This window comes from Hylobates moloch, unplaced genomic scaffold (genome assembly GCF_009828535.3).
Source record: "Hylobates moloch isolate HMO894 unplaced genomic scaffold, HMol_V3 SCAFFOLD_13, whole genome shotgun sequence".
In the NCBI taxonomy this organism is placed as follows: Eukaryota; Metazoa; Chordata; class Mammalia; order Primates; family Hylobatidae; genus Hylobates; species Hylobates moloch.
The window spans coordinates 96,038,352-96,182,022 of record NW_026652288.1 but is presented as its reverse complement, the minus strand read 5'-3'; the positions used below and the strand labels follow the sequence as shown (position 1 = coordinate 96,182,022).

General features: G+C 43.4%; 4 protein-coding genes across 8 annotated transcripts in view; all 4 read right to left on the bottom strand.

Moving 5' to 3' along the window:
• The window catches only part of KNG1 (kininogen 1), a 22,392-nt gene extending 14,269 nt beyond the window's left edge, over positions 1 to 8,123 (bottom strand). Inside the window, exons 1-4 of the mRNA XM_032171857.2 lie at positions 7,929 to 8,123; positions 5,843 to 5,953; positions 3,866 to 3,950; positions 1,142 to 1,314 (exon numbers count right to left, since the gene is read on the bottom strand). Of these exons, the coding sequence (XP_032027748.1) occupies positions 1,142 to 1,314; positions 3,866 to 3,950; positions 5,843 to 5,953; positions 7,929 to 8,123 (564 nt within the window). The remainder of the gene's footprint in view (positions 1 to 1,141; positions 1,315 to 3,865; positions 3,951 to 5,842; positions 5,954 to 7,928) is intronic.
• A 41,017-nt stretch (positions 8,124 to 49,140) lies between these two features.
• HRG (histidine rich glycoprotein) lies at positions 49,141 to 61,009 on the bottom strand. Its single transcript, XM_032171856.1, has 7 exons — positions 60,827 to 61,009; positions 57,988 to 58,104; positions 57,011 to 57,101; positions 55,235 to 55,401; positions 54,161 to 54,241; positions 51,895 to 51,996; positions 49,141 to 50,037 (listed from the first exon to the last, which is right to left on the bottom strand). Exons 1-7 carry the CDS (start codon positions 61,007 to 61,009, stop codon positions 49,141 to 49,143), a joined length of 1,638 nt encoding a protein of 545 aa, XP_032027747.1.
• Positions 61,010 to 74,550: 13,541 nt separating this feature from the next.
• Positions 74,551 to 86,745, bottom strand: FETUB (fetuin B). Of its 3 annotated transcripts, XM_032171852.1 has the most exons (7): positions 86,521 to 86,745; positions 86,064 to 86,174; positions 84,651 to 84,738; positions 82,302 to 82,471; positions 81,079 to 81,180; positions 75,883 to 75,966; positions 74,551 to 74,919 (listed from the first exon to the last, which is right to left on the bottom strand). In XM_032171852.1, exons 1-7 carry the CDS (start codon positions 86,743 to 86,745, stop codon positions 74,551 to 74,553), a joined length of 1,149 nt encoding a protein of 382 aa, XP_032027743.1. The 3 variants fall into 3 exon arrangements, with proteins under 3 accessions (XP_032027743.1, XP_032027744.1, XP_032027746.1); XM_032171853.1 differs by lacking the exon at positions 86,064 to 86,174; XM_032171855.1 differs by lacking the exons at positions 84,651 to 84,738; positions 86,064 to 86,174 and having other exon boundaries at positions 86,517 to 86,745.
• Positions 86,746 to 107,416: 20,671 nt separating this feature from the next.
• Positions 107,417 to 115,624, bottom strand: AHSG (alpha 2-HS glycoprotein). Of its 3 annotated transcripts, none has more exons than XM_032171849.2 (7): positions 115,330 to 115,624; positions 112,909 to 113,019; positions 112,180 to 112,264; positions 111,358 to 111,524; positions 110,072 to 110,173; positions 108,796 to 108,879; positions 107,417 to 108,149 (listed from the first exon to the last, which is right to left on the bottom strand). In XM_032171849.2, the coding sequence occupies exons 1-7, from the start codon at positions 115,540 to 115,542 to the stop codon at positions 107,805 to 107,807; spliced, it is 1,107 nt and encodes a 368-aa protein (XP_032027740.1). In that variant the 5' UTR covers positions 115,543 to 115,624; the 3' UTR covers positions 107,417 to 107,804. The 3 variants fall into 3 exon arrangements, with proteins under 3 accessions (XP_032027740.1, XP_032027741.1, XP_032027742.1); XM_032171850.2 differs by having other exon boundaries at positions 111,358 to 111,521; XM_032171851.2 differs by lacking the exon at positions 108,796 to 108,879 and having other exon boundaries at positions 111,358 to 111,521.
• Between the last annotated feature and the right edge of the window lie 28,047 nt (positions 115,625 to 143,671).

The following is a 143,671-nucleotide window of genomic DNA, read 5'->3' as shown; positions in this document are numbered from 1 at the left end:
ATCTCTTAAACTTGGAAGGTGGAGGTTGCAGTGAACCAAGATGGCACCACTGCACTCCAGCCTGGGCAACAGAACAAGACTCTGTCTCAAAAAAAAAAAAAAAAAGAAAAAGGAAGAAAAGACTGGGTGTACTGAATCATTAAGAAGATTTGTAGCTGAGTGCAGTGGCTCAGGCCTGTAATCCCAGCACTTTGGGAGGCTGAGGTGGGAGGATCACTTGAGGTTGGGAGTTCGAGACCAGCCTGGGCAACATAGTGAAACCTCGTCTCTACTAAAAATACAAAAATTAGCAAGACGTGGTGATGTGCGCCTGTAATCCCAGTTCCTTGGGAGGCTGAGGCAGGAGAATTGCTTGAACCTGGGAGGCAGAGGTTGCAGTGAGCCAAGATCGCGCCACTGCTCCAGCCTGGGCAACAGAGCGAGATGTCAAAAAAAAAAAAATTTACAGATATGTACTTTTTTTTTTTTCCGATGATATGGGAACTGTAACTTAGTGGGTACCCAGAAAGCCATGCCGACCGTTTTAGACACAATTTAATATTTTGGAGCTGTGTTTAACTCGTGATGGCTAGGTGATAATATAGTTTTCTTAAAATCCTAAGGCCAGGAGATTGAGACCATCCTGGCTAACATGGTGAAACCCCGCCTCTACTAAAAATAATAATAATAATAATAAAAATTAGCCAGCTTGGTGGCGGGCGCCTGTAGTCCCAGCTACTCAGGAGGCTGAGGCAGGAGAATGGCGTGAACCCAGGAGGCGGAGCTTGCAGTGAGCCGAGATCACGCCACTGCTCTCCAGCCTGGGCGACAGAGCAAGACTCCGTCTCAAAAAAAAAAAAAAAAAAAAAAAATCCTAAAATGCTAAGGCCAGTATGACTTTTCCTTTTCACTTCTCTAGGAAGAGCCTGTAATGACGATTACCCATTTGTTAAAATCAAACATCAAAGGAAGGGGGTCTGATTCGACATCTTTTCTCACTTTGGATATTGCGCTATCCGACTCACTTGGACTAAGGAGAAAGCCCTTCACTTCCTGTGCTAGTCACATGAAAACACCACCAGCCATGCATTCACACATTTTAAATGTGAAGATCTAACAAAGTTTAGTAATACTGTGCTACTTAGAGAATTAAAGAACAAACCTGTCTTTGGGCCCGTTTTACTTCATGAAGCGTGAAGAGGGAGGAATGTTGAGTGTTGTTGTTAAAGTACTGAACGCCGTGTCTCAGAATGGGCTCCAGGTCTGGGCTCTGCGTTGATACAGGATGCACACAGCCGAGGCAGTCGTACTGGGCTGTCACCACAGGGCCCTCGGCTTAACAAAGAGCAGACAAAAACACAGCATTAATGATTGCAGTCAGCATTCGCATACATTGCCCTAAACAAAGAAGAGGCTGGGCATGGTGGCTCATGTCTGTAAACCCAGCAGTTTGGGAGGCTGAGGCGGGCAGATCGCCTGAGGTCAGGAGTTCGAGACCAGCCTCACCAACATGGTGAAACCCCATCTCTCCTAAAAATACAAAATTAAAAAATTTAAAATACAAAAATTAGCCGGGTGTGGTAGTCCCAGCTACTTGGGAGGCTGAGGCAGGAGAATCACTTGAACCCAGGAGACAGAGGTTGCAGTGAGCCGAGATCATGCCACTGCACTCCAGCCTGGGCGACAGAGCAAGACTCTGTCTCAAAAGAAAAAAAAAAAGAAAGAAAATATTTGTAAACCGTACATCCCACAAGGGACTAACATCCAGCATATACAAGGAATTCAATCAACTCACCAATAAAAAAACCAAGTAATCCCTTTAAAAAGTGGGCAAAGGATCTCAGTAGGCATTTCTCAAAAGAAGACATACAAACGGCCAACAGGTATGTGAAAAAATGCTCAATATCACTAAGCATTAAGGAAATGCAAATCGAAACCATTATGAGATATCGTCTTACCCCAGTTAGAATGGCTATTATTAAAAAGCGTTTGTATTAAATTACCAAGTAATGTTCCTAACAGATAGCCCTAACCTACTGGTCAATAGAGGCAGAGTCCATAAAAAGGGAACGTAGCTGCAGAGTGAGTGGCACACCTGGAGGGACCCCCTGGGAGCCTGGACTTCTTCACCCACCGAGCTCTCGCTGCTTGCCGTGTAAGTGGCAAACACAGCCAGGAGGATATGGAGAAAAGGGAACTCTCACGTACTGTTGGTAAGAATGTAAATTAGTACAACCACTATGGAAAACAGAATGGAGATTTCTCAAAAAATGAAAACACCAAATACCATATATCCAGTAGTCCAGCTACTAGGCATCTACCCAGAGGAAAAGAAATCAGTCTATCCAAGGGGTACTTCCACTCCCAGGTTTGTTGCAGCAGTATTCACAATAGCAAAGATATGAAATCAGCTTAAATGTCCATCAAAGGGTGAATGAATAAAAAAAATGTGGGGGACCAGGCGCAGTGGCTCACACCTGTAATCCCAGCACTTTGGGAGGCCGAGGAGGGCGAATCACCTGAGGCAAGGAGTTCAAGACCAGCCTGGCCAACGTGGTAAAACCCCATCTCTACTAAAAATACAAAAATTATCCGGGCATGGTGGTGATGCCCATAATCCCAGCTATTCAGGAGGCTGAGGCTGGAGAATTGCTTGAACCCGGGAGGTTGCCGTGAGCCAAGATCGTGCCACTGCACCCCAGCCTGGCCGACAGTGCGAGACTCCATCTCAAAATGAAAAAAAAAAAAAAAGAAAACAAATTGTGGTATATATTCACAATGAAATAGTATTTGGCCATAAACAAAAAATGAAATAATATCATTTAAAGCCACATGGACAGAACTAGAGGTCGTTAAGTGAAACAACTCAAGCACAGAAAGACAAACTTCACATTGCTCTCACTCATATGTGGAAGCTAAAACAACCACATGGAGATAGAGAAGAGAAGAGAAGGACAGATACCAGAGGCTGAGCGGGGTGGGGGGCAGAACGGGGAAATGAAGAGTTTGGTGAATAGGTACTGAATTATAGTTAGATAGAAGAAATACGTTCTAATGTTATATAGCAGACTAGGGTGTCTATAGTTAGCAACAATATATTGTATATTTCAAAGTAGCTAGAAGAGAGGACTTGAAATATTACCAATTCATAGAAATGATAACTATTGCAGGTGATGGATACCCTAAATACCCTGACTTAATCATTACCTGTTCAATGCATGTAAAAAACACTCACATGTACCTCATAAATATGTAAAATATTATGTATCAGTAAAAGAAAAAAAAAGAAAAAGAAGTTAATACATGTAAGGTGCTTTGAGTCATGGCTGGGACATAAGGACTCAATACATCTTAGCTATTACTTTTATCCTGATTGTTGCTAATATGTTATTATGATTAATATGATAGTATGTTATTATGATTGTACCTCCAGGCATATCATCTCATTTCAGCCTCACAACAGTCCTGTGAAGTGGGAAGTGCTCTTACCTCCCTTTTCTAGACGAGGAAAAGGAGAGCCAAGAAGGCAAGGAGCTCTGAAAGATTCCAGGCCAGGTCTGCCCTCAAAGCCTACGCGCTCCTCACTCTGGGACGCTGCCTACAACGGAGGGCAGGTCTTATGTCTTCTGGTTCTTCTACTGAGCCCTTGCACACAACGGGTACAATGCAGCACACGGGAAGAGTTGGGATAGTCCTAAGGGGATGGTGGTCACGAGCCTGGCTCAACCTCCGGGCTCTGCCGCTCCACCCAATGCTCCCTAACTCTGCAAATGGCTTTACTACTGCCACCCTCTGGGAGCAAGCAGAGCCTGGTCAAGATTGTGTTCCTGGCTCACAGAAATGGTTAATTTCCCACCAGGGCAGTGCCAGAGGATAAACCAGCCACCTGGAGTAATCTGGCAGGTCTGGGTAGCCACGGAGAATTTCGTACTGCCCCTCTTCCCCACAGTTGCCGTGCATTCTCCAGTGGCCTAAAAAGAAAAGAAAGAGATCATTTATCCTAATCTTTCGGATGGGAAAGTCTACCTAGTACTGTTGCTAAATGTGGCTTTCTTTAAAAAGCAAAACAAAACAAAACTTGTGAAGATTTTATCCAAAAGAGTTTTGAAACATGAGAATAAATTATTTTAATAGCCCAATGATTACTTTATATAAGCCACTGATATTCATGAGATGCTGGAGGAAAGACAGTGTAAATGGTGAGGTTTTAAAGCTTGAGTCTTTGTTTTGAGCCCTGGTGGTATTTCTTTTTTCTTTTCTTTTCTTTTTTTTTTTTTTTTCTTTTTGAGACAGTGTCGCTTTTGTTACCCAGGCTGGAGTGCAATAGTGCGATCTTGATTCACTGCAACCTCTGCCTCCTGGATTCAAGTGATTCTGCTGCCTCAGCCTCCCAAGTAGCTGGGATTACATGCGTGTGCCCCCACACCCAGCTAATTTTGTATTTTTGGTAGAGACGGGATATCACTACATTGGTCAGGCTGGTCTCAAACTCCTGACCTCAGATGATCCAATCACCTCAGCCTCCCAAAATGTTAGGATTACAGGCGTGAGCCACTGCACCTGGCTGAGCCCTGGAGCTATTTCTTTCTAACCAAGATGGACGCAGAGGTCTGGAACCAGCCTGCTAAACACTCCTCTTATCTAGCTCTCAACTTCGGTGAGTTAATACTGTTCACATAAACTTCAGTTTAACTTAATAGAATGGGCAAGACCTTGGCATCAAAACGTTTTTCAGTTCCAGCCTTGTCACTTGCTAGCTGTTACCTCTGTCATGTCCCCTTGACTCTCGGAGTCTCAGTTTACCCATCTTGTAGGAGACGGGACACATCTATCTCTTAGAGTTGTTGTGAACAATATGTGTGCAAACACACACAAAGTGCCTACCAGAGGCCCACCACACAGCAGGCACTTAATAATAGGCAGCTGTTTAATTGTTATTGTTGAACAGTGTTTTTGTTTTGTTTTGTCTTTTCATTCTTCAGTCATATCCATTGGATTCTAAGTGACAGATACTATTCCATCAGGATAAAGCACACCTCCCTTTGTCCACACAGCCCCTAGAAGCAGGCAGTACAGGGCACAGCAGCTACTTATCCCCACCCTACAGATGAGACGATTGAGAAGGGAGAACCAGCACTGCAAAATCCTAGACTCCTGACTTGGAGTTCAGTACTCTTTGGTAATGGCAGATGACTGGCAGTCATCTTTTACGTTCTGACATAAAAGAAGGAAATCAATCCATGAAAAGAGAGGCTTGCTTCCGAGGCAGATACTGTTTGAAATCTTTCTTAATTAAAGCAAAACAACCAGCTATGGTGTGCCAGGCCTATATGTTAGGTATTTGGTTAAGATAGCCATTGTTATCAAAGTTATTTGCATAATTCATCTAATTTCATCCTCCAACAACCTGATGAGGTCAATATTATCTCCCATATACAGCAGAGAGTGCCAGTTCTGAGACGTCATGGCTCACCCGCTATCACACAGCTCACGGAAGGCAGAGTCAAGATTTGCACTCAACATTGTGCAATGGAAGCACCCACGCCCTCCCCTCGCCAGCTCTTTGGCTTGGCCCAAATGTCAATCTGTTGTCTCTCTGGAGTCTGAGCCACATGTTCTGGCTGGACACTAGAGCCCCCTTCTCATGGAAGGGCTTTCTCCATGTTTAACTGCTGGCTTCTCCATGATTTTTCTGTCTATACAAGAACACAGATATAAAGCATTTGACTTTTCTACACATTGGAATGTTTATTTGCATTTCTCATAAACAGGCTCACCAGTAGTCATCATTTCTACATGGGTAAAAAAATCTGGCAGGGTCAACGGAGAAAACAGAAGGCCCAAGAATGGCCAATACACTTACCGCTTCTGCAGCATCCTTGTAGTCACAGTCCTGCCAGGTTTTGCCACTTTGAACAGGACAATCCCCCTCCTTGATTTCGTACTTGAAGGAATAAAACGTGTCAGAGCTAACCTGAAAAGCAGCCAAAGATACTTAGGTTTCATCCAACTGACCCAATAGCAAATAATTCTAGTGGGTTCCAGTAAAGTTAGGAATATTGATCTTGAGAGCAAAGCATTCACTTAAAATATATTTATATTTGTATCATAAACATTTATGTGAAAGAATGTTTATCATATACTCACAATGTACTTCTAAAGATTACAAAGCAGTATGCATAGTATTAGCCCATTTTTGTCAAAACTGGTTTATATATAAGTCTATGTCTTTTAAAAGTCTGGAAAGATACACAGCAAGCTGTTAAAGTGTTTGTCTGTCAGTGATGAGATTATAATTATCTTTCACATTCTTCTTCAAGCAAACATTTCTTTTTTTTTTTTTTGAGACAGAGTCTCGCTCTGTCACCCAGGCTGGAGTGCAGTGGCGTGATCTCGGCTCACTGCAAGCTCCGCCTCCCAGGTTCACGCCATTCTCCTGCCTCAGCCCCTAGAGTAGCTGGGACTACAGGCGCCCTCTACCACGCCCGGCTACTTTTTTGTATTTTTTAGTAGAGATTGGGTTTCACCATGGTCTCGATCTCATGACCTCGTGATCCACTCCCCTCAGCCTCCCAAAGTGCTGGGATTACAGGTGTGAGCCACTGCGCCCGGCCCAAGCAAACATTTCTAAGTGGTCTTTTTGCCCTAATGAACATATATGACTTTTACAAATTAGAAAAAGCAAACAAGAAAACCTTAAACAAATGTTAACAGTTATCTCTGTATGGTGGAATTAATTATGGGTGATTTTAGTACTTTTATTTGGTTCGTTTTGTTTCCTACTTTTTCTTTTTTAAACAGCTTTATTGAGATATAATTTACATGCCATAAAATTTACCCACTAAAGGCATACAATTTAATGTTTTTCAGTATATTTACAACCATACCCACAACCCATTGGGTACTACACCACCAATAAACTGTTGCTTGAGATCACCATGAAGCAGAATTTCTCACATGACTGTACTAGATTATGAAAGAAAATGGCTCGATTTTAGTTTCAGAAAAAATAACATGTCCACTGTGTTTATTTTCCTTTATCCGCATGTTGTCACATGGCTAGTTTTTTTTTTTCTGCTAAAGTAACCAATTGCTTAACATTCCCAGAGATATAGTCTTTTATAGTGAAATTTGTTTAAACATGCTCTTGAAAGATTGGTATTTCTTTGAACAATGCATCCTGCCAGGATTTGTCTCCTACTGGAGTGCATCATTGCAATAATATCAAAAACTAACTAAAACATTGCTGTTAAACCTGGTACTGGCTGAATAGCCATACAGACTTCTGTCTAATTCTGTAGAATCACATTAAACTCATTCCTCACTCCTCTTAGACATGCCCCATGAGGTACCCCCTCCCATTTAAGGTTTGGAGGTCTATATTTTTTAGCCTAGGGCCAGAGACCAAGTGAATTCTTTTGCTGCAGTCTAACTAAATTCCTAAATTCTCCCACCGTACTTGGTCCTGTTCAGATTTCTCCATCTACTTTTGTTTCATTTCACCCTAGATTCTACTTCCCTGATCATCCAGGGAGCCAACCTGCCTGAGGACGAGTCATACTCTGTCCTCCCACCCCAGGCTGGAGAGTGGTATCTGTCTTTCCACAAGTTGTAAGCTTCTACCTTTGATGATCACATGTTTGGTGGTGGTGGTGGTGGTGGTGGGTGGTGGTGGTGGGTAGTGGGTGGTGGGTGGTGGGTGGTGGTGGTGATGGGTGGTGGTGGTGGGTGGTGGGTGGTGGGTGGTGGTGGTGGTGGGTGGTGGTGGTGGGTGGTGAGGGGTGGTAGTGGTGGTGGGTGGTGGGTGGTGGTGGATGGTGGTGGGTGGTGATGGGTGGTGGGTGCTGGTGGTGGGTGGTGGTGGTATGTGTGTGTGTGTGTGTGAGGCCTGGGCTCCTAGTGATAGTACAAATCCCAAGTGACTTCAAGGTTAAACACAATTCACTCACCATCTTAGTGGCTTCAGTTATGCGGTACAATACAAACTGGTTGTTACTTTGGTTTTGACTATTATATTTCTTCAGAGCAGCATCCACAGCTTTAAATAAATCCTTGTCATTGCAGTCAATTTCCTCAGACTGTGATTCCTGGGTTAAACTTAGTAGCAGCCTGGAGCAGAGGAAAAGGATGGTAATTAGTTTCATGATCTAACAATCTCCCTCTAGGAGCTGAGGGATGGTTTCACCAAGAATCAAGAGCCAACTGGGATACTGAATTTGACAATCTCCAGCCTCCTGTTTCTTCTGTCCTCCTCTCTGCCTCAGCACTCAGGGCACTGGTTGGATTCCTGCTGCCAAATGCTATTTGCCTTGTTCCCAAAGGTTAAATGGCTCTGCTGGGTTATCCAAACATATTTACAGCTAGAACATTGCAACACTGGGGTTGTTAACCTGCTCATTTGCATTTGAAAATCACGTGGGAGCACAGTGCATATTTCCAGGTGATTATACAACTTCATGTAGCAAATCAGAGCAGAATCTGATGAAGGAGGGGAAGAAAGTGCCTACTAACTCGGTTACTCCCCTGTGACTTTCGCAAAGCCATTTTTGAAGGTCACTACATGGGTAAACAATGCAAGAATGAGTACAATGTGCAGACACATTTCATACAAAATTTCTTTGCAGGATACCTACCCGCATAGAAGCAGACTGCTATTAATTCTATTACATGCCTAAGAAGCTCATGCACAGGGGCATCCAGTGAGTTCCGGGAGTCCCATGCAGGACAGACATTGGCACAACTGAAAATAAAATATGGGCGTCCTATCTGCTCTCTGGACAGGCCAGCCTTTCTCTGCTCAATTGCATTAGTTCTGTAAAAGAAAATTGCTCCCAGGGTGGAGCTAGAGGAGAAGCATAGGAAGGGATGGGTTGACTGAAGCCCTGGATTCCCTATGCTTGCTTCTTTCTGGTTTGGTGTTGTTGGTTTGGCACAGAAAAAGATAGCCCCAAATATGGCTCTTTGGCATGCCAAGTGCTTTGAACTGAAGGACATTAAAAAGGCTGCAAAAGCAAAGTCTCTTTCTTGCTTTCTCCTGCCCATCTTTCTCCTGCTCCAATTCTTCTCTCAAGGCAGGCCACAGAAGCTAGAATTTCTCTTCCCCAAGGCAGGTCATAGAACCCTGCTCCCTCAAAGCCAGCAATAAACTTTATTATTCTTATTTTCCTCACATCAACACAGAGTGGGGAAACTATATTACAGAATGGTCCCCACCTGTAGGCCAACATTGGAAAACTACAGTTGATAATCTCAACAGAAGTGTGAGGCTTGATGGTATCAACATCCTTACTCCAGTAAAAATTGGCCGGGCACGGTGGCTCACGCCTGTAGTCCCAGCACTTTGGGAGGCCGAGGCGGGTGGATCACCTGAGGTCGGGAGTTCGAGACCAGGCTGACTAACATGGAGAAACCCCATCTCCACGAAAAATACAAAATTAGCCGGGTGTAGTGGCACATGCCTGTAATCCTACCTGCTCGGGAAGCTCAGGCAGGAGAATTGCTGGAACCCGGGAGGTGGAGATTGCAGTGAGCCGAGATTGCACCATTGCACTCCAGCCTGGGCAACAAGAGCAAAACTCTGTCTCAAAAAAAAAAAAAAAAAAAAAAAATCGGCCTATTCATTCTGCTCCTTTTTCAGACTTTATTTTTTAAAAAAATCTATAGAGCCATGTTCATGAGGACAAACCTACTTTTTCTTTTTCTTTCTTTTTTCCTTTTTTTTTTTTTGACACAGGACATAGATGTTTGGACTATTTTCAATCTTTTTTTTTCTGATAAAAAATTATGTAAAGAAAATCTTTGTGTTCACCTATGAAATAGAACAAAGATTTCTTGGAGAGATGTAAAACATGGTTTTGCATCTTATTTTATATACACTTATATAATAAATTTCAGGTTAATTTCTTCTTAGATTCTATGCCTAATTTTTTTTTTTTTTTGAGACAGAGTCTTGCTCTGTGGCCCAGGCTGGGGTGCAGTGGTGCGATCTCAGCTCATTGCGCCTCCCAGGTTAAAGCAATTCTTCTGCCTCAGCCTCCCAAGTAGCTGGGATTACAGGAACCTGCCACCATCCCCAGCTAATTTTTGTATTTTTAGTAGAGACGAGGTTTCATCATGTTGGCCAGGCTGTTCTTGAACTCCTGACCTCCAGTGATCTGCCTGCCTTGGCCTCCCAAAGTGCTGGAATTACAGGTATGAGCCACCGCCCCCAGATGCTATGTCTAATATTAAAAGTTAGCAATGACTAAGCCTCAGCACTGGAGTCTTAACTACAAGGAGCATCTTTAAATTCACTCAAGGTTGATTGAATTGGATATGACTTGACTTTTTTGCCAAATCGTATTCCTCCCTAATTCTTGCAAAAGTTTTCATACTTTTTGTGTGATACTAGCAATTGCACTCCTTTCCCCAGGAGTGTTGTATCTCTTCCCCCGCTCCTCCCTCACACACACACACACACACACACCCAGAGCCATAAGAACCAAATACCCTATGTGTGTGCAAATACCACTTAGTCTGGTACTGCTGATAACAAAGCCTACTTAGAAAACCAGCCTGAGGGTTGAACACTTCACAGTTTATGACATCATAGGACAAATCTGCTCTGCAGAATCCAAAGACATTCAAAGAGAGAAGCCTGTGTGTGTGTGTGTGTGTGTGTGTGTGTACGTGCGCACATAGGGAACTGAAGATGCCCAGCCAGAGTTGTGAGCTTCCAGTCATTCAGCAAAGGAAGAAGAGCTTTAGAAAAATCAGAGTAATATGATCAGATAGCCCCACCAGTGGCTCAACACTCTCTCCTCATGTACACTTTGAAGAAAGCACTGGTGGTGAAGGGTCTCATTTCAACTTGTTGTGGTTTTCTACCATGGAGGAAAGTGTTGAAAAAAAGGGAACCTGTATAGCATAAAGATGGGTTTTCACGGACCTTGTCAAGGTAAGTGTCTGATGGCTCTACCCTAAGTACAAGGGCTACAACTGGCTGGCACTCCTGTGCCCTAGGGGCCCCTAAACCCAGCTGTGAAAGGTGAACTAAGACAGGAGGATGGCTGTCTGCTAGACATGAGCAGGCACCAGCACTGGGCTTCCCCATGGGTGGTGGTGAGGAAAACCACATCATTGCTGTCTTGCCCTTAGGCCAACCCTTCTGCCCTGGAGACCTGAGTTGCCTGTGCTTCAACACCATTCTTCATTCTGCCTTTCACAAAATGTACCACCTAAGTGATAAGGTGAAGACCATTTCACTGAAAAGGTTCAAATGATATGAATATAAGAAGAGTGTGAAAAATAACCCATCCTGCACCCCAGCTTCTTCTCAGAGGTACCACTATCATTCATTTTATATGCTTCTCCTTCTAGCCTTCTATTCACTTCATGGCTTGTATACACTGCAGTCTATTTAACTTTGCATTTTCTTTCTTTCTTTCTGTCTTCTTTCTTTCTTTCTTTTTTCTTTCTTTCTTTTTCTTCTTTCTTTCTTCTTTCTTTCTTTTCTTTCTTTCTTTTTCTTTTTCTTTTCTTTCTTTTTTGGTGAAATCTCACTCTGTGGCCCAAGCTGGAGTGCAGTGGCATGATCTCGGCTCATTGCAACCTTCACCTCTGGGGCTCAAGCAATTCTTCTGCCTCAGCCTCCCGAGTAGCTGGGACTACAGGTGCGTGCCACCACACCTGGTTAATTTTTTGTATTTTTAGTAGAGACGGGGTTTCACCATGTTGCCCTGGGTGGTCTCAAACTCCTGACCTCAGGTGATCCACCCACCTTGGCCTCCCAAAGTGCTGGGATTACAGGTGTGAGCCACCATGCCCGGCCTAACTTTGCATTTTCTAAATGCATGACAAACATCAACCAACTGGCAGTATCTCTCATGTCTATTCTTCATTCTCATTGCCCCAATTCCCACTGCCTGGGTCTGGCCCTCATTCCCGCATACATAAAATAACTTCCAAGTTCATGTCCCTGTTGCCTGCCTCAGTTTCCCCAGGCACACTGGGGCCTCTCCCACTCACCCACTCTGTATGCTAGCTCTCAGAGGTAGCTCTGTGTTGATGCATGCTGTGCTATAACCTGGAGCAGAGTCTGGAATGGGAGTAAGGGTCACTGAATGGAATTCTAAATTCCAGCACTCCTGTTCTCTGCAACTTGCAGTGCTCCCTCTCTGATACATTAAGAAGGGTGCATTGCTTTGTAGTACTCCTGTGGTACTCTGTAGTACTCCTGGTCTGTCCTTCTGATTTCAGTTGTTTCACCAAAGAGGGAGTAGTTTATTTTGGGAGAGAGGAGGGAGGCTTCGTGTCTTTCCATAATGTCTATCAGCCACTCAAATCCACTCCAGATAAGCAAAGAATCGAAGTGAGAACAGTAACCTTGCTTTGCCTTAAGATGAGCCCACAGGCTCATCTCCCAAATAATGACAGCTCCAGAGCCCACATAGAACTTCTGGAACCCCCCTGCTTATATTCAATTGTTCCCCAACACCCTTCTTTCTGATTCCCTACCCACCTAGAAGTAGTGGTGCCAGGAATTCACCAGGAATGCCTTTACCCAGACCCTCTCCCTATGCAAATCCTACCCACGCATCACTGCATAGTTGAAGCCTCTTCCCATGCAATCCTAATAGATCCGCCTTCATTACATAGCCCCAGTACATTTACCACTCCCGTGTTCACTTGAATATTGTTAGGACCCAGAACACAATGTTCCAGACTGTGGTGCCTTGATATGCTGAGTCCTTTGAACTGAAGGAAACCAAAAGGGCCTCAGAAGCAAGATCTGTTTGATCTTCTCCCACTCTACTTTCTCCTGCTCTCCTTTCTCCCTTAAGGCGCCATAGAAACTAGAATTCTTCTTCCCCCAGGCAGGTCCCAGAAAGTGAAATACCTCTGCCCCCAAACGGCCATAAAACATAAAATACAGCTCTACCTTCCCCGCTGGGTCTTTCTTTGTAGGAGCTGGCCATAAAGAAATTCTAGGATCTACTCTGTCTGATAATAGGTCCTCAGATCCAGGTTCCAGAGGGATTGGGCCCTATACCCAGAAGCAAGAATTGCCATGCAGAGGAGCCATGGAGAACTCAAACTGAAGGCCTCGCTGGGTTTCCCCTGACAGTCTATTACTATGGGATCTTTCCCTATTAATCCAATCACATTTCATACTGTTGTACAGTCTTCATCGACTTAAGCCTAACAATGAACAGTGTCACTTGTGTGTTTGGGTCTTCGTTCGGAAGATTTCCATGCTATAAAAACTTGGATTAAATGAATATACTATGCTTTCCCTTGTTAACCCTTTTCGTTGTCGTAAGAGTCCCAGCTGTGACCCTTATAAGGGTCACATCTGTAATGAAAGGCATCACACCTTTTTGCCCCTACGGTGGATATCGTGTTTTGCATTCACAAAGCCTAAGCAAACTTTTAAATAAATTTAGACTATTCAGAGAGAGGAGTTTTAAAGGTAGGTTACAGACGTGGGCTTGTCCTTAGCAAATGTGTATCTTCAAGTCTTGCAAACATAAAGTTTGAAGTTTTATTGTGTTAGGATGTCTAACTTGCCAGCTGATTCTCCCTGGAGTCCCAGGAGAAGGGTCAGTGGGAGCCAATGGGGCCCTTGTAGGGGTGGGGCAGGAACATGAGCTCGGCAGTAAGTCCAACCTGGATTCCAATCTAGCTCTGCTATTTGCCTATGTGATCCCAAGCAAGACAGGGTCGCATAACCTTTCTGAGCCTTAGGTTTCTGACCTGTAAATGGTAGAAAATAATAATATTTTAACGGTGTTTTTGAGAAGTGAATGAGGTAATATTAATACATGTGCAGGACCTGGTGATTAGTTCTTATAAACTATCTCCAATGCTAGGGAAAGGTGTCTAAGAATCCCTGCCTGACTGAAATAGCTTCAGGTTCATAGTCATGGGAGAAGGTAGATTGTAATGGGCAGTTGTGTGGAAAATATGAAGAGTGGAAGAGATTTTGTGAAGTTCTGAGGCAGAGAGGAAGGAAAAGTAAAGATGCAGAAGCTGAACACTGGGAGGATGGGGAAATGCATGAGGGAGCACTGTGCGGGGGGAAGCGGACAGGAGTGGTCGAGGCTGACCAGAATGTGTGTTTCCAGTGAAGGCTCACAAACAGGGCAGGCACGGTGGCTCACACCTGTAATCCCAGCACTTTGGGAGGCAGAGGCAGGCGGATCACTTGGGGTCAGGAGTGTGGGACTAGACTGGCCAACATGGCGAAACCTCATGTCTATTAAAAATACAAAAATTAGCTGGGCGTGGTGGCGGGTGCCTGTAATCACAGCTACTTGTGAAGCTGAGACAGGAGAATCTCTTGAACCCAGGAAGAGGGAGGTTGCAGTGAGCCGAGATCGCACCACTGCACTCCAGCCTGGGCGACGAGCTGGAAACTCCATCTCAAAACAACAACAACAAAAGAAACAGGCCTGGGCAGCATCTGCCGGCAGTGTCATCAAGAAGACAGCACGTGGCTGTGGTGGAGGCCTATCAAGGTTCTAATTCCAGTTCCACATTTTCTGACTATAAGATCCTAAGCAAGTAATTCGACCTCTTTGGTTCTCCTCTTTCTTCCCTAAGACATGGTGATTGTACAGCCCATTTTCCCTGCCTATGTCCCTTTCCTCCTTGGAGTACAGGTAGACAGCATTTCCCCACCTCCCTTGCATTAGGTGTGGCCATATGACTGAGTTCTAGCCAGTGAAATGTGAGCATGAATCATGCATGCACCTTCCAGGCCTGGCCCACAGAAACCACCTTCATGATCCTCCACTCTCTCCCCATGTGGGCTGGATGCAGAGGATCCAAGAGACAATTCTGAGGCCAAGGGGAAGGCAGAGCCACAGACAAAAGGGGCCTGGCATCCCGAATCACCGTGTAGATGTCCACCTGCTGATAACCCATATTGACCTGTAACATGACAGAGAAATCACATTCTCCATCATTAGGCCACAGAGTTTGTTTGTTCCAGCAACTGACCTATTTTGATACAATGATGTTTTCTGTATAAGGGACTTGTTGGTAAAGATGAAATTACAAAACAGAAAAATCTTCAGAGTCATAATAAATGTTTATTGTACCAGGTCATTAAATAAACATTTCTTGAACCCCTAGTGTTTGGGAGGCGCTTTAGTGAACAAACCAGACAATATCTGTGATGTTATAAGGAAGAAGAAAAAGAGAGAATCATTAAGTATTTCTCTCCTGCAGGATTTAAAGAATGATTGTGCCACTGACAGCAAGGGTGATGGTAGGAAGTGGGAGAAATTTTCTAGAGAAGAGTGAGGTGATTGGGCTTTAGACATTTGGGAGGGCAGTCATATTCCCTCTGTGAACATCACCTGTGAAAGTTTACAGAATATTTGCAAAGATTCATAGCCTTTTTAGCCATGATGACATGAAAAGCCTAGAAAGGCAAGGATACATGGGGTATTGTCTAAAGCCTCTAGTAGAACGTATGCTCTCAGGGTGGGAATGGTTTCTTTTCTTTTTTTTTTTTTTGAGACGGAGTCTTGCTCTGTCACCCAGGCTGGAGTGCAGTGGCACGATCTCGGCTCACTGAAGCTCTGCCTCCCGGGTTCACGTCATTCTGCGCCTCAGCCTCCCAAGTAGCTAGGACTACAGGCGCCCGCCACCACACCTGGCTAATTTTTTACGTTTTTAGTAGAGACGGGGTTTCACTGTGTTAGCCAGGATGGTCTCGATCTCCTGACCTTGTGATCCGCCCGCCTCAGCTTCCCAATGTGCTGGGATTACAGGCTTGAGCCACCGCGCCCGGCCCGGGAATGGTTTCTTATCCCATTATTCCCCTGCAGTATCGGGTGTGAATGTGAAGAATGCATTTAATTGAAATGAATTGAGAGCTGCAACTCCTCTGTATTCAAGGTAATATTGTCATTAATTCAAGCAATGTTTATGAAAGTACTTTGTAAATTATTGAACCCTATTCCAGTGCTTCTGCAGGAGGATACATTCCGAGTTATTAACATCTGTACCTTTTGTTCTCCCTGGTTCTCATCTTTCTCTTCTCCCCATTCAAACAGCTGACCTGGTGTTCATGTCTCCAGGAGGAATGTGATTCTGCAGGGCCACATTCAGCTGCATCTGCCAGTGTGGTCACACTGGTTGTTCATGGATGGCGGCTGTTCGGATTCGTTGTTTTATCTGGACTGATTGGTCAGTGCTTGTTTCATATTGGTTATGCAATACTTTGAGTATCACCATTGCAGTTGGAAGGTGTAGAGAATCTGAATTCTTTTTGCTTGTTTCAAATGATTGAGCCCTGATTTCAGAAGGAAAAAGAAAGAAGATTTCAGCATGGAAAAAGAGTCTTCTGGCCCTAAAAATATATAAAGTGAACTTACCTGAGACTAGAAAGAGAGCCCTTAGCTGAGGAAGAAGATATAAGAAGAGCAGCGGGGCCTGGGGTCTTTGAAGCAGATGACACCTCTGTCCTGCTTTCTGGGCCTGTAGCCAGGAGGCAGCAGGAAGCCAGGGAGAGAATAGTCACATGCCTTACCTTAGCAGTCATGTCCATTGCTAGTTACAGACACTCCTGCATCCACACTTTGCTACAGAAGTAGCAGATAAACAAGACTCAGAGTGATGTGAACAGAGTGGTGACTATCCCTTAGCAGGGGCGACTGTTGGGCTAATGATCAAGGACCAGACCTCCTTCTGGTGGTCACTACCCAGACAGCTTGGCACTGTGTGAGACTCTAGGACTGTGGCCCAACCTTGTGTGGAAAATAGCAGAGCAGGGTAAGGGTACTCCAAGAAGGACTGGGGCTAAATTTCCTACTAGGCCAGTAGGATGGCAACATGAAATTGAAATAAATTTGTTCAGAACATAAAGTGATATTTCTTGTGAACATGAATTTATGATCATGATTTATGCCAGCAAACTTCTTTGCAATTTATAGCCAGAGGTTTGTTTGCTTCATGATTGAATTTAGAACTTATTTTTCCAAGAGGAATTTATGTAAGTAGAAATAATTACTAGGAGAGAATTTGCATCACTTTTATAATAATAATAATAATAATAATAATCATCATCATCATCACTATCATCGTCCATCCCTTAAGTACCATCCCTTCTTGGTATGCCCAGATGTAGCCCAAGCAGTAATAGAGACTGTAGAATTAGAGTTAAGTCCAAAAGAGAAAGAAATTCTGAAGGTCATAGATTTGCTTCAAGTGATGTAGTGGAGAGTGACAGAATTAACCGCTGACTGGCAGCACTGAGCTCTTTCCTTTTCATTTGATATCTTGTTCATGTGATCCCCTTTTCCATCCATATTTTGCTGCATCTTGAGTAAGCTTGCAGGGTGAAAGGAACTGAGATTTTCATTGTTACTGGTCATTTCATTTGTGGTTCTAATATTTTTCCCATCTAAGGAATCACATTTTATTTTGGAAATATATACATGAAAAACTTGGAAACCTGTGGAAACTCACTCTTGAACTTCCCTGGACATGATTCAGAGGCAGATTGAGGGAGGGCTGAAACTTTGGCTTTAGAGGGTTGTTGTCATGCAGCAATGGGAAGCTGGGAAAATTGGCTTCAGGAGGAGGCAGCACCTCACCTTTCCTTAGGAGGGAGCCTGTACACAGATCCCGTTTGTCTGCAATGGAAGGAAAAGTGTCCTTTACCTGGATCTCGTCCTTCTGAGTGCCTAGGTGGTGGGCCATGGCGATGGTGACCTTGGGGACCTTGGCTATGGGGTGGTGGGTCATAGGGTCTATCATCATGGAAACGATGGCCATGGTGGTGTTGTGCACAGGGACAGTGTCCATGCAGACGGTGTCCATGAGACTGATGGTCATGAAGATGGACCTCACTGTAATTATGATTATGAGGGTGATTTGGGGTCCTGTTTGTGCCAGAAGGGGTGTGATGACCTGTTGACCAAGAAGGGGGCAATTGTGAAGGGGCCCTTTTGTTGAAGTGGAGGTCTGTCTGAGTGATCTTTTTCATCTGGAGGAGGTGGGAATCCAGGTTCTTGTGGCGTGTGGGGATGATGATGACCTCTGGACCCATGGGGTGTAAGTGGAAGCTCAGCAGTAGGAGAATGCTGATGCCCACCAGAGTGAAAAGGGTAGCCCAAATGGGGTTTACACCACTGATGATTCTATATTCCTGGTTATGGAACACAGAAAAGTGAATATCATCATGTAACACGCAATGAGAAGTTAGACATTTAACTGGATTTAGACCAATGGTGCCCAGATCTTGGGTTCCACAAATGAATTTGAAAAGTAGAATTTGATAAAGGGTTCTGAAATTGTCATCTAACCCAGTTGATATTTAAAATATAAACAACAACTGTCATCTTCCATCGTCATTTCACAAAAGGGTCAGAAATACGACTTCAGAGTAAAAGATAGTCCTATAGATGGATAAATGTTAGATATAAAAAACATTGTTATCAGCCAGATATGGTGGCTCCTGCCTGTAATCCCGGCATTTTGGGAGGCCCAGGTGGGCAGATCCCTTGAGCTCAGGAGTTCGAGACCAGCCTGGGCAACACGGCAAGACCCCATCTCTATGGAAAAAAAAAAAAAAAAACATTATTATCCTTATTTTTCTCATTTTAACAGACAGTGGTGAAACTATATTATGGCCTGGAACCCATGTGTGGACCAACATTGGGGAACTAGTGCCTTATCATTGATTTTTGTTTTTTTTGTTTTTTTTTTTGAGACAGAGTCTCACTCTGTTGCCCAGGCTGGAGTGCAGTGGCGTGATCTCGGCTCAGTGCAAGCTCCGCCTCCTGGGTTCACACCATTCTCCTGCCTCAGCCTCCCGAGTAGCTGGGACTACAGGCGTCCGCCACCACGCACGGCTAAGTTTTTGTATTTTTAGTAGAGATGGGGTTTCACCCTGTTAGCCAGGATGGTCTGGATCTCCTGACCTTGTGATCTGCCCGCCTTGGCCTCTCAAAGTGCTGGGATTACAGGCGTGAGCCGCCGCACCCGGCCTTATAATTGATATTCTTGATAGAGGTCTGAGGCTTGATGGTATCGACATCCCTTACTCCCCAAGGCTGAACACTTAACCTCTTCTCCCTCTTCCTTGTTTAGAGTTTAATTTTTAAAAATATCTACAGAGTCATGTTCATGGTGACAACCCTGCCCTTTGTTTCTCTTTCTTTTTTTAATTTGGGATGTGGATATTTGGAGTATTTTCAGTTTTGTTTCTGATATAAAAAATTCCATGAAGCAAATCTTTGTACTCATGTAAAAAATAGAACTAAGATTTCTGGGACAGATGTAAAATATAGTTTTGCATCTTATTTATATACATTTATATAATAAATTTGAGGCTAATTTATTCTCCTTAGATTCTGTGCCTAATAATAAAAGCTAGGAATGACTAAGTCTCAGCGCTGGAGTCCTGACTGCAAGGAGCATTTTCAAATTCATTCAAGGTTGATTGAATCGGACATGATTTTACTTTTCTTCCAAATCTTGTTTCTCCCCAATTCTCGGAAAAGTATTCGTGCTTTTCCTGTGATAATAGCAATTGCACTCCTTTCCCCAGTATGGGGCACGCTCTGTATCTCGTCTTTCTCTTTCTCTCTCTCTCACACACATGCACACACAATCTCTCTTACAGAGCCATAAGAACCAATTACATTCTGTGTGTGCAAATGTCACTTAGTCTGGCACTGCTCATGACAAAGTTTGCTTAGACAACCCACCTGAGGGTTGAAGACTTTGCAGATTATGACAAGATCTTTTGGGCTTTTCAAGTCCAAGCCTCCTGCGTCATAGGACAAATATACTTTGCAGACTCCATAGACTTTCAAAGGAGAGATAAACCTGTTAGTGTGTGTGTGTATGTGTGGTGTATATGTGCGCACATGGGGAAGTGAAGATGCCCAGCCAGAGGTGTGAACTTCCAGACATTCAAGAAAGGAAGAAGAGCTTTAGAAAAAATAAGAGTAATGTGATCAGATATCCCCACCAGTTGTTCAGCAGTCTTTCCTTGTTAACACTTTGGGGAAAGTGCGGGTGGTGAAGGGTATCACTCAAGTTGCTGTGGTTTTTTTCATGAGCAGTCACCAGCACTGGGCTTCCCCGTGGGTGGTGGTGAGGAAAACCACATCATTGCTGCCTTGCCTTTAGGCCAACCCTTCTGCCCTGGAGACCTGAGTTGCCCATGCCTAGAAACAATGAAGAATGGTATTGAAGAGGAATTTTTGCAACTTCAGCTAGTCCCTTGGAGGAAAGTGTTGGACAGGAGGGAACTCATATAGCGTAAAGATGGGTTTTCATGGACACTGTGAAGGCAAGTGTCTGCTGGCTCCACTGTAAACACAAGGGCTACAACTGGCCGGCACTCCTGTGCTCCAGAGGCCGCTAACCCCAGCTGTGAAAGATCGACTAGGACAAGAGGACAGCTGTCTGCTAGAAGAAACTGCTAAGCATTGAGGTTCTGAGTACAGTCTGGGAATCAGAGAGACCTATGTTAATCCCGGCTTCTCCATTTCCTAGTTGTGAGTTTGGGAAAGTTACAAAAGATTTCTGAAAGTCAGCCATTGTAAAATGGGGATAATAATATGTACTCACAGGTGTAGGAAGGCATTATTATTATTATTATTATTATTATTATTCAGACAGAATCTCACTCTGTCACCGAGGCTGGAGTGCAGTGGTGAGATCTCAGTTCACTGCAACTTCCGCCTCCTGGATTCAAGCGATTATCCCACCTCAGCCTCCCAAGTACCTGGGACTACAGGAGCCTGCCACCATGCCCTGTTGATTTTTGTATTTTTTGGCAGAGACAGGGTTTCACCATGTTGGCCAGGCTGGTCTTGAACTCCTGCCTCAAGGGATCCGCCTGCCTCTGCCTCCCAAAGTGCCGGGATTACAGGCGTCACGCCCAGCATCAGAGGGCTCAGTTAAATGAGAGTATGCTGTAAAACACTTAGCCCCGAGCCTCTTCTCCAGCTTCCATGGTTCACCACGGGGCTTACATTACCCACACCAAACTCATGAAGAGTTAGTTGGGGATGGGGATAGGGGAAGGAGGTGTCTTTTCTGGTGGCCACTAAGCAGAATTCTACCACTGGTTCAGGCTGAAAATTTCCACAGCCTGAAAAGGAACTAATATATGATTCCTTCCTTCCAGCTACGAACCATATGTTGTCAAACCTCAGAAAAATCCTCAATGTGAAATCAGAATTAAAATTCTGTGTCCTAAAACTTTCTAGATAATTGCGCTTTGGTACGTGTTTAAAACTCTAGGCCACCTTTTCCCAAGGAAATGGAGGCAGACACTTGCTTTTCCTTGTCAGTGGCATTATGTTGAGGTTCTGAAATGGCAGTAGTAGATGTGACAGTGTTGTGTAAACTGTACGTCACCGTGCAAATACCAGTTATTATTAGCAACAATTTCCTGCAGGCACGTGGGTATCAATTTGTAAATAATCAGGTGAAAAATCCCACAGGACTATGCATGAAAAGAAATGGATTTTAATCTCAGCTTGGTTGTGAATGTTGGCAAGACCCTTCGTTAGTTGAGCATCAGTTACCTCCTCATTTATCAAATGGGATCTTTGTGGGTGTCAATCAGTTGGAATGAATAAAAATACTTGCTGTGTAGGGTCTTAATAAAAGCTGGTTATAAACATAGGAAAAAAGCTCAATAGCACTAATCATTAGAGAAATGCTAATCAAAACCACAATGAGATACCATCTCATGCCAGTCAGAATGGCAATTATTAAAAAGTCAAGAAATAACAGATGCTGGCAAGGTTGTGGAGAAATAGGAACACTTTTACACTGTTGATGGGAATGTAAATTAGTTCAACCACTGTAGAAGACAGTGTTGTGATTCCTCAAAGACCTAGAACCAGAAATACCATTTGACCCAGCAATCCCATTACTGGGTATATATTCAAAGGAATATAAATCCTTCTATTACAAAGATACATGCATGCATATATTCATTGGAGTACTATTCACAATACCAAAGACATGGAATCAACCCAAATGCCCATCAGTGATAGACTGGATAAAGAAAATGTGGTACATACACACCATGGAATACTACGCAGCCATAGAAAGGAACAAGATTATGTCCTTTGCAGGGACATGGATGGAGCTGGAAGCCATTATCCTCAGCAAACTAAGACAGGAACAGAAAACCAAACACCACATGTTCTCACTTATAAGTGGGAGCTGAACAATGAGAACACATGGACAAAGGGAGGGGAACAACACACACTGGGGCCTCTAGAAGGGTGCAGGGGAAGGGAGAGCATCAGGAAAAATAGCTAATGCATGCTGGACTTAAAACTTAGGTGATGGCTTGATAGGTAAAGCAAATCACCATGGCACACATTTACCTGTGTAACCTGAACATCCTGCACATGTACCCAGAACTTAAAATTAAAAAAAAAATAAATAAATAAATAAAAGCTGGTTATTATTTTTAGCTAAGTCTTTAATCTGATTCATATGATATATGAAATTATATGAAAATTATATGATTTTATAATATATATAATATATACCTAAGCTTAAAACTGAGTTTGTTTGTTTTTTTAATTCTTTCCCTAGAAGAGAGGAAGCATGATTCACATAACTTCTCTGGCCTCAGGTTTCCCATCTGCAAACGGGTTAAAAATAGTATCTATCTCAGTATCTCGGCCGATCACGGTGGCTCACACCTGTAATCCCAGCACTTTGGGAGGCCAAGGTGGGTGGATCAAAAGGTCAGGAGTTCAAGACCATCCTGGCCAACATGGTGAAACCTCATCTCTACTAAACAACAACAACAAAAAAATTAGCTGGGCATGGTGGTGGTGGCACACGCCTGTAATCCCAGCTACTCGGGAGGCTGAGGCAGGAGAATTGCTTGAACCCAAGTGGCGGAGGTTGCAGTGAGCTGAGATCGCACCATTGCATCCAGCCTGGGTGACAGAGCAAGACTCCATCTAAAAAAAAAAAGTATCTATCTTATAGGGGTGGTGGGAGGGCTAATAATTTACCATATATGTAAAGCACATATAAGAATGCCTAGCAGATAATAAGTGCTCTCAAGATAATTTTTTGGCTGAGACATTTTTTACACTCACATTGGGGTGTCTGGGAAAATGGTGCCTGGAGCTCTTCCTCACAGAGAAGTCCACATGGTAATTGGCTCGTTTCTCTCCTCTTTAGAACAGGTGGGAACAAAACAGTTTCAGGAACAAAACAGTTTTCAGTTTTCAGTTTTCAGTGAAAAGGAAAAAATAAAGCAGCAGATACCTATCATCCAACATATTGTAAAGCACTAGGAGGATTCAAAACCACCAATATGTGCATTTTTCTTATGGATTCTGCCTTCTAAAAAGATATCACCTAAGTGATAAGGTGAATACCACTTCATTGAAAAGGTTCAAATAATATGAACACAATGAAGCAGGGTGTGAAAAAAAAAACACGCTTCCTGCACCCCAACTTCTACTTTTCAGAGATTTCACTCATTCAGTTCATGTGTTTTTCCTTCTAGACTTTTCCTAGATATGTAGCACATATACACGTAGACCTTAGTAATTAATATAAATGGGTAAATTTTCTAAATATTGTTCTGTAACCTTTTCCCATAACAGTACGTCTTGAAACTCTTTCAAGTGCACCTGAGTTCAAACATTCTTTGAGCAACTTCACTGTCTTCATTTCTTTACTTGTATGCACCACAATCGATTTAGTGTTGCATTTTCTGAATGCATGACAAACATCAACCAGCTGCTCTGAAAACAGCTCTGGGTGGGAGCACTTGAGTCCTTGTAGAGTGAGCAGGGAACTGTCTAATTCCAGCCACACCGCTGGGAGTGGCGAGGTAGCTTCTCTGAGCCTCAGTTTTCTGTCATAGTGCAAGGAGGTTAATATCGGATGATTTTTAATGACACAACCCTCATATGCTCTTGTCTTTCTCTATTTCCTCTTTGGATTGTCCTTCCTCTCTAACAGATATTCACTACCCCCACACCCTCCAAAAAATTAAAAGACTTGCAGGAGAGCAGTTCTTCCAGGAGAGCAGTAACTGCTGCCTGACTCTTATTCCTCCAAATGCTACAATGGGGGCCTCAGATGAAAAGGCAGCTGGTCCAGTGAGGCAGGTGGAGAGGGGGAGCCATTCAGTTCCTGCTGCCTGGTTGAAGCCTGGGCCCTCAGACTCCAGCTGGATATTAGTGGAGACTCAACACTTGCAGTTCTCTGGACTTGGTCCACTCTGAAAGAGGGAAAGTCATCATTCTCTCCTTTGTACTTCTCAAGGGCTTTGTTGGCTTGTTTTCTGTAGAGCTCAGTATCCTTGAGGGAATCTGAGAGGACCGGACCATCCTTGATATTGGGCAATGCTGAAAAGACTAGAGAAAGAAGATGGCAGTGTCGCAGTTAAGGCTTGAAAACGGCAATGGGGGCTCAGTGGAGCGAAGGACAATAACTTTCATTTTACAGATGGACAAATGGAAGGTTGGGGGATGTAAGTGACTTCTTCAAGATGAATCAGCCAACCAGCAACAGAACTGAAATGCTGATCCTTCCTTCCTTTCCTATGATGCCCGAGTCTCAGTTGTTACCCCTGCTCATGATGCCTCCGCCACTGCCACTCATCAAGTGCTAATATTTTAAAGAAGTCCTCCTGTGTTTGCCAAGGGGGAAGAGATATTATCAACATAAAGGTTTGTGCAGAGAGCGGAGAAGATACAGCTCAACCTTTCTTTAAGGCAACCTCCTTCAGCAGTAGCTTGCCTACTGAATTTTTATATATAGAATCATGGTGAAATTTGCCATTAAACAAATTCTGTGATAATTCTTTTTGAATAAGTAAAGAAAAAGAGCATGGAAATTAGTGTCAACACTTGGTATAGAGTCCTATCTTCATTGCGCCTTGGCTGTGTTCCCAAGGGCAAGTCATTAAACCTCTTCCAGTCACAATTATTTTATCTCTTAAGTTGACAGTATCATAATCTACATTTTATTGCCATGTTGGGACATTAAATGAGATAACAGGTATCATTGCTCTGTAAACTGTAGAGTAATTCATGGCATTTAAATGTTGACATCAATACTTACTGAGTGCTAAGAATAATCTGCAAAGTGTGCTACATAGCGCATGTTATTTAGTTCTAGCAAGAATTCAAAAAGCTAATGTTGTTGCTATCTTATTTTACAAGTGATGAAAGTTTAAAAAGTTTAACTTCTGCCTTGTGTAATTTTACATAACTTCTAAGTGATGAGGTTCAGATTCAAACTAAAGCAAGTCTGGCTCCAGAGCCTATTTCTCTGTGATGCTGTCCTACCTGTCATAAATCTCTATTTTTATGTCTTGAATTCCTTTAGAGGAAGGTGTAACAGTACCAGGGGAACCTGACTTCCTTCTGTTCTCTGGAGGGTGAGTAAGGAAGTCCATGAGGGCAGGGACCCTTTCTTTCATGTACATCATGGCTTTATGAGATGAATACCACTGTATGATTGAATTTGTATTAATCGAAAATTGATTAGCAATTTAACAGATTACCATACCACAACTTGTGGTGCAAAGTTACTCAGAGATCCCGAGATTCATGGGAATGTCTTGTAGCCATTACCTTACGTTGTCTGATCACCTGTAAGAAAGAGGCTCTTGAGGCCAGGCGTGGTGGCTCACGCCTGTAATTCCAGCACTTTGGGAGGCCAAGGTGGGCAGATCAGTGGAGGTCAGGAGTTTGAGACCAGCCTGGCCAACGGTGAAACCCCGTCTCTACTAAAAATACAAAAATTAGCCAGGCGTGGTGGCATGGCCTGTAATCCCAGGGGGCTGAGGCAGGAGAATTGATTGAGCCTAGGAGGTGGAGGTTGCAGTGAGCTGACATCGGACCACTGCACTCCAGCCGGGGCGACATAGCAAAACTCCATCTCCAAAAAATCTAAAATAAAAAAAAAAAGAAGAGGCTCTTGAGGCCTTGCTGAGTCGTTGTGCCCTGCCTTCCTCAGGTCAGATATGAGAGAGCAAAAAGAAGCAACATCCTCCTACTGTCCATTTAAAATGAATTTGGGGCTTCCTTCATCAAAGCTTGTCTCAAATCCTGCATTTTTCTTAGTCAGTCTGTGTGCTGTATCCTGTTGGCACCAAAAATTCTCAGGAGAACCAGAGAGAAACTATTTAAAGCATCATGGCCATACCCCAAACATTTTCAAGGGAAAAAGTGGTGAAACTCCTAGGAGTGTGAATCTCTCATTTTCTGGAAATGAAGTCTTGAATCTTTGCTTATTCATCTTCATATTCTCCAGCTGTGTCAGAGAGCCTGGCATTTGAGTACCCACCTCCCACATGCACAGTGAAACCCTCTTCCTCAGTGTATGTGCAAGGCACAGAAGCAGACCCGAGCCCTCACATGTCCCCTCATAATTCGCAACATATCCCTTTGGCCATTCCTGAAAACAGGACCAGTGTGTTCATAGGACACAATTACAAGTTCATAGATTCTTTTTTTTTTTTTGGCTTAAAAGATATCATCAATCTTTTTTTTATTTAACTAAGCACTGCCCTTCATTTTGAAGGAAATGATAAATTCAAGTTGGAACTTCCTTCTCAAGAAGTGATAAAAGAATGTAGTATTGATTTAACATACAACCTTCAATGAAAATAAAGTTTATACAATTCACCGGGAAATAAAATGCACGTGGAATTTTATCCTGTTTATTAACATAATTCTTCATGAATCACAAGTATTATAGCCAAGAACAAAACAACCTAATGAAAAGCTGAATGAATCAGTTTATGGTTACTCTGATTTAAAAAACATTTCACTTGGGAGGCCGAGGCGGTCGGATCACGAGGTCAGGAGATCGAGACCACGGGGAAACCCCGTCTCTACTAAAAACACAAAAAAATTAGCCGGGCGTGGTGGCGGGCGCCTGTAGTCCCAGCTACTCGGAGAGGCTGAGGCAGGAGAATTGCTTGAACCCGGGAGGCGGAGCTTGCAGTGAGCCGAGATTGCGCCACTGCACTCCGGCCTGGGCCACAGAGCGAGACTCCATCTCAAAAAAAAAAAATTTTTTCACAAGTAAGAGGTAGCTTTCCAGACAAATCCATTTGATGACCATGATCACAACTAGATTTTATTCTAATTTATAATACAAGAAATGGTTGGACAAGCACATGATATCAAGAGTCTTCAACCTAGTGGATTCCATTTCATTAAGAAAAAACAAAGAAAACAAATAGTCCTTAAATTTTCTTAGCTCTCTATAGCATTACGTTATATAAAATTAAAGTTTTGCTTCCAAAAATATGTTTCCATGTGATCGTGGTGTTGTCCAGTACTATTAGGGCCAAAGCACCAAAGACATGAGAAGTTTAACCACTGACTTGTCACTTTTCATAAAAACTAAACATTTCCTTATAGGTCTGGAGTAAAATCTTCTAGGCATTTTAGTGCTAAAAGTCATTTTAAATTAAGTGTGAAATAAAAGCTACAAAAAGTATGAGTTCTTTCAATACAAAAAGCCGTGTAGCTGAAGTTGTGGGCTCCTTTGACATACATAAGCAGTTTCAATAAAATATTTGCTCAGGTAAGGAAATAGAATTTGTCTGCTGTCATTTAGCATACATTCCAGTCCATGTCCTGCTTATACCTGCCAGAGCTTCTAAAGAACATTAGAACATTAAAATCTAAAGAACATTAGAATCGATATTTCTAAAGTCTTATTCCTGCTCCCTCTGTCAGATTCTTATACTCATAGACGGTCAGGAGCGGAAGGCCTTAGAGTCCATGAACTCCAAACCCTTCTTCTTATTTTACAATAAAAAACACTGACGTGAAGGGGTGTTATTAGATGGTTTGCCCAAGGACTCACAGCTGGTCATGCTGTTTCATGAGCCCACAGCCCTGCTGAGGTATCTTGAACTGGGTTCCCAAGAACGACTCTCAAGGGTATCACTCAAAGTCAACATCATCTTCATGAATCTCAAGGGAAAAGCTGCCCTTTCTCTTCTGCTGTGTTAGCTCAGGCATTGGCTGCCCTGAGTGAGCAGAGTAGTTGGAAAGTAAAAACAATAACAGCAGGGCAAATGTGCCCTGTCACTTAGCATATCAGATGGACGTCTGAAAACAGCTGGCTCACAGTCATTCCAGTGTTTCTTGGATAGGACAGAATAGTCAGATTTTTGCACGTCTAAGACGAACACACATGTGATGGTTATCGCTTCTCGGCCTTTTGGCTAAGATCAAGTGTGATGGTTAGTACTGAGTGTGAACTTGATTGGATTGAAGGATGTAAAGTATTGATCCTGGGCGTGTCTGTGAGGCTGTTGCCAAAGGAGATTAACATTTGAGTTAGTGGGCTGGGGAAGGCAGACCCACCCTTAACCTGGTGGGCACCATCAAATCAGCTGCCAGCGAATATAAAGCAGGCAGAAAAACGTGAAAAGGCGAGACTGGCCTAGCCTCCCAGCCTATGTCTTCCTCCCGTGCTGGATGCTTCTGCCCTCGAAGATCGGACTCCAAATTCTTCAGTTTTGAGACTTGGACTGGCTCTCCTTGCTCCTGAGGCTGGCAGACAGCCTACTGTGGGAACTTGTGATCATGTAAGTTAATACTTAATAAACTCCCATATATATATATATGATATATATATATCTCCTATTAGTTCTGTCCCTCTAGAGAACACTGGCTAATAAAACACAGCTGTAGTTTCCTGAAAAATGCCAAAAGTAATACGTGAGTAGCATGTGGCAGTCCAGAGTTTTTTTCTTTTTTTAAAAAGAAGTAATATCTACCTTTATATCTTACACAGAATTCTCACTGCTCTCCACATCGTTTCAGATGTCCTACCTTTATGTCATTTGACGTGTTAATTTGAATAAATAGCTTCAGTGAGTTATTTCCAAATCTTCTTTTTATGTGGTCATGATGTTTCTTCTGCCCTTGAGCTTTAAGAAACTATCACTAAATGGCAGTGGTGGTTTGGTGGAGGTGTTGAAGTGTTGAAGGGATACACTGAGAAGTATAAGCAATGAGAGCCTCATCAGGGCCTCCAGTCTCTTCTTGTAGTTGTGTCCTCTCGCCCAGGTCTATTCCTGAACATGAATTTCCTGCTTTGATGTCACTTTGCCCAAAGCTAAATCCTCTCTCTTCTCTTACAAACCAGCTCCCTTTTCACTTCCCTTGTCTTTGTCAGTGACACCACTAATTACATATTGCCTTAGACTCTGGGGTAAAACATGTAAACCTATGAGATGTCTTACTTGTCATTGCCTTTGCTATCCAGTACCAGGCCCTGAATGGTCTTTCTTGGCAATGTCTCTCTTGTCTATTCGTCATTCTCATTGCTCTAATGAAGGTCTGCCCTTCATTCTCTCACGGCTGCATACATAAAGTAGTTTCCTAGTTCATGTCCCTGTCTCTTGCTTCAGTTTCCCCAGGCACACTGAGTCCTCTCCACACCCACCCACTCTCTACGCTAGCTCTTAGAGGTAGCTCTGTGCCGATGTATCCTGTGCCTTAACATGTGACAATGAGCCTGGAATGGGACTAATGGTCACTGACTTACTGGTTGAATCCTAAATTTCCTGCACACCTGTTTTCTACAACCTACAATGCCCCCCCTCTCTGATACTTTAAGAAGGATAGAAGGGTGAATTGCTCTGCTTGTCCTCTGTAGTACTCCTGGTCTGTCCTCCTGATTTCAATTGTTCCACCAAAGGGAAGGTAGCTTATTTTGGAATAGAAGAGGGAGGCTTCAGTTCTCTCCATAATGTCCATCAGCCCCTCAAATCCACTGCAGGTAGGCAAATAATCTAAAATGAAGACAGTAAGCTTGCTTTCCCTGAAGATAAGCCCAGTCTGTCCTCCCATCTGATGGCAGCTCCAGTGCCGACATAGATGCACCTCCTCTGTGTATATTCAATGGCTCCCTAGCACCCTTCTTCCAGATTCTCTACCCATCTAGAAATGGTGTGCCGTGAATTCACCAGGAATGCCTTTATGCAGACTCTCTTCCTATGCAAATCCTTCCCATGCATCACTACCCAGCTGAAGCCTCCTCCCACACAATCCTAATAGATCTTCCTTCATTAAGTTGCCCCAGTACATTTACCACTCCTGTGTTCACTTGAATATTTTAGGGCTCAGAACAGGATACCCCACAGTATGGTGCCTTGGCATGCTGAGCCCATTGAACTGAAAGAAACCAAAAGGAAGCCAAATCTGGCCTCAGAGGCAAGATCTATCTGACCTGCTCCCACTCTTTGTTCTCCTACTCTCCTGTCTCCCCCAAGGCAGGTCACAGAAAAGGGAATCTGCCCCAAAGCGGTCATAAAAACTAAAATATGACTCTCACCTTTCATCCAGGCCTTTCTGTGTGGGAGCTGGCCATAAAATAAATTCTCTAAGCTACTCTGTGTGATAGCAGGTCCTAAGATCTGCATGACAGATGGGTCCTGCTCCATACCTGGGAGCAGGAAATGCCGCACAGAGGGGCCATGGAGAACTGCAACTGAAGGCCTGCGGGGTTTCCCTGATAGTCTATTACTATTGGATCTTTTCTTTTTTGATGGATCATGCTGCTGTCCAGTCTTCATGAAATCTAAGCTTAGCAATGGATAGTTGTCCCTTGGGTTTTTGGGCCTTCGTTCTGAAGGCTCTCATGTTATGGAAACTTGGATTAAATAAATATGCTCTGCTTTCTCTTGCTCACCTGTCATTTGTCGTAGGTAAGTCAGCTGTGACCCTGAGGATGGGTGAGGAAGGGCGTTGCACCTTTTGCCTCTACAGTGGATATAGTGTTTTGCATTCACCAAGCCTAAGCAAACTTTTTCATAAAGTTAGACTATATGGAGAGAGGAGTTTTAAAGGTAGGTTAGAGACATGTGTTTTCCTGTAGTAAATGTGTGTCTTCAAGTTTTACAAACATAAAGGTTGGCTTTTTGTTGTTGTTAGGATCTCCAAGTTGCTAATTGATTCTCCCTGGAGTCCCTGGAGAAGGGTCAGTGAGAGTCAATGGGGCCCTTTTAGCGGTGGGGCAGGAACATGAGCTTGGCAGTAAGTCCAACCTGGATTCCAGTGTAGTTCTGCTACTTACCTATGTGATCCCAAGCAAGACAGGGTCACATAACCTTTCTGAGCCTTAGGTTTCTCACCTGTAAATGGTGGAAAATCATGATATCATAACAGGGTACTTTTCAGAAGTGAATGAGGTAACATATGTGCAGGACCTGGTGATTAGTTCTTATAAACTATCTCTAATACTAGGGAAAGGTGTCCAAGAATCCCTTCCTGAATGAAATAGCTTCAGGTTCATAGTCATGGGAGAAAGTAGATTGTAATGGTGAGATGTGTGGAAAACACGTAGAGTGGAAGAGATTTTATGAAGTTCTGAGCAGAGAGGAGGGAAGAGAAGTAGAGATGCAGAAGCTGAACACTGGGAGGATGGGGAAATGCATGAGGGAGCACTGTGCAGGGGGAAGCGGACAGGAGTGGTCGAGGCTGACCAGAATGTGTGTTTCCAGAGAAGGCTCACAAACAGGCCGGGCGTGGTGGCTCACACCTGTAATCCCAGCACTTTGGGAGGCAGAGGCGGGCGAATCACTTGGGGTCGGGAGTGTGAGACTACCCTGGCCAACATGGCGAAACCCCATGTCTACTAAAAATACAAAAATTAGCTGGGCGTGGTGGTGGGTGCCTGTAATCACAGCTACTCGGGAAGCTGAGGCAGAAGAATCTCTTGAACCCAGGAGGGGGAGGTTGCAGTGAGCCGAGATCGCACCACTGCACTCCAGCCTGGGCGACAAGGGCGAAACTCCATCTCTTCAACAACAACAAAAGAAATCGGCCTGGGCAGCGTCTGCCGGCAGTGTCATCAAGAAGACAGCACGTGGCTGTGGCGGAGGCTAATCAAGGTTCTAATCCCAGTCCCACATTTTCTGACTATAAGATCCTAAGCAAGTAATTCGACCTCTTTGGTTCTCCTCTTTCTTCCCTAAGACATGGTGATTGTACAGCCCGTTTTCCCTGCCTATGTCCCTTTCCTCCTTGGAGTACAGGTAGACAGCATTTCCCCATCTCCCTTGCATTAGGTGTGGCCATATGACTGAGTTCTAGCCAGTGAAATGTGAGCATGAATCATGCATGCACCTTCCAGGCCTGGCCCACAGAAACCACCTTCATGATCCTCCACTCTCTCCCCATGTGGGCTGGATGCAGAGGATCCAAGAGACAATTCTGAGGCCAAGGGGAGAGCGGAGACCCTAGAAAAAAGGAGCCTGGCACCCTGAATCACCATGTAGATGGCTGCCTGCTGATAACCCATATTGACCTGTAACATGACAGAGAAATCACATTCTCCATCATTAGGCCACTGAGTTTGTTTGTTCCAGCAACTGACCTATTTTGATACGATGATGCTTTCTGTATAAGGGACTTTTTAGTAAACATGAAGTTACAAAACAGAAAAATCTTCAGAGTCACAATAAATGTTTACTGTACCAGCTCATTAAACAAACATTTATTGTATCCCTAGTATGTGAGAGTCACTTTAGTGAACAAAGCAAAGTCTGTGCTGTCATAGAATTTATTGGGGATAAAGAAAAAGAGAGAATCAATAAATATTTCTAGCCTGTAGGATTTAAAGAATGGTTGTGCCACTGACAGCAAAGGTTGTGGTAAGAAGTGGGAGAAATTTTCTAGAGAAGAGTGAGGAGTTTGGGCTTTAGACATTTGAAGAGACACTACTATTATATTCTGTCGTTAACATCACCTGTGAAAGTTTATGGAATAATTGCAAACAAGATACATAGACTTTTTAGCCATAATGACATAAAATGTCTAGAAAAACAATGATCCATAGTGTGTTGTGCAAAACCTCTAGTATAGAACTTATGCTCCTAGTGCAGGAATGGTTTCTTATCCATGGATAAGTTCGGGTGTGCATGGGAAGAATGCACTTAATTGAAATGAATTGAGAGCTTCAACTCCTCTGCATTCCAGGTAATATTGTCATTAACTCAAGCAATGTTTATGAAAGTACTTTGTAAATTATTAAACTCTACTCCAGTGGTTGTGTGGGAGGATATATTCTGAGTTATTAACCTCTGTATCTTTTGTCCTCCCTGGGGTCTCACCTTTTTCTCCTCCCCAGGACTCACCTTTCTCTCTTCCTCATTCAAGCAGTTGACCTGGTGTCCATGCCTCCAAGAGGAATGTGATTCTGCAGGGCCACATTTAGCTGCATCTGCCAGTGTGGCCACACTGGTTGTTTATGGATGGCGGCTGTTCTGATCGGTTGCTGTTTCTGGTCTGAATGGTTAGCGCTTGTTTCATATTGGTTATGCAATACTTTGAATATCACCATTGCGGTTGGAAGGTATAGAGAATCTGAATTCTTTTAGCTTGTTTCAAATGATTGAGCCCTGATTTGAGAAGGAAAAAGAAAGAAGATTTCAGCGTGGAAAAAGAGTCTTCTGGCCCTATGAATAAATAAAGTGAACTTACCTGAGACTAGAAAGAGAGTCCTTAGCTGAGGAAGAAGATATAAGAAGAAGAGTGGGGTGAGGGGGTCTCTGAGGCAGAGGACACCTCTGCCCTGCTTTCTGGGCATGCAGCCAGGAAGGCAGCAAGATCCCAGGGAAAGAGTAGCCGTATGCCATACCTTGGCAGTCATGTCCATTGCTAGTGGACAGACACTCCTGCATTTACAGTTTGCTACAGAAGTAGTAGATAAACTGGGCTCAAAGAGTGATGTGAACAGGGTTTGTGACTATCCCTCAGCAGGGATGACTGTTGGATAAATGATCAAGGATCTGACCTCCTGATTCCACCACCTGAACAGCTTGGCAACTGTGTGAGATCCTGGAACTGTGGCCCAACTGTGGAAAGTAGCGGGGCAGAGCAAGGGAACTCCAAGAAGGACTGGGGTTAAATTTCCTGTTAGCCCAATAGGATGGCAACCGGAGATAGAAATTAATTTGTTCTGAACATAAAGTGACATTTCTTGTGTGCCTGAATTTATGGTCACTATTCATGCTAGCAAGCTTCTTTGCAATTTATAGCCAGAGGTTTGTTTGCCTCATGATTTAATTTAACTTATTTTTCCTAAAGGAAATTTAGATGACTAGAAACAATCACTAGGAGAGAATTTAGGTCACTTTAATAATAATAATAGTTTAAGTACCATATTTTCCTGCTATGCCCAGGTATAGCCCAAGCAGTAACAGAGACTCTAGAATTAGCATTAAGTCCAGGAAAGAAGGAAATTCTGAGGGGTATAGATTTCCTAAAGTGATGTAGTGGCGAGTGACAGAATTGACTACTAATTGGCAGCACTGAGCTCTTTCCTCTCCTTTCCATTTGATCTATTATCTCAGGCCGTCACCTCCCCTGTCCATATTTTGCTTCATCCTGAGTATGCAAGTAAGGTGAAAGGAACAGTGGCTTTCATGAGTGTTGGTCATTTAATTTATGATTCTAATTCAAACTGTTATACATTTTTCCCCATCAAAAGAATTGCATTTTATTTGGGAAATATATATCCAAAAACCTTGAATGCTTCTGGAAACTCACTCTTGAACTTCCCTGGACATGATTCAGAGGCAGATTGAGGGAGGGCAGAATGTCTGGCTTTGGAGGGTTGCTGTCATGCAGCAATAGGAAGCTGGGAAAATTGGCTTCAGGAAATGGCAGCACCTCACCTTTCCTTAAGGGAGGGAGTCCGTACACAGATCCAGTTTGCAATGGAAGGGACAGTGTCCTTTACCTTGACCTCGTCCTTCTGAGTGCCCAGGCGGTGGGCTGTGACAACGGCAATGGTGACCTTGGGGACATTGGCTATAGGGTGGTGGGTTACAGGGTCCATCGTCAAAGAAATCATGGCCATGGTGGTGTTGTGCATAGAAGAGTGTCCTTGGAGATGGTGTCCGTGGGGATGAAGGTCATGAGGATGAAGCTCACTGGAGTTATGATTATGGGAGTAACTTTGAGTTCCAATAATGCCAGAAGAAACATGGTTGTATCTGGACCCTGAGGGGCAATAGTGGAGGAGCCCCCCCTTGAAGTGGTTAATGTCTGAGTCATCTTTTTAATCTGCTGAAAGTGGGCATCGTGTTCATGTGGCTTCTCACGATGGCGATGATCTCTGGATCCTTGGGGCTTACATGGAAGGCTGGCAATCGGAGAATGTTCACACCCACCAGGATGGAGGGGATAGGCCAAATGGGGTTGCATGCAATTGATGATCGTACATGTCTGATGAAGGACATAGAAAAATAAATATTATCATGTAACACACAAAGAAAAGCTAGACATTCAACTTCTAAGAGAAGTTAGACATTGGATTTAGACCAATAGCACTCAGATTTTGGATTCCACAGATGAATTTGAAAAGCAGGATAAAAAAAAGAGTTCTAAAGTTGTTATCTAGCCCAATTGATATTTAAAATATAAACAACAACTATCAACTACCACCATCACTGTTTCACAAAACGAGTGATAAAAGATAACAAAGGTGAGGAAAACCATAGAAACCTCAGAAGCACCATGTGAGAGTAAAGAATAGTCCTTGGATGCAATAAATGCCAGATACAAAATATTACAGGAGGGAGTTGGTACACAGATCCAGTTTGTCTGCAGTGTCTGAAAATCCTTGTTTTTCCATTTCAATACAGAGTGAAAAAAGTATATTATGTAATGTCAACCATCCATAGACCAACACTGGAAAACTGGAAAACTGGTGATTTATAGTTAATATTTTTGACAGAGGTCTGAGGATGTTGGTGGTATCAACATTTCTTACTCCTCAAGGCTGAACACTTAACCTCTTCCATCTCCACCTTGTTCAGAGTATAATGTTTAAAAATCTGTGGAGCCATGTTCATAGTGACTTTCCTGCCCTTTCTTTCTTTTCTTTTCTCTTCAAAACTTGGGACATAAATATTTGAATTATTTTCAGTTTTGTTTCTGATATAAAAAATTCCATGAAGCAAATCTTTCTACTCATGTAAAAAATAGAACTAAGATTTCTGGGACAGATGTAAAATATAGTTTTGCATCTTATTTTATATACATTTATATAATAAATTTGAGCCTAATTTATTCCCCTTACATTCTGTGCCTAATAATAAAAGCTAGAAATGACTAAGTCTCGGCGCTGGAGTCCTGACTACAAGGAGCATTTTCAAATTCATTCAGGTTGATTGAATTGTACATGATTTTACTTTTGTGCCAAATCTTATTTCTCCCCAATTCTTGGAAAAGTTTTTATACTATTGGTGTGATATTAGCATTTGCACTCCTTTCTAAATATTGTTCTGTAACCTTTCCCATAACAGTACGTCTTGAAACTCTTTCAAATGCACATGAGTTCAAACATTCTTGGAGCAACTTCATTGTCTTCATTTCTTATATGCCTCACAATCGATTTAGTGTTGCATTTTCTGAATGCATGGCAAACATCAGCCATGTTGCTCTGAAAACAGCTCTGGGTGGGAGCACGTGAGTCCTTTTAGAGTAAGCGGGGAACTAATTCCAGCCACACCACTGGGTATGGTGAGGTAGTGTCTCTGAGCCTCAGTTTTCTATCACAGTGCAAGGAGGTTAATATCGGATGATTTTTAATGACACAACCTCATATGCTCTTTTCTTTCTCTATTTCCTCTTTGGATTGTCTTTCCTCTCTAACAGATATACACTGCCCCCACACCCTCCAAAAAATGTAAAAAAAATTGCAGGAGAGCAGTTCTTTCAAGAGAGCACTACCTGCTGCCTGACTTTTATTCCTCCAAATGCTACAATGGGGGCCTCAGATGAAAAGGCAGCTGGTCCAGTGAGGCAGGTGGAGAGGGGGTGCCATTCAGTTCCTGCTGCCAGGTTGGAGCCTGGGCCCTCAGACTCCAGCTGGATATTAGTGGAGACTCAACACTTGCAGTTCTCTGGACTTGGTCCACTCTGAAAGAGGGAAAGTCATCATTCTCTCCTTTGTACTTCTCAAGGGCTTTGTTGGCTTGTTTTCTGCAGAGCTCAGTATCCTTGAGGGAATCTGAGAGGACAGGACTATCCTTGATATTGGGCAATGCTGAAGAGACTAGAGAAAGAAGATGGCAGTGTCGCAGTTAAGGTTTGAAAATGGCAATGGAGGCTCAGTGGAAGGAAGGACAATAACTTTCATTTTACAGATGGACAAATGGAAGGTTGGGGGATGTAAGTGACTTCTTCAAGATGAATCAGCCAACCAGCAACAGAACTGAACTGCTGATCCTTCCTTCCTTTCCTGTGATGCCCGAGTCTCTGTTGTTACCCCTCCTCATGATGCCTCCACCACTGCCACTCATCAAGTGCTAATATTTTAAAGAAGCCCTCCTGTGTTTGTCAAAAGGGAGGAGGCATCATTAACATAAAATTTTGCCCAGAGAGAGGAGAAGATACAGAATCTTCTTTAAAACAACCTCCTATAGCAGTAGCTTGCCTATTGAATTTTTGTATGTAGAATCATGGTGAAATTTGCCATTAAAAATTCTGTGATAATTCTTTTTTAAAAAAGTTAAAAAAAGAAGAGCATGGAAATCAGTGTTAACACTGTTGGTATAGAGTCTTATCTTCATCGCACCTTGGCTGTGTTCCTGAGAGCAAGTCATTAAACCTCTTTCAATCACAATTATTTATTTTGTAAGTTGACAGTATCATAATCTATATTTTATTACCTTGTTGGGAGATTAAATGAGATAACAGGTATCATTGCTTTGTAAACTGTAGAGTAATTCATGGCATTTAAACATTGATGTCAATATTTATTGAGTGCTAAGAATAATCTGCAAAGTGTGCTACATGGAGCATCTTATTCAATTCTAACAAGAATCCTGAAAGCTAATGCTGTTACTATCCTCATTTTACAAGTGATAAAAGGTTAAAAAGTTTAAGTAACTGCCCTCTTGTGTAATCTTACACAGCTACTAAGTGATAAGGTTCATATTCAAACTAAAGCAAGTCTGACCCAAGCCTATGTCTCTGTAATGATGTGTGTAATGATGTTCTCCTACCTCTCATAAATCTCTCTTTTTTTTTTTTTTTGAGATGGAGTTTCGCTCTTATTGCCCAAGTTGGAGTGCAATGGTGCAATCTTGGCTCACCGCAACCTCTGCCTCTCGGGTTCAAGCAATTCTCCTGCCTCCGCCTCCCGAGTAGCTGGGATTACAGACATGTGCCACCACGCCTGGCTAATTTTGTATTTTTAGTAGAGACGTGATTTCTCCATGTTGGTCAAGCTGGTCTTGAACTCCCGACCTCAGGTGATCTGCCAGCCTCGGCCTCCCAAAGTGTTGGGAGTACAGGCGTGAGCCACCGCGCCCAGCCAAATCTCTAGTTTTATGTACTGAATTTTCTTAAAGGAAGGTGTACCAGTACCAGGGAAACCTGTCTCCCTTCTACCATCTGAAGAGTGAGTAATGGAGTCCATGAGGGTAGCGACCCTTTCTTTCATGTACATTATGTCATTATGTGATGAATACCACAGTATGATTGAATTTGTATTAATCAATAATTAATTAGCAATTTGACAAATTACCATACCAGAACTTGTGGTGCAGTTAAAGTCAATCACTCTGAGATCCTGAGATTCATGGGAATGTCTTGTAGCTATTACCTTACATTGTCCAATCACCTGTAAGAAAGAGGCTCTTGATGCCTTTCTGAGTCATTGCATTCTGCCTTCCTCAGGTCAGATATGAGAGAGCAAAAAGAAGCAACATCCTCCTACTATCCATTTAAAATGCATTTGGGGTTTCCTTCATCAAAGCTTGTCTCAAAACCTGTGTTTTCTTAGTCAGTTTCTGTGTGCTGCCTCCTGTTGGCACCAAAAATCCTCAGGAGAACCAGCAAGAAACTATTTAAAGCATCATGGTTGTACCCCAAACATTTTCAAGGGAAAAAGTGGTGAAACTCCTAGGATTGTGAACCTCTCATTTTCTGGAAATGAAGTCTTGAATATTTGCCTGTTCATCTTCATGTTCTCCACTTGTGTCAGAGAGCCTGGCATTTGAGTACCCACCTCCCACACACACAATGAAACCCTCTTCCTCAGTGTATGAGGAGAGCACAGAAGCAGATCCGAGTCCTCACATGTCCCCTCATAATTGGCAACATGTCGCTTTGACCATTCCTGAAAATAGGACCAGTGTTCCTAGGACACTATTATAAGTTCATAGATTCTTATACTCATAGATGATCAGGAGCGGAAGGACTTAGAGTCCATGAACTCCAAACCCCTCTTCTTATTTTACAGTCAAAAACCCTGATGTGGAGGGATGTTATTAGGTGATTTGCCCGAGGACTCACAGCTGGTCATGCTCTTTGATGGGACCACAGCCCTGCTGAGGTATCTTGAACTGGGTTCCCAAGAACGACTCTCAAGGGTGTCACTCAAAGTCAACATCATCTTCATGAATCTCAAGGGAAAAGCTGCCCTTTCTCTTCTGCTATGTTTGCCCAGGCATTGGCTGCCCCGAGTGAATGGAGTAGACGGAAAGTAAGAATGAATAGAACAGTGCAATGGTGCCCTATTTACTTAGCATATCAGATGAAAGCCTGGAAACAGCAGGCTCACAGTCGTTGCAGTTTCCTGGATAGGACCCGGCAGTCAGATTCTTGAACATCTAAGGCTAGATAATACACAGTTACATTTTTCTGAGGAATGCAAAAAGCAACACGTGAGTAGCATGTGGCAGTCCAGTCCAGTTTTCTTCTTCTTTTCTTTTTTTTTTTTTTGAGACAGAGTCTCAGTTTGTCACCAGACTGGAGTGCAATGTTGCAATCTCAGCTCATTGCAACCTCCACCTCCTGGGTTCAAGCCATTCTTGTGCCTCAACCTCCCAAGTAGCTGGGATTACAAACACACACCAACACTCCTAGCTAATTTTTGTATTTTTTAGTAGAGATGGGTTTTCACCATGTTGGCCAGGATGGTCTCCATCTCCTGACCTCATGATCTGCCCGCCTTGGCCTCCCAATTCTTTTTTTTTTTTTTAATAAAGGTAATGTCTATGTTTATATCTTACACAGAATTCTCACTGCTCTCCACATCTTTGCAGATGTCCTACCTTTGTGTCATTTGATGTGTTAATTTGAATAAATAGTTTCCATGAGTTATTTCTAAATCTTCTTTTTATGTGGTCATGATGTTTCTCCTGCCCTTGAACTTTAAGAAGCTATCACTAAATGGCAGTAGTGGTTTGGTGGAAGTGTTGAAGGGGCACACTGAGAAGTATAAGTGGTGACGGCCTCATCAGGGCCTCCAGTTTGTTCTTGCAGTTGTGTCCTCTCACTCTGGTCTATCAATGATCATGGATTTCCTGCTTTGATGTCACCTTGCCCAAAGCTAAATCCTCTCTCTTTTACAAACCAACTGCCTCTCCACTTCCCTTGTCTTTGTCAGTGGCACCTCTAACAACATATTTCCTTAGACTCTGGGTTAAAAAGTCTAAACCTATAAGATGTCTTCCTTGTCCTTGCTCTTGCTATCCAGTACCAGGCCCTGTATAGACTTCTTGGCAATGTCTGTCTTGTCTATTCCTAATGTTCATTGCCCTGAATCCCACTGCCTGTGTCTGGCCCTCATTCTGTCACACCTGCATACATAAAATAGCTTCCTAGTTCATTTCCCTGTCTCCTGACTCAGTTTTCCCAGGCATATTGGGTCCCCTCCCCACCCACCCGCTCTCTACGCTAGCTCTCAGAAGCAGCTCTGTGCTGATGAATCCCGTGCCCTAACATGTGTCGACGAGCCTGGAATGGGACTAATGGTCACTGAATTACTGGTTGAATCCTAAACTCCTGCACTCTTGTTTTCTACAACCTTCAATGCCCCCCTCTCTGATACTTTAAGAAGGGTAGAAGGGTGAATTGTTCTGCTTGTCCTCTTTAGTACCCCTGTTCTGTCCTCCTGATTTCAATTGTTCCACCAAAGGGAGGGTAGCTTATTTCGGGATGGAGGAGGGAGGCTTCAGTTCTCTCCATAATGTCCTTCAGCCCCTCAAATCCACTTCAGGTAGGCAAATAATCTAAGTGAAGACAGTAAGCTTGCTTTGCCTGAAGATAAGTCCACAGTCTCTCCTCCCATGTGATGGCAGCTCCAGAGCCCACATAGACCTTCTGCAATCCCTCTGTGTATATTCAATGGCTCGTAACACCCCTCTTCCTGATTCCCTACCCTCCTAGAAGTGGTGTGCCATGAATTCACCAGAAATGCCTTTACCCAGACCCTCTTCCTATTCCATTCCCCACCACGCAACACTGCCTGGCTGATATGGTTTGATTCTGTCCCCACTCAAATCTCACCTTGAATTCTTATGTGTTATGGGAGGGACCAGGTGGGAGGTGATTGAATCATGGGGACTCTCTTTCCCATGCTATTCTTATGATAGTGAATAAGTCTCATGAGATCTGATGGTTTTCAAAAGGGGAGTTTCTCTGCACAAGCTCTCTTCTTTTGTCTGCCACCATGTGAGACGTGCCCTTCACCTTCCACCATCATTGTGAGTTCTTCCCAGCCACGTGTAACTGCAAGTTCAATAAGCCTCTTTAATTTTGTAAATTGCCCAGTCTCAGGTGTGTCTTTATCAGCAGCATGAAAACAGATCAATACAGTAAATTGGTACCAGTAGAGCGGGGCGCTGCTGAAAAGATACCCAAAAATGTGGAAGTGACTTTAGTACTGGGTAACAGGCAGAGGTTGGAACAGTTTGGAGGGCTCAGAAGAAAACAGAAAAATGTGGGAAAATTTGAACCTTCCTAGAGACTTGTTGAATGGCTTTACCCAAAATGCTGATAGTGATATGGACAGTAAAGTCCAGGCTGAGGTGGTCTCAGATGGAAATGAGGAACTTGTTGGGAACTGGAGCAAAGGTGACTGTTGTTATGTTTTAGCAAAGAGACTGGTGGCATTTTTCCCCTGCCTTAGAGATTTGTGGAACTTTGAACTTGAGAGAGATGATTTAGGGCATCGGGTAGCAGAATTTTTTTTTTTTAATTTTGATTTTACTTTAAGTTCTGGGATTCATGGGCAGAACGTGCAGGTTTGTTACATAGGTATACATGTGCCATGGTGGTTTGCTGTACCGATCAACCCATCACCTAGGTTTTAAGCCCCACATGCATTAGTTATTTGTCTTAATGCTCTCCCTCCCCTTGCCTCCCACCTCCCAACAGGCCCCACTGTGTGATGTTCCCCACCCTGTGTCCATGTGCTCTCATTGTTCAACTTCCACTTATGAGTGAGAACATGTGGTGTTTGGTTTTCTGTTCCTGTGTTAGTTTGCTGAGAATGATGGGTTCTGGCAAAAGAAATTTCTAAGCAGCAAAGCATTCAAGGGGTGACTTGAGTGCTGTCAAAGGCATTCATTTTTTTTTTTTCAAACGGAGTTTTGCTCTTGTCACCCAGGCTGGCGTGCAATGGCATGATCTCTGCTCACTGCAACCGCTGCCTCCTGGGTTCAGATGATTTTCCAGCCTCAGCCTCTGGAGTAGCTGGGATTGCAGGTGCCTGCCACTACACCCGGATCATTTTTGTATTTTTAATAGAGACGGGGTTTCACCATGTTGGCCAGGCTGCTCTCAAACTCCTGACCTTTGGTGATCCACCAGCCTCGGCCTCCCAAAGTGCTGGGATTACAGGCATCAGCCACTGTGCCTGGCCAGCATTTAATTCTGTAAGGGAAGCAGAGCATAAAAGTTTAGAAAATTTGCAGCTTGACAATGCAATAGAAAAGAAAATTCCGTTTTCTGAGGAGAAATCCAAGCCAGCTGCAGAGCCGAATGTTAATCCCCAAGACAATGGGGAAAATGTCTCCAGGGCATTTCAAAGGTCTTCACAGCAGCACCTCCCATCATAGATCTGGAGGCCTAGGAGGATAAAGTGTTTTCCTGGGCCAGGCCCAGGGTCCCCATGCTGTGTGCAGCCTAGGGACTTGATACCTTGCATCCCAGACACTCCGGCTATTGCTGAAAGGGGGCCAATGAAGAGCTTGGGCTGTGGTTTCAGAGGGTGGAAGCCTCAAGCCTTGGCAGCTTCCATGTGATGTTGAGCCTGCGAGTGCACAGAAGTCAAGAATTGGGATTTGGGAAGAACTGCAACCTAGATTTCAGACAATGTAAGGAAATGCCTGGATGTCCAGGCAGAAGTTTGCTGCAGGGGCAGGGCTCTCATGGAGAACCTCTTCTAGGGTAATGTGGAAGAGAAATATGGGGTCAGAGCCCCCACACAGAGTCCCTACTGGGATACCACTTGGTGGAGCCACGAGAAGACAGCCACCATCCTAAAGACCCCAGAATGGTAGATCCACTGACAGCTTGCACCGTGTGGCTGGAAAAACCACACTCAATGCCAGCCCATGAAAGCAGCTGGGAGGGAGGCTGTACCCTGCAAAGCCACAGGGGCATTTCTGCCCAAGACTATGGGAACCCACCTCTTGCATCAGCGTGACCTGGATGTGAGATATGGAGTCAAAGATCATGGAGCTTTAAGATTTGACTGCCCTGTTGGATTTTGGACTTGCATGGTGCCTGTAGCCCCTTTGTTTTGGCCAATCTCTCCCATTTGGAATGAGTGTATTTACCCAATGCCTGTAACCCCATTGTATCTAGGAAGTAACTAACTTGCTTTTGATTTTACAGGCTCATAGGCAGAAGGGACGTGCCTTGTCTCAGATGAGACTTTGGACTTTGAACGTTTGAGTTAATGCTGAAATAAGTTAAGACTTTGGGGGACTGTTGGGAAGGCATGATTGGTTTTGAAATGTGAGGACATGAGATTTGGGGAAAGCCAGGGGCAGAATGATATGGTTTGGTTCTGTTTCAACCCACATCTCATCTTGAATTCCCATGTGTTGTGGGAGGGACCCAGTGGGAGGTGATTGAATCATGGAGGCAGGTCTTTCCTGTGCTATCCTCATGATAGTGAATAAGTCTCATGAGATATGATGATTTTAAAAAGGGGAGTTTCCCGGCACATGCTCTCTTCTCTTGTCTGCTGTCATGTGAGGCATGCCTTTCACCTTCCACCATGATTGTGAGGTCTTTCTAGCCACATGGAACTGTAAGTCAATAAACCTCTTCCTTCTGTAAATTGCCCAGTCACAGATATGTCTTTATCAGCAGTGTGAAAACAGACTAATACATTGGCTGAAGGCTTCTCCCATGCAATCCGACTAGATCTCCCTTCATTAGATGGTTGCAGTACATTTACCCCTCCTGTGTTCACTTGAATATTTTAGGGCTCAAAAAAGGATACCCCACAGTATGATGCCTTGGCATGCTGCGCCGCTTGAACTGAAGGAAACCAAAAGGACCTCAGAGGCAAGAACTGTCTGACCTGCTTCCACTCTTTGTTCTCCTACTCTCCCTTCTCTCCCAAGGCAAGCCATAGAAACTAGAATTCCTCTTCCCACAGGCAGGTCAGAGAAAGGAATCCCTCTGCTCCAAAGCAGCCATAAAACCTAAAATATGACTCTCACCTTTCATCCAGGCCTTTCTGTGTAGGAGCTGGCCATAAAATAAATTCTCTAATCTACTCTGTCTGCTAGTAGGTCCTAAGATCTGCATGCCAAATGTGTCCTGCACCATAAATGGGAGCAAGAAATGCCACAGAGAGGCCAATGGAGAACTCCAAGTGAAGGTCTTGTGGGGTTTCCCCTGATAGCCTATTACTATCGCATCTTTCCTTTTTTGTTAGATCATGCTGCTGTTCAGTCTTCACGGAATCTAAGCTTAGCAATGGACAGTTGTCCCTTGGGTCTTTGGGCCTTCATTCTGAAGGCTCTCATGTTATGGAAACTTGGATTAAATAAATATGCTCTGCTTTCTCTTGCTCACTTGTCGTTTGTTGTAGGTAAGTCAGCTGTGACCCTGAGGATGGGTGAGGAAGGGCGTTGCACCTTTTGCCCCTACAGTGATATGGTGTTTTGCATTCACCAAGCCTAAGCAACCTTTTTCATAAAGTTAGACCATTCGGAGAGAGGAGTTTTAAAGGTAGGTTAGAGACACGTGTTTTCCTGTAGTAAATGTGTGTCTTCAAGTCTTACAAACATAAAAGATTGACGTTTTGTTGCTGTTAGGATCTCTTGTCAATCTAACTTGCCAACTGATTCTCGCTGGAGAAGAAGGGGCAGTGGGAGCCAGTGGGGCTATTGTAGGGGTGGGGCAGGAACATGAACTTGGCAGTAAGTTCAACCCGGATTCCAATGTAGTTCTACTACTTACCTATGTGATCTCAAGGAAGACAGGGTCACATAAAGTTTCTGAGGCTTAGGTTTCTCGCCTGTAATAGGTGGAAAATCATGATATCTTAATAGGGTGTTTTTGAGGAGTGAGTGAGGTAATTAATATATGTGCAGGACCTGGTGATTAGTTCTTATAAACTATCTCTAATACTAGGGAAAGGTGTCTAAGAATCCCTGCCTGACTGAAATAGGTTCAAGTGCATAGTCGTGGGGGAAGGCAGATTTTAATGGGGAGTTGTGTGGAAAATATGAAAAATGGAAGAGATTTTGTGAAGTTCTTAGGCTGAGAGGAAGGAAGAGAAGCAGAAATGTGGAAGCTGAACACTGGGAGGATGAAGACATGCATAAGGGAACACTGTCCGGGGGAAGTAGATCAGAATGGTAGCAGCTGACCAGCAAGTGTTTCCAGTGAAGACTCAGAAACAGGCCTGTGCACCATCACGGGCAGTGTCATAAAGAAGACAGCATGTGGCTTTGGCGCAGGCCAATCAAGGTTCTAATTCCAGTCCCACATTTACAGACTGTAAGATCCTAAGGAAGTAATTCAACCTCTTTTGTTCTCTTCTTTCCCTAAGAAATGGTTGATTGTACAGCCTATTTTCCCTACCTATGTCCCTTTCCTCCTTGGAGTACAGGCAGTCTTCATTTCCCCATCTCCCTCACATGAGGAGTGGCCATATGACTGAGTTCTAGGCAGTGAGATGTGAGCATGAATCATGCATGCACCTTCCAGGCCTGGCCCACAGAAACCACCTTTATGATCCTCTACTCTCTCCCCATGTGGGCTGGATGCAGAGGATCCAAGAGACAATTCTGAGGCCAAGGGTAGAGCGGAGCCCCTAGACAAAAGGAGCCTGGCACCCTGAATCACCGTTTGGATGGCCACCTGCTGATAACCCATATTGACCTGTAACACGAGAGAGAAATCAAATTCTCCATCATTAGGCCACTGAGTTTTTTCTAGCAACTGGCCTATTCTGATACAGTGATATTTTCTGCATGAGAGAGTTGTCGGTAAAGATTAAATTACAAAATATATCAAACAACTTAATTTTAATTTTTATTGTTTATTTATTTATTTGGAGACAGGGTCTCACTCAGTTGCCCAGGTTGAAGTGCAGTCATGGGATCGTGGCTCACTGCAACCTCCGCCTCCTGGGTTTCAAGTATTTCTCCCACCTCAGCCTCCTGAGTAGCTGAGGCTACAGGCGTGAGCTACCACGCCCGGGTAATTTTTGTATTTTTTTGGTAGAGATGGGGTTTCACCATGTCGGCCAGTGATCCACCTGCTTCAGCCTCCCAAAGTGCTGGGATTATAGGCGTGAGCCACTGCGATCGGCCGTATCTTCAGACTCATAGTAAATGTTTAATGTACCCGCTTATTATACAAACATTTTTTAAACCCTTATTGTGTGGCAAGTGCTTTAATGAACAAAGCAGACAAAGTGTTTTCTGTTATAGCATAAATTGGGGATGAAGAAAAAGGGAAAATCAATAAACATTTCTGCCTGAAGGATTTGAAGAATGGTATTGCCAATGACAGAAAGGCTGATGTTAGGAAGTGGGAGAGCTTTTCTGGAGAAGAATGAGGAGTTTGGGCTTTAGACATTTGAAGAGGCATTAATTATGTTGCCTCTGTGAACATCACCTTTGAAAGTTTATGAAATATTTGTAAACAAATATTGATACACTTTTTAGCTGGGATGACATAAGAAGCCTAGAAAAGCAGCTTGGCGCGGTGGCTCACGCCTGTAATCCCAGCACTTTGGCAGGCTGAGGCAGATGGATCATGAAGTCAGGAGTTCGAGACCAGCTGCTGGTCAATATGGTGAAACCCCGTCTCTACTAAAAATGCAAAAATTAGCTGGGCGTGGTGGCGCATGCCTGCAGTGCCAGCTGCTAGGGTGGCTGAGGCCGGGGAATCGCTTGAACCCAGGAGGTGGAGGTTGCAGTGAGCTGAGATCGTGCCACTGCACTCCAGCCTGGGCAACAGAGCAAGACTCTGTGAAAACAAACAAACAAACAAACAAACAAACAAAAAGAAGTCTAGAAAAGCATGGTGTATTGTCTAAAACCTCTAGTAGAACGTACCGTCCCGGGGTGGGAATGGTTTCTTATCCCATTATTCCCTTGCAGTATCAGGTGTGCATAGGAAGAATGCACTTAACTGAAATGAATTGAGAACTTCAACTCCTCTGTATTCCAAGGAATATTTTCATTAACTCAAGCAGCGTTTACGAAAGTGCTTTGTAAATTATTGAACCCTACTCTAGTGCTTCTGCAGGAGGATACATTCTGAGTTATTAACCTCTGTATCTTTTGCCCTCCATGAGTCTCACCTTTCTCCTCTCCCTGTTCAAGCAGCTGACCTGGTGTTCGTGCCTCCAGGAGGAATGTGATTCTGCAGGCCCACATTCAGCTGCATCTGCCAGTGTGGTCACGCTGGTTGTTTATGGATGGTGACTGTTCTGATAGGTTGTTGTTTCTGGTCTGGTTGGTCAGTGCTTGGGTCGTGTTGATTATGAAATACTTTGAGTATCACTATTGTTGTTGGAAGATAGACAGAATCTGAATTCTTTTAGTTTGTTTCAAGTGATTGAGTCCTGATTTGAGGAGGAAAAAGAAAGAGGAGTACAGTGTGGAAAAAGAGTCTTCTGGCCCTAAAAATAAATAAAGTGAAGTTACCTGAGACTAGCAAGAGAGTCCTTAGCTGAGGGAGAAGGTATAAGAAGAAGAGTGGGGTAAGGGGTCTCTGAGGCAGAGGAGACCTCTGCCCTGCTTTCTGGGCATGCAGCTGGGAAGGCAGCAAGATCCCAGGAAGAGAGTAGCCATATGCCATACCTTGGCAGTCATGTCCATTACTAGTGTACAGACACTCCTGCACCCCCAGTTTGCTACAGAAGTAGCAGATAAATCAGACTGAAAGAGTGATGTGAACAGGATTGTGACTATCCCTGAGCATGATGGCTGTCACTCATGATGATGATCATTGGTCCAACAGTCGCCCTGGCTGACGGATAGTCACTATCCTGCTTCCTACCACCTGGACAGCTTGGCACTGTGTGAGATCCTAGAACTGTGGCCCAACTTTGTGTGGAAAGTAGCAGGGCAGGGCAAGGGGACTCCAAGAAGGACTGGGGTTCAATTTCCCACTAAGCAAGTAGGATGGCATCCTCAAATAGAAATTAATTTGTTCTGAGCAAAAAGTGACATTTCTTGTGCACCTGAATTTATGGTCATGATTCATGTTAGCAAGCTTCTTTGCAATTTATAGCCAGAGGTTTGTTTGCTTCATGACGAATTTAGAACTTATTTTTCCAAAAGAAAATTTAGACGCCTAGTAATAATCACTAGGAGAGAATTTAGGTCACTTTAATAATAATAAATAGGGGGAGGGTGGGAAGCAGGAGAGCATTCGGAAAAAGAACTAAAGCATGCTGGGCTTAATACCTAGATGATGGGTTTGATGCATGCAGCAAAACACCATGGCATGCTTTTACCTACATAACAAACCTGCACACCCTGCACATGTGCCCTGGAACTTAGAAAATAAAATGAAATAAATGATAACAATAGTTTCAATACCATACTTTATTGGTATGCCCAGGTATAGCCCAAGCAGTAACAGAGACTCTAGAATTAGAGTTAAGTCCAGGAAAGAAGGAGATTCTGAGTGGCATAGATTTGCCTTAAGTGATGTAGTGGTGAGTGACAGAATTAACTACTAATTGGCAGCACTGAGTTCTTTCCTCTCCTTTCCATTTGATCTCCTTCTCAGGCCATCTCTTTTCCCATTCACATTTTGCTGCATCTTCAGTATGAAAGTGAGTCAAAAAGAACTGTAATTTTCACAATTACTGGTCATTTTATCTATGTTTCTAATTCAATGTATTATTCATTTTCCTCTTCAAAGGAATCACATTTTATTTCGGAAGTGTATGTGCAAAAAACGTGGAAACTTGTGGAAACTCACGCTTGAACTTCCCTGGACATGATTCAGAGGCTGATTGAGGAAAGGGCTGAATGTCTGGCTTTAGAGGGTGTTTGTGGGGTGGCAATGGGAAGCTGGGAAAATTGGCTTCAGGAAGTGGCAGCACCTCACCTTTGCTTAGAGGAGGGAGTCGGTACACAAATCCAATCTGTCTGCAATGGAAGGGACGGGGTCCTTTACCTGGGCCTTGCCTTTTTAAGTGCCCAGGTGGTGGGCCATGGCCGTGGCAACAGTGACCTTGGTTATGGGGTGGTGGGTCACAAGGTCCATAGTCTTGGAAATCATGGCAGTGGGGATGGGGGCCATGGGGATGGGGGCCATGGGGATGGGGGCCATGGGGATGGTGTCCATGAGGATGGCGTCCATGGGGGTGGTGTCCATGAGGATGGTGTGCGTGAGGATGGTGTTCATAGGGGTGGTGTCCGTGGGGATGCTGTCTATGGGTATCATGCTCATGAGGATGGTGTGCATGGGGATGGAATCCATGGGGGTGGTGTCCATGGGGATGATGCTTATGGGGATGGAGGTCACTGAAATTACTATTATGAGAATGTCTTTGGGTCCCATTTGTGTCAAAAGTGGCATGTTGACAACTTGAGCAGGACATGGGCAATAGTGGGGGAGGGCCTTGTGGAAGTGGGGGTCCATGTGAGTGATCTCTTTCATCTGGAGGAGGTGGGGGTCCATGTTTGTGTGGCTCGTGGGGATGATGATGATCTCTGGATCCATGGGGCTTGAATGGAGGCTTGGTGGCGGAAGAATGCTTATGCCCACCCCAGTGGAAGGGATGTCCCAAATGAGGCGGTCCACCATTGATGTTCTCATGTTCCTGGAAAAGGTCACAGAAAAGTGCCTATCATCATGTAACATAAAAGAAGATGGTAGATACTTGACTTGATTTACACCAATGGCTCCCAGATCATAGACTCCACAAATCAATTTAAAAAGTATTATGAAGAAAGATTCTCAAATCGTTATCTAGCCCAGTTGATACTTAAAATATTAGCAACAACTATCATTTACCACCATCATTGTTTCACAAAAGAAACGATTATTTTTTCTGAGACTGAATCTCACTCTGTCACCCAGTCTGGAGTGCAGTGGTGCAATCTCTGCTCATTGCAACGTCCACCTCTCAGGTTCAAGCAATTCTCCTGCCTCAGCCTCCCAAGTAGCTGGGACTACAGGTCCAAGCCACCACACCCACCTAATTTTTTTTTTCTTTTTTTGAGACAGAGTCTCACTCTGTTGCCCAGGCTCCTAATTTTTGTATTTTTAGTAGAGACAGGTTTCACCATGTTGAACTCCTTGTTTCAAGTAATCCCCCCAGCTCAGCCTCCCAAAGTGCTGGGATTACAGGCGTGAGCCACCACGCCCAGCCTGGAATGAAATTTTGATTAAAAAAAAAAAAAAAGAAGGAGCCAGAAACACGATGTCAGAGTAAAGGATTGTCCTTTAGATAGATAAATGTTAGATATAAAAAACGTCATTATCCTTAATTTTTTTTTCATTTTTACTACACAGAGTGGTGAAACAATATCATGACCTGGCACCCATCTGTAGACCAACACTGGAAAACTAGTGCCTTATAACTGATATTCTTAACTGAGGTTTGACGGTATCAACATCCCTTACTCCTAAAGGCTGAACACTTGACCTCTTCTCTCTCTTCCTTGTTCAGAGTTTAATTTTTAAAAAATAGCTACGGAGGCCGGGCGTAGTGACTCACATCTGTAATCCCAGAACTTTGGGAGGCCGAGGCAGGTGGATCACCTGAGGTCGGGAGTTCGAGACCAACCTGACCAACATGGAGAAACGCCATCTCTACTAAAAATGCAAAATTAGCTAGGCATGGTGGCACATGCCTGTAATCCCAGCTACTCAGGAAGCTGAGACAGGAGAATCGCTTGAACCCAGGAGGCAGAGGTTGCAGTGAGCCGAGATGGCACCATTGTACTCCAGCCTAGACAATAAGAGCAAAACTCCTTCTCAAAAAAAAAAAAAAAAAAAAAAAAAAGACAGAGCCATGTTCATGGTGACAATCCTGCCCTTTGTTCCTTTTTCTTTTTTTTAACTTGGGATTAGATGTTTGGATTATTTTAAGTTTTGTTTCTGATATGAAAAATTTTGTGAAGCAAATCTTTGTACTCATGTAAAAAATAGACCAAAGATTTCTGAGACAGATGCAAAATATGGTTTTGCATCTTATTTTATATACATTTACATAATAAATTTGAGGCTGATTTATTCCCCTTAGATTCTGTGCCCAATAATATAAGCTTAGGAATGACTAAGTCTCAGCACTAGAGTCCCAACTACAAGGAGCATTTTCAAATTCCTTCAAGTTTGGTTGAATTGGACACGATTTTAATTTTCTGCCAATTGTTACCCCTCTTCAATTCTTGGAAAAGTTTTCATATTTTTTGTGTCATCTGGCAATTGCACTCCTTTCCCCAGTTGTGGGATACTCTCTGTATCTTTTTTCTTGCATGTCTGTCTGTCTCTCTCTTTCTGTCTCTCTTCGTCTCCCTCTGTCTCTGTCTCTGTCTCTCTCTCTCTCTCTCTCTCACACACACACACACACACACACACACACATACAGAGCTTTAGGAACCAACAACACTATTTGTGTACGTATGTCACTTAATCTGGCACTGCCATGACAAAGTCTGCTTAGACAACCCACCTGAGGGTCGAAGACTTCGCAGTTTATGACAAGGTCTTTTGGGCTTTCCAAGTCCAAGGCTTCTACATCATAGAACAAATCTGCTCTGCAGAATCCAAAGACCTACAAAGGAATGAGGAGCTGTTAGTGTGTGTGTCCAGATAGTGTGAAGATGACCAGCCAGAGTTAGCTTCCAGACATTCAGAAAAGGAAGAAGTGCTTTAGAAAAATCAGGGTAATATGATCAGATATTCCCACCAGTTGTTCAGCAATCTTTCCTTCTTAACACTTTGGGGAAAGTGCAGGTGGTGAAGGGTATCACTCAAGTTGCTGTGGTTTTTTTCATGAGCGGACACCAGCACTGGGCTTCCCCATGGGTGGTGGAAATGATGAGGAAAACCACATCATTGCTGCCTTGCCTTTAGGCCAACCCTTCTGCACTGGAGACCTCAGTTGCCTGTGCCTAGGACAATGAGGAATGGTGTCAAAGAGGGATTTTTACAACTTCAGCTGGTCCCTTGGAGGAAAGTGTTGGACAGGAGGGCATCTGTATAGCATAAAGATGGGTTTTCATGGACATTGTCAAGGCAAGTGTCTGCTGACTCCACCCAAGTACAAGGGCTAAAACTGGCTGCCACTCCTGTGCTCCAGATGCTCCTAAACCCACCTGTGAAAGATTGACTAGGACAAGAGGACGGCTGTCTGCTAGAAGAAACTGCTAAGCATTGAGGTTCTGAGTACAGTCTGGGAATCAGAGAGACCTATGTTAATCCTGGCTTCTCCATTTCCTAGTTGTGAGTTTGGGAAAGTTACAAAAGATTTCTGAAAGTCAGCCATTGTAAAATGGGGATAATACTATGTACTCACAGGTTGTGGGAGGGATTAATTAAACGAGAGGATGCAGTAAAACACTTACCCCTGAGCCTCCTCCTCAGCTCTGGGTTTACATTATCCACACCAAGATCATGAAGGGTTTGTTGGCCATAGGAGTAGGGGAGGGAGGTGTCTTTTCTGGTGGCCACTAAGAAGGATTCTAGACCTGGTTCAGTGTGGATATTAGAAGAGCTAACAAAGGTACTAATGGATGGCTTCTCCCTTTTGACCAGGGAGAATGTGTTGTTAAACCTCAGAAAAATCCTGGACTTGGCATCATAATTAAAATTCCACTTCCTAACACTCTCTAGCTAAGTGCCCTTAGGTAAGTGCTTTTAATTTTAGGTCCCCTTGTCACAGGGAAATGTAGGCAGATACTTGCTTTTACTTGTCAGCAGGATTTTCATGAGGCTCTGACCTGGCAATAACAGATGTGGAGGTGTTTCTTTAACTGTAGGTCACCATGCAAATGCCAGGTGGTATTAATAATGTCTTCCGGCAGCTACATGGGAATCTATTTGTAAATGATTAGAGGAAAAATCCCACTGGACTTTGTATGAGAATAACTAAGTTTTAATCTCAGCTTGATTGTGAACATTGGCAAGACCTCTCCTTTGCTGAGCTTCAGTTACCTCCTCATTTGTCAGGTGGGATTCCTGTGAGTGTCAATGATGTGGAATTAATAAAACCACCTGGTGTAGGGTCTTAGTACGAGTTACTATAGTTCTAACTAAGCCTTTAATCCTAATGAGTTAGAAACTTAGTTTTAAGTTTAGGTATATATCATGTATATTATAAAATCATGTTCTTATGGTTCGCTTAGGTTCTCTGTGCCTCAGTTTCCCTATCTGCTAATTTGGGATAAAAACAGTATCTCTCTCATATGGTAGTATGAGGGTTAATAAGTTATCATAGACCGGGCATGGTGGCTCACACCTGTAATCCCAGCACTTTGAGAGGCTGAAGTGGGTGGATCACCTGAGGTCAGGAGTTTGAGACCAACCTGACCAACATGGTGAAACCCCATCTCTACTAAAAATACAAAAATTAGCTGGGCACGGTGGTGCATGCCTGTAATCCCAGTTACTCGGGAGGCTGAGGCAGGAGAATCACCTGAACCCGGGAGGCGGAGGTTGCAGTGAGCCGACACCGCACCATTGCACTCCAACCTGGGCAACAAGAGCGAAACTCCATCTCAAAAACAAAACAAAACAATAAGTTATCTGATGTGTAAATCACCTAGAAGAGTGCCTGGCAGGTACTAAGTGCTTCCCAGATGATACTTTGTATTTCACAGACATTTCTTCCTCCTTCTCCTCCTCCTCATTTCCTTTTCCTCCTCCTCCTCCTCCTCCTTCTTCTTCTTTTATCTCTGTGATTCTAGTCAACAGTCACAGACATTTCTTATACTCACATTGGGGTGTCTGGGGAAATTGTGTCTGGAGCAGTTCCGCACAGAGAAGTCCACAAAATAACCGGTTCCTTCCCCTCCTCTCTAGAACAGATGGGATCAAAATGGTTTCAAGAACAGACAAAGAAAAAGGAAAAAAAAAGCAGTAGATAACTACCATTCAATATTTTTTAAGGCAGTATGAGAATTCAAAATCACCAGTATGTGTCATTTTTTAAAACGGTTTCTGCCTTTTAAAAATGTATCACCTAAGTGATAAGGTGAATACCATTTCACTGAAAATGTTCAAATAATAAATGCATAATGAAGTAGAGTGTGAAAAATCACCCCTCCTGCACTCCAACTTCTTCCCAGAGTTTTCATTCTCATTTATTTGATGTGTTTCCTCTTCGAGTGTTTTCCTAGGTGTGTTACACATACACAGGTAGATCTAAGTGTTTCATATAAAAGGATCCATAGTCTAAGTCCTGTTCTATAACCTGCGTTTCTCTGTACCAATGTTTTCAAACTACAGTGCTCATGGGTCCAAACATTCTTTGAGCAACTGCATGGTACTCATTTCTTTACTTGTATGCAACACTACCTATTTAACGCTGCGTTTTCTGAATGCACAGCAAATGTCAACCAGTTGCTCTACAAGACAGCTCTGGGTGAAAGCACTTGGGTCCTTGTAGAGAGAGCAGGGAACTGTCTAACTATAGGCACATTACTTGGTGTGGTGCGGTAGTTTCTCTGAACTTCAGTTTTCCATCAGAGTACAAGAAGGTTAGTATTGGATGATTTGTAATGACACAACCCTCATATGTTCTTGTCTTTCCCTGTTTCCTCTTTAGATTTTCTCTCGTCTCTGTCCACTCCCCTACCCAACCTTCAAAAAAAAAAAAAAAAAAGTGTTTGAGGAAGGCAATTTTTTGGTATTTTTTTAATACCTGCTGCCTGTCTTTTATGGCCCCAAAAGTGACAAATTAAAAGGCAGCTGGTCAACTGAGGCAGGTGGAGAGGGGACGCCATTCAGTTTCTGCTGCCAGGTTGGGGTCTGGGCCCTCAGACTCCAGCTGAACCTTAGTGGAGACTCACCACTCTTGCGACTCTCTCGATTCGGTCCACTCTGAAAGAGGCAAAGTCATCATTCTCCTCTTTGTACTTCTCAAGGGCTTTGTCGGCTTGTTTTCTGTAGCGCTCAGTATCCTCCAAGAAATCTAAGAGGACGGGACTGTCTTTGGTATCGGCCAGTGCTGAAGAGACTGGAGAAAGAAGATGGCAGTGTCACAGTTAAGGGCTGGAAATGTTAATAGTGGCTTGGTGGCAAGAATGACAATAACTTTCATTTTAAGGATGGGCAAATTGAGGGTTGGAAGAGCTAAGTAACTGCTTCAAGATCAACCAGCCATTTGGCAACAGAACTAAACTGCTGATTCTTCCTTCGAGTCTTTTTGATCCCCATGTCTATGTTGTGACCCCTACTCATGATGCCTTCACCAGTACCACTGATAAAGTGCTAACATATATATATATTAATATGACAACTATGACATTTGCTAATAAATATGTAATCTATCATATAATATCTATTGTATATTTATATATTATATCATACACCATATATTTATATATTATATATCATATATTTATGTATTATATAATATATTTATGTATTAATATGATATATATATAAACATATATATTAAATAATAGAGATGGGATTGAGCCACATTGCCCAGGCTAGTCTCAAACTCCTGGGCTCAAGCGACCCTCTGGTCTCAGCCTCCCAAAGTGCTGAGATTATAGATGTCAGCCACCGCACCAGGCCACTAATATTTTAATAAGTTCTTCCTGTTGTTGCCAAGGAGGAAGACAGAGCATTAACATAGAGTTTTGCCCAGAGAGAGGAGAAGATACAGATCATCCTTTCTTCAATGCAATCTCCTGTGGCAGTAGCTTGCATTTCTGTATATAATATCATATTTAGACTTGCTATTTTAAAAAGGAATCCTGTGATAATTCTTTCTGAAATTGTAAATTAAAAGGGTATGGAGGCCGGGCGTGGTGGCTCACACCTGTAATCCCAGCACTTTGGGAGTCCAAGGTGGGCAGATCACCTGAGGTCAAGAGTTTGAGGCCAGCCTGACCAACATGGAGAAACTCCGTCTCTACTAAAAATACAAAATTAGTTGGGTGTGGTGGCATATGCCTGCAATTCCAGCTACTTGGGAGGCTGAGACAGGAGAATTGCTTGAACCTGGGAGGCAGAGGGTGCAGTGAGCCTAGATCACACTATTGCACTCCAGCCTGGGTAACGAGAGAGACACTTCATCTCAAAAATAAAAATAAATAAATAAAAAAGCTATGGAATTTAGAGTTAATACTCCTGGGATAGTGTCACGTCTTCACAATATCTTGGCTTTGTTCTTGAGACCAAGTCGTTTATCCTCTTTGAGCATCAATTATTTTGTCTTAAATAGGAAGTGTCATAATCTTTACTTCATGGTCCCAAGACTTTACTTCCTCCCAAGACTATACAACTGGCAGACGATGACTCAAGCTAAAGCAAGTCTGACTCCAAAGCCTATATCTGTAATGATGCAAACCTACCCCTCCTAAATCTCTATTTTCATGTGTTGAATTTCTTTAAAAGAAGGTGTACCAGTACCAGGGAAACTTGTCTCCCTTCTGTTCTCTGGAGAATGAATAATGATGGAGTCCGTGAAGTCTTTTCTTTCATGTACATCATAGATGTACATGAATACATCTGAATATATATGAATACATATGTACATAGATGAGACAAATACCACAGTGTGATTGAATTTGTATTAATCAGGAATTAATTAGCAATTTGACAAATTACCATACCAGAACTTGTGGTGCAGTTAAAGTCAATCACTCTGAGATCCTGAGATTCATGGGAATGTCTTCTAGCTATTACCTTACATTGTCCGATCACCTGTAAGAAAGAGGATCTTGAGGACTTGCTGAGTCATTGCATCCTGCCTTCCTCAGGTCGGATATGAAAGAGCAAAAAGGTGATACAACATCCTCCTACTGTTCATTTAAAAACTCATTTCTTTCATCAAAGCTTGTCTCAAACCCTGCATTTTCTTAGTCAGTTTCTGTGTGCTGCATCCTGTTGGCACTCAGAATCCTCAGGAGAACCAGCGAGAAACTATTTAAAGCATCATGGCCATGCCCTAAACACTTTCAAGGGAAAAAGTGGTGAAACTCCCAGGAATGTGAACCTCTCATTTTCTGGAAATGAAATCTTGAATCTCTGCTTATTCATCTTCATGTTCTCCACCTGTGTCAGAGAGCCTGGCATTTGAGTACCCACCTCCCACATGCAAAGCCAGATCTTATTCCTCAGCGTATATCCTAGGTGCTGAACAAGACTCAATTCTTCACTGCAAGTAACTCCTTTGGCCATTCCTGAAAATAGGACCACTGTACATAGGACACAATTACAAGTTCATAGATTCTCATACCTGTAGACTGTCAAGAGTGGAAGGCCCTTAGAGTTCATGAATTCCTAAACCCACTTCTTATTTTACGGTCAAAAAACACCAAAGTGGAGGGATGTTATTAGGTGATTTTCCCAAGGACCCACAGCTGGTTATGCTCTTTGATGGGACCACACGCCCTGCTGAGTTGTCTTGAACTGTGTTCCCAGGAAAGACTGTCAAGAGTATTGCTCAAGGTTAACATCATCTTCATGAATCTCAAGGCAAAAGCTGCCCTTTCTCTTCTACTGTGTTAGCCCAGACATTGGCTGAGTGAACAGAGTAGATGGAAAATAAGAATGGTAAGAGCAGAGGGAAGGTGCCCTCTTTACTTACTATTTCAGATGGACGTCTGGAATCAGGTGACTCACAGTCATTCCAGTATTTCCTGGATAGGACCGAACAGTCAGATTCTTGCACATCTAAGGCTAAGTAATATACAGTTGTATTTTCCTGAGGAATGCCAAAAGCAACATGTGAGTAGCACATGGAAACCTAGCAGGTTTTTTTTTTATTTATTAAAGCTATATATTTATTACTTAAACAGAATTCCTGTTCCTCTCACTGTCTTTGCAGATGCCCTACCTTTGTGTCATTTGATCTATTGATTCCAATACATAGCTTAAATGAGTTATTTCCAAATCTTTTTTTTAAGTGGTCCTGATTTGTCTTCTGCCCATAAACTTTAAGAAGCTATCACTAAATGGCAGTGGTGGTTTAGTGGAGGCGTCATCACCTACACACGCCTAGAAATATAAGTCATGACAACCTCATCAGGGCCTCCAATCTGTCCTTGTAGCTGTGTCCTCTTGCCCAGCTCTATTACTGATCATGGGATTTTCTGCTTTGATGTCGCTTTGCCCAAAGCTAAATCCTCTCTCTTCTCTTACAAACCAGCTGCCCTCTCCACTTCCCTTGTCTTTGTCAGTGGCACCACTAACAATATATTGCCTTAGACTCTGGGGTAAAACATGTAAACCTATGAGACGTTTTCCTTGTCCTTGCTTTTGCTATCCAGTACCAGGCCCTGAATGGTCTTTCTCGGCAATATCTCTCATGTCTATTTCTCAGTCTCGTTGCCCTGACTCCCACTAACCCAGGTCTGCCCCTTGTTCTTTCATTCCTGAATACATAAATAGCTTTCTACTTCATGTCCCTGTCTCTTGCCTCAATTTCCCCAGGCACATCAGGACGCCTCCCCATCCACCCGCTCTCTATGCTAGCTCTCAGAAGTAGCTCTGTGCTGCTGTATCCTATGCCCTAACATGTGTTGACGAGCCTGGCATGGGACTAATGGTCACTGAATTACTGGTTGAATCCTAAACTCCTGCACACCTGTTCTCTGCAACCCACAGTTCCTCCCTCTGTGATACTTTCAGAAGGGTAAACTACCCTCTGTAGTACTCCTTGTCTGGCCTCTCTAATTTCAGTTTTTCCATCAGAGGGAGAGTAGGTTATCTGGGGAGCTTAGAGGCAGGCTTCATGTCTCTCTATAATGTCTATCAGCTCCTCTAGTCCAGTTTAGGTAGGCGTGTAATCTAAGTGAAGACAGTAAGCTTTTCTCACCTCAAGACAAGCCCACAGGCTTGGCTCCCACCTGATGGCTGCTCCAGAGCCCATATGGAACTTCTGGAATCCACCTGCTTATATTCAATGGCTCCCTAACACCCTTCTTCCTGATTCCATGCCCACCTAGAAGTGCTGGTGTCAGGAATTCACCAGGAACACCTTTACCCAGAACTGTTCAAATCCTACCTATGCGTGATTACACAGCGGAAGCCTCCTCCCATCCAGTCTTACTAGATCTCCCCTCATTAAACTGCTCCAGTACATTTACCACTCCTTTGGTCACTTGGCTATTGTTGGGGCTCAGAACATGGTACCTCAAAGTATGGTACTTTGGCATGCTGAGTCCTTTGAACTGAAGGAAATGGGAAGGGCCTCAGAAGCCAGATCTGTCTGACCTTCTGCCCTTTGTTCTCCTACTCTGCTTTCTCCCCGAAGGCAAGCCATAGAAACTAAAATTTCTCTTCTCCAGGGCAGGTCACAGATGGTAGAATCCCTCTCCCCGAAAGCATCCATAAATCCTAAAATATGAATCTAACCTTCCCCCTGTGTCTTTCTTTGTAGGAGCTGGCCATAAAGAAATTCTCTGACCTACTCTCTTTGATAGCAGATCCTCAGATCCGCATTCCAAAGGGATCGTGTCCCATACTTGGGAGAAAGAAATGCCACACAGAGAGGCCATGAAGAACTCAAACAGAGAGGGCTTGCTGGGTCCTTCTTTCAGCCTATGACTCTTAGATTACAGCCTTTTGTCCCATCACACTTCTGCATTCTGCACAGCCTTCGTGGATTCTAAGTATGCAAGTGGCCAGTTTCTTTGGATATCTGAGTCTTCATTTGTGAAGACTCCAGTGTCAGGTAAACCTTGGATTAAATAAATTTGTATGTTTTCTTCTACTATTTTTTTTTTTTTTTGAAATGGAGTCTAGCTCTGTTGCCCAGGCTGGAGTGCAGTGGCACCATCTCGACTCACTGCAACCTCTGCCTCCCAAGTTCAAGCGATCTTTCTGCCTCAGCCTCCTGAGTAGCTGGGATTACAGGCGCGCACCACCATGCCCAGCTAGTTTTCGTGTTTTTAGTAGAGACGGGGTTTCACCATGTTGGCCAGGCTGGTCTTGAACTCCCGACCTCATGATCCGCCCATCTTGGCCTCCCAAAGTGCTGGGATTACAGGCGTGAGCCACTGCGCCTGGCCTTGTCTACCAGTTTTATTTCAGGCTCAGTTAGGAGCCTTAGGAGGATTGAGAAAACTTCCTTCTCTCTAGTTTATCCTAGTAACTTACACTGTTTGCCTATATATGCCAGCGTATTATTATTTCCTGGAGGCCAAGGCCCATAGTTTATTAATGTTTCTCTGGCAGTACTTAGCATGTAATTGGGCTCAGCATAAATGCTAATACGTACCCACAAATCGAATCATAGTTAAGGGCACACTAATACCAAATGTTAGTTTGAAGGAAAAAAGAACAATTTAGAGCAGCCACAGAAGCCAAACAAAAAACTCTGACCAAAGCCATTCATTGTGCAAAGCAGTAAGCCTAGAGGGTAGAGTCACATTTGCCCCCGTGTGTAATCTCCCAACTCAGCTCTGCCACTGGCAGTTCCTCACCACTCTGTCCAAGTGGGCATCAGCAACCCGCAGCAATTGGAAAAGGTAGCCATCCCGTCGCCTTTTATTGATCAGGTCTAGAGCTTTCTCAGCCTCCGGCTCAACAGCACTACAGTCAGTGGGACTCACGGCACACGAATACTGCAGTGTGATCAAAAGCAGTGCTGCAATGAGCGCCTTCATTTTGTTAAACCATCCCTTGCTATGATCTGCCACTGCAGAGAATTTTATACAGACTTTCTGAAACACACGCAATTGATTAAACAAAACCTTGATACATTTTTATTGTGTAACTGGGGGTGTTCACCTTGACCCTGGGTTCAAATAACCATCAACAAGCTGTAAATGATTAGTGGGTCCTGGGGACAGAAAGTTGAGAAATGCTGCTGATGAGTGGGTGGAACTGTGATCTGCACAAGTCTGGATTTTTCTAGTAGATAGCAGATCTAAAGTACATCTTTGAACATAAGCAGTGCCTATGTTGGTGTAGGGGGCGGGGCTGGGGTAATTTTCCTCCATCTGCCTGTCTGTCTCGGCTGGAAATCTCCATCATCAGTCAGTGGACTGATGGATCATGGCACTAAAACTCCTCAGTAGAAGGCAGCTGCATTATCTAAGGGAGGGAACATGTTAAACAGGTACCATTATAAAAGGAAGTGACTTCAGGTAAAATAGAATAATGAAGAGCCTGTCGTTTTGAAGTCAGATCTGAATTTCTAACCTGGCTCTATTACTTTCTTACTGTGTAATGCTGGGTAAGCAGCAAAACTTCTCTGATAATTAGTTTCCTCATTTATGAAATATGGATTGATACCTCTTGGCAGGCTTGTGTGATAATTAAATAAGAAAACAGGCCAGGCACGGTGGCTCATGCCTGTAATCCCAGCACTTTGGGAGGCCGAGGCGGGCTGATCACAGGGTCAGGAGATTGAGACCAGCCTGGCCAACATGGTGAAACCCTGTCTCTGCTAAAAATACAAAAAATTAGCTGGGCATGGTGGCGGGTGCCTGTAATCCTAGCTACTTGGGAGGCTGAGGCAGAAGAATCGCTTGAACCCGGGAGGCAGAGATTGCAGTGAGCTGAGATGGTGCCACTGCACTCCAGCTCAGGCGACAGTGTGAGATTCCATCTAAAAAAAAAAGAAAGAATAAAAGAAAGCAACCAATATAATTCTTGGCATAGAGTAGGTGCTGAATAAGTGACGCTATTTATTACTATTAGTGTGCCTGTGAAGAAGTTGGGGACACCTCATGCCATCCCAATTCCCTGCAAAAAGAATTGGTTCATGTGGAAGAGGATGGTGGTGAGAGTAAGAGTCAAATAGTTGGATGCCCGTCCCACTGTGAGAAGGGATCAGCATTGGGGGACTGGGCTATGATACAGCTGACCCCCTACCTTCGCCCTTCAGAAGAAACCCGTATACCTATATGCAACCCTCAGACCAGCAGAGCCAGCAGCATCAAAAGGGACCAGAGGGAATCAGCCTAGGTTCCGTCCTCACTGCCAACAAACAGCCAGTTAGGCAGCATCTCCATTCCTCCCTGTTCTATCCACAGTGAGTGTCTGTGAGAGTCTGCAGTAATGTCTCTCAGACTCGGCTTCATATTAGAATCACCCCAGGAGCTTTAAAAAGTCCTGATGTCAAGGACTCCCTCCAGGACAATTTAATCAGAATCTCTGGGAGTGGACTTTGGTATTGGTAGTTTTAAAACTCCTAGGTAATCCAGTGTGTGCAGTCAAGATTGAGAATTACTGGGATTCTAGAGTGAACTGAAGAGAGGGAAAGGATTTGAAGATAGAAAGAAAAGGGAGATATATGAAAAGTAGATCTCATTTCCACAAGTCAGGGTTAATGAGTGCAACATGTTTTGAATAATGTTTGCAATTGAACTTTTAATGTCAGTAACCTGGCTTTTAAATACCCAATGGGACCAGCCCAGTGTAACGGAGAATGAAAGGAATGTATGGAATCTGGTCAAGGTGTTAAGACGCTCCAACCCAGTGGGGAAGGGGGAAGCTATTGATTAAAACAAAAACTATTTTGAGTTTTTGTTGTTATGAGTTTCTGTTATTACGAATTGAGCTCCTTAATGAAGCTCTTCTATTATGGCTATATTGGCTGCACCCTAAATGGGGTGTCCTGGGTGAACCAAATGCTGGTGTAGGGAAAGGAATGGGAATGTTGAGGGGATGGGAAGAGGCATCAAGAGCAGGAATATAATTTCCTACAGTACTGTTCTGCTGAGACTAAGGAGTAGCTCAGGGAGTCATGCATCCTCTTCCTCTTGCTTTATTGAATCTTAAAGAGCGATACTCTACAGTACTAATGATGCCATTCTAGCAACTGGAGTAGCTTCGGGGGAGAGAGCACATTAAGGGTGCTGGGATGGTAATGGTTGGGAGGAAGCTGAATGGTAGTAAGAGAAACATTCTGTCCTGAGAACTCTGATCCAGGAAGTGATATGTGGCTTTGGGGATGGTTCCTATTAGCATTATGGGAACTAGAGAGTGGCCTCAGATGGAAGTGCTGACTTTATACAGATGGTATCTTTCATGCGCGTCCGTGTGCAGAGACCACCAAACAGGCTTTGTGTGAGCAATAAAGCTTTTAATCACCTGGGTGCAGGCGGGCTGAGTCCGAAAAGAGAGTCAGCGAAGGGAGATAGGGGTGGGGCCGTTTTTATAGGATTTGGGTAGGTAAAGGAAAAAGGGAGGTTGTTCTCTGGCAGGCAGGAGTAGGGGTCACAAGGTGCTCAGTAGGGCAGCTTTTGAGCCAGGATGAGCCAGGAGAAGGAATTTCACAAGATAATGCCATCAGTTAAGGCAGGAACAGGCCATTTTCATTTCTTTTGTGGTGGAATGTCATCAGTTAAGGCAGGAACTGGCCATCTGGATGTGTACGTGCAGGTCACAGGGAATATGATGGCTTAGCTTGGGCTCAGAGGCTTGACATTCCTGTCTTCTTATATTAATGAAAAAAATAAAACGAAATAGTGGTAAAGTTTTGGGACGGCGAAAATTTTGGGGGATGGTATGAAGAGATAATGGGCGATGTTTCTCAGGGCTGCTTCGAGCGGGATTAGGGGCAGCATGGGAACTTAGAGTGGGAGAGATTAAGCTGAAGGAAGATTTTGTGGTAAGGGGTGATATTGTGGGACTGTTAGAAGAAACATTTGTCATTTAGAATTATTGGTGATGGCCTGGATATGGTTTTGTATGAATTGAGAAACTAAACGGAATAAGAGAAGGAGAAAAACAGGTATTAAAGGTCTAAGTATTGGGAGGACCTAGGACATCTGATAAGAGAGTGCCTAAGGAGAGTCAGCATAGTCCTGCCAGCAAAGATTATTTATTTACTTCAAGAGTTCAGAGTGGTAGTTTGCGAACAGCACCAGGAGATATCAGCTGTGATGGCTTGGAGAAACAGTGTAAACTGGTAGTGTAAACAAGAGCAGGGCATGTATGAGTAGTTGAGAACGGTGAATAGGAGTATGACTAGACAGAAGATAGTAGGATGACAAGTTTTTTGGGGCACAGTCTAAGTTGGTCTGCTGTCTGGAATGAGACTGGGGCTTAATAAAAAGGATCGTCTATACAGGAGCTTAAATGGGCTGTACCTTGTAGCATTCTGAGGACAGGCCTGAATTCTGAGAAAAGAAAGAGGTAAAAGTATTTCTAGCCCTTTTTAAGTTGGTGGCTGAGCTTGGTGAGGTGTGTTTTTAAAAGACTATTAGTCCGTTCTACTTTTCCTGAAGACTGAGGACTGTAAGGGTTATAAAGCTTTCACTGAATACTAAGAGCCTGCAAAACTGCTTGGCTGATTTGACTAATAAAGGCCGGTCTGCTATCGGACTGCGTAGAGGTGGGAAGGCCAAACCGAGTAATTGTGTCTGACAGAAGGGAAGAAATGACCGTGGTGGCCTTCTCAGACCCTGTAGGAAAGGCCTCTACCCATCCAGTGAAAGTGTCTACCTAGACCAAGAGGTATTTTAGTTTTCTGACTCGGGGCATGTTGAATAAAGCTAATTTGCCAGTCCTGGGCGGGGGCAAATCCCTGAGCTTGATGTGTAGGGAAGGGAGGGGGCCTGAATAATCCCTGAGGAGTAGTAGAATAGCAGATGGAGCACTGAGAAGTTATTTCCTTGAGGATAGATTCCATGATGGAAAGGAAATGAGAGGTTCTAAGAGGCGGGCTAGTGCCTTGTACTATAGCATAGCCTGCCTTTGCTGGTGTGTGGCGATTAGGCCTGGTGGAACTACCATCAATAAATCATGCGTGATCAGGGTGAGGAACAGGAAAGAAGGAAATATGTGGACATGGGGTGAATGTCAGGTGCATCAGTCATGGGGGTCAGGTGTGGTATCAGGAATAATGTGGGAGGCCGGATTGAAGTCCAGGCCAGGAACAATGGTAATTGTGGGACTTAACAAAGAGTGAGTACAGCTGAAGGAGCCAGGGAGCAGAAAGTATATGCCTCGGGTATGAGGAAGAAAATAGATTTTGGAAGTTATGAGAAATGTAGAGAGTGAGTTGAGCATAGTTCGTGATTTTTAGGGCCTCTAAAAGTATTAAAGCAGCGGCAGCCACTGCATGCAGACATGAGGGCTAGGCTAAAACAGTAAGGTCAAGTTGTTTGGACAGAAAGGCTACAGGGTGCGGTCCTGGCTCTTGTGTAAGAATTCTGACCACATTAACCATGCCTAGGAAGGAAAGGAGTTGTTGTTTTGTAAGGGATTGAGGTTTGGGAGATTAATTGGATATGATCAGCAGGTAGAGCACGTGTGTTTTTATGAGAATTATGCCAAGATAGGTAACAGATGAGGATGAAATTTGGGCTTGACTGAGGTAATGGGGGCTGTCTGTGAAGCCTTGCAGCAGTATAGCCCAGGTAATTTGCTGAGCCTAATGGGTGTCAGGGTCAGTGTAAGTGAAAGCAAAGAGAGGCTGGGATGAAGGGTGCAAAGGAATAGTAAATAAAGCATGTTTGAGATCTAGAACAGAATAATGGGTTGTAGAGGGAGGTACTGAGGGTAGGAGAGTATATGGGTTTGGCACCATGGGGTGGATAGGCAAAACAATTTGGTTGGTAAGGCACAGATTCTGAACTAACCTGTAAGCCATGTCTGGTTTTAGGACAGGTAAAATGGGGGAATGGTAAGAAGAGTTTATAGGCTTTAAAAGGCCATACTGTAACAAGCGAGTGATAACAGGCTTTAATCTTTTCAAAGCATGCTGTGGGATGGGATATTGGCATTGAGTGGGGTAAGAGTGATTAGGTTTTAATGGGATGGTAAGGGGTGTATGATCGGTCACTAAGGAAGGAGTAGAGGTGTCTTATACTTGTGGGTTAAGGTGGGGAGATACAAGGGGAGGATGTGAAGGAGGCTTTGAACTGGGGGAAAAGGCGGCAATGAGGTGCGGCTGTAGCCTAGGAATAGTCAGGGAAGCAGATAATTTAGTTAAAGTGTCTTGGCCTAATAAGGGAGCTAGGCAGGTGGGGATAACTAAAAACGAGTGCTTAAAAGAGTATTGTCTAAGTTGGCGCCAGAGTTGGGGAGTTTTAAGAGGTTTAGAAGCCTGGCTGTCAATACCTACAACAGTTATGGAGGCAAGGGAAACAGACCTTTGAAAAGAAGGTAATGTGGAGTGGGTAGCTTCCGTATTGATTAAGAAGGGGACGGACTTCCTTTCTACTGTGAGAGTTACTTCAAGCTTGGCGTCCGTGATGGTCTACGGGGCTTCCGAGGCGATCGGGCAGTGTCAGTCTTCAGCTGCAAAGCCGAGAAGATCTGGGAAGGAGTCAGTCAGAGAGCCTTGGGCCAGAGTTCCAGGGGCTCTGGGAGTGGCTGCCAGGTGAGTTGAACAGTCTGATTTTCATTGGGGTCCTACACAGATGGGATACGGCTTAGGAGGAATCCTGGGCTGTAGGTATTCCTTGGCCTGGTGGCTAAATTTCTGGCACTTGAAGCAAGCTCCTGATGGAGGAAGTCTTGTAGGAATGCTTGACTGCTGCGGCTTAAGCATGTGCGGCTTAGGCATTTTGAAGTTCTTGTATGCTGGAGGTGTGGCTCGGTTTTGTCTCACAGCAGAGGCAAGTAATTGTAACTCAGAAATGTGTTGCTGTCTGGCTGCTGCTTCTCTATTATTGTACACCTTGAAGGCGAGGTTGATTAATTACTGTTGTGGGGTTTGAGGGCTAGATTCTAATTTTTGAAGTTTTTTCTTAATGTCAGGAGTGGATTGGGTGATAAAATGCATATTAAGAATAAGGTGGCCTTCTGGCCTTTCTGGGTCTAGGGTGGTATAGTATCTAAGAGTTGCTGCTAAGCGGGCCATGAACTGGGCTGGGTTTTCGTCTTTACCTTGGGTAGTCTCTTTAAGCTCGTCATAATTAACAGCTTTGTGAGCTGCCTTTTTAAGCCTTTTGACTAGGCAGGAAATCATGTAATCTCGCCTAGCTACACCTGGGGAATCTGCCTGATAGTTCCATTGGGATCTTCTCCGGAAACTGCTCTAATGCCTTCCTGGAGGTCTGGCTCTTGAAGCCGATGGTTATCAGTGTGAGATTGGGCTAGAGAAAAAACTCTTTCCTGTTCATCTGGGGAGAGGGTAGAAGTCAGGATGACATTTAAGTCACTCCAGGTTAAATTGTAGGACAGAGTTAGATATTGGAATTCCTGTATATATTTAGTGAGGTTTGATGAGAAACAGCCTAAATGCTGACTGATCTGAGAGAGGTCTGATAGAGAAAAAGGTACACGTACCTTGACTATGTCTTCAGTTCCAGCCACCTCTCTAAGAGGAAATTGTTGGGCAGGTGGGGAAGAACTAGTCGTGGAACTAAACTGTAAGCTGGACCAGGTGTGAGGAGGGGAGGTGGTAGAAGGATTACAGGGTGGAGGAGTGGAGGCTGAGGAGGAATTGGGACTTAGCTCGGCCTGGCGATGAGCAGCCTGGGGAGGACGGGAAAGGTCAGATGGGTGTGTAGAAAAGGAAGACTGGAAAGACTCAGCAATGCTTGGGGTTGGGACTGAGGGGACAGGCGGGAGGGAAAGAAGGAAGATTTGGGATGAGTTGCACTGGGAACAGAGACCAGGGAGGGACCAATGCATAAAAGAATGCCTGGACGTCAGGAATGCCTAACGTCCGTTAGGCACCTCAGACCGTTTGCCTATTTTACGACAAGAATTATTTAGATCTCGTAGGATGGAAAAATTGAAAGTGCCATTTTCCAGCTATTTGGAACTACTGTCGAGTTTGTATTGGGGTCAAGTGGCATTGCAGAAGAAAATAAGATGCTTAGATTTTAGGTCAGGTGACAGTTGAAGAGGTTTTAAGTTCTTAAGAACACAGGCTAAGGGAGAAGAAGGAGGAATGGAAGGTGGAAGCTTGCCCATAGTGAAGGAGGCAAGCCCAGAGAAAAGAGTAGAGACACGGAGAAGGGGTGGGGGGTTTTTGCCCTCCAGAAAAGCAGAGAATGGGTCGGGGGCACAGAAATAAGGGGTTGGGGCACAGAGATAAGAGGTTGGGCCATGGAAATAAGGGATCGGGGCACAGAGATAAGAGGTCGGGGCATGGAAATAAGGGATCGGGGCACAGAGATAAGAGGTCGGGGTTCCTGCCCCTCCCCTAGAAAAGCGTGACTTGCCACTAAGGGTGAAGGACCAAGGCAGGCATCCTTGCGTGGTCTGACACCTCTGAAACCTGGGTGAATAATCAGAGAGGCGTCCCTGCAATGATTAAACACCAAGGGAAGGCTGCTTTCCTTAGTCCATGACTGGCGCCGGAGTTTTGGGTCCACGGATAAAACGTGTCTCCTTTGTCTCTACCAGAAAATAAAAGGAATTGAAATTAAGAGAAGGGAGAGATTGAAGCATGGCGCCAAGATTGAAAGGAGAAAGAGGTTGAGGGATAGTGAGGGAGGTTGGAGAAGAGAGTAAAAAGAGGCCGCTTACTGGATTTGACATTGGTGAGATGTTTCTTGGGCTGGTCAGTCTGAGGACCTGAGGTCGTAGGTGGATCTTTCTCACGGAGCAAAGAACAGGAGGACAGGGGATTGATCTCCCAAGGGGGGGTCCCCTGATCTGAGTCACAGCACCAAATTTCATGCGCGTCCGTGTGCAGAGACCACCAAACAGGCTTTGTGTGAGCAATAAAGCTTTTAATCACCTGGGTGCAGGCAGGCTGAGTCTGAAAAGAGAGTCAGTGAAGGGAGATAGGGGTGGGGCCGTTTTATAGGATTTAGGTAGGTAAAGGAAAAAGGGGGGTTGTTCTCTGGCAGGCAGGAGTAGGGGTCACAAGGTGCTCAGTAGGGGAGCTTTTGAGCCAGGATGAGCCAGGAGAAGGAATTTCACAAGATAATGCCATCAGTTAAGGCAGGAACAGGCCATTTTCATTTCTTTTGTGGTGGAATGTCATCAGTTAAGGCAGGAACTGGCCATCTGGATGTGTACGTGCAGGTCACAGGGGATATGATGGCTTAGCTTAGGCTCAGAGGCCTGACAGTATCTGGGCAGACTGGGCAGGTAGAATCTTCATCTTCATGTTTTCTTTTCTTTTTCTTTCTTTCTTTCTTTCTTTCTTTCTTTCTTTCTTTCTTTCTTTCTTTCTTTCTTTCCTTCCTTCTTTCTTTCTTTCTTCCGACGAAGTCTCGCTTGCTCTGTTGCCCAGGCTGGTGTATAGTGGTGCCATCTTAGCTCACTGCTGCAACCTCCACCTCCCAGGTTCAAGCAATTCTTCTGTCTCAGCCTCCCGAGTACTGGGACTACAGGTGCCCACCACCATGCCTGGCTAAAATTTGTACTCTTAGTAGAGACAAGGTTTCACCATATTGGTCAGGCTGATCTCGAACTCCTGACCTCAGTGATCCACCCACCTCGGCCTCCCATAGTGGTGTGATTATAGGAATGAGCCACCGTGCCCTGCTGTCTTCACATTTTCATTCTGCATTTAGGTTATTTCTGTGTGTCCTGACCATTTTATCAGAAAAAAGAGTTAGCTAAACAGAATTTTTATTCTTTAAACCTTTTTGATTCATAATAGAACACATGCCCTTTGCAAAAAATGTGGAAAATACAAAAAGCATAAAGAAAATTCACCTCTAATTCTACAACCATAAGGAAAACCAACTATTTATAATGTATAATTGCTTCATACACTTTTTGCTAGTTGAATATATGTAATATATATGTTTTGCACCATTAGAATTATTCTGTACATACAGGTGTTTCTTTCCTTCCACTGTAGTTGAGTATGTATTTACTTGTAACCTCTATTTTTTTTCAGGTATTAATAGAAACCATATAAGCTTTACAAATGTTTTTGTGTTTTTATAGGATTTTAAAATTTTGAGTTACTTTAAGTATACAATTTTTAGTCATAAACACAATCCCTGCACAAAGTAAAAAAGCAAACAATATTTTAGAATATTGTAAAATAAAAATTAAGTCTCTTTCCTCCATTCTTCACCTCCCAAACTCTTTCCCAAGAGAAGGCCTTTTAACAATCCCTTGTCATATATGGCTTACATATTGTATTTTCCCTTAAGGTTATACCATGAGGACTTTCTCAGATCATTAAATATTCTTCAGAAAGATTATTTTTGAGATTACATAATATTGGTTGTTATATATGTGTTAATGTATTCAACATTCCCCAATTTTTGGCCATGTATATTGTTACCAATTATTTGTTCTTATAAGTAATGCTACAGTGGACCTCCTTGTAAATCTCTGACGATGTCTTTGAGAATCACTGGACTGGTTGACAGAATTTTATGACATTTAATTTTTTTGTAATAGGAGTCACTTTTTAAAGAAAATGTAGTTTTTATCAGGCTTAATGTATCTATTTTGTTACTTTACTTTAAAAATGGGCTTTAATTTTTAGAGCAGTTTTAGGTTGACAGTACAGCTGAGTGGCGAGTATAGAGTTCCTATGTAGACCCTACATATGCCCCTCACACTCACAGCCTCTCCTGCTATAAACCTCTGAACACTAGCAGCGCATTTGTTACAACTGATGAAATTACATTGACACATAGCTATAACCTAAAGTCCCTGGCTTACATTAGCGTTCATCCTTGATGTCGTACATCTATGGGTTTTGACAAATGTATAATGAAATGTATCCACCATTGTAGTAGCATACAGAATAGTTTCACTGACTAAAAATCCTCTGTGCTCCACATATTCCATCCCTGTCTTCTTGCTAACCACTGGCAACCAGTGATCTTTTTACTGTCGTCATAATTTTGCCTTTTCCAAATGTCATATAGTTGGAACCATACAGTAGTTAATCTTTTCAGATTGGTTTCTTTCACTCAGTAATATGTATTTAAGTTTCCTCCGTGTCTTTTTTATGGCTTGATATTCATATTCCTTTTTAGTGCCAAATAATATTCCATTGTCAGGATTTAGTTATCCACTCACCTGGTGAAGGACAGTTTGTTGCTTCCAAATTTTAGCAATTATGAGCAGATCTGCTGTGAATATCCATGTGTGGGTTTTTGTATGGACATAAGTTTTCAGATCATTTGGGTAAATACCAAGGAGTGTGACTATTGGATCATATGATAAGAGTATGTTAAGTTTTGAAAGTAACTGCCAAACTGTCTTCCAAAGTGGCTGTACCATTTGCATTCCCAGCAGCAATGAATGAGAAGTTCCTTTTGCTCCATATCCTTGCTACCATTTAGTATTGTCAGTGTTCTGGATTTTGGCCATTCTGACAGATATGTAGTGATATCTCGTTGTTAAAATTTGCATTTCTTTGATGACATATGAAGTTCACTGAAGTTCAGCATTTCAGATGTTCACTTAACCAATTTTTTTTTTTTGGTGAGGTTTTAATCTTTTGTCCAATTTTTTTTTTTTAACTTCCATTTTAAGTTAATGAGTACATGTGCACATTTGTTATATAGGTAAACTCATGTCATGGGGGTTTGTAGTACAGATTATTTGTCAGGCAAGTACTAAGCCTACTACCAAACAGTCATTTTCTTCTGATCCTCTCCGTCCTCCCACCCTCCACCCTCAAGTAGGCCCCAGTGTGTGTTGTTTCCCTCTATGTGTCCATGTGTTCTCATTATATAGCTCCCACTTATAAGTGAGAGCATGCGGTATTTGGTTTTCTGTTCCTGCATTAGTTTGCTAAGGATAATAACCTTCAGCTCCATCCATGTTCCTGCGAAAGACACGATCTCATTTTTTAATGTTTTGCCCATTTTTAAATTAGATTGTTCATTTTCCTATTGTTGAATATGTTCATTTTAAACATTCAGCTGAGGTAATCTCAATATTATATAACTAGAAATACTCAGCTCCTGAAATTTTGTCGTAGAAGATTAGTGTTAGCAATTTGCAAACTACTGACGACTTGAACACAAGAGCCTCAGATCAGTAATAAATGCAGCATTTTGCAACTATTGACAAGGATGCAGATTAGCTTGTCTGCATGTAGTCTGCAGAGTTAGAAAAAAAGATCAAGGACTGAAAGCCAGAGAAACAGCATCTAAGAGATGAGCTGGAGAAGAGGAGCTCAAGGTGGGATATGAGGGGGAGTGGTCAGAAAGCTAGAAGAAGAACCTGGAGGATGTGGGTCACAATCTCCTTGAAAAAGTCTGAAGAGCAAGCAAAGTCAGCATTGCCAGATGCTTGAAAGTGTAAGTAAAAGTGAACAGAATTTTTTTTTTTAATTTAAAATAAAAGATTGTTAGAGAACACCAAGTCAGTGGGTTATGGGAAAAGAGAGAGATTCACATTACTGTGACCTAAGGAATGAAGAGGTGGTGGGGAAGTGGCGAGCATGGGAACAATCTAGTTTTTCACGAACTAAGCCACGGAAAGAGAAAGGAGGTGGTAGGTAGAAGGAGAAACAAAGTCTGAGGCCCTTCCCCATCCTTTTACCAGGAGAGAAGGGCCTTATAGAACACCCCTTGGGAAACCCCAGTTGAGGCTCTTAATAGTTTCTCTCTGTTTGCCTTAGGCCCATCCTTTGACTTTCTCTGCCTGGCCTTGTCTCCCAGGCTGACTCCAGGGAACTGAAAAACCCAGCCTCTCCCTGCTGGCTACTTTACCATTGAGTTCAAAGAGCCATTGGGAGGAGGAGATTGGAAGGAAGCAGGAAGGGAGGGAGAGGGGAGGGTGCTTATTCCCTGCTCCTTCCCGCTCCAGCCCCGGTTCTGCAGGGTCTGCATCCCTCCACCAGGGCGGCTCCTGCAGGGTGGCTTCTCCACAGGATAGTTCCAACAGAGCGGGGAAGCCAGCCATTCCTGCTGCCGCTCAGCCTCGGGTGGCAAAGGCTCCCTGCTGCTGCTGCTGTCCAGGTGCCTCAGCATCCCTTGGCCTTCCCTTTGCCTAGGCCACAAGCCTTCACTAAAGCTCCCTTCGCTGAAGTCTTTTTCTTTTTTTGAGACGGAGTCTAGCTCTGTTACCCATGCTGGCGGCGTACAGTGGCATTATTTCAGCTCACTGCAACCTCCACCTCCCAGGTTCAAGCCATTCTCCTGCCTCAGCCTCCCGAGTAGCTGGGATTACAGACATGTACCACCATGCCCAGCTAATTTTTTTATTTTTAGTAGAGACAGGGTTTCACCATTTTGGCCAGGCTGGTCTTGAATTCCTGACCTCCAGTAATCTGCCCACCTCGGCCTTCCAAAGTGCTGGGATTACAGGCATGAGCCAGCGTGCTGGGCCAACTGAAGTCTTTTTAGTTGAGCCACCTGAGTACAATTCTGCTTCTTTCAGACCTTGACCAACAGGATGTAAGACCCCACATGACACCCCCACATAATCAATTCCTTCTTATGAGAAGCAGATAAGAGGAACAGAGTGTGAATACTGTCTACTTCTCTTACGCAAATTATGCTGAGGCCTGTGTGCCTCTTCTAACAGCCTCCGGGAAACAGGACAATAGCTGCATCTGCAAATTCTCTGTCAAAATGTCCGAAGTCCTATCTGCTGTGCATGTGTGCATGTGCGCATATGTATTACTGAATGAGGGGAAATTGGTCCTGCAGTGTTTGAAAGATGGAAAACGTAGACAGCAATTGAATGCTGTGATGGGCCCTCCTCTATCTGTCCTGGAGAAATTGTAACAGTGATGAGAACTGTCACAGTCTGCTGCTCCCACAGTGTCTAGCACAGGCCACATGTGCACTTCTCTTCCATGTGCCTCCAGCTGTAAGTGAATTACACCACTGTTGAGACCTGGAGACTTCCAGACAGATGAAAAGAGGTAGAGGGTTGGAAATGGTATGGACCCTGCACAGCTAATACCTGTCCTGGAATTAAAGGGAATTTAGGGACTGAAACTGTGCTGGGCATTAGTTGCTCATGCCTCCTGGTGTGAGGGAAAGTATCTTTACTCATGCAATGCTTTCATGCTGAGATTTGAGCACATATATACTGCTGAAAAGATAAGTATCTTTATAAGTGAGTGGCTGAAGACATAAGAGAGGCATCTCTCCATGGTATGAGAGTGCTCAGTTTAGGAGGCGATGCAGCCCAGTGTACAAGGCAGTGTACAGGGTAGAGTGCTGCCCAAGCCAAGAGTTCAGTCTTATTATTTCCAATCCCAGTCAACATGCTGAGACCAAGAAGAGTCAAAAAGGCATCCTTCATTAGCCACTCTACGTGTGCACGCTCTGTCTCTGTCCATTGTCCCCATCGCCTCCCATCCCATGTGGCACACCATACCCCTGCAGAAGACTCTGTGTGATTCTCACGGCGGAAGGACAAGAGGGATGGCATTCTGGGCTGGCCCTGGGCACTCAGCAGTGCGTGCTTTTTCTTTGGGGAAAGGCAGGACAACCAGCTTCTCCTCCATAGGCTCCAGGAAGAGGAAGGAAAGATCCAGGGTTTCTCCCTGGGGATTCGTAGTTAGGTCCAGATGCACCGGAAAGGCCTCCTGAGGGCCCTTTTCCTGGGAATTTTTATCATCCAAGTCAGGAAGATATTGGACAGATCCTCTTGGCCCAGCTTTGGAGGGGGACTCTGTGGGGGGTGTGTTTTTCTGCTGGAGTTCTCCCATCTTGGGAAGGTTTGTAGGTTTCTGGTTAACAGTAGAGTTTTCACTTCCAGTGGCTGGAGCCTGGAATGAGAACATTTTTGAATGCAGAGTTCCACAGGGAAAGTCCTCCCATGTCCTAGTACCAGCCTAAGCTGATCTGTGCCTTTCTGTTGGAACATTTCAAAGGGAGACTAGGTAGAGGGATGGGCCTCCTGGTGAAAGGGTTAAAAAACAAAACAGACAAGGGCCAGGGGGAACCAAAACCTGTAGAAGCTTGTCTGTGACAATGTGAGTCTCACAATTTCAGAGCTGAATAATGGCCCAGAGAGGTTCAATGACTCACTCGAAGTCTCCAGCAAGCTATCTTTCTGTTCCCAGTAGTGGAAGCAGCAGGTGCCTTTCCTTGCTTGTTTATTCTGCACCAGGCCTTGTACAGCACCCTTCATTCAGGTCCTTTCACTTGCTTCTCACAGGGATCTGAACGATGCAGTGTTGCAATCCCATTTTATAAATGAGGCAACCAAAACTCAAAACAGGTAAGTATGTGCCTGTTACACAGCTCACAAGTACCAGAGCAAAACTGGATCCCAAGTGTCCTGTTTCAACTGCCTCAAATATACCAGGCACAAATATACCTCAAATGTAAACTACCTCTCAAATATACCAGGCTACCTTATAATAAGTGCACAATAAACACTTCTGGAAAGGGATTGAATATTTTCATGGAAATAACTTCTCCCTGTGGCTTGAGGTAAGGTTTCTTTGGGACACTGGATTTAATGTCTCAGAGGGTTAAATCACATCCAAGCCAGCAGTTCCCTGTTTCTGAATTTGTCTTGCTTATTCTGCAGGACCATATTGTGACTGAAACAAGGCATAACAGGTCTTTGACTAGCTATCCTGTGGGTGTGGCCTCAGCGTAGCCTGCGGAAAGTGGTCAGCAAGGTGGTTGGGAAAATCAGAGGAAGGGGTAAGGTAGTGGCAGGTAACTATCGATAATATGCTCTTCTTCACAGAAAGACAGGCAATTAGATTGAAAAATACCTGTGATTCAAAAAAGTCACAAGTCACAGAGACAAACTTTTCCCAGTGTGTTCGAGTCAGACAACCTTTGCAAAGACCAACAGGCTAAAAGACAGAGAAAATACAATGTTATGTGAGTATTACCAGTGATCACAGATGGAAATCAACTAGCTTTCTACTTGTATAGATACACAGCCAATCAACATTTTTATGCTTCTACTACATAACAGGTAGACTCTGAGTCAATTCTTTCTAGATCACCCCTACCAAGAAATCATCCAAATTAGGCTAAATTACCTCCAATAATGAGAAACTGAGTATTTCTTGAGGAATGAAACTCTGTTTATTAAAAAAAATTCTTTGTGTTGAGTGGAAAGTTATGTCTATACAACTTCTACCTTTTGGCCTTAGTTCTAGCCTTGGGTCAATTAGAAAATGTGTTTTCATCTTTTATGTAGCAGCTCTTTAAGTATGTTCCACCTGAGATTTCTCTTCTCAGACAAAACCACTCTCAGCTCCTTAAATTTCTCTTTACTTAAAAGTGAAGTAGCTTTGTTTCCTTATTACAAATGTAATAGTTAGAATATAGATAAACAAAAGAAAATAAAGACCTGTAAATTGCATGAAATATATTTGTTACCTGCAGTGATTTGATTTCTTTTCTTCCAGTCTTTTTTTCCTATGCATATACATTTTTCTTCTACAAAATAGAGTCATATTATATATATATTACTTTATAACTCTATTTTGTCACTTAACAATATATTGTAAAAATCCTCTTATGGCACTGAATGGTCTTCTAGGGTTTTTAAAATAATGGCTACCTAGTATTCCTCTGTGATGTTTAACAAGCTCTCTTTTGTTGGACAGCTAGATTGAATCTAATTTTTATGTTGTTTAAACATTGAAGCTATATATTTTCATGTATTCCTAGTTACTTCCTTAGGATAAATTCCTAGAAGAGAAATTTTAGAGTCTATACCGTATGTACATTTTCAAGCATAAATAGAATGTTACAATAAAATGTTGCCTCAATTTCTAAAAAAGAGCTCTTAAATATATCCACATAAAATTTACTAAATTTGTCTAAAAATAAACTAAAAATAGAACTACCATTTGATCCAGCAATCCCACAACTGGCTATCTACCCCCCACCCCCGCCAAAAAAGAAACTACTATAAGAAAAAGACAACTGCACTTGTATGTTTATCACAGCACTATTCATAATAGCAAATATGTGAAGCCGATGTTGTGTCCATCAATGGGTGATTAGATTAAACTGTGTGCACACACACACACCATGGAATACCGCTCAGCTATAAAAAAGAATGGTATCATGTCCCTTACATCAACATGGATGGAACTGGAGGCCATTATCCTAAGTGAAATGACTTAGAAACAGAAAGCCAAAAACCACATGTTCTCACTTAAAAGTGGAAGCTAAAGAAAGGGTATACATGGACACAAAGTGGAGTAACAGACACTGAAGACTCCAAAAGTTGGGAGGGTGGTGAGGGATGAAATACCAACCTGAGCTGGGCGCGGTGGCTCACGCCTGTAATCCCAGCACTTTGGGAGACTGAGGCAGGCAGATCACTTGAGGTCAGGAGTTCGAGACCAGCCTGGTCAACATGGTGAAAACTGTCTCTACTAAAAATACAAAAATTAGCCAGGCTAGGTGGCAGGTGCCTGTAGTCCCAGCTACTTGGGAGGCTGAGGTAGGAGAATCGCTTGAATCCAGGAGGTGGACGTTTGCAGTAAGCTGAGATTGCACCACTGCACACCAGCCTGGATGACAGAGTAAGATTCTGTCTCAAAAAAAGAAAAAAGAAAAACCACCCTGAATACAATGTACATTATTTGGGTGATGGATACATTAAAAGCCCAGATTTCACCGCTATGCAATATATTCATGTAAGAAAACTGCACTTGTATCCCTAAATCTACAAAAAGAAAAAAAATGTCTAAACAGATTGCCTAAATATTACTCTGTCACTCAGCTCCAGAGCATATGAAAAAAAGACTAGCAATTCCTTAAAGTGGGAAAATCCATTAAAGTATGAAGTATCTGGGGAAAGGTGCTTCAGCCTTTTCCTTCTGTTCATCACCAAGTCACAAAGAGGAAGGGCTCTCAGAGAACCTTCTGGAGAAACTGCAGGTACTTGCACCAAGGAGATCTGGCCACTCCACCCTAGCTAGGATTTGCTGAGCTACCAAAGTTCATAGGCCTACCTGGTGCTGACACTAGAGTGGATCACAAAGGGAATTTATAAGTGTGCTGAATATGTGAGCCCTAGAGGCTGGGAACACATGTGGCATCCAGATTTAAAAGGGAGAAGTAAAAAGCTATCTCTTTTCGGGTAACATGATCATATAGAAAATCCTAAGAAATCCACTAGCAAACTATTAGAACTAATAAATGAGTTCAAGGTTATAGGACATAAGATCAATATAAAAAATCAATTGTCTTTCTACACACTTTCAATGAACAATCCAAAAATGAAATTAAGAAGACAGTTTCATTACATTAGCATCAAAGAGAACAAAATATTCGAAGAGTAAATTGACCAAAATAAATGAAAGGTTTGTACACTGAAAACTATAAAACTTCGTTGAAAGAAATTAAATGAATTCTAAACAAATGGGAAGATACCACATATTCATGGATTTGAAAACTTAATATTGTTAAGATGACAGTAATTTTGACGTTGATGTACAGATTCAATGCAATCAAATGTATCAAATTTCCAACTGCCTTTTTAAAAATAGAAATTGACAAACTGGTCCTAAAGTCAGCATGAAAATTCAAGGCATCCAGGATACCCAAAGCAATCTTGAACAAGAAGAACAAAATAGGAGGACTTAAATGTTCCAATCTCAAAACTTACTACAAAGCTATATAGTATTCAAGACAGTGTTATATCAGTATAAGCTTAGAAGTGTAGATCAATGGAATAAAATTGAGATTAAAGAAATAAACTCTTACATTTACAGTCAATTGATCTCCAAGAAGTATGCCAAGACAACTACATGGGGGAAAGAATAGACTTTTTAACAAATAGTGCTGGAAAAATTGGATGTTCACATGCAAAAGAATGAAGTTGAACTCCCTGCCTCACACCATGTACAAAAACTCAAAATGTGTAATAGGCCTACATATAGGGGCTTATTTCTTTACTTTCAATTTTATTCCATTGATCTACATATCATTCTTTTTTTTTTTTTTTTTTTTTTTTTCCCAGGCTGGAGTGCAGTGGCGCGATCTCGGCTCCCTGCAAGCTCCGCCTCCTGGGTTCATGCCATTCTCCTGCCTCAGCCTCTCCGAGTAGCTGAGACTACAGGCGCCCACCACCACGCCTGGCTAATTTTTTTTTTTGTATTTTTAGTAGAGACGGGGTTTCACCGTGGTCTCGATCTCCTGACCTCGTGATCCACCCGCCTTGGCCTCCCAAAGTGCTGGGATTACAAGCGTGAGCCACCGCACCCGGCCGATCTGCATATCATTCTTATACCACCAAGACACTGTCTTAAATACTGTAGCTTTGTAGTAAGTTTTGAGTTTGGGAAGTATGTCTTCCTATTTTTTTGTTGTTGTTGTTCAAAATTATTTTGGCATTCTGGATCCCTTGCATTTTTACAGATGTAAATCTTGGTGATTATGGATTAGGGAATGGTTTCTTAGATATGACATTAAAAGCACATTCAAAATAAGAAAAAATATATATAAATAGAACTTCATCAAAATTTAAAACTTCTGTATTTCAAAGAACATTGTCAAGAAAATGAATAGACAACCCAGAGAATGAGAGAAAAATACTTAAAAATATATATCTGATAAGGACATTGTATCCTATGTAAAGACTCTTATTATTCAACAATGAAAAGATAAGCAACTGGATTTTAGGTGGGCAAATGATTTGTGTAGACATTTTTCCAAAGAAAACGTACTAATGGATAATAAACACATTAAAAGATGCTCAACATCATTAGTTATTAGGAAAATGCAAATAAAAATCATGATGAGATACCAATTCATGCCCAGTAGGATGGCTATAACCAAAAGAAAGATCATAATAGGTGTTGGCAAAGATGTGGAGAAATTGAAACCCTCATACATTGCTGATGGGATTGCAAAACTGATGCATTCACAGTGGAAAACAGTATAGCAGTGAAAGGGGTAAACATGGAGCGTTTTTCATTGTTGTTGTTTTTCATATGACAAAAACTCCACTCTGAGGTATATACTCAAGAGAAATGGAAACATATATGTACATAAAAACTTGTACACTTGTTCATAGCAGGAACAACTCAAATGTCTATCAACTGATAGATGGATAAACAATAAACAATATCTATGCAATAAAATATTATTTGCTAAGGAAGAGGTAAAACTGCATCTATTTATAGATGGAGAAGCTTTGAGAACACTATGCTAAGTGAAAGAAGCCAGACACAAAAGACCATATGCTGTATGATTCCATTTATATGAAACGTCCAGAATAGGCAAAGCCATAGAAACAGAAAGTAGGTAAGTGGTTTCCAGGGACTTGGTAAGGTGGCAATGGGGAATGACTGTTAGTGGGCATGAGGTTTCTTTTGAGGCTGATGAAAATAGCCTAAAATAAGAAAGTGGTGATGGTGGCACAACTCTGTGAACATATTAAAAATTACTGAACTGTATACCTTAAACGGATGAATTTTACAATGTATGAATTATTTCTTAATAAAGCTGTTACTGTAAGTAAATGAGAGGAAAAGTATTTTGGTGCATTTTGCCCAGTTGCACTCCAACACATCGTGCCAAGTTAAATTCCCACCAGGTGTGTTTCAGATGGCTTCAAGGCATACTTTCCTTCTTGGATGCCTCTTTGAATGAAGGCCTATTTGACTTTGTCCTTAAAGAGTGGTCCAAGGAATGGAACACCATGCTGTATTACAAACACAACTGGACTGTGTTAGACCAAAGCAGGGCCATTACCCATCACTGAGATGTCTATATTTTACAGCTCTATATAATCACGTTTGCAACTACTGATGAAAATTGCACTTACAATTGAATGCAGTCTGGATCTGTCTAATCTCTAACTAGTCAGATGCTCCTTGAGGGGAAGAAAAGCATCTCATGCCTTATGACACCTCATATGTAATTTATGCTCCACAAACACTTAGAGATGATCTGTGAACACTCAAATTATGAAGACATTCAGGAAAACTCACCACAGAGTCGGAGGACTGAAGTGAACAGCTGCGGGCCTGGGATTTGGTACACGGTGATTCTTTAATTAAGTATTCCACAAAGTAAGAAGGGCCAAACACCCACTGTTATGAGACAAGAGTTGAGACATAAAAATCAAACATTTCTGCCTGGGGAAAAGACCCAGGTTTGGCAGCATTATATCTACAGAAACAATATGTCACCAGAGGCATTGTCAAGGCACATATCTGTTGTTCCGCAAATCCCCACACTGATCAAACTACGTACCATGATTTAGTTATTAAGAAAACATAATCTCACACCTTTCTTCCCTTCTTTAAGATTTGAATGGGCCCTAAACACCTTCTTTTGATTTGTTTATTTTTCCTTATGTAGAATTGACTTTTAGATTTTTCTGCTTATGAAAGAAATATCAGGCCAGGTACAGTGGTTTATGCCTGTAATCCCGGCACTTTGGGAGGCCGAGACAGGTGGATTGTTTTGAGTTCAGGAGTTCGAGACCAGCCTGTGCAATACAGTGAGAACCAGTCTCTACAAAAATAAAAAATTGCCAGGTGTGGTGGTATGCTCCTGGAGTCTCAGCTACTTGAGAGGCTGAGGTAGGAGGACTGCTTGAGTTCACCCTGGGTGACAGAGTGTCTCTGTCTCAAAAAATAGAAAGAAAGAAAGAGAGAGAGAAAGAGAGAAAGAAAGGAGTGTCTCTGTCTCAAAAATAAAAAGAAAGAGAGAGAGAAAGAAAGGAGTGTCTCTGTCTCAAAAAATAAAAGGAAAGAAAGAAATAGAAAGAAGGAAAGAAATCAACATAATCTAAATACAAATGAGCCTTCATTTTCCCTAATCCATACAATTCAACACCCACTCTAGGCCTTAAAATAGAGTAAAAGTTATGTTGTAAAATGGTCCATAATCAGTCACATTTGAGAATACAGCAGTAAGTGGTGAACCTATGGACAATCCCCCAAGGAGACTAAGAGTTCATTTCTCTTCTTGCCTTAAGGTTAGGGAAGCAAAATCAAGCCACCTGCCTCTTGTAGAAATGCCATGGAATCACTTAGAAACTGAAACATGATAGAATGGGCATCAGGTCTATCAAAGAGGGGAAAGTAGAGAAAGGTATTTTGGTTCTAATCAAAATGAGTGCCTTGACATTCTCCTCCCAGCTTAGGAACCTACAGCAACAGTTATGGGACACACTGTGTAACTGGCTTGAGCAGTTTAGCCTTACCTGGCTAGAAGCCCTGGTGACTTTGAAGAGAGAATACTGCTTGGATGTGTTCTCATTGTTGTATTTCGCAAGAGACTCGGTGGCAGCCTCCAGCACTTGTTGATTGGAAGAGTCAGTGGGTATGGAGCTTGGGCAGTCAGGGCACATCATGTAAAACTTTTCTTTTGAAACTGTTGATGCCAATAACATAAGTTTTTAAATATTATTAATTTTCAATAAATCATATGACTGTAAATAGGCAAGGATGGGGCGAGGGAGACATTTTCTGGAATAGAAGTTAGCTGTCAGCAGTGTTTTCCGTAATGACCATGTATTACTTTCACAATTAAAAAAGAGACCAAAGCAAAGCAAAGTTTTTACCTCACACACATTTACTCTGAGAATTTTGTTCAAAGACACGTAATATAGTATATTAAAATAGGACCTTTTCCTCCAACTAGCTCACTATCCTTTCTCATTATTGACTCTGTAAAGTAGACTGTCTTCAGAGGTTGGGATTTTATTACTGCAATATCTTATTTATCTTTCAGTTCCTAACACCGAACATCATATTTGATACATGGGAAGCGCTTAGTAAATGCTTGTAGAATGAATGGATAAGTGAATGGCATAGTAGAAGGCAGAAGTGCACCCTCCTTGGTTAGAAATGCAAGTGAGATCTGTCAAAGGATACAAAATTACAGCTAGATAGGGGGATAAATTCTAGTGTTCTAGACCACTGTAGGATGACTATAGTTAACAATAAGATAAAATTTCAAATAGCTAGAAGAAGGATATTGAATGTTCCCAACACAAGGAAGTGATAAAGGTTTGAGATGATGGATATACTAATAACCGAATCCGATCACAATACAGTATATATATGGAAATATCACTATATATGCCATAAATAGGTACAACTTATTTATCAATAAAAAATAGACTAAATATTTTTTTAAGAAGAAAAATGCAAGTGAGCCAGAAAACAAAATGGGTCAAGTCACTGTGTGACTGGGCAGAATGATCACATTAAGTACAGCCAGATTTCTGTTTGGGAGGAGCTGAGGGCGGTAAGCCTAGTGTGAAAGTCAGGGTACAGAATTTATCTTGAAGCTGCTTTTGCAGAGCAAACACATTGTTTTTAGAAATTCTGTGTTTATCTGCATGCACTTGGGGACTGGTGGAGATAATGTGGGACTTCCAGCCACAGCTTATCACTCCTGAATCATCACCACCTGTCACTTCCTGACCTTCCGTAGCTCTGATACCTATGACTTCCATTTAAGTCCTGAGACTGTTTGCTACTTGCTGTTTTGTGAATCTTGCCTTCACAACCAGGAACCTTAAACTGTGCCTAACAAAATGTTTGCTCGTTTGCCTTGTTATTCAAAGCAACCAGCAGCATTCTTAGCTCCTGGAGCTTATTAGAGATGTAGGATCTCAGGCCCTGACCAAGACCTATGGAATCAGAATCCACACTTGCACAGGATCCACCAGGGGGCGACACACATGTAGTTGTTCGACAGGGGACCAAATTCTGTTTTCCCGCACTGTGGATGCTCTCTTTCCAAAGACTTTCCCTTGAGAAAAGGAAGGTCCCAAATGAATGCATGTGCGTATTTCAAGTGTCATTAAGTTTCAGCCTCATTTCTAGTCCAATTATTTACTTAACAGCATTATTGACACCTTCTACTTGGTGGGAACTGAGGAAGGGTGCAGCAGGAGGAAGAAAGGAGAAACTATTCTACATGATATAAGATATGCGATCCCCAAATCAAGGCAGTGCATTATGTGTTCCCTGAGTAGTCTAGACAAAGTTTTATAGGAATGCAGATTACAAAAGCACCATTCCTTTCTAGAATAGAGAACACTGTGGAAGAAGTGGTGGTGGTCCTTAAAGACTAGGTGTGTTCCAAGGTCAGAGGTCATCAGGGGAGGGCATGATCAGCAGAGGGAGAGGCACAAGCAAGACGCAGAGACTGGAAAGTGCAGTGCATGTTCAGAAAACAGTGTGGCATCCAGTAGAATGGAATGAAGAGTTGGTGTAGTCTGGGAAATAATGGCAGCAATAGCAAGAAAGGAAGCCTGAGGGAACAGTCATAGAAATTATACCATTTATGTTAGACTGAAAATGTAAGATCTGATGCAGCATATAAATGTAGAGGTAATTTAGTAAGATTAATTGTGGGAAGAGGAGCAGTATAGGATGAATTTCAGTAAGGAGGTAAGTACTGGAAATATTAAGAAACTGGCATGAAGAATAAGCAGAAAATAAAAATGAGAGATACCCTATACATTCTTGGCAAAGCCCTGGTTAAGTACTCTTTTCCATCCTTTATTAAAACTAACAAAATCATAGTGATTTCTTACCTGGGCGAAGAGTACAGTTATAAGCAGCTAAATAGAGAACTCTACTTGGGTTGTTCATATAAAATATTGCTTTGCATTGACCATAAACCTGAAACCAACAAATACATTTTATGACATAGCGAATGCAACTATGAGCTTTTAAAATACCTCTAAAATTAAAGTCAGACATTTTAAAGTAATTAGAAACTTAAGATCAAATTCTGTGGTTTTGGCTGGGAGGAACTGCAGTTGATGATCAAACTGTTTAACCTTTTCCTAGGACACAGCTAGAATATGTTTCCCAGCCTCCCCAACAGATGTGACTGTGTATAATTGAGTTCTAACCACAGGAAGGTGAGCAGAAGTGAGGTGTAACCATTTCCAGATCTGGCTCTTAAGGGTCTCCCACGTTCTCACTGTACTCTGTGCTCTTTCTCTGTGCACAGCTTGATGCAGATGAGCAGGTAACCATGGAAGTCATGAGCTGAGGCTGCAGAGTCTAGAGCCAGAGCATGGAATAAACTTGAGTCTCAAATCACCCCTGGAGCAAAGCCCCTATCTAATCAGGAACTTCTACTTTCAACTTTACATGCGTGAGAAATGAAATTCTATCATGTTAGAGTGAGTATACACTTTTTGTGTCTGTGTTTTAGTAGCTAGTGTCACCATAACAAATATAATTCACAACAGGATATTCGCTTTTCAAAATCAAGTTGAGTACAGTTTGACCAATTGGCTACACGATTAGGAAAAATATCTTGATCAAATAGTTTTCTTCTAAACACTTATATCACTATTCTGCACTTACATTGTAAAGTTTTAAATCAATTAATGAAAATCATCCCAGGATAACTAAGAATGAAATGAAATGGATTATCTATTTTCAAGTCTCTTCTATGATCATCTTTAGAAGATTAATTCTGAGGCCCTTTATTATGCTCTGTGGTTTCAGGAAATCCTTACACGGCACCCCTGAGAGCTTTCATACCGCAAGTCATCCATTTTCCTCCCCTCAAACCTGGCACTGGTGTTTATTAAAACAAAGCAAAATAAAACAAATAGACAAACTCTACCTCCATCACTTCTGCAGTCTACATTAACCCCACGTCCAGAATATTCACACCTCAGGTCTTTTTCTCACAATTGAAACACCCGTTCGGAGCCTAACGGAAGGTCTTGGAGATAAAAACTCAACTTGGGGCAACTTTTTCATTCTGTTCTGCGTGACCCCAGCGGGACTTCTCAGAAACCCCTCTCATGAGTTAAACTTTGTTCTGTCTAGAGCATTAGAATAAGCTCATGGGCACCTGCCAAGAGATTATAAAGTGGGCCATTTAAAAGATGGCAGATATTGAGCACCCTTGATCCTGTAGAAAGCGGGCACCTACTTGCTTTCCCTAGGGCCCTTAATGGTTTATAAAAACAAGCACTCACCAATTCAGAAAATATGCTCTTTCCACAGTCTTGCCATGCCTTCTTACTGAGCACATGGCAGTCGGTCTCTAGCACATCCAGTGTGAGATAGAACAGAGATCCCAGGCCATCCTGTAGGAAGGGGTAGAGAAATGCAACACATTTCACAGGAAGCAAAAACCCAGAAAGACAGCACGAAGAAACCCCTGCTTCATGGGAAAGCCAAAGAACGCTTGTGAAGATGCCCCGTAAACCATTAAATCTGACACAAGTGTCAGAGTAGGATCACCGTTAACACTTGTTTTTACTAACAATAAGTGCATTGTCGCTGACCCTGGCAGAGGAGAACGGAGAGTTCTCGGCAGGGCTTCCAATATGGAAAGCACCTGCCAACATGTGTCTCTGGGTTCCCTCACCCCGGCCAGTCTCTCCAGCTTGCCCACATCCCTGCCCCAGAGTGGGGACCATCACTACTCGCCTGTCTGTATTCCTGGGCATCGTTCACTCGGTTGAGTCTCAGTACATAGCCATCCTTTCTGTCTTTGTTAATGTCCCGCAGGGCAAAGCCTGCAGCTGCCACCACATCCGAGTCATGGCAGCCCCGGGAGAGCAGAGCCAAGGGGTTGAGGGCCGGCTGGGGCGGAGACATTGCTCCGCAGCACAGGACTAGGGTGCAGAGTGCCAGGGGAAGGAGCAGACCCATTCTGCGGAGAAAAAGGCCCAGGATGGGTCAGTTTGTGGAGCTGCGGGGACTGGCTGGCTTGTGAGGCTCTTTAAGGCAGACTTGAGCAGTTTTGTTATAACTGGAAGGGGTAACCAAGTTCACCTTGAATTCTGAACTTGGATTTTCCTAAGTCAGTACTTTGGATAGCATTTGCCAATGATTCTAACCTTAGACCCTTGAGCAACCTCATATCCACCTGTACATACAAACGAATTTAAGTTTCCCAACTGTTTCCCAAGAAATCATAACATTTGTTCAAGGCTCTTATGATTAGATTCTGATTTGCAGGTCCCCTCCTGAATAGGAATATGGAGGACTGTCCCATTCTCCCCCTCTCCCCTAGCACCTTTGCTGAGGAGTCTCCTTGGCCACTCTAATAGTTATCTCACATCCCAGTAGTGCTTGGTGAATTTAGACTTCCTGGCTGACACTGTGTGCAAAGCCCTTGTTAGATCAGGGAGGTGGTTGAACCCCACAGTCATCTGCCAGAAGCACAGTTGAGATTCCTTAGGCACTTTGGCCATCTGGGTGGAAAATGTTCTACTTATCATCATTTAAGTTATTTTTAAACAATGACTTTACTTAAGGGGAAAAAGTCAAAGAGATATAAAAAGTTCTCACATCATATTTCAAGCCTATTCTTCCTTTTATGCATATGTATGGAAGCAAACTCATTAAGAGACTAAAACCCCATACTCTTGCTAAAAGAAAGATACTGAAGGGCAGGTGGGTGGCAACAGATTGGTTGGGACTCTTGCCTTCTTTTTTTTTTTTTTAGCTTCTATTTGTGATTCAGAAAGGTTCTACTTATTGGGACCATACAAAAGACAATTATCTTTTAAAAACTTTATATTTCAACAAAAAACACATATCAGCAGTAGTTTGTCATGAGAGAAAAGAGACAAAATGGGAAAGAAGCCTCTAGATGAGGTTATCATGAAGGGCATTCTATAAAGCCCTAGTCCATGAGGTGAGTAACCACCCCCTAACTCTCTCCCTACTCCTAGCCCTTCTCTCTCTTTCTGTCCCTGTCCAAGGATTCTGCATTCAAATAAGTTTAAGAACTGCTGAATCCTTCTGTGTGCTTGCTGGTACACAGTGGTGGCTATTGTGTAATCCTGATAGTTACTTGTAACTCAACAAGCACTTACTGAGCAACTCCACAAAAGCCAGGAACTGAGATAAGATTCTGGGGGAATCAAGGGTTAATAAAACTTTTAAGATTAATAAGATACGGTCTATTATAGTTTGAATATGTCCCCAAAGTTCACATGTTGGAAACTTAACCCCAGTGTAACAGTGTTGAGAGTTGGAGCCCTTAAGAGGTGATTAGTTCATGAGGGCTCCACCCTCATGAATGGAATATGCCATTATCTCAGAAGTGAGTTCCTGATAAAAGGATGTGTTTGGTCTCCTTCTCTCTTCCTTTCACCTATGTGATGCCTTCCACCATGTTGTGATGTAGCATGAAGGCTCTCACCAGGTACAGCCCCTCGATCTTAGACTTCCCAGCCCCCAAAACCATGAGCCAAAGCAATTTCTGTTCATTATAAATTCCCTGGTCTCTGATATTCTGTTATAACTACACAAAACTAACTAAGGCACAGCCCTAATTAATTTCTGGAGACAAATAGTTTTTGAGGATTGATTAAAAAACCCAAATCTAAAGATCCCAGCTCCGTGAATGTGGGCTGTAGGCATTGTTTTCAAATACGAACGATACTAGGAAAATGGGTACAGAAACCAGACATTCAGATTCTGGGGCACAACAAAGGTTTAGTTTCAGCCAGTAAGGAGACAAACATTCATTGAGCTTGAGCTATGTACAGAAAGAGGTTGAGAAGGATGTGGGGCCTGAGGACACAGAACAAAGAGAAGGAGAATGGTCTGGGACCTGATGAATATATTAGACTTATATAGGTGAAGGCCATGAGTGCAACTAAAATAAAACGCAGGACTCAAACAGATAAAAAGATCCAATAACATGGAACTTGTGCACCACCACTTATGCACCTGGGTTTCAACCCAGTCGCAAACAACCTGAGCTGACTTCCTCCTACGCTGTGGAGTATGGGAGCCCCGGGAGAGGAAGCAGGGGAAGAGTCCAGCCTTTGGCGTCAGGCAGTATTGGGTTTAAATTCCACCTCTTCCACTGCACGGTAAAAGGGCCTGTGACACTGGGTGTGCTACACAGCATTTTGTTTCCTTATTCATAAAACAATGGCACTCCCAGCCTATGTATACATGCACGGTTGCACCTGCCTGTAGAAAGAGAATAGAGTTCCTCTTTCCCTAGAAGCCCAACCCAGGTACACTTGTGTTTGGTTCCCATCACATATGGGAACAACTTTAGTATCAGCATGGAAGTTAAATTTCAGCACAGGAGTGAAGAACAAGGCTGTGGAGATAGATCAATCTAGGCTTTGTCGAATCCAGTGCTGTCTAATAGAAATACAATGCAAGTTACATATATAATTTTAAAATTTCTGGTATCGGCATTCAAAAAGTAAAAAGAAACAGATGATATTAATTTTAACAATATTTTGCTTAACCTATCAATCCAAAATATTATAATTTCAATATGTGATTAACATAAAAATTATGAAAGGCACAGTTTAAATTCTTTGTTTCACACTATGGCATACCCCAATTTGGACTAGCCACATTTAAGATACTCAAGAGTTGCATGTGGGTACCTTATCAGGCAACCCAGGTCTAGCTTTTGGGAGCCTCAGGCTCCTCCCGTGTAAAAAGGAAGGTAGCAGGAGTCTCCATCTCCTGAGATTGCAATACCGACTTATCACAGAGGAAGTAAGCAAAGGTGATTAACACAGCCCTGGTGCACAGGATGTCCAGAGACAACATCCAAGGACAGCTGTCAGTGTTGTGACTGTACCCTGTGGTCCTCACTTTGTCTCCCACAGTGCAGATTCTTATGTGACTCTGTCAGTGGCCTTTTTCTGGTTACACTTGAATGGATGCCTCGCCAGGTGAACCAGGTTGGGAGAAACAAGCCTGATTTTCCTTGAGTGAGGAGGGAGAGGCAGCGGCTTCCTGGCCTGCCCACCTCCTGACACAGGTGTGATCCAGGGCAGTGACTTAGGATTATTGATTTGAGAAGAGGGAGAGATCAGACAGGTGAGACATTGTTGGCTGCAGAGCTGAGAGAGACATAGCACACGTGATTAGGCATCTGGGGAATTAGAAATCTAGGTACCAAGTCTTCACCTAAGAGGATGGGGTGTGTACTTAGCAAAACTGGACAGCAGCCATGGCTCCAAAATACCAGGTGGGTACTGCCTGGTTCATGGTGGTGTCTGCAGCTAGTTGCTGTGTTTCTCTCTCTCTCCCCTTTCCTCCCTTTATCTTTTCTTCGTTCCACAAACACTGAATGAATATCTACTCGATCCACTGCCAAGGCCCAGCACTATATATGACACTGATAGGTCTCAGTGTGTGCCCAGCCCCGTGCTAAACACTCTGTGTTTCTTCTCTCATGTAAGCCCATGACCAACCGAGGCCTGTAGATACCACTATTACTCCCATTGTACGGATAAGGAGACTGAGGAAGGGAAAGGTTACATTGCCTGCCTGAGGTCTTATAGCCAAGGTTTGCAACCAACCTATATGGCTTCAGAGAAGAAGGCATGGTTCTTGCCCTCAAGGAGTGGATGCTAGGAACGCACCAGGGGGAGAAACTAGTTCTACTGGGGAAGTCAAGACAGGCTTCCTAGAGGGGGTAACATTCACTCTGGAGCTTGAAGGAAGAACAGAGTATGCCTGAGGCACAAGGCAGAGAGCGTATTTAACAGTGTTCACTTTTCCTGCAGGAGCTGTAAAGGCAAAAACTGTAAATCACATTGCTTACTTTCTATGTCCTTGCAACTTTCGCAGCTGTCTCCTCTGTCATTGGAATAGTATTTGCTGCTCCCAAACCACCTGCTAGCCTCAGGGCTACCTTGTGGCAGTTTGTCCTTGACTCCTTCCTGAAGTATCCTATGTTTGGAATCTCCCTCTCCCTCTTACTTTTATCAGCCATATTTAGACAATGTGTGCAAAAAAATCAAAATGTTTAGAGAACGCTTTTCAGAATCAAAAATATTCTTAGGGCAAATCTGCCTTATAGCATCAAAAGTGGGATTTCCTCCACGAATCCCTATGGTGGTATGGCTAAGAGCACAGGGGTTCAAATCCCAGCTCCACCACTCATCAGCTGTGTCCAAGGATGGGTTTCTCACATTCTCTGAGGATACAGCTAATCTACAGGATGGACATGAAGACCAGGGGGCATTTTATACACTAAGTGCCTGGCATGCAGTTTGCCCTTAGTACCTCACCAAAGAAATTCTGAAAGATAAGAAGGGGGCAGGTAGGATCTTCAAGCCATATCTCATATTCACAGTTGTGCTGGTTTGTGAAAAGATGTCAAGGATGCTGTAGGCACAGTCCTTTCAGGGAAGCAGCCCCCAAGCCAGGGCCTCAGCTTTGCCAGTCACTCCTTCAGGGTTCCTGAGGACCCAGAGTTGCTCAGGCCTGGGGGTGAGTACACTGACCCTACATACAGGCAATTAATGTATAAGCCAGAAGCCGGTTTGTTAATTTGTACTGGAGAACGATGCCTCTCCTAGTGGCTCTCCAGCAGGGCTGGACAAATGCTGACAAGTTCTTCCTCTCTGATTGTCCTTTTATATCTTGCAAACAGATTGCATCGTCAGTTCAGAACACCTGGTAACAATACAGGTGGTTAGCTGGATTCCAGTGCCAGTCATACACCCTGAATTCTGAATTGAAGGCAGGGTGATAGGCAGAAGGCTAAGCTTTAATTAGGTACAGTCTTTTTTCTCAAGAGCTGCCCTACACTTTGCACAGACCTGGGCTCTTCCCAGATTACCTCATCAACATCTTTACAAGCCAACTCAGAGAGTGCAGCCACACTGTAGATGGACTGCTTCACCCAGTGCTGCTGGTTCTTATGGGTGTCACTCCCAGTGGGTAGTTTTATTGCCAAATTCCATCATAACCAGTACTACCCATACCCTGACCAAAGAAGGAAAGGGGAATTAACACTACCACCTGCCTGCTGTATGCCAGGTACTGTGCTGAGTGTGAGGTACATACATTTCATCCTATGAGGCTTTGTTGGGAGGTATCTTCATCCCATTTGACAATCATGTCACCTCAAAGCATGTGTCCTTTCAAATACCCCATAGTGATAACATCTGCCAGATTAACAGAGCCAGGATCTAATGGCAAACCATATCCTCATGGAGAGGTCACAGCTCTGGCACTTTTTCTGTCAGTGGAAACTCAGCTATGATTCAGTTGCTTCTTTCCTGGATTTGTCTTGAATATTGGAGATTTTTAAAGTTCTGATGAAGAAATAAAAGTATATGGGTACAAAAATTAACTCAAGATGGATGAAAGATTTAAATGTAAGACCTCAAACTATAAAAATCTTAAAAGAAAACTTAGGAAATACCCTTTTAAATGTCAGCCTTGGTAAAGGATTTTTGGCTGTCCCCAAAAGCAATTACAACAAAAACAAAAATTGATAAGTGAACCTAATTAAAGTAAAGAGATTCTGCACAGCAAAAGAAACTACCAACAGAGTAGACAACCTAAAGATAGTGAGAAAATATTCACAAGTTACGCATATTCTAATATCCAGAATCTGCAGGGAATGTAAATCAACAAACAAAAGTGAACAACCCCATTAAAAAGTGGGCAAAGTATATGAGCAGACTCTTCTCAAAAGAAGACATACAAGCAGCCAAGAAAACATGAAAAAGTACTCATCACTACTAATCATCAGAGAAATGCAAATCAAAACCACATTGAGATACCATCTCCCACCAGTCACAACGACTATTATTAAAAAGTCAAGGCCAGGAGCAGTGGCTCACGCCTGTAATCCCAGCACTTTGGGAGGCCGAGGAGGGCAGATCACGAGGTCAGGAGTTCGAGGCCAGCCTGATCAACATGGTGAAACCCCATTTCTACTAAAACTACAAACATTATCCAGGCATGGTGGTACGTGCCTGTAATCCCAGCTAGTCAGGAGGCTGAGGCAGGAGAATTGCTTGAACCCGGGAGACAGAGGTTGCAGTGAGCCGAGATTGCCCCATTGCACTCCAGCCTGGGCCACAGAACAAGACTCTGTCTCAAGAAAAAAAAAAAAAAAAAAAAAAGTCAAAAAACAACAAATGCTGGTGAGGCTGCGGAGAAAAGGGAATGCTTATACACTATTGGTGGGAATGTAAATTAGTTCAGCCACTGTGGAAAGCAGCTTGGATATTTGGCAAAGAACCTAAAACAGAACTGTCATTTGACCCAGCAATCCCTTCACTGGGTATGTACCTAAACGAAAATAAATCATTGTACCAAAAAGACACATGCATTTGTATGTTCATCACACTATTCACAGTAGCAAAGACATGGAAACAACCCCGGTGCCCATCAATGGTGGATTTGGATAAAATCTGGTGCATATACACCATGGAATATTACACAGCCATAAAAAAGAATGAAATCTTGTCCTTTGCAGCAACATGGCTGCAGCTGAGGGCCATAATTCTAAGTGAATTAACACAGGAACAGAAGACCAAATGCCACATGTTCTCATTTACAAGTGGGAACTAAACATTGAGCCCATGTGGACATAAACACGGGAACAGTAGACACTGTGAACTACTAGAGTGGGGAGGATGGAGAGGGTATGGGTTGAAAAACTACCTATCGGGTACTACGATTATTACCTAGGTAGAGTATACCCATGTGCCAAACCTGCACAGGTACCTCCTGTATCTAAAATAAACAAATATTTTAAAAATAAAACTCAATAAAAACATCAATAATTTTTTTTAAAAAAGTATGTGGGGGCTGGGCAAAGTGGCTCACACCTGTAATCCCAGCACTTTGGGAGGCCGAGGCAAGAGGATTGCTTGAGCCCAGGAGTTTGAGGCTGGCCTGGGAAATATAGGGAGAACCCATCTGTACAACAATTTTAAGATTACCAGATGTGGTGGCCTGTGCCTGTGGTCCCAACTACTCGGGAGGCTGAGGTGGGAGGATTGCTTAAGTCCAGGAGGCAGAAGTTACAGAGAGCCAAGATCATACCACTGCTCTCCAGGCTGGGTGATAGAGCGAGACTCTGTCTCAACAACAAAAGAAGTATACGGGGACAGCCAAAATTAAATGGAGCAAGGAGGAAGTATATTCAATGGTGATCTCATCAAATCCTATTGAAGGAAGGTATATCCAGTAATAATTAAAAGAGAATTCTAAATATGAGTAAAAGAAAAAATTACTCAAAATTTCCAATACTATGCTCAGAGTATTTCTTTAATTTTGACATTTGGAATCATGTTAGCTTTTTATATATTTAAAACAAAATCAGTTGGGCAAAGATAGGGGAATGGAAACTAAAAGACAAACAGAAACGAATGAGCCTAACTGTGTTTCAAATGAATACTAGACACAATGAAAGGGGAAAAAAGAAAACTAATCCAAGTAACTTTTGGACACAGTTCTTTGATTACAGTCGCCCTCCATGTTTGCAAGTTCCACATCCTTGGATTCAACCAATGAAAATACTTGAAAAAAACAAAAAATATATATAACAATACAAATAATTAAAAAGCAATACAGTGTAACAACTACTTATATAGCATTCACATTGTATTGGATATTATAAGTAATCTAGAGATGATTTAAAGTATATGGAAGGATGTCATAGGTTATATGCAAATACCATGCCATTTTATATAAGGGACTTGAGAATTCCTGGATTTTGGTATCCTTTGGGGTCCTGGAACCAATCCCCCACAGATACCATGGGACAATTGTATATATCACCAGTCAAAAATACAACAATGACAAAAAGAAATGGAACCAAATCTTGGAATCTAGTAGGTTTGTTTTTCCATAGTGGAATGGGTGTAGCAATTCCTAAAACTATTTATGTGTATTGTAATCTTGAGCAAATTAATACTGTTGTTTGAAAACCAGGATTCTCACTGTGAGAGAGAGAATGAGAGAAGACAAGAAACTCTGGGATCTTGGAGTGGTACTAGAGGTAGCAGAATGAAGTCATAATTTTACATGAACCCATATGAAATTACTGTTCTTTCCAACTTTGTCTGCTGAGAAGGCCTAGAAGCAAGAATGTTTCAGTACCAATAAGCCCACCCAGTATCAGAACTTGGTTTCTAAATCTGATTCCCCATTAAAAGCAATCAAAACTCCTTGAAGAAATGGCTGATTCCAGGAAAAGGGAGAGTATAAGTTGATCCTGTGCAGAAAGTGAGGAAAGACTCAAAGAATGATAAGTCCATGTAAAAAGAAACCACTTGAAGAGAATCCATTGTGAAATCTAGGACAAGCTGAGCATCAAAACAAATAATGATAGTAGTGAATTACAATCCACTGAACAAAATAGCAAACCATGGGTCCATACTGATACCAACTGAATAAGAAAGAAGGAAAACTGCTTACGATAAAATGCCAATTGCTAAATATAGAAGTGATGATAGTTAGACAAATCACCATTTTGCAATCATCATTGTACTAACAAATCCAGGCAAGAATCATCAATATATGTTAAAACTAGGGAGTAAAAATTTGAAATGAGAGAGGTTATCTACATAGTCTCTGAGTATCTCCCCACAGATTACTTAATAACTGTAAAGGGATAAATTATAATTATGTACCAAAGGAACCTGGAAGACATCACCTTAACCAAATAATCAAAATCAACGTCACCAATAACAAGCGAGACAGACACCATATGTTTCCTGATGTGATGCACTGAGAAGGACACAACATCACTTTTATGGTAGTCCAGAGGAGACAGGTAACCTACACTAATCATGAGGAAAGATGAGACAAACCCAGTAGAAGGGCATTCTGCAAGACAACTAGCTTGTACTCTTCCAAAATGTCAATTCATGAGAGATAAAGGCTCGAGAAATGTTCTAGATTAAAGGAGACTAAAGAGACTACATAACTAAATGCAACATGTGATCAGTTTGATCCTGGATTGGATCTTGAGATAAGAAGGAAAAATTCCACTAAAGAACATCATGGGACAGTTGGCAGATTTTGTATATGGAATGCAAATTATGTAATAATGTATACATGTTAAATTCTGTGAATTTGATAACTATACGGTGATTATGTAAGAGAAAGTTAGACCCTGAGATACTTAGGGATAAAGAGAAAAGTGAATGATATCTGCAACTCATCAAAGAATCATAAAGTGTTAGAGGTTGAAGGGTCCCTAGAGAGTCAGTAGGCCAAACCCTACTTTCTTGAAATGATGTAACCAAAATCCTGAGAAACTGAATTACCTGCCTAAGACCACACATCCAGCCAGGAATTGAGCCCAAGATTCTCTGGCCAGGTGTTTACAGTGAGTGCATGATATTGGTGGTTGTTGTTCATCATGGGTCAATACTCAGACAAATACATTGTTATCCATTAACTACAAGCCAATATACACCCCCACAGCTTCGACCCAGCTTCTGCTAATGCAAAGGTCCCTGACCTCTGGTGGGCTTACATCAGAGGACAATGACCCTAGGAACTGATTTATTTTCACCCTTCTCGGTGCTGACCATGGCCTCAGAGGTGGGTGCTCTCAGGAGAGCCCTCTGCTGTGTGCTGTAGTGGAAAGGGCTGGAGCTTATAGTTGGGTAGACCCGCTAGATGAGCTCTGTTACTAGCCGTGTGACTTCAGGCACAGCTACCATTTATTTTCTCCGGCACTCAGTTTTCTCATCAGTAAAAATGGAGACAACATGCATATTTACGGGACTAAATGAGATCATGTATGTGATATATGCCCACCCAACAGGAAGTCTTAGTAATTGGTCATTGTTTTCTTCTTTCTTTTGGTCCAAAAGTATTCATACTATGAATACTATGAATGGAGCTGGGTGGAGGGCTTGGAGAACTCACTACAAGCTATTTAAACTTTTTTTCTCATTAGAAGAATATTACCAAAGTGATACGTGCCTTATAGAAAACTAAACGTAAATAAAAAGACAAAAATATTTGACCACACTGTTAATAGTTGATGGATGTCCTTCCAGACTTTCCTCTATGCATATATCACATGCATTTTTATACCAAAATACTGTAGTAGTATGCTTACTATATGGTAACTTGCTTTTAAAATCCAACAATAGACCCTGAGCATCTTGACATATAAAATAACCCACTTCTGCAATTTAATTTTTAATTATTGCACAATAGTCTGTTGACAGGTGAGTCAGTTCTTCAAGCCAACTCTCTTTGATAGACGGGTAGATTGTTTCCAGTTCTCTGCTATTATAAACGATGTTGCAATTAACATTCTTGTGAGTAGATCTTTGTTCATATCCTTAATAATTTGCTTAGTACAAATGCCTCAAATGGAATGACTGGGTCAAGGGCAATTCTTGATGTTAAAGCTTCTGATATAATTTGCCATATCAGGCCTAGTACAATGGTTCATGCCAGTGCTTTGGGAGCCCAAGGTGGGTGGATTACTTGAGGCCAGGAGTTTAAGACCAGCCTGGGCACCACAGCAATGCCTCATTTCTATAAAAAGTGTTTTAAAAATTAGCTTGGGCTTGTATCGGCATATATCTATGGTCCCAGCTACTCAGAGGCTGAGGCAGTAGGATCACTTGAGCCCAGGAGTTTGAGCACTTAGTGAGCTATCATTGCGCCACTGAGCTCCAGCCTGGGTGACAGAGCAAGATTGTGTCTCAAAAAAAAATAATAATAATTATAATAATTTGCCATATTGCTCTCCAGAAATATTATAACAATAGCCTTCACACCAGCAGTGGATAAAGCATTAGGAAATGATCTTCATTTGAATGTTCCAAGCACAGTAAACAAAAACTTATCTTGAAAGAGTAGAGAGGCCAGGAGAGGTGGCTCACGCCTGTAATCCCAGCACTTTGGGAGGCCGAGGTGGGCGGATCATGAGGTCAGGAGTTTGAGACCAGTCTGGCCAATATGGTGAAACCACGTCCCTACTAAAAATACAAAAATTAGCCATGTGTGGTGGTGCGTGCCTGTAGTCCCAGCTACTCGGTAGGCTGAGGCAGGAGAATTGCTTGAACCTGCAGGGTGGAGATTGCAGTGAACCGAGATCATGCCACTGCCCTCCAGCCTGGGCAACAGAGTGAGAGTCCATCTCAAAAAAAAAAAAAAAAAAAAAGGCAGAGAGAGGCTGTGAAGCTTGACTTTGACTTTCTGGGCTCCACCATGGACCAGTGGATCAGGAGTTTAGGGGGTAAGAAGAAAGTTCCTTCATTCAAGTAATGTCATAAGTTCTTCTCCAGTGAGTGAAGTAACTGCTCTGTGATAGGCACTATGCTAGATGTTGGGGATAAAAAATTAAAAAGCTAGCTGGGAACAGTGGCTCATGCTTGTAATCCCAGCACTTTGTGGGGCTGAGTTGGGAGGATTGTTTTAACCCAGGAGTTCAAGGTCAGCCTGGGCAAAATAGCAAGACCCCATCTCTTAAAAAAAATTTAAAAATTGGCCAGGCACGATGGCATGCACCTGTAGACCCAGCTACTCGGGAGGCTGAGGCAGGAGTATCACTTGAGCACAGGATGTCAAAGCTGCAGTGGGCCGTGATTGTGCCACTGCACTCCAGCCTGGTGACAGAGCGAGACCTTGTCTCAAAAAGATAATAAATAAATAAATAAGTGCCTAGTTTTCAATCCTCTGCATTGTAACAATTGAAGAATCCTTTGCTCGAGTGTAAGACAACAGACACCACAGGGCTGCCAAGAACCGGTCAGTGACAACAGGGAGGACAGCCACCCTGATGAGAAGAGGGCAACACTCTTTGAAATGAAATCTCGCATGATATTTGAGATATCTGGCTTGTAATGTAAAATTTGTGACAATTCTTGCCTTCTGTATGCTTTAGCAGGTAACAACATAATTGTTCAAGTGTTCTTTTCTGGAGTTAAAATACTTAATTTTGAGTAAACCAGGCCCAAATATTATGGGTAAATTTTTTTCTATTGTAATTCTTTATAGCTTGAGATTATGTGTGTGTGCGTGCACGTGTGTGTGTGCGTGAGTGTGTGTGTGTGTGTGTGTGTGAGAGAGAGAGAGAGAGAACTAGAAAGTGGAAGGGAAGAGGTGAGAAGAGGCATGGCGAGGGAATGACAAGATATAAGGGTGGAGTAGCAGTCAGGCAAAAGCCTGAGAAAGTCATCTGTGCTGTAATGATTTGCATAGCATACTAAAAGTACTGGGGAATCACTGAAGGTTTTAAGAACTAGATTCTCAGAAAGATCATTCCAGGTAGCAGCGATGAAAGGCCCCAGCTTCTGCAGGATACCCTTATCACCAAGGCCATAGGCAACAAAAACAGACGTGGGTGACGGTCCATCCTTGTAGGGTCTCAGCTCATGCTTGTGGGTTCCAATCTGCTGTCAATTCCCCCTACTTCATATCCATCTTCTCTTTCTGAACACCTGCCCTGTGGACTTCAGGCTCCAGCTTCGGATACAAAGACAGCCTTACAGGGACTGTTTATCCAGCCCCCACAATTGCATAAACCAGTTCCCTATAATACCTCCCTGGTTATGCTAAACCTGGTTGAACCCTGAGTGGTACAGTTGTGAATGAGAAAAACCTGTCAGAGGAGACACTGCTGAAAAGATGGAAATGACAGTGGGAACAGAGAGGAACGACTGGATCTGAGATCTAATGAGGATGTAGGAAATCAAGACCTGGTGACTCATAAAATATGGCAGCAAGAAAGGGTGAGGGATCAAGAATGACTCCAGAGTTTTCAGGTTATTTGACCGAGTCAAACAGTTGAGCTACCATTACAGGAATAGAGCAGATTTGGAAGGGGGAGGGTATGGGGACCTGAGTTTGAGGCTGTTAAATTTGAAGAATCTGAGCGATCTCTAAGTGGAGACTCATAATATGTGTTGGATGTACAGACTCAAGGTTTAAAGGGGATGAGCAAGATCATCATTAGCCAGAGGTGGAGGCTAAAATCTTGGGAGTGGGTGAGCTCATTCTGGGAGGGCAGGTAAGGCAATGAGATGAGAATGAGGTGGAGCTCTGAGAAAGCTAATATTTAAGGAGGAAGCAGAGGAAGATGAGCTAAAAGAAAAAGAGTCTGAGATTGAAAGGCTGCAGAGAAGAAAGACAGGCTCCATAGACCAGGAAAATTGCATTCAAAAAGGAAAGGCGTGGTCAGGGGGTCAGATGCCATGGAGAGCTTGAATAAAAAAGGGCTAAACATGTATCCATTTGATCCAGAAGTTCTCCTGTGATCTTTGTTGGTAGCAGTTTCAGAGGAGTGGTGAGGATAGAAGCCAGATTACTGTGAAAAAAAAAAAATGAATAGGAGGAGTTCAGGAAGTGGAGACAAGCGAGTATAGACCATTGTTTATAAAAGCTTATTTATAAATAGCAGGAAAACAAACATTAAAGAGAAGAATACAAGGTTGAGGAAAGACCTTTAAAAAAATAAATAGAAGGCCAGGAGCAGTGGCTCACGCCTGTAATCCCAGCAGTTTGGGAGGCCAAGGCAGGCAGATCATTTGAGGTCAGGAGTTGAAGACCAGCCTGGCCAACATGGCTAAACCCCATCTCTACTAAAAATACAAAAAAACCCACAAAAATTAGCTGGGTGTGGTGGTGCACACCTGTAATCCAAGCTACTCGGGAGGCTGAGACAGGAGAATCACTTGAACCCAGGAGACAGAGGTTGCAGTGAGCTGAGATGGCACCACTGCACTCCAGCCTGGGCGACAGAGTGAAACTCTGTCTCAAAATAAAAAATAAGCCGGGTGTGGTGGCTCACGCCTGTAATCCTAGCACTTTGGGAGGCTGAGGTGGGTGGATTCACTGAGCTCAGGAGTTCGAGACCAGCCTGGGCAACATGGTGAAGCCCCATTTCTGCTAAAACACAAAAAACAGCTGGGCGTGGTGGTGCATACCTGTAATTCCGGCTACTAGGGAGGCTGAGGCAGGAGAATTGCTTGAACCAGGGAGATAGAGGCTGCAGTGAGCCGAGATCATGCCATTGCACTCCAGCCTGGGTGACAGAGCGAGACTCTCAAAAAATAAAATAAAATAAAATATATTTTTTTGAGATGGAGTCTAGACAGAATAAACTGAAGTTACAAGAGTGGATAAGATTACCAATGGGAGCATATAAAGTGAGAAAAATAAAGGTGAAAATCTCAGGAACCCGAACATTTTAGAGGCAACTGGAGGAGATGGAGGCAGAAAGAGTTCCAAGTAGGAGGTAAGCAATAACATCAAACATTGGAGAGAGACCAAATAGCATAAGAAGGAGAAACAAATTACTGGGTCAATGGTTTTGACAATAAGAAGGTCAAAAATGACCTTTGCCAGAATAGTCTTACTACACCGGTGTGAATATGAACCAAAGTATAATGGATTGAGATGTGATGAAGAGATAATAAGTTGTCTCTTAACTAAGACAGTTATACGTTGGTATTTTGGGGGGAGAGAAATGATAAGGCCAAGTGATAGCAAAGGTTCAGTGAGATGGGCACACTCAGGTTTTGGAAGTGTAGATTGGCAAAATCTGTTTGTAAAGCACTTCGACAATACATGTCAAGAGTTGTAAGATATTCACATTATTTTGGAATATTAGTTATATTTCTGAGACTCTACCTTTGAAAGTATTCACACATACAGGAAAGCTTTTATGCATAATAATATGTATTGATATGCCATTTACAAGCATGAAAAAGTGTCCGTCTAAATGTCCAACAACAGGAGAATGGTTAAGTAAACTTCCATTTAGGTAACAGTGAAAAGGAGACTTAACATGACTAACTCCATTTTTCTCCCAATCTCCCTGCAACTCCATCCAAAATGATATCTTTTAGATTAACTGCTTTTGCTTATCTCTGCACACAGGCCAACCTAACTATGGGAGGCATTTAGTTTGCAGTTTAACGTTTTTTTTTTTTTTTTTTAGACTGAATTTCGCTCTTGTCGCCCTGGCTGGAGTGCAATGGCATGATCTCGGTTCACTGCAACCTCCACCTCCTGGGTTCGAGCGATTCTCCTGCCTCAGCCTCCTAAGTTGCTGGGATTACAGGCACCTGCCACCACCCCCGGCTAATTTTTGTGTTTTCAGTAGAGACGGGGTTTCACCATGTTGGCCAGGCTGGTCTCGAACTCCTGGCCTCAGGTGACCCACCAGCCTCGACTTCCCAAAGTGCTGGGATTATAGGCGTGAACCACCACGCCCAGCCTACAGTTTAAAGCAAGGATGATGATAATCTCTTCCCAAAACTAACTCCCAAGGAGAAAAGAAGGGTGTACACACAAGTAACGATGTTACATTAAAGATTTATAAGAGCATTGTGACCCGGCCAAGCACAAAGAAGTTTCACCTCCTCAGACCCTTGCTGCTGCCCAGGTGCCTGTCATTGGTATTCTTCACCTCAACCGCCTCCCTATTCTCCCTTACCCTAACATAAAAGGAGCCTGAAATGCATATTAACTTAAGATGGCTTTTTAGGACATGAGTCTGCGCATCTTCTCAGTTTGCTGGGAAGAATAAAGAAAGAATAAATATTGCTGTAAGAATAAAGTTGCTTTCCTTGCCCCAGTACCTTGTCTCTTGACCTACTGGCTGTTGTGCAGCAAGTGGTACCAGCTTGAATTTGGCTACATTTGATGAATACCAATTAGCCATCACAAATGATGTTTGTGATGTTTAGTGATATAGAAAATGTTTATGTTATAATGTTAACTTGCAAAGCAGGACAGACAATTGAAACTACACTGCCGTGACACAGCGCTGTGTTTTATAAAGCACTCCTGCACAGCGGTGCAGGTGGCAGGCAGAAGGAAGGTAACGCAATACAGGAAAATGTTAATGGTGTTTGTATTTGAGATATGGGATTGTGGGAGGCATATATTTTCATTCCTTCAACTTCTCAGTGTTTTCCATAATTTTTTTAGTAAACATGTAGCATTTAGAAATTTTTAGAAATAAATATTTTTTAAAAGGAGGCTTGGTAGTAAAACAAAGGGGGAAATAGGGAAACGGCTTGAGAGGAACGTAGAATCAGAGGAGAGTGATCATTTAGCATGGGTGTCATCTGAGAGTGTGGTCAGTGGAAAGGGTGACGCTGGTGTAGGTGGAAGGGATGCTGGGAAGGGCGAAGTGGTCAGGGAAGGTGAGGGTGGGAGGAGTAGCCAACATAACAGAGGAGAAAGATACTTCCTCTGAGCCAGAGAGAGGGAGGTGAGAGTGGGTGACTTCAGAGATGTATTGGAGGGAACTTTTACCTAATAGCTTTTATTTTCTTTGGAAGCTGGGAGATTCAACTGTTGAGGGTTGAGACGTGGGGGTGTGGTTAAGATTTGAGAGAAGAAAATATGTAGCTGATATTGTGGGGAGTGGGAAATGAAGCCATGAAGAGACAAGAATAACGGTGGGGCTCTGAGGGGATCCCGCCTGAGGATGGAGCACAACCTTTGTCAGAGCATCAAGAGCCACGTTCCGGAGAACCCTTCAGTGAGAACCGCAGGATGGGAACAGGAACAGAGAAAAAGTGCAGCTGGAGCTGGGCCCTGATAAGGCATGTGGTCTGGAGGACAGAAGGTTAAGATCCACAGAGGGTATTTACATGAATATCTTTGAAATGACCAATGTGGGGTTGGGGCCAGAAGACAAGGAAGTGAAGCCAGGAAGTGTCTGACACCTTGAACAATACATAGGAAAGAGGGATTGATGCTCTCAGTGAAGCTGATAAAGAGTGAATCAAAGGTGGACAAAAGGTGGCTGAGGGCAGAGTGAGGGGGACGTGAGGTCTGCCATCCAGGAAGAGGACTACTAATCCATGAGGGTGTGACTGAGGGAACGAGGGGGTGGCAGAAACGCTGTGGAGGTCGAGAAGGCAAGATGGAGAGAGATGCAGATGTTGGATGGGTGGACCATCAGCAGGGTCGTTAAGGTGGATGGGGCAGGGTAGGAGAGAATTGAAATGGACTGCCACATGTATATCAAAGAATGCAAAACAGATCAGAAGGACCTCTGTACCATAAAATAGGTCCAGAAAAAGCTGAGGTTTTCCTAGTTGGGGCTTATACTCCTGCCCTCCACCTTCACCTTGTCATTATTCACATGGATTCATCTTCTGTACAGACAACACCCTTACTTATTTCTCGCTTGACCAGCTTGACACCAGAGACCAGCATCTAACTCCACGTGAAACTGATCTACTTTTTGACTGCCATTTTTCCCCCCAACTCGATTTCTCCTTGTTTCCACTGTTCTAGGCCACCCTGGCAAACTATAGCCAAAGGCCAAATTCAGCTCACTGCTAATTTTGTAATAAAAGTTTTATTGGAACACAGCCATGCCTATTCATTTATATATTGGCTATGGTTGCTTTCTTCCTAAAATAGCAGAGTTGCATTGAAATAGAGACCACATGGTCCATAACACCAAAGATATTTACTATCTGGTCCTTCACTAAAATGTTTTCTAACCCCTATTCTAGACAAACAAAATAAAAATATCTTTCCATGAAAGTAAAACTTGAGCATTATAGAACGTTTAGGAAATAAGACAAAGCATTAATACAACAAAGAAAAGCAGCTCCCCATTATTCCATCATTCAGATATAATCACTGTTAGTATTTTAGTTTTTCTTCCTGTTACTTGGTAATTTTTTATGTCTGTATGTATACATTAATATGTCTTCATATATATAAATTAATTTTAGAAATTCAGGATTATACCACTTTATAACCCACTCTTTTCATTTCAAAATATATTATCAATGTTTTTCTATATGAATTGTTACTTTTTTATAAACATGATTTTAAATTTTTGCAAAGTAGTCCATGGACTGAAGATAACATCATTTCACTAGCCAGCCTACTAGTACAGAAATTTTTTTTTTTTTTTTTTTTTTGAGATGGAGTTTTGCTCTTGTTGCCCAGGTTGGAGTGCAATGGCATGATCTCAGCTCACCACAACCACCATGCCCGGCTAATTTTGTATTTTTAGTAGGGACAGTGTTTCACCATGTTCATCAAGCTGGTCTCCAACTCCTAACCTCAGGTGATCCACCTGCCTTGGCCTCCCAAAGTGCTGGGATTACAGGCATGAGCCACCACACCTGGACAATTTTTGTATTATCTTAACATCCACCAAATATTCTTAATTGGTAGTAGTGACACAAGTATGGAAAAATGCACCTGAAATCCAATAACTTTGAAACATGTGTTAGACATGATTAAAATCCACTAAGAAGGCAAATAAATGAGACATATGTAATGCTATTAATTTAGGAGAGAACACTCTGTAAAATAATAACATTAAGAAAGTACAGAGCAGCATTAATACAAAAAATGTGCTATAAGGGTGGTAGATTTAACAGCTCTATAACTCATTCTCTCTGTTATTATTGGGAATAAGTAATTCTAAAATAATGCACATTTTGAATAATGCTGTCTCCAGGTATGCATCATTTAGAGGAGACAAGTCACATAGGAAACTGTTTTAGGTAATTCTAGTGAGGAAATCCTGAAGATATTTGGAAATGCAATGTTAGAATTCAAGAAAGAGGTCCAATCTGGAGCTATTAAGTTGCAGTTATCTGGGTAACAATGATAGTTTAAATCATGAGACAGGATAAACTTGCCAAGCAGAGTACATATTTAAGAGAACATCAACAACATAATCTTCTGAGGCCACCAAATTCAGAGGATGAGGAGCAGCAGCAGAAAGGGAGGGCACTTACTGAGAACCTAGAATGTGTCAAGAAGGTGTCATACATAAACTTGTAGCATCTCATTTAATCCTCCCCACACCAGTACATCAGCTGTTATCTATGTCTGGTTGTATAATGTGGGCAGCAAGAAGTGAAAGGTGAAGCAGCTTGGCTCAGGTTTTGCAGGTTTACGGGACTTCACTGCTCCCTTGAGAGACATGAGATCAAGGCATGCATTAGCCAGACATAGAAAGATAGACATAGAAAAATCATCTGCACAAATTTTACGTTGGAGAGGAGGGAAACTGAGGTAATGCAAATGAAATAAACTAGAATTCACTGCCTCAGTAAATGGCCCCTTCACTCATCTATCCAGTTCACAAAGCCACAAATCCAGGAATCATCATCCTTCATGTCTTTCTCACTCCCACATCAAATTCATCAGCAGGTCTTGGGAGTTCTAACTCCAAATTATATCCTCTTTTTATCATGTCCGCTGCCCACCACCTTAGACTAACTCATGTTAATCTTTTCTCTAGAAAGCTCTAGTGACTTTCTATCCTGTGGCTACTCTTGCCCGGCTACAGCCCACTCTCCATTCTCCCTACAACAACAACACCAGTAAACTCTTGACAACCAGGGTGCCCCTAGAGCAACTGCATCTGCCAGTAGTCACCACGACCTCAGAGTCAGTCGTTCTTACTGCTCTTTCTACAGCATTTAGCATAGCTGCCCATACCTTCTTCTCTGGCTTCTGTGACACCTAGTGGTTTTCTTACCTTTCTGGCCTTTCCTTTTGGTTACTGGAATATTGGCAAAACCTCTAGGCACAAGTGATAAAGTGAGTGTCAACACTTGATTCATTCTCCTTGGTTTAAAGTGAAGTCACTCAACTGGGTGTCAGTCCTACCCTCTAAAATTCCATCTGAAAGGGCCCATCACTGAGGTAGATCAGAAAAACTGAATGCTGATGAACAAAAATTGAAATTGTCCAGGCACCATGCTAAAATGGGGAGCGTTTATTCACATATGCTATCTGAGCACTTGGACGGTGTCTACAAATGTCCACGGGATTCTTCTGTCCAGGTATCTTTATATAATGATATACAAATCACAGCTTTGACTTGGGTCCTTAAAATAGATTGGCTAGGAAGACCAATCTTGTATTATAAAATGAAGTGTATACACTACACTCAACATATATCTTAAACATAATTAACAACAGATGTAAAGTGAGGATCTTGTTTTAATCACCAATCCCTCCTTACCTTGGTACTGGAGAAAACCAAAGGATAGTTTATTCTGTACAAAGTTCAGGAGCTTGGCCCACCTTTAGCAATATTTTCTCTCTCTTATGAAATGAGAAGAATTATTTTCTCATAAAGAAATGGTCATATCTTGGCCAGGTGCAGTGGCTCACGCCTGTAATCCCAGTACTTTGGGAGGCCGAGGTGAGTGGATCATGAGGTCAGGAGATCAAGACCATCCTGGCCAACATGGTGAAACCCTGTCTCTATTAAAATACAAAAAAATTAGCCGGGTGTGGTGGTGCACACCTGTAGTCCCAGCTACTCGGCAGGCTGAGGCAGGGGAATCATTTGAACTTGAGAGGTGGAGCTTGCAGTGAGCCAAGATCGTGCCACCGCACTCCAGCCTGGGTGACAGAGTGAGACTCTGTCTCAGAAAAAAAAAAAAAAAAAAAAGAAATGGTCATATCTTATGGGTTGTGGAAAGATCCTAGTCTCACTTTTTCCTGTATCTGGCAATACAGCAGGTTTTTGTTCTCTTTTGGTTCTATTTCCACTTTGATTTTGATTAGGGGCACTATGTGGTTGTTGGGATAAAGGGCTATGCATGTGAGGGGAACTGGGATGAAGTCGGCAATAAGCATGACCACATTCAGCTTAGAACCTTCTTTATTAAGGAAGGTCTTTCAGGCACTTTTATTAACAGGCACATATAAGCTTAGCAAAAGCACCTTTCAAAGTCACAGTTCCAGTGGTTTTTGTAAGGTCAACCAGAGGCAGAGAACGCAATCATGGTGGCTTACCATCAAAATCATGACAAGTTGTCAACCTAATGCCTTCTGTCAAACATAACCGCCACCCACTCAGCTTCTGTCCTGTGAGGAATGACGGGAGATAGGGATTCAAGACTTAATATTAATGTAGATCACATGTGACACTTGTGTGGCCAGCAGACAAGGCCCCCCACCCAAGCCCAGGCTTGGACAAAATGGTGGCTATGTTTTCTGTGCCAAACCTCCTCATCTCTGCCATGTCTAACCTAGACCTTGAAGTGTCTGATCCTCCCCGGACACGGAGGAACCACTGGCCCAGCAGCAGCACCAACACTAGGCTGCACCACTGGGTGTGTTTTCTGGGGGTGCAACGCTTCTCCTAAGGGTGACCCCAATCGGACCACACCCATGAACATGTGGCGCAGGTCGTAGTGCGCCTGGTGCGATGGGCGTGCTTGGGGAGCTGCCGCTAACAGATTGGTGTACGGGGGTAAGCCAGCTGGAGGGGGTCCAGGTGCGCCAAGTGGAGGGGACGGACATGCATCTGGGTCCACCACGGGGGTGGGGACTGCTTCATCGGCACCTTCTGGTTGGGGCTGTGAGGTCACGGGCTGGAAAAAGGACCATTTCCTTCAGTTAGTTTGCTTCCTCCTCCCAGGCAAGACCACCCACAGGCCCAGGTGGAACTGGTATCCAATTTCCTCACATTATACATTTTTTATTTGCAAAGAGTCTAGCAAGAAAGGACCTACCTAAGTACAAGGGATTGTCATCAAGGTTACAAGGAGGGGTGACTGGCCTATGGTGGCCCCGGCCTCACCAGGATTGTCTTGGTGATGGTGGACTTACACACACACATCCAATAAGTAAAAGCACCCCACCTATGGCTCACCCTTGCCCAGCAGTGCCACCCTCTTTGTCATCTGAAGCTGCAGCCACTGGGAGCTAACAGGTAGATCTGGCCACCTGGTCTCTGCAACTCAGAAAACCACTCCCACCTCCCACAAATAAAAAGGTGGCTTTGTCAACTACACAGTAAGATGGTTCTTCCCTGTAGTCACTAGTTCACGGGAGGGAAAGGCATAGCTAAAACATCCTTCCATTTGTTGATGATTCCACATACCCCAGTGTTATTTCATACCGTGAGGTTCAGAAGCACAGGAGAGCAAATGTCCTGTCATCACTACTGCACTGCATAAATGTGAAGGGGTCATTGTATTCTGAAGGTGTAGGCAAGAATATTCACGGAGCTGTTACCTGTGTTTGGAACACCGTGCAGGTCACTGCAACTTCTTCCCCACCAAGCTTCTCACTGAGTGTTGCCTTACAAAAGCCATATTGCTGCCCACAGAGAAAGAGGAGTTATTTTAACTAATTTAAAAAATGGATCCCCCCCAATTTCATTGACACTCCAACCTTAAATTGGTTTGAAAAACCATTTTTCTTAAAGTTATCGTTTCTGCTTGTGGGAGGTATGTGATTCTATATATAACATGGAAATACAGAAATACTTTGAGAGTGAGAGAGATTACCCATAATCCCTTTCTGGTGGTGGCCTAGAAAGAAGGACTGTTAACATTGATGCATTTCTTTCTTATTTTAAAATACTATTAAATATGATTAAAAATTAAGATCATTGTGACTATACGATGTTGTATCCTGTGTTTTCACTTGCCATAATAGCATTTTCTCATATCATTCATTATTCCCTGAAAACACAATTTTTAGTGTCTGCACAATTTTCTATTTACTGATGTGCATGCATTATTCAATGACACCTTCCTGTTGGACATACAGATCTCTCTTTTTTGTCTCTTTATATCTATAATAAATCATTTTTATAGATATATTCTGTCAAATGTCACTGATGAATTCTTTTTTTTTTTGAGACAGAGTCTCACTCTGTTGCCCAGGCTGGAGTGCAGCAGCACAATCTTAGTTTACTGCAACCTCTGCCTCCCGGGTTCACACCATTCTCCTGCCTCAGCCTCCCGAGTAGCTGGGACTACAGGTGCTCACCACCACGCCCGGCTAATCTTTTTGTATTTTTAGTAGAGACGGGGTTTCACCATGTTAGCCAGGATGGTCTCGATCTCCTGACCTCGCGATCTGCCTGTCTTGGCCTCCCAAAGTGCTGGAATTACAGGCATGAGCCATCATGCCTGGCCACTGATGACTTCTTTAGACTAAAATCCTAGAAGTGTACATTATCGGCTCAAGGACTTGAAAGCTTTCGTATCAGAGTTATATGTCTAGAAAATGTGCACTTCACATTCCCAGTGGGTGGGCGTGACTTGGCTTCATTAGCAATTTCTCCTAACTCCATGTGCCTCCAGTGGGTGAGATGATTTGATGACAGCTCTTAAAGGGATGAGGCGACACCCTAAAGGAAGGCTTGCCGTGATCCACAGGGAGCGGGCATTTGCGCTGTTATTCTCTGTCTGCAGCCCCAAGATACAAACTATCCAAGGATGTTCTGTTCCACAAACAGCTCTGTCCGAGTGGTAACACCCCAAGGTCCCGGCCCACTCACCTTTTCTGCCAGCAGGTTGCACTTGGCTGCCTCTGTGGCCTCTTTAGCAACACAGTCAGTGCCAGACATTGTAAACTCCACATAGGTAGAAGGTGGGAGGGGCTGAGAAGAGTACATGAAAATGCTCTTGAGGAAAGATGACTCACAATGAAAAGGGCAGAGAAGGAGAGCGGGAAGTAGCCTCCTTCGGAGGGCACCATTCATGCAGACCATGCATCGGCCCAGAAGACACGTCCCTCAATGGCTTACATAGGGCAGTTGCTATGGGGTTGTGTTCTCAAGTGCTGGTACTTTAGAGGTAGGGGTTGTGTCTTCCTTGTAGGAGGGGCAAGTATCCATCACCGGTCCTTCAAGGTGGAGGTGAGTTTGCAGACAGGAAACAGGAATCAGAAGGCCAGCCTTAGACTGATAAGAGTGGGAACCCTGCCTCCCCACAGCCCTCACTCTTGGGCTGCACTTGAGACCCAAGGTTCAGGTTACTCCAAGATAGGGTGGGAAAGTGAAGAGATTAATACCTCTTCCACCTGTTTCGTAGAGCAGGATCAAATGAAAAGATTTAGATGAAAGTATGGAAGATATCACTTGAGCTTTTCTTTCTTATAGTAGTTGGAGCATATGGACACAATAAAATATCTGTTATTTGGTGTAGTCTGGGGTGGGGATGTTCTGAGAATCACATATTCTGATTAATAGAATTGCCGTCTATACTAGTGTATTTCCAAGTATGGCCATGGCTGATATCCAGAATACATTTTCTTAAACATTTGAATTCTGTTGCATTCCAATGTGCTAAACCACCCACAGTACAATAAGATGTTTTCTCCAGTGACTCGAAAGGCATTTTAGGATCTTGCCATTATAAGCTTGTCAGCACAAGTGAGTATTAATTACGAGTCTGTGGCAGATGTTCAGCGGAGATGGGTGATAATGGAGCCCAGCAAATTTATAGTGAGTGCTTCTGGCCGAGGTGGGAACCTCTAAGGGCTGACACCGAGCTTTGGTTTTAGCTGGAACGGAGGGAGTGGGGATGTACCTGCCGGCAGCTGTGGCTGCTGGACGTTACAGTGGCTCAGCATGGGGGAGGCGCTGAGGGTGTTGGGGTCCTCATGACACTCAGGAACCTCATACCCCTTAGGATGCTTTCTTCCCTTTCCAAACAACCCTCTCCTTGCTTTCTCATCGCTGCCCCTGCGCCTGTTCTTCCCTCCCTCCCGCTCCACCACGTACAGTACATTCCCGAAGTGCCACCGAACTGCCCAACCTGTCAAAAGAATCTCAGTCTTTACCACAAGCTGAGCCCGGGAAATGTCCTCCAGCTGGAAATTGGAGCCGTTGTTTTGAGCGTTGAAGGCTGCCAGGGCAGCTTCCGCGGCGTGCACCACCCTGGTGTCGTTCAGCGGGGCCAGCAGGGGGCAGTCTCGGCACACCTTGCGCACGTCCTCGGCCGAGTCTGCTCGGGGAGAGGAAACCAGGATGTGGGCAGCCATTCTCCCTGGCATGGCCCCAGCTCTGCTGCGTTAGCAAGGGCTAAGGCATGCCCCAAATAGCTTCAGGCACTTTCTCTGCTTCTTACTAAACCTTCAAACGGCTCGTGCTATGCTGACATTTCTGCAGGAGCTCTTATCATCACGAGGCAATTTTCACCTCCAGTAAGAATAACTTCTTATTTTTTTGAGACAGGGTCTCACTCTGTGTCACCCAGGCTGGAGTGCAGTGGCGCGATCTCGGCCCACTGCCACCTCTGCCTCCCGGGTTCAAGCGATTCTCCTGCCTCAGCCTCCCTAGTAGCTGGGACTACAGGCGAGCACCACCACATTTTTGTATTTGTAGTAGAGATGGGGGTTTCACCATGTTGGCCAGACTGGTCTCGAACTCCTGACCTCAGGTGATCCACCTACCTCTGGTGGGTGGATTACAGGCGTGAGCCACCGCACCAGGCCAAGAGTAGCTTTTTAAAACACAATTTTAAAAATCCCAGAACCCAGGAAATTTGGCTTCTCCTTTTCCTCACCGACAAAGCAGCTAGAACTACTTAAGTTGAAAATTATTCAGATCCCTTCTCCACTTTTCTACAAGGAAAAAATAAGAATAAGAATAGTCATCTGTACCTGGACTGGAATCACATTTTGCGTATTCCACGGAAAACTTGCCATCTAGTTTCAACAACCGGAAATCACAGTCTCCTTCGACAGCCTGGAGAAAGAAACCCACGTGAGGATGGCTGCCCTTCCCCTTCGCACCCCGGGAAGACTCCCTCCAGGCATGGCTGTCAAAGGTGACCCTTGCAAAATCGCCTTCGCTGGGTAATACTGAAACATGTCACTCTCTGCTTTCAGGGATACAATGATATAGTTAAATGCTTGTAAAAATCAGCCCCAGGGGAAGTGGCATCAAATGGCAATTTTATTTATGATGATGATGATGACGATTATTTCGAGATAGAGATTCGCTGTTGTTGCCCAGGCTGGAGTGCAATGGCAGGATCTTGGCTCACTGCAACCTCCGCCTCCCGGGTTCAAGCGATTCTCCTGCCTCGGCCTCCCAAGGAGCTGGGATTTACAGGTGCCCGTCACCACGCCCAGCTAATTTTTGTATTTTTAGTAGAGATGGGGTTTCACCATGCTGGCCAGGCTGGTCTCGAACTCCTGACCTCAGGTGATCCACCTGCCTCAGCCTCCCAAATTGCTGAGATTATAGGCATGAGCCACTGCGATCGGCCACAAATGGCGATTTTAGAAACTGCACCCTGGCTAGCCAAGAAGGCAGGCTGAAAAGCTGGGCGAATCGGTGGAGCTGGCCAAAGGGCCACCCATGGTCATCCTGAGAAGGGTACTCACATGCTCCTTCAGCTGCCTCACGCTGCATCTGGCCACAGGGGTGGGGTCCAGCACATGGCAGGTGGTCTCCAGGGTATCTATTTCAATCTCAAATAGCTCTCCGAAGGGCCGCTGCGGAGACAGAGAGTGAAGCCGTGAGCAGCCTATTCCCCCGATCCTGTGGTGCGGGCCACGGTGTGTGCCCTCCCTGGGCTTGAGCGCACCCCCCTTTTGGAGAGGCGAGGGAAATGTCATTCTTACTGTCAGTCTGCAACTCCGTCTAGCTCTGAACTGGCCTGTGGGCAGGACAATGACCCGGCCTTGTCTGGTCTTCGTGTGTTGATTAAGGAAGCACCAGATGATGCTCGCAAAGCAGACGGGGTCCTGGGCTTGAACAAGTCGATGGAGCCACAGCCCTCACTCTGAGCTCTATTTGAAAACTACAAATGGGTATTAACACTTATGTGTATTTATTATTTTTAAGATTTCACTATTCAAGCAGTGCTTTGGAAAATGCAGGTTTGGATTTTTCTCAGACAAGCTGCAAAATAAGGTGGTGTAGGGTAATATTTTACTGTCTTTTTTTAATCTCCTCTATCCCTCCCTCTCCTTCTTTCTTTCTTCCTTTTCATTATTTACTTTCCTTCCTTCCTCCATTTTCTTTTCCCTCCTAGAGGTTTTGCTGCTGTTGTCCTTGGCTTTTCCTTTGTCTTGGCTTGTGCAGCAGGTGCCGGCATGCAACTATGCTGCTCTCTACTTCCCTCTGCTGGCGATAATGGGGACGGGCATGTCTCCCTCTGACAGGAAACTGGATGTCACTAGTGTAGACATGAGGGAGCTTGCAACAATCCTTGGAGATACTCTTGTCAGTTCACCTGTTTCTGTATCTTGTCTTCGAAGCCTGAAAAATCCAGAAGGTACAAGTATACCTTTTCTCCTCTCAGCCCAGCTCTGCTTGCCTCTCATTGGTTCTGCCTGACTCACTAGTACCTGAAGCCTCAGCATCCCCTCCCCTGGGAGGAGCTCTGCATTGTATGATGTCCAGGTGTGCCCAGAGTGACTGCCTGAAAGCGTTCACAGCTCTGGCGAACAGGAACCGGGTACGCCTGGGTTTCTCAAGGAACCCAACTCTGAAGCTCTGCCTTTAGTGAAAGTCACAATGCCCATTCATGATTACCTTTTCCCTCAGATGTGCGTGTTGCGTGTTCATTTCCCCTGAATTGATCAGCGTTTCCTCCTAACCACCATTGTGCTTTAATATGGCCGCAGCACTCCTAAAATCCATCCGGAGCAATCCTGGTTTCAAATACTTTGTCTCTTTGTGAGACGGATGGCAGCCTTCAGTCGGTCCAGGCTTCCTGTCGTTGATCTTATTTTCCAACCTAGATTGTAAACTCTTGTGGGCACATATTATGCCTTTTTCACCATTGTATTAGGTTGAACCATTGAAACGGCCAATATTTGGTTGCTTTTGATATAGAAAAATGGCAGTTTTATATGGTTCAACCTAATATCTCTGGTTCTTGTCCAAGGAAGGCTTGTAATACATATTTGCTGAAAGAATTGTCCTTAATCAGAAATAAATTTAATTTCAAAACAGGCAGTAGACAGACAGCTTCTTCCCACCTCTCCAAATCTCTTGACTGATCCCCAAGGCATATTTCCAGCTTGATTTTTCTTATCACTGGCTTCAAGCTGCATTGGTTTCCCATCTAGCGTGTGAGGAGGTGAATTGTGTGTATGCCAAGACTTCTCTCTGGGATGTGGGTAACTCTCTTTGGGAGGCAGTTTGTGTAGAAGAAGGAACACAGATCTGGAATCAAATCCCAACCTGAAGACTTAGCAATTATATGATCTTGTACCAAAAAAAAAAAAAAAAAACCACACACATGCATACACACACACAACAGAGCCTTGGTCTCCTCTTGGGTAAGACAAGAACAATATATGTACCACACAGCACCAGGAGGCAGGAACAGGAAAGAGTAAATGAGATATTCTATGTGAATGGGCCTGGCATATAGTAGGCATCTGCCAGATACTAGTTTTATTCATTCTCAGTCTTTGTTAGAGAGAAACCAAACCAAAGACAGATAGGTGATTTTCAGCCAGTGGTAACTTGGCAACTAGGAGCTGGTCTCTTGGGTCCTACTTTTTCCAGCAAGTTACACTTACCATCTGTGATCTGCAAACAACCATTTGAAGCACTTTTTCTTCTGCACACCACCCCACACCCCACCCAGCTCCCTGCTGACACCCATGATGCCGTACAGAATGTCTCCTCTCTTGCCCTCTGCCTGCCCCTTCCCTCACTCCTGGGAAGAAATCAGAGAATTTACTCCTCTGTGGTTTCACTTGCACTGGGTGATTGTGATCTTTTGAGGCACCTGGTTGAGCTCCACGTACACATTATTTCAGCTCATACACAGCAGGTCCACTTACCCGAGGCCACACCTTTACTTCCTCAATCTGGTTCAAGGTGTGTTTGTATCCCCAAGGAAGGTTTTGATTGATGTAGTCTATAGCCGCCAGAGCTGCTTCCTCAGTTTCTGGATCATCGCAGTTCAGTTGTCTATAAATCAGCCCTGGGCCATGTGGGGCTGAGTGGCAGCCCCAGAGCTGAGCAAGACAAAGGAGCAGGACAAGGGACTTCATGGCTGCCCCAGAGTGGCCCTGGCAGGCGCGCAGGTGGTTGGAGGCTTTGGGACCAATCCAGGTGCTCTGCTGGGAAAGGTAGACCCATGGAGGGTGGTGGGCTTTATTTATCTGTTGGAGCCTGCCGGAAGAATTGCATAAGGATACAGGATGATTTCTGCTTTGGTTCAAAAAAAAAAAAAAAAAAAAAAAAAACACCCTGCAAACATCAGCCCTGGAAAAGCAAACAGGTTAGGACATCGCTGGTCCCCAAGAAATCTGCCAAAGTCCATGCTGCTGTGGGGGAGATGCTCCAAAGTCTGCTTGGAACATGGTAATAGCAGCAAAGAGAAGAGAAGCAAAGAGAAGACAGCTGAGGGAATGAGGTGGACATGGTCAGCCCCAGAGTGCCATGGGTTTGGCAGCAGAGGAAATGTCTTCTACTGTGATCTGAGCATGCCATGGGGTCTGTGAGAGGGAAGGGGGGATACTCAGCAATTTGATAAAATTCTCTAATGTCAGGGGGAATTAGCTTTCCAAGAGGAGTCCTACAGGGAGAACAAGGCCCACAGATATAGCAAAGGTAGAGATGTGTGTAGGAGATGCCAAGATTTTGGGGGAAGATTCTTGGAGAAAAGAAGAAAGGATGAGAGATGTTTCTGCCTAAAGTGGGGAATGGAGGTGGAAGGAGGGGGTTCCCGTGGCAGGACCAGGGTGGGAAATGACCAGCAAAACGTGTGGGGTTCCCTGCCCCTTCTCTTCCTTCTCCATATCTCACTGCCAGGGCCCTGCATGTGACAGCACAGATGGGCACTGACCAGAGTCTCCTAGCACTAGTAACCTAGTGCCCTTGCCAGTGCACAAGGGCAGCAGAGGGGAGTCCTGATCTAACAGCTGCTCATTTGACACAGCTCTGGGTTTGAGTCCGACACTGCAGGCTGAGATGCCGCACGAGGAGCTAAGGACACAAATGCCCCTTGAACATTCTTTGCAGACTCAGGAGAATTACAGCGTGTCTTTCTGGCCAGAACACAGGGCCAGTGTTGACTCCAGGCACTGCCTATTAAGTGACCCTTGACAATTCCAAGTGTGACATCCAAGGAGGGTTGGCAGCATAAAGAGAGGCTTGGGAAATATCATACAAGGACCTGGTTTGGTTTAGTCTGAAGCAAAGAAGCCCTCTCATGGAGACCAACATGGTCTTCAAATATTTAGAGGCCATCATTGTGTGTGGGTGAATTTGTTCTAATGTTTGCTTCAGAGAAAAAAAAACTGGTTAAAAAAAAAGGAAGAAGAGGGGCCCCTCCAAAGGGAAGCTTAATATTGATTTTCTGGGGTGAGGATCGGGGTGAGGGAGGTGAAGTGAGTGGTGATGGGACAGAGAAGGTAGTTGGCAGGACTGTTTTCAAATTTACCCCCAGCTGCTCACACACCGCACAGAATCTTAATGACAGAGGCTCAGAAGGTGTGGCCAGGACTCCAGGTTCTGTCCAAGAGGGGGAACGTGACTTTTCCAGATGCAAAACAAACTCTGGTCATCTAGCAAGATGATCCTCAAAGCCAGGGGCAAACTTCCATCACCTTATACTCCATTTCGCTCAGGGCCCTGACTCCTGAACTGTGTGTGGAAGCTATGCTTTTCTTTATATAATCTTTAAAAATATTGAAGGGCTGGGCACGGTGGCTCACACCTGTAATCCCAGCACTTTGGGAGGCTGAGATGGGCAGATCATGAGGCCAAGAGATTGAGCCCATCCTGGCCAACACAGTGAAACCCCCTCTCTTCTAAAAATACAAAAATTAGCTGGGCGTGGTGGCGCACACCTGTAGTCCCACCTACTCGGGAGGCCGAGGCAGGAGAATCAATTGAACCCAGGAGGTGGAGGTTGCAGTGAGCCGAGATTGTGCCACTGCACTCCAGCTTGGCAATGGAGTGGGACTCTGACTCAAAAAAAAAAAAAAATGGAATAAAGTGTGGTGTGGTGGCACACACCTGTAATCCCAACTATGAAGGCAGGATGATAGCATAAGCCCTGGAGTGGGCTATGGCTGCAGTGAGCTGTGATCATGCCACTGCACTCCAGCCCAGCCAACAGAATGAGACTCTGTCTCAAAAAAGAAATCATTCACAATCTCATCATGCAGAGATAAACAGTGTTAATGCTTTGGTGCATTTATATCTTTTCTTTTTTTCTATGTAAAATAATATTTTAATATAATTTTGATTATACTGCAATATACAGCTTTTAAATTTTTTTCACCTATCATTTTAACTTGAATATTTTCCTATGTCATTAAGTAGACTTAAAAACATGTTTACAGGCGAGGCGCGGTGGCTTACACCTGTAATCCCAGCACTTTGGGAGGCCAAGGCAGGTGGATCATGAGGTCAAGAGATAGAGAGTATCCTGGCCAACATGGTGAAACCCCATCTCTACTAAAAATACAAAAAATTAGCTGGGCGTGGTGCTGGATGCCTGTAATCTCAGCTACTTGGGAGGCTGAGGCAGGAGAATCACGTGAACCCGGGAGGCAGAGCTTGCAGTGAGGGGAGATTGTGCCACTGCACTCCAGCTTGGGCAACAGAGTGAGACTCTGTCTCAAAAAACAAAACAAACAAAAAACAAAAACAAACAAAAAAAACCACTTTTTTATTTAGGAATCTTTGGCTTTTGATTCTTTTTTTCAGGATAGATTTTTAGAAGTAAAATTATTGATTCTAATGATTTGCACATTTTTAAAGCTCTTAATTTCTATAGTCAAATCGTCTATTTGGCTATGCCAATTTATCCCCCTTCCATTTCGCTGTTGTGTGATGTCAGCTCAGCTGTTTTCTGTTTTCCTCTGCTACTGCTTTCATGCTGACTTTTGTGGGAACTTAGATATGTGAACACTATCAGAACTCTTTTTTTAAATGTAATTTATGAATATCTTTGCTTTTATCTCAACTACTCTGTATGTCTAATACTTATAAACTAAAATAACTTTGGTATCAAGCTGAATAAAATGATCCCTTAGATTTTTTCAGTTTCCTTAGAAAGAAATGTTGCCATTTACTTACTGGAAATGAGGAAGAAAATAGATGATATTTTGGTATGTTTTCCAAGATGGCTGTAGCATTAGTGCCGATGGGTAGTTCCCTGTGCCTGACGACACCAGTTTTAAACTTTAAAAGATTCTCACTTGCCAAATGTATGTGGGACTCATAAGTGATCTTCACATGCTGAATACATCTACTCATGAGTAATCTTGGGTCAGTTTGATCCAACTGGCTCCAGCTTCTTTGCATATCAGTAGGAGATAGGCATTTCCTCTGCTTTCTGGTCCTTTGCTGCATTATTTTAGTTACATTTCTGTGCATTTTTCTGTGAGGCTCACAACACAGCAATAAAATAATCCTCATTCCATTCACGCTATGATGGCTGATAGTGTATTGAGGTTATCAAGGGCTTGTTAGAACTGGTCAAGGAGAGCAGGCCCAACAGTCTAAGGAGCAGGAGAGGATCAACAATCTCCAGGAGATGGCAGCAGGGCGCCGGGAAGTGCTTGCTGGGTGCAACCCTTGTGCGGCTGATGGCAGAAGCCTCAAGATGGCAGCTGTCTTAGTCCATCTGTGTTTCTATAAAGGAAAACCTGAGGCTGGGCAATTTATGAAGAAAAGAGGTTTATTTGGCTCATGGTTCTGCAGGCTGTACAAGAAGCATGACACCAGCATCTGCTTCTGGTGAGGGCCATAGGCTGCTTCCACTCATGGCGGAAGGCAAAGAAGAGCTGGTGTGTGCAAGCACATGGTGAGAGAGAGGAGAGATGCCCGGCTTTTTTTTTTTTTTTTTTTTTTTAAACAATCAGCTCTCATGGAAAATAATATAGCGGGAATTCACTCATTACCACCAGGATGGCACCAAGCCCTTCATGAGGGATCTGTCTCCATGACCCAAACACCTCCCATTAGGCCCCACCTCCAACATTGGGGATTAAATTTCAACATGTTTGGGGACAAACATCCAAACTAGGGCAGCAGCTAAGGATGGCACCAGGGTTCCTGAATTTGTCCAAAGGACTCTTTGCCAGGGAGCCACTAGGGCAGGTGTTGTATTTAAACTATTCCAAGGCAGAATTCAGTGTTTATAGTTGCAGGCCAGGAGCCACAGCAAGAAAGATTACCATAAGCTCAGGGTCAGAGTTTCTCAGAGGTTGGTTCCATTAGTGGATGTGGGTGTAGGAGGCAGAGGATAGATATAGAAAGATGTGAAATATCCAGTCAGGCAGCAAGAGCTAAGGTGATAGCTAGAAATCAGCCTCTCACAAAACAGAAGATGAAAAAGTGCCTGTCAGCAAAAGCCAGAAGGACAACTGGTTTCTGTACGGAGGAAATAGCAGTGGTTGGTTTTTAAATCATTAGGTCAGGTTCATGGCTCTGCCCTTTCTGGTACTTAAAGGGCCTAGGCCCTGATAGACTGGGTATTAATATCACTCAGAGACTGGGTGTTTCTTCATTCATATGTTCAATGAACAAACATTTATTGAGCACCTACTATCTGTGTTATCAGATGCCTGGACACAGAGTAATGAGAACCACGTGCTCTGGAGGAGCTTATCTTGACTCATTTAGTCCGGCAATGCCTGATCAGCAAAGAACTTTATGTTAATATATGAAATTATCGTAATATTATTATACAAATTATCATAATTTCCTGTGGGGACAGATTGGGACTTACTTCGCCAATGTAAAGCAACAGTGAATGAAAGCAAATTACCCTTGTCCAAGGACCCATCTGGTTTCTTGTGAAAGTAACTTAGCACCAAGTGCCCTGGAAGTCATCAACCCATAATTAGGAAGAGCCCCTTGTACTCAGCGCCAAAGTTGGGAGATGTGGGCCCAACCACAGCATGGCAAAAATGACCATAAGTAATGGCTCCATCTTTTGGGGTGGGAAAAGGGCTCTACAAGCCTTCCTCCAACCCTGCTCTGATAAGCAGGAACTAGCTCTGCAAATCCAAACCTCAGAAAGGAAATTGCATCTGAGAACATATACAGGGAAGAGTAAGGCCTGGACTAGAGTAGGGCAAGGGAGTGGGTAAAGGGGCAAATTTCAAGGAGGCCTCTCCCTTGGGGTTGCTGCTTCTTAAATGTTGTGCTCTAGGCCTCTCTTGCTGCACCTTTGTCCTGCCCTGTGGAAGAGGCATAATCTAAACCCAGGATAGAAAAAATGTTTCTGGCCGGACACGGTGACTCACACCTGTAATCCCCGCACTTTGGGAGGCCGAGGCGCGTGGATCACCTGAGGTCAGGAGTTTGAGACCAGCCTGGCCAACATGAAGAAACCTCATCTCTACTAAAAATACAAAAATTAGCCAGGCATAGTGGTGCGCACCTGTAATCCCAGCTACTCGGGAGGCTGAGGTAGGAGAATTGCTTGAATCTGGGAGGTGGAGGTTGCAGTGAGCCGAGATCGCGCCATTGCACTCCAGCCTGGGTGACAGAGTAAGACCCCGTCTCCAAAAAAGAAAAAATGTTTCTACTTCATCAAATATTTTTTCTCTTTCAAGGGAAGTTCTTTTAACATTTGGGCTGGTGATCCTATGTGTGCAATGGGCCCCAAAACACAGCAATCCTTGCAGTAAACTTTTCATCATCACATAAGAAACAATGGCAAACCTTCCATTCTCTTTTGTACAATAGGAAGGAGACTTACTACTACATACTATTTAGTGTGGCCTTGACACTCACTTAAACATTCTGTCTTATGAGAGAATCACTTCACGGTTAAAGAAATCATGAAAAGATTTGAGCTTTCCAGGCCTGGAACAGTACCTGCTCAGGAAAACAGCATCATCATAGCTCCTGTTACTGACTTATTCATAAAAGTCATGAGAGCTGAACTATTCTTATCCTTCCTCCTCTACAGAGGGAAAAAAGGCTGAGAGGTTCTGGAACTTGACCACATCACATGCCAAGAAAATGGAAGGGCCTGGATTTAGCCCAATCACTTTATTTCTGTATTAACCCTAAACCAAAAGTATAAGGGGCCCCAAAAAAGCTGGGGAGGTTGGCTGCTAGACACCAGTCTCCTGCTAGACACCAAATTGAGCAAATCATTATTCTTGACAATAGAAAACATGGCTGCATTAAAAAAGGATGAGTTCCTCTCCTTTGTAGGGATATGGATGAAGCTGGAAACCATCATTCTGAGCAAACTATTGCAAGGACAGAAAACCAAACACTGCATGTTCTCACTCATAGGTGGGAATTGAACAATTGAACAATGAACTTGGACACAGGGTGGGGAACATCACACACCGAGGCCTGTCGAAGGGTGCGGGGAGGGGGAAGGGATAGCATTAGGAGAAATACCTAAAGTAGATGATAAGTTAATGGGTGCAGCACACCAACATGGCACATGTATACGTATGTAACTAACCTGCACGTTGTGCACATGTACCCTAGAACTTAAAGTACAATAAAAAAAAGAAGAAAACACGGCTGCATGTTGCTATATTAGAAAAGAAAACTGATTCAAACTCATTCTTGTTGATATGAAAATAAAGATGTAAAATATAAAAAAGAAAGAAATAGAAAAATGTATTGAGTTTAGTCAACAATTAAATAATTTAAAAGTTAGTTTGTGCCCAAAAATTCAGTCAGTAGAAAATATCTGGATCTTACTTTTTCCAAAAAACACTTTGACTTGTTGACTTTAGTGATGACTCAGCCAGTATTAAAGTTATCTCTATTTCAGGTTTAGAAGGTAAATAAAGGGTAAATGATTACACTGTTTCTAGTCAGATGTTTTTCAGGGAAAATGCTAGTCAATGCAGATAGTCACATCCATTTTTCCTGCTGATTTCTGTCGCCAGACTTTGATGTCTTCAAAGCGAGGCGAGTGAGTGGCACTCTTCAGACGAGAAGGAAGATGGCAGGTGAAATCATCTTCTTCTAATGAGCCCCGTGCTGTGCTTGCTGATGTCCTTGGTCACGGAGATTTTCAGAAGAGCCATGGCCTTACCAGTGAAGGTTACACAGAGGCCACTGGAGTCAAGTAACTCATTGCACCTTATTACATTCAGGCACTTCTTTATCCATCATGCAGATTACTGGGATTGGAAAGGGTCCTTTCAACAATGAGTCAATGTTGAAGATTCTGCGGATCCATTTATTGACACATATTGAGTATTCTCTGGACACATTCATTAACTTCAAAACTGTTTCTTGGACATTGTGCTCGGTGCTAAGGAAACACAAATGGAAGGTATAATTCTTGTCTGCCGGGTACTCACTCTTGGGTCTGATGCCATACAACTATTGTGAACACACGAGGGAAGTGTAAATGTGGTTCTTGCCCTCAGCCTGAGGAGCACGGTCCCTGAGGTGGAAGGATCTCCAGACAACAGCAGTGTCCATGCCCTACTTACTCTTGATTTCCAGCACCTGCCTCCTGCCCAGCACAGTTGGGCCCCAAACCTGATCACTGACGGGGTTGCTCTGGACCAGCCCATCACTCAATGCAGAGCTTCCCTCCAGTGTTTGGTGTCTGCTTGAGGTTGTGGAGATATGAGGGCCTCTCTCCCACTCCCGCAGCCCATTCCATTGTTGCTTGACACTGATTACTAAGAGATTTCCCTGCCTGCCTTGTAACCTCACCAACAAACCCAGATTCGGCCCTCAGGAGCTACATGAACTAAAACAGAATACAGACTACATCCCTGGTCTCTATATTATGCTTCAGATTCTTTTTTTTTTTTTTTTTTTGAGACGGAGTTTTGCTCTTGTCACCCAGGCTGGAGTGCAGTGGCACGATCTCGCCCGCCACCTCCTGGGTTCAAGCGATTCTCCTGTTTCAGCCTCCAGAGTAGCTGGGATTACAGTACAGGTATTTAGAGACATCTGTGCTGTGTCTTGTTTTCCTTCTCTGGCCTCCAATATCCCTATTCCTTTAGATACTTCTCAGGTGAATTAGTTTTGAGACTACATCATCATCCTATTGACCAGGCAAGACTAGCACCAATGATTAAATAATAGGATGAATCATCCTGGGATTAGGAGTGAAATTAATTCTTAGCTCTCTGAGTGGGTGTGATCTGGTGCATGCACATGTGTGTACACGTGGACAATTCAACAATTACAGGATGAAGATTAGCCAGCTGCTACTGGCAGGACAGGAGGAGTTTTCTTGGTTTTCTGAGGCTTATCTGGACCCTCAGAAGGATTAACAGTGAAACCAACAAACAAGCCCTTCTTCTCCATAGACTACCTTGATGAGACTTCTTGAATGTTGAGAGGGAAAATGTACGAGGCTAATGGAAGACCCGTAAGAGGGGACTAAGCCTCCTACTCTGCTTGGATCTGGCATGGCTCTTGGCTGTAGCATTTCTTCACTCTTTGTTGTCTGATCTCTTGAATACACTTGAGGATATGGGCTGTCTTTGCCTCTCACGTTCTTGTTAGAATAGTAAAAGGAGACAAATTGAAATTGAGAGGGTGCAGATCACAGGGCCAGGGCAGCTAACGTGGGCAGTTTTCTGTCTGTGCTGGGATTATGCAATAGGCATCGAGATCATTTGGTGGGTTAAGCAACAGATTGACCCTCCAGAATTTAGATTCTTTTGTTTTTGTTTTTGTTTTTTTGAGATGGAGTTTTGCTCTTGTCACCCAGGCTGGAGTACAGTGGCACAATCTCGCCACCTCCTGGATTCAATAGATTCTTGTGTCTCAGCCTCCAGAGTAGCTGGGATTACAGTACAGGCCCCCACCACTACGCTTGGCTGATTTTTGGTATTTTTAGTAGAGATGGGGTTTCACCACGTTGGCCAGACTGGTCTCAAACTCCTAACGTCAGGTGATCTGCCTCCCTTGACCTCCCAAAGTGCTGGGATTACAGGCGTGAGCCACCGCGCCCGGCCAGAATTCAGATTCTACTGGAGACTGAGGCGTGGGAGGATGGATACTTGCAGGAAGGTAAGGGTAAGATGGTGAGAGGCTGGATGGGTGGGAGGCAGGGGTGTGGGAGCAACCTGATTAGGGAGTTTACATGGAGAATCAGGATAGACCCCAGTCCAAACCCTGGTGCCACGATTTACTTGCTATGTGACCTAACTAGAGATTAAATCTGGCTATGCCTTTGTTTCTTCATCTGTTAAATACGGGCAGTAAAACCTGGCTAGTAGAGATGAGCTGAAAATTTAGTGAGATAACATTTGCAAAATGCTCAGCGTAGGGCCTGGCACATGGTAAGCTATCAAAAAATGGGGGTCCTTTTTTTTGGGGGGGGGATGGAGTTTCACTCTGTCGCCCAGGCTGGAGTGCAGTGGCGCGATCTCGGCTTGCTATAACCGCCACCTTCTGGGTTCAAGCGATTCTCCTGCCTCAGGCTCCCAAGAACCTGAGATTACAGGTGCCCACCACACCCAGCTAATTTTTGTATTTTTAGTAGAGATGGAGTTTCACCATGTTGTCCGGGCTGCTCTCGAACTCCTGACCTCAGGGGATCCACCAGCTTTGGCCTCCCAAAGTGCTGGGATTACAGGCATGAGCCACCGCGCCTGGCCGATAAATGAGAGTTCTTAATAGCTCTAATAATACACTAGGACTGACAGCACAAAGAAGCAATATAGGAAACACTAAAGACCAAGATACGGTCTTTGCCTTCAAGTGGCCTGTCTCTAGAAGCGATACATCCTAGTGGCTAAGAGTAAGGACTCCTTAGCTTTATCACCTGGGGCAAGTTACTTAACTCACTGCATCTCATTTTATCCTTCTGTAAAAGGAATAGCAGCAATGCATACTTCAAAGGACTAACGAGAGCATTAAATAATACGGTATGCTTAGCATTCCTGGCATCAGGTAAGCGGCTATATTACCACTTACTCAGACGGTAGAAATATAACAGGTAAAACAGTGCTAGGGGCCACATCTTTTTGCATCAACATGCTGGCAAAGAGAGGGTTGTGTGTCGGTAACTTCCTGTAACAAGAGGAACCAGAAAAAAAAGGGGGATAGTGGTATTGTACGAAAATAACCGATCAATCTTTCCCCATTCTTTGTGCTACAAGGAACAGTGGCCAACTCAGGGAACCCAATGAGACAGGACTCAAAGAGAAGGCGGCAGTAGGCATAGGTCAGAGTGGCTGGTGGGGTCTCGGGATGTGGAGTACACAGCTAAGTTTCCAGCAAGGTGGGGAAGCAGGCACAGAGGTGCTGGGACACTGAAACAGGGCTGAGGAAGGAGAGGCGAGCAGCTCAGAAGCTTCCCTGGGAGGGGATTCCATAGGCATTTAAAAGATTGTGTTTGCCGGATGGACTTTCAGCTTCCCATTGGAGTCTGCAAGTATAATCACCAGGGCTGGCTTTCCAGGTGTGTGTCCCGTGCGGGGCCCTGCACTTAAAAGGTCCCTGTGCTTGTGGAATGCTCTACTGTGGCTCTCTTGAAATTCTTTTTTTTTTTTTCGAGACAGAGTCTCAATCTTTTACTCAGGCTAGAGTGCAACGGCGCGATCTCGGCTCACTGCAATCTCCGCCTCCCAGGTTCAAACGATTCTCCTGCCTCAGCCTCCTGAGTAGCTGGGACCAAAGGCACGTGCCACCCCACCCAGCTAATTTTTGTATTTTTAGTAGAGACAGGGGTTCACCATGTTGACCAGCCTGAATTTTTAGCAAGGGCCCTGGGTTTTCATCTTGCATTGGGCCATGTAAATCATATAGCCAGTCACTAATCATAACTGGTACATTAGAGGAACCAAGTGCTGTAGGCATTTGTGGGAGAGTGGGGGTGGGGTGGGGGGAGTGGATCATTTCCAGCTGAGGGTGGACAGGGGGAGAGGAAAGAAGGTGTTGTGGACAGGGGACACTTTGAATTTGACCCTGAAGGATGGGCAGGATTTGGATAGATAGAAATGGGAGTACGGCTATTGGTTGGAAGAAATATGTTGGCAAAGTTGAGGTGTAGGAGTATGGACTTTGCTTAGGGAATGGCAGAAACCCTTGTGAACCTGGAGTCTGCTCTTGAGCTGCTTACATCTGGGCCCTTCCACAGGAAGGCCATGCTCAGCTGGCCTTTCTATGGGGAGCCTTTTTCACGGGCTTTTAAATCCTTTCCTCCAAATACCACACTGCTAGGTGCCTACCCAACTAAGAAATTAAATCCAGCCATGTTATTCATCGAAACCTCAAAGCACAGGTGGAGAAAAGCAGATTTTTTAAAGAATCAGATATTTTTAATTGAAAATATGGTCACTGCCGGGCGCGGTGGCTCACACCTGTAATCCCAGCACTCTGGGAGGCCGAGGCAGGCGGATCGCCTGGGGTCAGGAGTTTGAGACCAGTCTGGCCCACCTGGTGAAACTCAGTCTTTACTAAAAACAAAAATTAGCTGGGAGTGGTGGTGGGCGCCTGTAATCCCAGCTACTCGGGAGGCTGAGGCAGGAGAATCACTTGAACCTGGTAGGCAGAGGTTGCGGTGAGCCGAGATTGTGCCACTGCACTCCAGCCTGGGTGACAAAGTGAGACTCTATCTCACACAATATATATATATATATGGTAATTGAGGCTGGGCGTGGTGGCTCATACCTATAATCCCAGCACTTTGGGAAGCCAAGTTGGGAGGACCACTTAAGCCTAGGAGTTTGAGAACAGCCCGCCAATACGGTGAGATGCCCTCTCTAGAAAAAAACAACCAAAAAAAACTGTTATGGTGGCATGCACCTGCAGTCCCAGCTACGCTGGAGGCTAAGGTGGAAGGATTGCTTCAGCCCAGGAGGCTGAGGCTGCAGTGAGCTATGATCGTACCACTGTACTCCAGCCTGGATGACAGAGTGAGACCCTGACTCGAAAAAAGGGGAAAAAATTGTTATTTAAATAAAAGAAAAATACTTAAAACAGGTCAAATAATAGATCAAATACAGACCAAGGGAAAAATCAATTACGAATCCCTATCAAGCTGGGTGTCATGGCATGTGCCTGTAGTATCACTAGCTTCTGGGAGTATCTAGTAGCTGATGAGACTACTAGGAGCCCAGGAGTTTGAGTCCAGCCTGTGCAATATAGCAAAACATCATGGAAAGAAAAGAAAAGAAAAGGGAAGGGAAGGGAGAGAGAGAGAGAAAGAAAAGAAAGAAAAAGGAAAGAAGGAAGGAAGGGAAGGAAGGAGAAAGGAGGAAGGGAAGGAAGGAAAGAAGGAAGGAAGGAGAAAGAAAGGAAGGAAGGAAGAGAAAGAAAAAAATATACAATTCTCATCATCTAACTTGCTCTCTTGGTCTTTTATATCGTTACTTCTATGTAGGGATTTGCACAGCTGGCAAGAGGTAGAGGCAGAATTCTGACCATGATCCAAATCCTGCCCTGTGTCCTGTGCCCCACAGTGCGACAACTCCTGCTTCACTCCCTCACCGTGGGTTTCCCCAAACAGAAGCATGGAGTGGTTCAGAAAACAGTGCAAGTTTTGGCACTTATAAAATCACCTAGAGTCATACCATAGTGACACAGATGAGAAACAACATAAAAAGAAAAAGGCATTTTCCTTTTAAAAATCTCACAATTTCTACCCTCAACTGACTATCCTAAAATTTGCATTTGAAATTGTATGTCTATGAACATATGACTGTCATTATTTATGTTAACTCAGCATATCGTGAATGACATGCCAATGTACATTTTGTTGTATTCCTTAGATTTGCATATATATTGAGCTTTGCCACTTGCTCAACAAGCTTTGATTTTTCTTTTTTCTTTCTTTCTTTTTTGAGATGGAGTTTCACTCTTGTTGGAGTGGAAGGCTGGAGTGCAGTGGTGCAATCTCGTCTCACTGCAACCTCTGCCTCCAGGGTTCAAGTGATTCTCCTGCCTCAGCCTCCCAAGTAGCTGGGATTACAGGTGCCCACCAGCATGCCCGGCTAATTTTTTGTATTTTTAGTACAGATGGGGTTTCACTGTGTTGACCAGGCTTGTCTCGATCTCCTGACTTCAAGTGATCTGCCCACCTCCGCCTCCCAAACTGGTGGGATTACAGGCGTGAGCCACCACGCCCGCCCAAGCTTTGATTTTTCTTTTCCAATATGTGTCCCATAGCTTCTAAAAGTTTGAGCTCCCACTCCTGAATTAAACAGGACAGAGTTGCATAGATAGCTAGTATGTTTTGTGCAGTCCCAGAGTCTCAGCCTCCTCCAAGCTGTGCTGCTGCTCTCTGGGGACTGATGGGACAGACCACCTGCAGTAGGGCTGGCGAGTCGGGACCAACAGGTCTGGCCTGGTGACAGAGCCTCCGTGATCAATGGGAACAACAAGAGTGTCGCTTAGATATGGCTTCTGGCTCAGCCCTACTTTGAACTCATATCCAAGTTCTGTTACAAATAAGAACTGAAGAGACTGTCCCTAGAGGACTCCAGGAAGTTCAGGTATCTCTGTTTTGATGCCTGTTGACAGCTTGTAACACAGCAGAGAAAAGAGGCCTTCTTCTACAGTCTGCACAGAGCTCTGGATGGCCCTGGGTGCTCCGTGGCCTCAGCTGGGGCAGGAGAGGGCAGGGTCCAGTAGCCGGGCAGTGCCCAGGTTGAGGAAGCAGTGCCCAGCAGCAGGCTGCAGTGTCTAGGAGAAGGCAGCAGTGCCCAGGGCAGGCAGTCATGCCCTGAAGAAGGGAGTGGTCCTCTCATAGTTCTATGTCATTTGATCACTGCTAAAAAACAATGTCCACTCACTGTATACTAAAACACAGCATATTCTGAGAAGTGAACAGAGAATACAACACTGAACCGAAAGAAATTTGGGAACATCACGTTTAAGAAGGGATAGGAAATGGTTACCAAGGACAGTTTAAACCAACAGAGACTACATGTAAAGAGGAGATTGTAAAGAGGGGCGGCAGCATTATCTCTTTGTAGAAAATCCAAAACTAACAGGTCAAGGTTCAGTGACTTTCTGATGTAATGAAGTGTAAGTTCAAAGTCCTTTTGTTATTCAGTGTCCAGGGAAAAATTATTGACCAGAGAACCCGGGCAGGGAATCGGGGCATACAGGGGACCTGGAGTGGATGGGGATGGGGCCTAGGGCACCCTAATTTCCGTCAGCACTTCCCTTCTTTTGCTATGAATGATTGGTGTTTTCTCAGTCGAACATAAAATGCTACGTGAGCGCCACTTTGTGACATGTCAGCTGCCTCCCCACTTCCACCTCATCCCCAGCCAGGTTACCTGAGCTCCACCCCTGAGTAGAAATTCTAACCCACCAGCAGCTACGAGCCTAAGTTCTGTCTCTGCCCTGCCACTCTCTGATGCTGTCTCTAACACACACACACACACACACACACACTCATGCCACATGTACTTTTCCACTTACAGGCCAGGCTGTTTTGGGGTGCACAAGGGCCGAGCCAGGGAGCCTACTACTCTGGAAACAGGGCTATAACCATGAGGTTGTCAGACTTTGATTTTTTGCAATTGCCCCAATTGCTTAGTTTTTTCCTTAGCCAAGGCATTTTGTTAAATATTAAAATAAGTGTGATTTAAAGTTCCTATCATTCTAACACTTTCCATTCAGATGCATTCATCAACAAGAAAAGAAGTCACCTGTCAGAGCACACGTGTCAGGTCTGGAGCAGCTACAACTTACTGCTGTCCTGACAGCACAGGGCCTGCTTGGCACAGCCCCTCTACTATGGCCCGCTTCTCATGCTGTAAACAGCGGTGGCCAGGGTCTGGTTCCATGCCATACATAAAGGAGGTGGTGATGACATTTTCAAAGAAGAATGTGTGTGAAGGAGGAGGAAGGGGAGGTGGGAGAAGGTAATGAAAACCATGCTGCAGAAGTGGAGAAAACCAGAACCAGGGCAGGCGCTGTGGCTCATGCCTGTAATCCCAGCACTTTGGGAGGCCAAGGCAGGCGGATGACTTGAGGTCAGGAGTTCGAGACCAGCCTGGCCAACATGATGAAACCCCCCCATCTCTACTAAAAATACAAAAATTAGCCGGGCGTGGTGGCGTGTGCCTGGAATCCCAGCAACTGAGCAATTCTCATGCCTCAGCCTCCTAAGTAGCTGGGATTACAGGAGGCAGAGGTTGCAGTGAGCCGAGATCACGCCATTGCACTCCAGCTTGGGTGACAGAAGGGAAACTCTTTCTCAAAAGAAAAAGAAAACCAGGCCGGGGCACAGTGGCTCACACCTGTAATCTCAGCAATTTGGGAGGCCGAGGTGGGTGGATCACTCAAGGTCAGGAGTTTGAGACCAGCCTGGCCAACATGGTGAAACCCCATCTCTACTAAAAATATAAAAAATTAACCAGGCATGGTGGTGGACCCCTGTAATCCCAGCTACTTGGGAGGCTGAGGCAAGAGAATCATTTGAACCTGGGAGGCGGAGGTTGCAGTGAGCTGAGATCGCGCCACTGCACTTTAGCCTGGAGAGCAAGAGTGAAACTCTGTTTCAAAAAAGAAAGAAGAAAGAAAGAGAGAGGGAAAGAAAGAGAAAGAAAGAAAGAAAGAAGGAAGGAGGGAAGGAAGGAGGGAGGGAGGGAGGCAGAGAAGGAGGGAGGCAGAGAAGGAAGGAAGGAAAGAAAGAAGGAAGGAAGGGAAAGGAGGGAAGGAGAGAAGGAAGGAAGGAAGGAAGGAAAAAAAGGAAGGAAGGAGGGAAGGAAGGAAGAAAGGAAGGAAGGAAGGAAGGAAAGAAAGGAAGGAAGGAAGGAAAGAAAGAAAGAAAGAAAGAAAGAAAGAGCAAGCAAGCAGACCCATCTTCAGCAAACCCTAGATCAGGATGCCTAATAGATTGGAAGGCACCTTCTTAAGCTGTGTGTTGGGAGGAGTCTGAGCTCAGGGATCAGCTGCAGAGGATAGGCTGGAGCACGGCCTGCACCCCACCCTGCACTGGCTGGACCCCTCTGTGCAGGAGCTGGGCTCTGGGCATCCCTGGTTTCCCAGTGCCTCCTAAAGTTCATGCACATAGTGGCTGTTTAATAAATGTTTAATTAAGCAATGAAGTATATTGTTTTAATCTTATTTTTCCCATTGAAGAAAGCTACAATTGCTCCGGATTGTTTCTTTAGACCAAATGAAAGCTTTCACGAGTGAGCTCTCCCTCTCTCCTTTTGATGTAATTGTGCCCACTTCACCTCTACACCAGAGACCATGGACTTTTCTCTGGCTGCCAAGAGTACAGAAAGCCCCTCCTTGAGTCATATGGGGAGGGGTGGGCATGAATAGGCCTGGGAAGCACTCAAAAGGGGAGTTAAAATGACACTAGAATAACCTGGAAGCTGGACAGCAACCAATCGGTTTCCCTGCATGACTCTCCATAGTTGGTAGAATGTGCACTAGCTCCATCCTTTCCACACCAGGCAGTGCCCTCTCATGGAAATAGACGAACATTTTAAAAAATGTTCTTTGCAGCTGGGTGCGGTGGCTCACGCCTGTAATCCCAGCACTTTGGGAGACCGAGACAGGCAGATCACGAGGTCAGGAGATCGAGACCATCCTGGCTAACATGGTGAAACCCCGTCTCTACTAAAAAATACAAAAAAAATTAGCCGGGCCTGGTGGCGGGCGCCTGTAGTCCCAGCTACTCGGGAGGCTGAGGCAAGAGAATGGCGTGAACCTGGGAGGCGGAGCTTGCAGTGAGCCGAGATCGCGCCACTGCACTCCAGCCTGGGCAACAGAGCGAGACTTCGTCTCAAAAAGAAAAAAAAAATGTTTTTTGCTGGTTCTGGGCTTTCCTTCTTGAGGGTTTTTGCAAACTGTGCCTTCGAGCTCAGACTGTGACAGGGACTCTCAGACCAGCCAGTGAGCTGTTGCCAGCTGTCAGGAGTCCAAGTCGGTCAAAAATCTGAAATATCACTGTTTATAGCAAACAACTAATATATTTTATTATCTAAATTGTAAAAATCCCTTAATATTTACCTTAATGAGATTCATAAAATTAATAACTATGCAACAAACAAAAAGAGACAAACAAAAATTTTAAAAATAATAGAGCAAACAGGGCTGGGCGCGGTGGCTCACGCCAGTAATCCCAGCACTTTGGGAGGCCGAGGTGGGCGGATCACGAGGTCAGGAGATCGAGACCACAGTGAAACCCCGTCTCTACTAAAAATACAAAAAAAAAAATTAGCCGGGCATAGTGGCGGGCACCTGTAGTCCCAGCTACTCAGAGAGGCTGAGGCAGGAGAATGGCGTGAACCCGGGAGGCAGAGCTTGCAGTGAGCCGAGATTGCGCCACTGCACTCCAGCCTGGGTGACAGAGTGAGACTCCGTCTCAAAAAATAATAATAATAATAATGCTAGAGCAAACAGGCTGAGCATGGTGGCTCCTGCCTATAATCCCAGCCCTTTGGGAGGCCAAGGCAGGAGGATCACCTCAGCCCAGGTGTTGAATACCAGCCTGGGCAACACAGTGAGATCCACATCTCCATATCAAAAAATTAATAAGCAGCATTTTAAAAATAATAATCAAAAAGTGGGCAGAGGACATGAACAGACACTTCTCAAAAGAAGACATTTATGCAGCCAAAAAACACATGAAGAAATGCTCATCATCACTGGCCATCAGAGAAATGCAAGTCAAAACCACAGTGAGATACCATCTCACACCAGTTAGAATGGCCATCATTAAAAAAATCAGGAAACAATAGGTGCTGGAGAGGATGTGGAGAAATAGGAACACTTTTACACTGTTGGTGGGACTGTAAACTAGTTCAACCATTGTGGAAGTCAGTGTGGCGATTCCTCAGGGATCTCGAACTAGAAATACCATTTGACCCAGCCATCCCATTACTGGGTATATACCCAAAGGACTATAAATCATGCTGCTATAAAGACACATGCACACGTATGTTTATTGCAGCACTATTCACAATAGCAAGGAGTTGGAACCAACCCAAATGTCCAACAACGATAGACTGGATTAAGAAAATGTGGCACATATACACCGTGGAATACTATGCAGCCATAAAAAATGATGAGTTCGTGTCCTTTGTAGGGACATGGATGAAACTGGAAAACATCATTCTCAGTAAACTATCGCAAGGACAAAAAACCAAACACCGCATGTTCTCACTCATAGGTGGGAATTGAACAATGAGAACTCATGGACACAGGAAGGGGAACATCACACTCCGGGGACTGTTGTGGGGTGGGGGGAGGGGGGAGGGACAGCATTAGGAGATACACCTAATGCTAAATGACGAGTTAATGGGTGCAGGAAATCAACATGGCACATGGATACATATGTAACAAACCTGCACATTGTGCACATGTACCCTAAAACCCTAAAGTATAATAAAAAAAAAGAAAAAAAAATAATAATAATAAATTTTTAAAGAATACAGCAAACAAACAAAAGTGGGAGAATTTTGCCAACATACGATTAGAAAAAAAACAATTTTAAAGATATTTTCAACCTCATCTCTACAAAAAATATGAAAATTAGTCAGGCATGGTGGCATGCACCTGTGGTCCCAACTACTTGGGAGGCTGAGATGGGTGGATGGCTTGAGCTCGGGAGGTCAAAGCTGCAGTGAGCCATGACCGTGCCACTGCAGTCCAGCCTAGGTGACAGAGTGAGACCCTGTCAAAAAAATATATAATATATTTATATATAATATAAAATGTTTATATTATATATATTTTATATATAAATTTTATATTATATATTTATATTTTATATATAATATATATTTATATATTTTTTTCCCCAGAGGACTCTAAGCCCATAACCATATAAGTAACATATCTTCTTAGTATGTATAAGTGTTTAACATTATTCATTAAAATCAACAGAAAACTGAAATGAAAGCCAATTATAATTATGCTTATGTTTTTATCATATAGTCAGTACATACAACAATTTATTTATTTTTAATACAAAGGAAGAGGGTGCATATACAACCTGTACCAAAGAAAATTATTTTCTCCCTGTCCCCTGCGTAAATGTGCAATGTAGAATGTTGTTTTCAGTGTGTGCCAATCTGTGAACCAGCTTGGGAAGGCTCTGCCTTGGTCTGGCCCTCCCCTGGCACGTGTTCACCCGGTGACAGTTGTGCTGTGGTGCAGCCCAACCTGGTCTCCATGCACAGCTCTCATGAGTTTCTCCTTCATGAGACAGTCTCAGAACTCAGCCTGGCTCTAGCCCTTCCTGTGCCTTCAGCCATCACTCTGCACTTGCTCATAACAGTTCTGAATGACGTGAGCTGCAGGGGCTTCCATGCAGCACCTTTCATGCTGGGGCTTAGAAGGATCAACTGTCCAGCTTTGCCTGTGACTGAGAAGTTTCTGGGACATGGGACTTTCAGTGCTAAAACAGAAAAAGTCCCAGGCAAACAGAGATGATCTGGTTACCCTAGTGCTGGTGGGGAAAGGCAGTGGGTCACACCAAGTGCTATAACTGGACTGCCAGATCTCCAGCAGTGAAGCTCAGAGGTCTGAGGCTTCCTGTTATACAAACACTCTGCCAGGTGGCGTGTCTCAGGCCAGCTTCTGAGACATCTGCTCTCATTTCTCCTGAGGCTCTGTGGCTGTTTTATCTTTCCCTCTTTTCATGTTTAGTAATAGCCCTCATAGCAGTTTCTGTTTTTCTGGACCCAGAGCAGCCTGAGAATGTAGGATTGGTTTCCATGTATTCTCTGCAGATATTCTTCAGCAGAGACATTCTTGTTTTTTTCCCAAGGAAAGGGTGTCACGGGGTCAGAAATCCACACCTGTGCAGGTCAATGGATGTTTTGTACTGTTTGACATTAGGGAAATTTGTTAGTGTTTCAAAAATATGTCTTAACAGAGATGCAAATTGGTTCAAAAAGTTTAGTCACATTTATTACATAACAGTAATAATACCTAATATTTAATGAGTGCTTGTTACATACCAGGTACTTTAAATATATCATATTGTTTAATCTTCACAATATGAGTTGGGTGAGGAGACTGAGGCTCAGAGAGGTTGTCATACTTGTTCAAGGTCATGGCGCTAATAATTGGAAGAGAAGGGATTTAAATCCAGTCTCACTGCAGAGCCAGCACTTGGACTTAGAACTGTAGACTCGGAGCTAGGCACAATCATGTCTGAGCAAACCAGTGAGAACACTGCAGTTTCACATATTGCTTTCTGGACAACTGGGGGGTGTATCAGTTACGTGTGTCTCCTTCCTGAACCTGAGTCTATGTATGTGAGGGGCTCTCAGTTTGTATAGCAAGAATTAAAAAAAAGACAACATGATATCTGTGCACTAAGTGGATCCAGGAATTATCCACGGTTTGGCCACAGTGTCCAAAATTTTATTATCATTCTGGGATTCATATTCATGTGGGATTCATATCACCAGAATTCCAGAGACACCACACTCAGGGCTGGTAGCCTATGGCTACTTCTCAGCTCAGCCAGTTCCTCTCAGAAGTGAGCCATGCTGATAAAAGTCTGGGCTTGAAAATTCCTAAGGTTTTTGCTTCAAAGGCCACCATAGAAATAAATTTTAGAAACCGCATACTGTGATAGTTTGTGACAGCTCAGTTTTGCATTCCCTTCCTTGATCGAATTCTCTGTATGCACTCACATGCTCAGATGAGCTGGTTTGAGTTCTTCCCTAGAGTTTCAATTTCAGTGCATTCAAATATCACATCAATAGTGTCTTGGGGCTGGGCATGGTGGCTCACACCTGTAATCCCAGCACTTTGGGAGGCCGAGGCAGGCAGATCACCTGAGGTCAGGAGTTCAAGACCAGCCTGGCCAACATAGCAAAACCCTGCCTCTACTAAAAATACAAAAATTAGGCGGGCATGGTGGTGGGTGCCTGTAATCCCAGCTACTCAGGAGCCTGAGGCAGGAGAATCCCTTGAACTTAGGAGGCAGAGGTTGCAATCAGCTGAGAAAAAAAAAAATTGTCTTGGTCTGTTTTCTATTGCTTGTAACAGAATATCTGGAACTGAGTAATTTATAAATAAAAAAACGTATTTCTTACAGTTACGGAGGCTGAGAAGTGCAAGTTCAAGAGGCCAAATCTGGCGAGGGCCTTCCTGTTGGTGAGGACACTGCAGGCTCCCCAGATGGTGCAGGGCACCACACAGTGAGGGGGCTGAGCATGCTAGTTCAGGCCTCTCTTTATCTTCATAAAAGCCAACAACCCTATTGATTCACTAATCTATGAGTAGATTAATCCATTCACAAAGGCAATCACCTCATGATCCAATCACCTCTTAAAAGCTCCCCCTCTCAATACTGCCACATCGGGGATTTTCAATATGAGTTTTGGAGGGGGCTAAAATTCAAACCATAGCAAGTAGAAATGCCTATTTTTAGGTTATTCTTATGGGCTTCACAGAGAATTTCGGGCTTCACAGAGAATTTCTCAAAGGTCTTGTTCTGCGTTCTAAAATCTCTTTCATTATCTAAAGTTTTACCATCTAAGTGGATCAAAAATCGAGGAATCCTTTACATTCTTCTTCAATGTCTTCAAAATGCCCCCTACAAAGGCAATGGCCACACATGAAGGGGACACAGCTTTAACCACTTGCTCATCAACAGACTGGGCTTGCGAGGCCCAGGGCACAAATCCTGTGATGGATAATGCAGGCAATGCAGAGCGTGGCCTCCTTCTCTGTTTATTGGATAGACTGTTGAAACATGTTTTACTGTCATCTTTTTTTTTTTTTTTTTGAGACGGAGTCCCGCTCTCTCGCCCAGGCTGGAGTGCAGTGGCGTGATCTCGTGATCTCGGCTCACTGAAACCTCAGCCTCCCGGGTTCAAGTGATTCCCCTGCCTCAGCCTCCTGCGTAGCTGGGATTACAGGCGTGCACCACCATGCCCAGCTAATTTTTGTAGTTTTAGTAGAGACAGGGTTTCACCATGTTGGTCAGGCTGGTCTCAAAACTCCTGACCTCATGATCCACCCACCTCGGCCTCCCAAAGTGCTGAGATTACAGGCATGAGCCACCACGCCCGGCCACTGTCATAATTTAATTGTAAGTGCTCCTTCTGTGGTAAATGAACTCAACTTTCCATATTAAACTAACATATTTAAGATTTCTTTCTGGCCAGTGATTCAGCCTTTGTTAGTCTTGCTTGCTGGCTAATTAGGTGTGTGCATTTTATGTTAAAAAGCTCTCTTATATATCCCAGCACCTAGCACAGTGCCTGGCAATCAGAAGAAATAAATTCAGTGACGATTATGTTGAGTCCTGTAGAGTAGTAGAAGATATGGTTTACTTGAAGAGACTTTTCTCGTACTATTAGGTTTAAAAAAACAGATAGTTGTCCTCTTTTTCTGGAACTGGGATCTGAGAGGTGTTGGCAGCTATAGTGAGAAACCAGATCTGTCATTTGACATTCCTCTCAGTTTTAAGTGTTCATAGCTTTGATCGGCATCTCTCGTGTTGTCATTAATATCACTGATGTGTAATCCACATTTCCCAGGCCCTCCAGCAGAGAAAGGGATAATCCTAGGGGTCAGAATGGTGTGACATTTGCTCAGATCTCATCCCTGAAACTCCAGCTGCGAGAATGCTTTCCTTCCTTGATGGCAGGGATAGGGGTTGGTACTCATGGACTTGCAAATGGTCACCTCATTCTTTCTGAATTCACTTGCCTTTTGTGAGCACTGTGTGGCCCCTCCATGGCTGTTCTGATGTTCCACAGTCTCAGCTGCTAATTGTATGGCTGTCTCATTTGATCACCTGGGGCAAACTGTATTTTCCAAAAATGGCCACAGCAATATTTGCAGGTCTACATACCCTTCAGAACCTTAAAGATTCTTTTATTGAAAGGTCGAGTCTAATTCCCCTCCCCAGGAAGAGGGATGAGCCTTTGTGGCTGCCTCCATGAATGAAAATGCGATGGAAAGGATGCTGCATGACTTATGAGGCTAAGTCATAAGAAGAACTAAAGCTTCTACCCGTTTCCACTTCCTTTTGGGAAACGTGTCTTGGGAGCCCTGAGCCAATATGTAAGAAGTCCAGCTATGTATAGCCACCATGCTGCAGAAACCACACAGAGATAAAGATTTGTGAGGAGTCTCCCCATTTCCAGTTCCCAGCTGCTTGAGTCCTCCCACCTCCCAGAATTAACTGTCAGACATGTGGGTAGAAATGACTCCAGACCCAGCCTTCAAGCTGTTGTCTCAGCTGACACCAAGTAGAGCAAAGGAGTCGTCTCCATCAGTCTAGCTCATATTGCAGATTTGTGACAAAAAACAAATGTTGCTGCGTTAAGCCAGTAAATGCTAGGATAATTTGTTATATGACAAGAGTAACCAGGACATCACCCTTCTGTTATCATTGCATTCTCACCTTGCTTCTTGTGAGACCCTTGCTTTTCTTCTATACCAGTTGCTGAGAATTAGAGGAAGACCCTTGCTCCCACCAATGTCAACATTTCTTTACCAGAAAACACGGAGGCATTTAACTCATATTTCGAAGACTTACAGCTTCTTATAATGCTCTGGTGGTTATACTTTTTGTTCAACTGACTCTATTTTGTTACAGTTACTCTGCTCACAAAGTGCAAGACCCTTTGTGATTATGTTGGGGGACATCAATTCAAATGACACCGTGATAGCATTACTGTCAAATCATGCTTCCCTCTCAATGCTATTGATGAAGCTGGTGCACCCCAACACTGTTCTTACAGGTTAAGTTGCTTTTTCCCACTTGAAACATTGTACAACAGCCAAAAGCTTATCTGGTCAGTTTTAATGTGTCCTGCCCCCTCCTAGGACTTATTGCAATGACAAATATATAAAAGCTGTGAAAACTCTGTGACTTACACACAGTAGGCACCTGGTGTTTTAAGCTCTCTTCCTGAAATGCTCACTGACATAAAAGTATTGAATGGATCAGGACTGAAAACATAGCTTTGTTTTGTGCCAGCAAATACTCTCTTCTCTCCTTTCCAGGTTGACATTGAGCCATTAATCAACAGTAATTAGTGAGTTATGAATCCAACTATGTGCCTCTATTTTATCTCCAGGGGACATCACAAGATGAATCATCAAACACCTTGCTGAAAACATTATCACATTTCCTGTTCTGGTTTAATATTACCTAACTGGTAAAAAACACAGAAGACTTAATTTCATGATTGCTTTTTTTTTCCGTCTCGGTCTGTTACCCAGGCTGGAATGCAGTGGTGGCGCAATCTTGGCCAACTGCAACCTCTACCTCCCGAGTTCAAGTGATTCTCTTGCCTCAGCCTCTCGAGTATCTGAGATTACAGGCACGTGCCACCACACCTGGCTAATTTTTGTATTTTTAGTACAGACAGGGTTTCATCATGTTGGCCAGGCTGGTCTCGAACTCCTGACCTCAGGGGATCCACCTGCCTCAGCCTTCCAAAGTGTTGGGATTACGGGCATGAACCACCGTGCTCGGCCTTGTTCTTAATCACCTACTTTGGCCCCTTGCAGTGGCTTCCATAACTGTTACTAATTCTCAGAAACCATCCTTTAATTTATTATTATTTGGCAGAATCAGGCTCCAAATCAAAATCCAGCCCGTACGGAATCTGCCTTGTCTACATTAAGATTAAGGGAGGCTAAAAGAGGAGGGTAGTTAAATGCATTATTGTTTGAGTTTGCATTGAAAATTGTAATTATTATTGTTTTACTTAATATCCTGATTTTTAGTGGCAATAGCTAGAAAATGGCTTAAAAAAAAAAAAAAAAAGTCTGGGGCTCCAGTGCCAATAGCTCTCACAGCATTATTTTAGCGCCACCTTCACACAAACATCATGCATTGCAGAGGGAAGGAAAATGTTAAAAAATCATAAGCCTCCCAAACTTCAGTTGTGCAACATATATTATTAACTTGTTCTTTTTTGCCTGCCTGTCCCAAGAGAGGCATTCCAGTTGTAAATGTCAAATCAACCAACAACTCTATGAAACATGTACTGTTATTATCACCATTTTACAGAGGGAGAAATTAAGGCACAACTAGTAAATGGTAGAACTGGAATTTGAATCTGATCAGTGTGATTCTAGAGCATGCACATGGTAACCACTATGGTATATAAAACCTCCCGCTTTGTTTCTATATTCTGTCAAAAACTGATGTTTTCAATATAAAAGGGTAAAGTGAACATCAGTAAGAGGAAATGGAAGCCCAAGAAGGAAGAGGTGATTGATTATAAGAAACACTTTCTTTGAAGGAAATCCTGTCTTCTGGACTGGAGACAATTCCAGAATACTGAGAAAATCACCTAAATGTGAAAGTGAAGATCCCTAGGCCCCAGTATGGGTTCACAAAGAGTGAGTCATATCAGACACACCTAATTTCCTAACAGGCTGTTGTCTAACTGGATTTCAACAAGATCTCTCAGCATACCCGTGTGGACAAGATAAAGAAATATGGCTAGATGCAAAATCAATTATTTTTATGGAGGTTGATATGACTTTACCCTGATGTTCAGATGATTGTCAACCTGGAGCAAGCTTTCAGTGGCAAAATCTAACTAAGAGTTGACTTCAATTCTTTGGCTAGCACTTTTATTCACTGTTTAGATGAAAATCTTATGTCTCAGTCAATACAGTGCACAGATAACATCAGGTGGAGAGGCTCATACTGAATGACTGAATTGGAGGATCCCAAAACCTGGTAACAGACTGGACCACTGGGCAGATTGAGTGAGGGGGAGGTAACTGAATAGGAGTGAATATGAGGCCCTTTATCCCCAAGTACTAGTCAACTTCTGTTGAGTGACCTGGCACAGCCTGAGCAAGACTCTTTAGAGCAGTGCAATCCACAGAAATATAATGTGAACTACATACGTAATTAAAATTTCCTATTAGCCAAATTCTAAAAAGTGAAAAAAAAAACTCAGGTGAATTTTAGTAATATATTTTGTTTTTAATAATCTATTTTATTTCACCAGTTATATTCAAAATACTACCATTTAAACATGTAATCAATATAAAATTGAGACATTTTACTTTTTTTTTTACTAAGTCTTCAAAATCCAGTGTGTATTTTATGCTTCATAGCACTTGTTTGGATGAGCCACATTTCAAGTGCTCAGTTGCCACATGTGGCTACCAGATTGGACTATGCAGCTCTAGAGGGTTTTCACTGACACTCAGTGTGATGAGACTGCCTCCAAATTATGTCATTCTCAGCCTGGCTGCATTATTAGAGGTACTTTGCTTAAAGTTATACCACTCAGAAATATTTCATTTCTCTTAATGGAGTAAGAAAGGGTTGGAGCTCTTTGACATCTAAACTTATGATGGAAACTGTACTGGTGCCCACAGCCTGTGACCTGTGTCCAACCCTTCACTGTGAGTCCTGGAGCAATTTCAGTGACTAAAATACTAGAATTTTAAAAAGTGAACACTTACCAAGTGGTGTCTTCTTCTCTTGCTTATTTTTCAGAGCCCTTGGATATCTTTTGTTCATGGTAAAGGTTGCTACTGGAGCCAATAGCAGCTTTTTTTCAAGGAATAAAATAAAATTATCTTTCCATTCCCATTTCTAGTAACACCCATTGGAACTTTTCAAACAGGTTTTAAGTTTCCAAATCCTGTTCCCTTTTCAGTGATTTCTGAGCACTAACATCCATCTAGGATTTGGCAATCCAGCACCTAACCAATAGTGAATGCAGCTGAGGGGCAGAAGTATATGTAAGTGAATAAATCTCTGAATAGCCCACAAAGATGTTTACGATGCATGAAAGACTAAGCACAAAAATATCCCCCTTCATTATCTCCATTTTGCAGATGAGAAAACTGAGGTTAACAGGCTTTCTCAGTGTCATAGCGATTAAGTCTGATTCCAGGCCAAGCATCCTTTCAGCCTCATTGCATAGCTCCCTGGAATGGCTTTTTTCCTTGCAGAAATGAAGACACTATTATCTGTTCTTCCATATTAATTACCTAGCATCCTTCCTCTACAGTGTTTATTTTCCCTTCTTAAGAAAATCTATGGAACTTTAATATAAATCTTTCCAAATTACAATGTGCCTCAGATAAAGCACTTAAAGCTACCTGAAGCCGAGTCCAATAATGAAAGAATATTCTTTAACTCATTAAATCACGACAATCTAGACAATGGATAAGGGGAGGGGGGGGCAAAGCCCAGGAGTGACAAAGCCCCATTAACATTCTTCTTTGTAGGAAACACATTATCCCTATGGAGTCTTTCTTTTTTTTTTTTTTTTTTTTGTGCAGGTTTGTTACATATGTATCCATGTGCCATGTTGATTTCCTGCACCCATTAACTCGTCATTTAGCATTAGGTGTATCTCCTAATGCTGTCCCTCCCCCTATGGGGTCTTTCTTACCAAGACTAGCCGCTCTAGCTCTTAGTATCATGACTGACCCTTGCATACATCTTGGAAAAATGGGGATTAGTAAGTGCAAATAATGATCAAGACTTCTCCTGGGCTAAGATATATAAAGGAAATGACTATCACTCCTGAGAAATGCTCAACTAGAGGCAATTCAGTACATAATGAATCTTATAGGTATAAAAAGTCCACTAAACTTACATACATATTTGTGTGGTTTCACTTGATTTTTGTTTTTTGTTTTTTTAGAGATGGAGTCTTGCTCTGTCACCCAGGCTGGTGTGCAGCGGCACGATCTCGGCTCACTGCAACCTCCACCTCCCGGGTTCAAGCAATTCTCCTGCCTCAGCCTCCTGAGTAGCTGGAATTGCAGGCGCCCACCACCGTGGCCGGCTAATTTTTGTATTTTTAGTAGAGACGGGGTTTCACCATGTTGGCCAGGCTGATCTCGAACTCCTGACCTCGTGATCTACCCGCCTCCGCCTCCCAAAGTGCTGGGATTATAGGTGTGAGCCACCACGCCTGGTGATTTCTAAGATATGTATAGCCCAAAGGCAGGGATGCTGCCAGAACTATGCTGATGGCTAGAAGGCAGCTCCACACACAACACACAACAGCAGTTGTTAAACAGAATTGAAATACTCACTAGCAGAGACAAAAAGTCCAAAGTACATGAAGAGTAGAGTGTGATGTGACTATATATATGAAAATGAGGGAGATTCAAAAGTCAAATGTACTCGTCACACAGCATCTGAACTGGGTGCCATGAGATGAGCAAACATAATTTGCAACTCTAAATTCCTTTTCTAGAACCAGTGGTAGTCCTTGTTCCTAAACAAACCAAAGGCTTTCTACATGAGGTCAACTGAAATTATATACATGAAAGGTGCTTTCTAAACAGTAAAGTGTCCATATCAGA

What these genes read in the sequence shown, in the direction of transcription:
- HRG (XM_032171856.1), bottom strand. Translation starts at nt 61,009, where the DNA reads ATGAAGGCGCTCATTGCAGCACTGCTTTTGATCACACTGCAGTATTCG. An exon ending in TAACTGCACCACAAGTTCTG is followed by an intron (nt 55,402 to 57,010) that starts GTATGGTAATTT and finishes TTCTTTCTCCAG; the next exon opens with TCTCTTCAGCACTGGCCGAT. An exon ending in TCGAGAGAGTCGCAAGAGTG is followed by an intron (nt 54,242 to 55,234) that starts GTGAGTCTCCAC and finishes CATCTGTTCTAG; the next exon opens with AGAGGAGGGGAAGGAACCGG.
- FETUB (XM_032171852.1), bottom strand. Translation starts at nt 86,745, where the DNA reads ATGGGTCTGCTCCTTCCCCTGGCACTCTGCACCCTAGTCCTGTGCTGC. An exon ending in TCACCAGGGCTTCTAGCCAG is followed by an intron (nt 81,181 to 82,301) that starts GTAAGGCTAAAC and finishes GTCTCATAACAG; the next exon opens with TGGGTGTTTGGCCCTTCTTA. An exon ending in TTCAGTCCTCCGACTCTGTG is followed by an intron (nt 75,967 to 81,078) that starts GTGAGTTTTCCT and finishes TCTGTCTTTTAG; the next exon opens with CCTGTTGGTCTTTGCAAAGG.
- AHSG (XM_032171849.2), bottom strand. Translation starts at nt 115,542, where the DNA reads ATGAAGTCCCTTGTCCTGCTCCTTTGTCTTGCTCAGCTCTGGGGCTGC. An exon ending in AAGTAAAGGTGTGGCCTCGG is followed by an intron (nt 113,020 to 115,329) that starts GTAAGTGGACCT and finishes CTGTCTCCGCAG; the next exon opens with CGGCCCTTCGGAGAGCTATT. An exon ending in TTTCCCGGGCTCAGCTTGTG is followed by an intron (nt 110,174 to 111,357) that starts GTAAAGACTGAG and finishes TACTCTTCTCAG; the next exon opens with CCCCTCCCACCTTCTACCTA.